Consider the following 124706-nt stretch of genomic DNA (forward strand, 5'->3'; position numbering starts at 1 on the left):
TTAATTGGATGTATAGAACAAAATGTGAAATAGCGACAATAATGAAATAATATTAACTAGGAATGATTTGAATGAGAAGTTGAGAAACTATTGCAAATTTGTCAATAACTGCGATTAGCTACTAAATAATACATCGATTAGTTTGTGAATTGAGCTGTTTAAGATTGAGATAATTATTAAGTATAGTACAAGAATGAGATTGCAATTAATATAATCTTAATTGTGAAGGCATTCGATTGATTGAAGTTACTTTATCATAATGGAAATTCATTTTTTATTTCAAAACTTATCTTAGAGCCAAATTACAAAATGCAAATTAATTGAATGTTTATGTACAATATATACAAATAATTAATACATTAAGTAGATGTATAATACAATATAAATGAGATTGCAATTATTTTTAATTTCAATTGTAAAGACATTCGATTTATTTATTGAAGTTATTTGATCATAATTGAAATTCATTTTTAATTTCATAACTTATCTTAGAGCCAAATTACAAAATGCAAATTAATTGAATGTTTATGTACAATATATACAAATAATTAATACATTAAGTAGATGTATAATACAATACATCTGTTGTTTCTTTGTTGTTTCTGTGTTGTTTCTTTCTCACGTTGTGTTCATTCATGCGATTTTACTGCGATATTTTCATATCAGAAAGCTTTATTATGTCCGTTTTAATGCCATTTTCCGATAAACGTTTCCATTAAAGCCATACCTCTGCTGTAAAACACTCATTACATTATCAAAAGTTTTCTTGACTTTCACCCCCCCCCCCACACACACACACACCCTCGCACTCACCCTCTCACACACACACACACACACACACAACCTTGAAAAATCTTGGTTACGGGGCCTGGTCTTATATGGTCCAAGACCCCGAAAACGTTTAGTCTTGAACTTGTTCCAATTATTATATTAAAGAAAATATAGAAATAATCAATCGAATTCAATTTATAAAAAAAAAGTGAACTGCTTACGTGGTGTGGAGATAGAGATAACGCCAATCACTGGTTTCGATGGAATTCAAGGAATATTGAAATTCTCTCAGTCAAACAATTTCACGAAGGACCTCTAATTCATGCCTTGCTCAATGCATACAGCTCAAACTTATAAATTGCAAGAATCGAGAAATAAGTCATTGACATTTGGCGATCCCGAATCACAATTCCAACATTGTCTAATCATGAAGGTCCATGGTCCAATCCATAAAGTTCTAGATGATATTCAAGAATAGAAGTTCGAATCTCAACATCAAATAACCCCATGAGCCCATTCAAGGAACAAAAGACGAATTGTTCTCACTTTTATATGTACAACTTCCGTTATTAGACGCTTTAAATCTGAAAATTCCATCTGACGTGTATAATGTAGTTCCCATTTGTATTGTGTATGTATATGCTTGTGTATTTTTCTATGAGTTTAATACATGCAGGGCCCCCAAGTAAAACATTATTTGACTACTGATCAGGGTACCCTGCTCTAAGAATACCAGATAAGTAATTAAGTAAATAAATAAATAGATAAATAAATATATAGCTAGGTTAATAAATAAATAAGTAAATAAATATATAGATAGATAGATAAATAAATAAATAAATAAACAAAAATGGCTTAACTCCACTGGCGTGTATGTATTGTGCCAAAAACAAAACAGAGGGGCCACTTCATGCCCTGTGGGGAAAACATTTAAATAGTTGCGAGCGAGAGAAAATTTGGGCCTTTTAAACAAAAATCTTATTTTTTGATAGATTTTGACATATTATTAAAAAATGATTTTAAAAAAAATCGGACTTTTTCCTTTTTTTCTACTTTTATTGATAACATTCATGTTTTAACATGCCTAAAGACACTTTTTCGAAAACACCAACAGAAAGGTAGTTGAATGGATAAAGAGAGAACGGATGTCCTTACCCACTCATTATTTCATCATATGAAATATTTTTTTTTTTAAATATATTTTCTCATCGAAATGTGAAACAAAGTCTGATTCATCCCTGAAAATGAAGAGTTTGGTTGCTGAAGGGGTTAGGTCCACTTTGGACCATTCCGAGAAAAATCATGTTTTTTATTTTCACTTCTTGCAATATTCTTATGAGAAACTAAATTGTCATGATGTACTACCCTATTATGTGAACATAAAATTGGGTATAAAAGAAATCCACCTGTCTTCAATTTATTTCTATATATTTAAAAAAATATATATTATTGTGGACCTAACCCCCTTTTGCAAGCAAACTAAATATTTGACAAATTCAATAGTTTTCTTACACAGTTCTTTAATGTGGGTATCCCACTTTAATGTTGGAATGAGATACATGCTTAAATATTAATAACAGAGTTAGATTGCTTAATGGTCTTATCAGATATTTTAATAATTTTATATTTGCACATTTCGATAACATAGTATTAGTTCCGAAAAGCATAGAATTTATTTTACCAACGTTAAGGCTTTGTTTGTTGTGGCACAGCCAGTCATATATGCTATGTAGATCAATATTTATGTAGTATTCTATTTCACTGATATTTTTTCCAGAAAAATAAATAACTGTGTCGTCTGCATAGTCCCCAGACTGTTCACAATTTTCCGAAGCCCCCCCCCCCCCCTTCTCTTCCATTCTCTCTCTCCCTCTCTCCCATTCTCGATCTCTCCTTTTCTTATTGAGGTCGCCCCCTACGTTAACATTTTCAATAGATCATATCAGATCTATTGATTATGGAAGCTTAAAAGTGCCACCCAGATGTTCAGATAATAATCTTGTTATGTCTACATCCCTTAGAACATGTAGAAAGAATGACCAGATGACGAGATCTCGGATCTCGTCATGTCTACATCCTGTGGGAGAAATGAGATGGCAATATCTTGGATCTCGTCATATCTACATCCTGTGGGAGAGATGATCCGATGACAAGATCTTGGATTTCGTCATGTCCCACATGATGTAGACATGACGAAATCCAAGATCTTGTCATCTCATCACCTTTTTCAAGGATTATCGACATGACGAGATGATTATCTGAAGTCTGGGTGGCACTTTTAAGCTTCCATAATTGATCGGAGTGATTGTATTGCGATGAAATTTCAAACTTAATTAGACAGTTATGGGATAACCAAAAATTTAAGCCTTATGCGAGAAATCCGGGATTGCCTTTCTTATGTTTATCATAATATAGGAGGCGCGATAGCTCAGTCGGTAGAGCGGGGGACTCGTATTCCGGTGACCCGGGTTCGATTCTCACTTGGTGCGCTAGTGCCCTTTGGTAAGGCATTAATCCTCAGTACCAGGTCCTTCGGAGAGGACCTTAAGCCGTCGGTCCTCTGGTTGCTTGCTTACAAGCATTCATGCTTTCTTAGCAATCAGGTAAAAAATCACCACCAATATAATATGCTGTTTTTTATATAATAGAAATTAAATATTTTTTTTCATTCTGTCTAACGACATTAGTAGACTTTTGAAAAATCTGAGATGCAGGGCAAGGTCTCACTTGTTACTAATTTCTGTATTAATTATGCTACAAACAATGAAGCACAATGAAATGTCACGCCCCAAAAATATTTGTCAGTGCTTCAAGAAAGTGAAATATATAAAGTGAAGGAAATACCATTTATCCCATACACATATCTGCACATATTTGACTTTTTTCCCCTTTCCTGTGTGTTTTTATCCACATATATAAAATCATGAATAAAAGTTCAATACTTTTAATATGACCTTTGTCATGTTAGCCTATGCCTTAAAAAATCATAAAGTGATTAATACTTTTATCCAGAAATGATTAACCATAACCAGTGGAGTACCATGGGTCATTGCAAGGGGGCACCAGCAAAAGAATTTGGGCACGCGAAGCGCTTAATAACCAGGTATACTGACCTTATAGTGACATTTTAAGGACTGTGACATTAAGCGGATATGTATCTCACTAATCAAATAACGCGAGCGCGAAGCGCGAGCCGAAAATTTTGAAATTCAGTCCAGAAAACATTCTAAGGCTTGTTTGAAGGAATTCATTAAGATCATACGTATTTCACTAACCAAATGATGCGAAGTGGGCCCCCGGGCGTAGTGGTTTGAAGCTATGTTAGGATGCTGAGGATAAGATCAGGTTTCACTGCCCATATTAATCATTAATTAAAGAGCAGAGAACGTTTGGCTGGAAAAAGGACAGTTGTTGATCAAAAAATGTGGGTGGTGAGAGGATGCATTGCCCATACAGGGAATACACAGGGCCGTAGCTAGAGGGGGGGGGTATGGGGGGTGTGACACCCCCCAAAATTCATGGCAGTCGGCAAAATCATGTACCAGTTGGCAAAATGGAGGATAGGGGAGAAAAAGAAAGAGGGAAATAAAGGAAGAGAAAAAAGAAAGGAGAGAGGGGGAGAGAAAGAAAGAAAGAAAGAAAGAAAGAAAGAAAGAAAGAAAGAAAGAAAGAAAGAAAGAAAGAAAGAAAGAAAGAAAGAAAGAAAGAAAGAAAGAAAGAAAGAAAGAAAGAAAGAAAGAAAGAAAGAAAGAAAGAAAGAAAGAAAGAAAGAAAGAAAGAAAGAAAGAAAGAAAGAAAGAAAGAAAGAAAGAAAGAAAAAAAAAAAAAAAAAAAGGAAAGAAAAATAGGGGTACTAACTCCGAAGAAGGTTACGACTTATAGAGTAAAGACAACCAGTTGGCAAATCCAAGTCCATGTAGCCAGGCTTAGAGCCCTACTAGTCAGCAAAATACAAAGGACAAAACAGATGGAGATATAATAACACACAAAGTAAGCCCCCGGTCCTCCCCCAATATAAACAAGCTTGTGAGTTTGCAAATTATACCACAATTATTGACGATTTAACAAACACATTAGTTTTGTAAAATTAGAGGCAAGACTAGGTAAAGAAATATGGAGTGGGATGAATTTCCAAGGTTTAAGTTGAATAATTAAAGCCAAAGTATAGTTGGCAAATTATAAAGTGGGCCTATTAAAGTGGCAGAACACTATACGCTCTACCAGTCAGCAAAGTGATGTACAAGAGTTGTACGTGTTCTTTTCCAGTAGCACAAAGCGACATGATGTCCTGAGTAAGTGCATGGAAGATGTTGCCAATGCCCTAAAGCTCCGGAACCTGTCACAAACACGGTGGGCAGCAAGGGCAGAATCAATCAGAGCAGTATGGTTGTCATATGAAGCCATTCTAAAAGCTTTGGAAAAAATCACAACTTCTGCAACCCCTACCGACAGGCAGTTGGGTGCGCAAGCTTCAGGTATACTAAAGAAGATGAAGACTTTAGATTTCATCATATCGCTGATGTTTATGAAGAACGTGATGGTGAAAACAAGCAATCTCGCTGAATCACTCCAGAAGGAAGATTTAAATATCATAGATGCTCTGGAGCTAACAGAATCAGCTGTCACGTCACTTGAGCGCTTGAATGGTGACACCAATGCCATGGATGCTCAAATTCAGGCTGCATGCACCTATGCCAGGAAATTGGACATTGATCCAGAGCAGGACTACCAGAGGCACCATCGCATTAGACGCCCACCAGCAAGGCTTGATGACGCTCCTCACACTGCAGCAGCATTATCACTCCATGCATTCTACAGGAAAGAGTTCAAGAGCGTATTGGATACACTGAGACTGCAATTCAAGGAGAAAATGCAGCCAACACTTGACAAAGTGAAGCCAATGTCACGTTTGCTCTTGCCTCCAACGCCAGCAACTCCAACTATGGCAGATGTTGTTGACTTTTGTAAACTCTTTCCAAAAGAAGTAGATCACGAGGCATTAAAAGTGGAACTAGAATGCTTCCATGACATGGCAGTGGCACTGAGATCTGCAAAGTGTTGCTGACGCAGCCACTTTGGCATTTGACAAGAAGTCTATTCTTCCTCTCACTTGGAATGCTTACAAGCTTCTCATGACAGCACCAAAAAGTGTTGCAAAGGATGAACGCACCTTCAGTCATATGAAGTTTATTAAGAACTTTTTTAGATCAACCATGGGAGATTGGCGACTGGACAACCTGCTACTCCTGAACTGTGAAAAGGACCTTACAGATACTGCCGACTTAAAGGGGAATCCAACCCAAATAAAAACTTGTTTTTAGAGGAAAAAGAAAAATCAGACAAGTTGATAGGTGAAGGTTTGAACAATATCGGACAAACAATAAGAAAGTTATGATTTTTTAAAAGTTGTAAATATTGGTAATCCCTATATTCATAGAGACTTCAAATTGGCCGCATATATGATGTCATAGTGATGTATGGCAAGGACTACTCTTCCATGTATTCCAATACATAAAATGGTTAAAATGTAATTATTTTAAAAAGTTTTACTTCAAACTGTAATTTCCTTTCATGAGGACATAAAACAATATGCTACCTGGGTCATATTTAGATTACTACCCCAGGGGAAAGGGTACTTCCCCTGGGGAAAACCAAAAAATCCCTGAAAATTAAGTACATGGCCTATGAGAAAGTTGTCCTTGCCCCTTGTCATAATTTTCTTACTCAGTTGCCAATTTGAAATCTACATAGTATAGGGATCTCGATTTTAAAACAGCCATAACTTTCTTATTGCTTATCCGGTTTCTTTCAAACTTTCACCATTCTTTTTTACTTATTTTTCTTCTTTCCAACACAAAATTTTATGACCAAGACTGGATTCCCCTTTAAATCGATTGCTAACAACTTGGTCATCAAAACCAAGACGTTAAATATGATATAGAATAACATACAAGATAAAGGTAACTTCAATAATTTCTGTAACATTTTTAATGACTGAAAGAGATACATGTTAGTAGTAGCACTCTTGAAATTTTAGTTGAGACATCTTGCACAGAAGGCCCGGGGGGGGGGGGGGCACTTACATTGACGAGTGGATACCATGCGCGACCCAAAAAACACGTAAAAAGGATGTCTTTTTCAAGATAGGGCACGTTACGTACGTAACGTGATGAGGGTGTCAAAAACACAAAACTAATGAAAAAAGGGTATCTATTTTGCTAGGAAAGCTACGTGTTTAGGGTCAAATTTGCGGGGATGATAAAACAAAATTAAAATGTTTTACAAAGGGTGTCCTTTTTGCCCCAACACTACGTGTTTAGAGTCCGATTTGCGCGAGGCGTAGAAGGTGGGGCCGTACTGAACCAAATGGAATGCATGGTGTGTAAAGGTAAAACCGACGACTGACGGACCCGTGACATAACAATACAATATAGCTGTACTTGTTTAGGGGTTCATTTCAGGGATTACTTGCCAAGAGTATCGTTTTGTTTCCAATACTTGTTAAGGGTAGGGTTTCACACGCCAATACTTGTTAAGGGGTGCATTTTCAGAATATGGAAAATACGTGTTTAGGGCGCTTTTCGAGACCCCATGGTCGCGCATGGTATCCACTCGTCAATGGAAGTGGCCCCCCCGGGACAGAAGGTCAATTAAAAATTAACAAATCTTTGATTTTGATATTATTAATGCATAGGTTATATCATTACACTGCAAGTTAGCAACTACGGCACACTAGCCTTTCTATTTTGATCCAAAATGTTTATTTTTACAGTGCAAATATCTTTGTATAATTTACCTTAAAGTATTCACCAAATGCCACTAATTCAATTCTAAAAATTCAAAATCGTTTAGCATGTGATTATTGTAGGGGGGCACATCCCCCATCAGACTCCCCCTGTGCTCACGTTGGCGCTGTCACGCCAAATTTAGTTGGCAAATTTAGCTGGTACACCCCCCAACAAAATGCTTCTGGCTACGGCCCTGGGAATACATCCTCTCACCTTGTGTTTTTTTAGATTGGAAGTGAAAGTTGGGGTAGTTAGTGGACTCACTTTAGTTGGAGATGTTTATGTGTGGATGTGTCCGAAGTCCTACCCTACCTGCTAAGTGCTAAGTAAGTGGTGGGCGCATGGGCGAGGATCGGCCGAGGCAGGTGCGCGCGCCTGCCCAATCGCCTAGCCCTAGCTTAAACAAATTCCAATCTTATCTACTAGAAACTTTCACTACAGGATAATTTTTGACCGCTTTTTCTGGTAGTGATATCAGATTTTAACTATATTAAGTACTTTCTGAGATATACGACCGTCCACGAAATATGGTCACGCGCGAAGTAAGGTCACACGACCATACTTTTCACTTACCCATCACCCTGAATAATACGGCGAAGTTGGCGAACAATGTCAATGATGACCCACATATGCGATATGCAGTGTGCGCATACCGTATGTGATGCACTCACTGATCTCTCCACTAACTGCGTTTTCTTTTCCGAATAAAAACGTGTACGCGATTATCAAAACGAACAAGATAATTCTCAAATCGGAAAGTACCCGAGAGCAACAAAACCTCTGTATCCGGGGGACGTTGTTTACGACTATGAGAAAACCTACTAAAAACAACAACGCCTGAGTATTCATTTGAAATAAAGAATAATAAATTAGTTGCTATTGATACCCATTCTTTTGTACGCACAGATATCGCCCGACGATGAAACTTAAACCGGCTTTACGAGTTTTCTTGGACAATCATGTTGTGCATCTTTGAAAGGAAGTGGCTCCCCCCGAACGTATTATGGTCAAAAAACGTCATCAATCACGTGACATATAATAAAAAAACGTATTTTCTTTGTACTCAGTTTCAACTTTTTAAATTCCAAGTCAGGGATATGTAAGTTAAACCATTAAGTGTTGTATCCATGTATTTCCCCAAAAAAATGAAAAATGCCAACATAAAAAACGAACGTTATTTAGTGACGATAAAGATTCTGGTAACGAAAGTATATGAAATGTTCCGAAAAAGCTTAAGATGTGAAGAGCGCCGCACACGGCTTTCCAGGAACAGAGCGTCCAGGCCGGTGGGAGGCCTCCCCCCCCCCCCCCCCCCCCACCGATTCGCGCAATATTTTCCCCGCGCAATTTTTTTTTGACCACGCTGCTCGCCGACTTTCTACTTTCAAGTCTTGCGCAACTTTTAAGACCAATTTTGCGTCACCCGGGTATGTGGTTCCAAAACGTGTTTTCGTGTACAAAGTCAATGTAAATTGTGTTTTCAACCAAAAATCATAAATGTATGATTATTTTTAGCTTTTCTGTTCTAAATGTATTTATTTTATGCTGTTTGTGATCTCCCTAACAATTTAGGGTCTAAAACCCAAAAACAAATACAGAAATTGCAAAAAAAAACAGTATTATCTGTGCTATCGAAATGTCAACCAGGATAAGCAACTTGAACAGACAAGGCTAACTCATAATGTTACATCACAGTTTTACCATTTATTAGTATGTCATATTTTAAAATATCATAATTGCACTTGTTAACTTTATGGAAACATCTCTCATAACAATATTCTATTATATGAATAATTATATAATACGTTACAAGCACTCTTTTTGTTGTGGCGACGCTTACATGACTTGTATTATGAATGTGTATATCTCCTTCACAAATTGATGGTTTCTCTTTTGTATTTTCCTACTATCTGACCCCTCTCTCAATCTCTCTTTAATTTACACAGTCACCTTTCTTTTCCATTGAACATGCCTCTTTCCGCATACTGTACTCCATTCCATTTAGTCAAGTATATCTTATATAACATTATGCTTTCTTTTATTTTATGTGATAAGTCTTATGCATTGTAACTTATTAATTGTACCCGTTCAATCAATATGTTATATACATGTATTATCACCCTGCCTATTGCCAGTGAAGCCTCCCCGGCTATATGAACTCCCAAAATAGTCCGGCCTAGATAGGGTCAATAGCCAAAAACATACTTCAAAGGGGTAAGTGTCCGAGTATTTTCACAAAGCCCATCGCTTGTGTTTCCTTTATTTCCATATATAGTTAAGTAGCCATGGAAAATATGAACATCAATATTATGTACATTAATACATGTTAAGAACATGACTTAGCTTATAGAATTAATATAGTGTTTGTCCATTTAACTCAATTTCAACTGATTTCAGTTTAACCCACTATCCAGATTATAAACAACTAATGTATAATGGAATTAATGAATGTTATTTACTAAAAGGAGAAATGCAAATGTATTACTTTACTACAATAATAACCGAAGTTGAAACACACAAAATACTATCACGTTAATCGTCCTATATGCAGGACACTTTCACTTAGTTCTTAGATGTATTTACTCAAAAGGATGTGATTTAAAACCGTTATGAGAAGCATATCTATTTACATTAAGGTCAAACATGATCACGATTTTACAAGATAAACATTACACACTTTATTTCAACATTAAATAATGAAAGGAATACTAAGCATTCATGTGGATCATTACCATATCAATACTACTTATCGAACAGAAGAGTTCCTCTTCTTATATAGAATATTTTCAAGCTTTAATTAAATCCAAATTAAAGGACTATATGAGCATAGGTTGTATCTTTCAGTGCAATAGGACAGAAAAATATTTAAATACCACATGAGATTACGAACTTACATTGAAAAATTGAACAACTGGATGGGTAAACATGCCGACCAAATTATAAATACAAGATACCATAGTGAAGCCGAAGTTTGTTTGTTGCATTTTTAGAAGTAACAAAATGCGTTTGTAAAAACGAAAACAAGAACTAATCAGATACGCTTTTGTTCTTTTCTGCCAGAAAAAAAAAATCATCTCGCGCACGAAAGAACATATATGCGTGATCCATCATTTTCAGTAGAATATATATAATTTATCAGGGGTGCAGAAAGCGATCTCTCCAGACAGATATTGCTGAAGACAATACCAATCTCTCTCAGGCTTCTGGATATTACAATTATCAACGAGGTTCTCAATACGCTTCAGCCCGTTGGTGTACTCACCAATGCTTACCAAACCCTTATCGTGATTCACTTTGGCGATCAGGATTGTATTCCGCTGAGATACAGCAGGGTACAGTCCTTCAAGAGATGACTTTAATGTATGTTTCACAACACATTGTTTATCAGTTATTAATCCCACTCTGCAGAAGAAATATGATGAAATGATTAGTGAATCATTGTAACTTCTGATTTGATGAGGTTCATATCCATGGCATGGTATCTTTGCTTCTAAAGTCCCCTCTGATGAAAACACATGGATCTTCTTGGCTTTTCTGTAGCTTACATAGATCCGATCATCACTGTCAACGGTAAGGTCAGCGATTTCACCTTCATCAACACCAATAGTATTGAATGCTAAATTCATCTTTGTGTACTCTGGTGTGTACAATGTGATGGTGTTTAAATCATCGAGTACAACACATCTACCATCAGAAAGGAATTCTAATCCACTAATGTTAATTACATCTTTGAGAACTGTCTTCTGGAGTTGACCATCGGCAGAGATGATATCCGTGCCGCCCGCCGAACTTCCCACTGCCATTCTCCCGTCTGGTGTACAAACCATTGTATTCATACTATTGTTTCTGGGCAAAACAATGTGAACTCCAGGAACATTAACAATCTTACCAAGTTCTAGCTTGTCATTTTCAACGTTCCTCTCAAAGCTGACACTTTTGACCTCTTTGCTTGATTTTCTCGGCTTCTCGTAGTCAGGATCTTCCTCATTGAGGACCTCTCTTAAGTCTTCACATAAAGTTTCGTGTACAGCCAAAGAATCGATATCAAATGGCACCTTTTTTCTATTCATGGCCATGCCAGCTATGGTGGTCAAGTCAATGATGTTCTCTAATACAGATTTTTTCATTTTGTCCAGATCTTTATCTACACATTTAGCCCTACCATTGACTTCATCAATTACATTGTTTTTATTTTCTGTCAACTGCAAGACTAAGGCGTCATATGCTTCAGTGATTTTGTCTACACACTGCTTCTTAGCTTTCCTCACACGTACCTTCTCACCATCAATGAAATTAACATACTTCTGTAAGCAAGAACTCTTGTGGTCAACTTTAGACTCCAGGTCGTTCATACGCTCTTCATGGCTGCGCTCGTAAGCATCTGGCCTGATGATCTGATGATGTCTTTCCCCCGCATGATCAGCAACAACGCACCTGAAGCATACAAATTCTCTACAGCTTGAACAGAAGCACTCCTCATCTTCCTTTGAATGTTCTCTGCATTTTTTGAATTTACGCACTGATACCTTCCCTGATGAGATCTCATTCATGGCTATGACTTCATGTCTTTTAAAGTCTTTGCACTGAGTGTGTTTGTTGTGACAAGAGGTACAGAGGTACTTGCCACAGTCTTGGCAGTAGACCTCAGCATGGGGATTATCATCGGATTTACAATTCGTGCAAAGCTGGTGTTGTTTCTTCATGTCCTCAATAAGATTCCTTAAAGCTAGATTTGTTGGTAGCTTGCTGACATTTTGGTTTGGGACGTTGGTTTCAGCTCTGCAGACAGGGCACCGTATCCTCTGTTTATTTTTATGGTATTTCAAGAGCTTGTCTATGCAGGCTTTGCAGTAGGTGTGAGAACAAGACAGGATCTTTGGATCAGTGTAGGTAGAGAAACATATAGAACACTCCAGACTCTGAGCAATGGTATCTTCTAGGGCGTTAGCCATGGCAGAAACTCTACAAAATATAAAAGAAAGGGCATAAATAAAACCAATAAAATATATCGTGTGATATTTCGGTAATTTGTGGTGATAGCGTGGATTTTCTAAGAAAAACAATGCTAGGGGTCCTTGTATCATGCCCCTGTCATGGTACTCTCACCATGGTGTGTATGTGCAGGTGGGGCGGGTGTGTGTGCAGTGGGTGTGTTGGACAGGGTGGGGTGTGGGTTTTGGGGTGTAATAGGGATGGGTAAGGGTTATATAGGGATGTGTGTGTGTACGTGTGTGAAAGAGAAGGAGAGGGGTGTCCATGGGGTAAGGGTGTGTATTGTGCGTATATGTTTTATGCCTCCATTATGAGAAGTAATGGCCTAGTTATAAAACCAAAATATTGGAACGAGAGGCTGTACTTTATGATGAGCTGGTTTTTTTTTTAGAATACCGAGTAAGCGAAGCGAGTGAGCAAGACAATCAAAAATTTCTTAAATGAATTATTGATTTCATCATGAAATTGTTAGGTGATTTCGTTTTAATTTTCTTATCCTGTGTGAGAAAAAGGGGTACTGTGCACCAGTGCAGAAAAACACTTAGGTTCAACTCATGAATCTCTCAAAATGATCTAATTTAATTGGAAGTGCATCCTGAAACTGCAAAAACAATCCACTATTATGTTAAAAATACTGAAAAAGTGATATTTTTCGTTAGGAAAGCTACGTCTTGTCTGTCAAATTTCCAATACTTGTTAAGGGATTGCATTTTCATACTCTGGAAAAAGACTTGCTTCCCTTGGTTAGGGTGCTTTTCGAAGCCCCATGGTCGCGCCTGGTATCCACTCGTCAATGGTTTCAAACCGCCTCGATCACAAGAATCCCCGTTAAATTACGAGAACTTTTATAGGCTGAAAAATACCCGTTAATTATTCCTGCATTCACACCGCCCTGAAACATACCCTCCAGGATAAGTTCCTGAAGTTACGAGCATGCGCAGTATGGTCTGATAAGCAGGCAAGGCGCGAGATTCAAAATTCACTAGCCCAGCAGCCACCCACGGCGCTGCACCCAACGACACGCTGGGCTAAAAGCTCCCGTAATTTGCTTTCACATCGCCAAAATACCTACGACCTTGGAAAAAATCCCCGCGAAAGTTCTCGTAATTTCGCCAAGTACCTACTATTTAGCGGGTATTTTCTTTCGGGGAAATTACGCGTAGTTTGCTTTCACATTACCAAAATACCTGGTATTTTCTGATCGGGGTAAATTTCCCGATCAGAGAATACCTGGAACTGACGAACTTCGAGGCGGTCTGAAACCACTAAGTGGTTCCCGCGGGAATTTGAATCTAATCCCCCATTTCGGGGAAAGAAAAAATAATGCCCATCACAATAGGTGGTTTCAAACCGCCTCGATCACAAGAATCCCCGTTAAATTACGAGAACTTTTTTAGGCTGAAAAATACCCATTAATTATTCCTGCATTCACACCGCCCTGAAACATACCCTTCGGGATAAGTTCCTGAAGTTACGAGCATGCGTAGTATTGTCTGATAAGCAGCAAGGCGCGAAATTCAAAATCACTAGCCCAGCAGCAACCCATGCACGGCGCCGCACCCAACGACACGCTGGGCTAAAAGTTCCCGTAATTTGCTTTCAGACCGCCAAAATACCCACGACCTTGGAAAAATCCCCGCGAAAGTTCTCGTAATTTCGCCAAGTACCTACTATTTATCGGGTATTTTCTTTCGGGGATATTACGCGTAGTTTGCTTTCACACCGCCAAAATACCTGGTATTTTCTGATCGGGGTAAATTTCCCGATCAGAGAATACCTGGAACTGGCGAACTTCGAGGCGGTCTGAAACCACCTATTGTGTGCTAGATTACTTATCGTTTGTGTAGGAGAGAGCAAAAGAAAAAAACCCCGCAAATTCGGATGATTTTCAGACGGATAGGCCTATATTGCACATATCAACGCATGCGAAATGGTTTCGGCTGGAGAGGTGGTCTGACCCATTATTGCCATACAGTGATCCACCAATCATTGCCAATAATCAACATTAGATGCAATATCGATTCGATGGACTGTAATGATCTATATCTAAGCCTTAATTCAGTAAGTTTTTCCTCACCCAATATGACTGTACTCGATTTGTTTGAAAATCACTCATAATCTACCATGTATGCCTAGCGTTTCGCATATCTCCAGCCAGCTGTCAGAGTAGAAGCCCTCCGCAGGCTCAGGCGGGCATACGCTGATAACCAATCGTACATGCATGAAAGTGGGATTTAATCTCACATCTTGGAAAGGCATGCATGGTGTTGCATGAAATAATTTTGCACACGAAAAGCAGCTCTATAGGGCCTTAACACAAATTGTAGAACAGTTTTCTACGTTTGATTCTATTGACTATAATGTACAATCAATCTTAAAAATCTAGTGTATGATTAATCGTTAACCATTGAGTTACGGGACCCTAATGTCTCCGTCCTCGAGATTGCGAAAGTTCGCAATTGACGTCTGAGGCGGTATCGGACTAGCACCGTCGATCAATCACATCACTATTTTTTTCTTTTCTCATGTTTAACAGTTGTTTGCTCAGAATATTTACTTCATGAACGATTACGACTGTTAATAAGCGCCATATCTAAATTAGCTTGATAAAAATCGCCATTTATTGTGTTATATTTATCAAATTAAACTTTATGATGATGGGGATCACAAGGGGGCGGATGCGTATTTCTATTTTTAACAGATTACGAGATGTAAGGGACTAATGTTATACCAGCTTGGTTTCCTATTAGTTCCTCTTTTATCACGTTCTTCCTTAATAATTGTGTATTACTTTTTTATTTTAATTCATACATATTATATGTATACTCCAACTCTTCCTCTAATCATTGAGTAGTTCCATACTCTAATGTTGATCTTATGCACTAGCCAAATGCGATGACGTGCTTTTTCAAAAAACTTACTCAGATTAGGACATATATTCCCTATGTTATTATGTTAATTGCTATAACTTGATAGAAAAATAGGAGAAAAATCAAAATTTATGATGATTAATATCACTACAAATGGATGACTTGTCACTATTACTTGACTTAGTCCGAAACTAATCGCGAAGTTCCCAATTTTCGCTTTACCTATTCTCAGTGATCTGATATTTCATATGTAGAGAGCAAAATTGTTTTTTTCTCTTTTCTGTTTGTTCGGACTTTAAACATCTTTTTTTCTTTTATCTCTTGTTTCATACAGGGATCCATTACATCGTTCGCAAAAATAAATTATCAATATTTTGAATTATCTAAATGCAAGAGAGCATAGCTACCGAGCGCTGGAATATATTACGTTTTCGAGAGAGAATCTTATTTATTATTTATTTGTAGCTTTATTTATACAGGATAGCATTGTCAGTTTTATAACTGCTTTCCACAACGGCCCTGTCTGTTAGCACTTACCACTTTTCAAATATAATCAAGTGATCGGATATTGAATTTGAACTTAGAATTATGACGAATATGTTACCCCAAAAAAAAAAATTATAATAATAATGATGAAATAAAATAAATAAATAAATAATAACAATAATAACAATAATAACAATAATAATAATAATAATAATAATGATAATAAATGAATAAAAATCAATAAAATAAAAAATCAAACATTCAAAAGGGGGTAGGGGCACCATCTCCTTATAGTATGAGTATGAGAAATATGCTATTTACATCATAAATAGGCCTATACATATGAGAGGGTACAGGAACCGAGCAAGATTTTTTGAATATGAAGAGAGAAATCGGCAATTTATAGAACATGCCAGCTCGGATAGAATGGTCTGAGAGCAGTTTTTTTTTATTATTTGATATAATTTATTTTACTCTTCTCCACGAATGTACATTGAACCAAAAATTCGCAATGCCGTGTAAAACTATGTAAGAAAATCGTATTGCGAACTTAAATATAAAAAAGAAAATCGTATTGCGTATTCGAATGACAAAATACAAAAAGAAGCAAATGGTTCTTTTATTCACTATTCACGTAAGTCAAATAAAAAGAAAAAGCATACATTCATACTTTAAAAAAAATCAGATATTTGAAAACGTGATAGAAAATAATCCATTAATCCGGGTTAACCCAATATCACCGACAGCAATAAATCCACTAAAGTCATCCCCGGGTGAAAGTAAAGAAATAAACATGCAACAGAACAAGTTTTTATCAGAGTTATTGATCATTTTCAACATTTAAAGACATCCTAATTTTACTCAATTCAGACCAATTCATTCATTGGACTCATTTAATTCATTTTTTGGTGCACAAGCCAAAAGCGGAAGAAAATATTTTGTTTTTGAGTGTCAGGGTGTATGTGTTTCATCTGATAGAGGAGGCTTTAGAGCATCAAAATAATTTCTGCATTACTAGAAACATAATTTTGGCATCTGTTCCACAATTGTAACATTTTTATATGCACTGTAGTGATCGAAAATTAATGTAAATGTTTGATAACTTAGGATTATCAATCTTTATGTATTTTGATAATGGTTTAACAACTTCGAATAGAAAAAAACACTTTCGCTCACTATATTCGTTTGTATTAAAATGCAGGGTGCTTTGAAAGCAAAGAAGTTCGATAAGTCATCAAGTGAGTTGCAAAAATAAAGAAGATATCCTATACTCGGTATATCTAATAAATTGACGTAGGCCTACAGATGAGGAACATGGGGCCGCCACCCCCCCCCCCCCACCACCCTCCCAAAAAAAAAGAAATAAAAACGCTTCACGACCAAAGGAAATGGAAAAAATGAAAGGAAAATGGGTGAATTATGATATATTCTTTCTTCAATTTTTGTAAAATTCGATTTTTTTTTTCAAAGGTCAAAATAGACTAGCATTTTTCGGTCTAAATTTCAAAAAAAATTCAGCTGTCGCTTCGCGCTCTCTTTCATTTTTTTAATTGAGATACATATCTCATGTAATATTTCTTTGGGGTTTTTTAATGGAAATACTACCACGACTCATGGCCATTGACTTGCGTTATACGTTTGGATCAATATACACGTTTCCATTATTTGAATAAGACAGTGTTTGATACTGCAAATTCAGAAAATCCCTGTTCGTCGTTGTGCGTCTATTGTCCTTTTCGGTTCTATATGTTGTTTCTTTCTCACGTTGTGTTCATTCATGCGATTTTACTCCGATATTTTCATGTCAAAAAGCTTTATTATGTCCGTTTCAATGCAATTTTCCGATAAACGTTTCAATTAAAGCCATACCTCTGCTGTAGAACACTCATTGCGACCATGATAACATTATCAAAACTTTTCTTGACTTACACCCCCCCCACACACACACACACACCCTCTCACACACACACACACACACACAACCTTGAAAAATCTTGGTTACGGGGCCTGGTCTACATTATGGTCCAAGACCCCACAATTTTAAGTCTTGAACTTGTTTCAGTGATTATATTAAAGAAAATATATAAATAATCGATCGAATTCAATTTTGAAAAAAAAAGAAATTTGTGAACTGCTTACGTGATGTGGAGATAGAGATAACGTCAATCACTGGCTTCGATGGAATTCAAGGAATATTGAAATTCTCTCAGTCAAATAATTTCACGGAGGACCTCTAGTTCATGTCTTGTTCAATGCATACAGCTCGAACTTATAAATTGCAAGAATCGAGAAAAAAGTCATTGACATTTGGCAATCCCGAATCACTATTCCAACATTGTCTAATCATGAAGGTCCATGGTCGAATCCATAAAGTTCTAGATGATATTCAAGAATAGAAGTTCAAATCTCAACATCAAATAACCCCATGAGCCCATTAAACTAGCAAAAGATTATTTGTTCTCACTTTTATGTACAACTTCCGTTATCATTAGACGCTTTAAATCTGAAACTTCCATCTGTTTAATGTAGTTCCCATTTGTATTGTGTATAGGTGGTGTATATTGTGTATATTGTGGTTAGGTCCACTTTGGAACATTCCGAGAAAAATCATGTTTTTTTTATTCTTACTTATTGCAATATTCTTTTGAGAAACTAAATTGTCATGATGTACTACCCTATCATGTGAACATGAAATTGGGTATAAAAGAAATCCACCTGTCTTCAATTTATTTCTATATATTTAAAAAAAAACTATCATTGTGGACCTAACCCCTTTTGCAAGCAAACTAAATATTTGACAAATTCATTAGTTTTCCTATATACAGTTATTTAATGTGGGTATCCCACTTTAATGTTGGATTGAGATACATGCTTAAATATTTAACAGTTAGATTGCTTAATGGTCTTATAAGATATTTTAATAATTTTATATTTGCACATTTCTACATCCTGTGGGAGAAATGATGAGATGGTGTTACAGTTTAAACTGTAAACTCTTGCTATAGTGTAACTCGCTCCCTAGCTTATTGAAAATGTGTCCAGTGTGTGCGCGCACTGCCTCTGTGTTGTTTGGTACCATTTGTTTGTACACCAACGCACCGGATGCACGCATAGGGGGATCCACTGCATGCACACGTACACGATCGCCTATGATTTGCTCTAAATGAAAAATATGATGCAGTTTTTTACCAGGTTATTATATGTCTTAAATCTCTTTTATTTTGTGATGAGAAAAATGTAGGTTTTTTTTTCTAGAACGGACTACAACTCCCCACCCCAAAAGAAAAACGTAAGTAGTTGGAAAAAAAAAACATACAGAGTGTTTGTGCGTGAATATTTTATTGAAGCGATATTCTCGCATAAACTCCCCCATTCACTGTGCGCTCGTACATTATATTTGCAATATAACACTTTTACGCGAACTTACCCGGCGAGTTACACTATAAGCACGATTCGCTTATAAGATCGTAACAGATGGCAATATCTTGGATCTCATCATATCTACATCCTGTGGAGAGATGATCCGATGACAAGATCTTGGATTTCGTCATGTCTACATCCTGTGGAGGAGATGATCAGATGACAAGATCCTCGATCCATGATCGTCATCTGATCATCTCTTCTAAACGATGTAGACATGACGAGTTACGAGATCATGACATCCGATCATCTCATCCACTGGATGTAGACATGACGAGATCCAAATGTCATCTCATCATCTCTCCCACAGGATGTAGATATGATGAGATCCAAGATCTTGTCATCTGATAATCTCTCCCACATGATGTAGACATGACGAGATCCAAGATATTGTCATCTGATAATCTCTCCCACATGATGTAGACATGATGAGATCCAAGATCTTGTCATCTGATAATCTCTCCCACATGATGTAGACATGATGAGATCCAAGATCTTGTCATCTGATAATCTCTCCCACATGATGTAGACATGACGAGATCCAAGATATTGTCATCTCATCATCTTTTTCAAGGATTATAGACATGACGAGATGATTATCTGAAGTCTGGGTGGCACTTTTAAGCTTCCATAATTGATCGGAGTGATTGTAATGCGATGAAATTTCAAACTTAATTAGACAGTTATGGGATAACCAAAAATTTAAGCCTTATGCGAGAAATCCGGGATTCCCTTTTTTATGTTTATCATATGCTGTTTTTTATATAATAGAAATTAAATATTTTTTATCATTCTGTCTAACGACATTAGTAGACTTTTGAAAAATCTGAGATGCAGGGCAAGGTCTCACTTGTCACTAATTTCTGTATTAATTATGCTATAAACAATGAAGCACAATGAAATATCACGCCCCAAAAATATTTGTTAGTGCTTCAAGAAAGTGAAATATATAAAGTGAAGGAAATACCATTTATCCCATACACTGACATGGGTTACATTAATATCCTAAAGAAATTTGTAATGATTTTTTTCAGATACCTGCACATATTTGACTTTTTTCCCCTTTCCTGTGTGTTTTTATCCACATATATAAAATCATGAATAAAAGTTCAATACTTTTAATATGACCTTTGTCATGTTAGCCTATGCCTTAAAAAATCATAAAGTGATTAATACTTTTATCCAGAAATTATTAACCATAACCAGTGGAGTACCATGGGTCATTGCAAGGGGGCACCAGCAAAAGAATTTGGGCACGCGAAGCGCTTAATAACCAGGTATACTGACCTTATAGTGACATTTTAAGGACTGTGACATTAAGCGGATATGTATCTCACTAATCAAATAACGCGAGCGCGAAGCGCGAGCCAAAAATTTTGAAATTCAGTCCAGAAAACATTCTAAGGCTTGTTTGAAGGAATTCATTAAGATCATACGCATTTCACTAACCAAATGATGCGAAGTGGGCCCCCGGGCGTAGTGGTTTGAAGCTATGTTAGGATGCTGAGGATAAGATCAGGTTTCACTGCCCATATTAATCATTAATTAAAGAGCAGAGAACGTTTGGCTGGAAAAGGACAGTTGTTGATCAAAAATTTGGGTGGTGAGAGGATGCATTGCCCATACAGGGAATACACAGGGCCGTAGCTAGAGGGGGGGGGGGGTATGGGGGGTATGATTCATGGCAGTCGGCAAAATCATGTACCAGTTGGCAAAATGGAGGATAGGTGAGAAAAAGAAAGAGGGAAATAAAGGAAGAGAAAAAAGAAAGGAGAGAGGGGGAGAGAAAGAAAGAAAGAAAGAAAGAAAGAAAGAAAGAAAGAAAGAAAGAAAGAAAGAAAGAAAGAAAGAAAGAAAGAAAGAAAGAAAGAAAGAAAGAAAGAAAGAAAGACTTTTTTGACTTTTCAAATGAAAACTTTATTTACAAATTATAATCACAAAAGTCAGGTATATAATAAAAGAATAGTTTGACATAAACATTCAAATGAGATCAGGTTGATTACAAGCACAGAGTTATAAAATCAAATGTTTAAATGAGCCATGCAATGCTGCCCTCGTTAATTGTAAAAAATAATCTATTCATACACCATTTACGTGAAAAAGCATCAATATTAGAACATAATTTGTAATAAGTAAATTCATAGAGTATTCTGTTTTTGAGACGATGTAACCAAATTATAAGTGGATCGGTGAAATTTGAGGTACGGTACATAAAATAAATTGTACTTTTTAAACTAATAATAAGGAAATTAGCAAGGCGGATAATCTTTCTGTCACGCCCTCTGGCATGCGGAATGAGTGCCCAGTACAGGTCAAAATTAAGTTTGAGAGAGGGGAGGAGATTGTTCAACAGTCTATGAAGAAGATTGAGAGGGGGTTGAATTCCTTTACATTCGATGAACAGATGTTGAATGGTTCCTGCTTCTCCGCACCATCCGCAAAAAGAAGAAATGTCTGTATTAAGATGATGGAGTACAGTGAGCGACGGTAAAATATTGTGAAGGAGTTTGTATTGAATATCAGCCTCTTTTTTAGGTGTTGGTAGTTGATAGATAGATAGCCAGTTCACTTTTGTAGATGGATCGAGAAATCCAGTATCATGCCAATGTGAGCTTGATGAGATTGTCGTGTTATCTAGTTCTTTCCTGTAGATTGTGTAGATGGCTTTAGAAGAAGCAGTAAGTCCATTTTCGGAAGAAGCCAGAGTGAAGTTGATCGGAGTTACTGGAACAGACAATAAATCAGAGTATTCGTGTTGACAGCCTGAGTCATTAAAATATGTAGGGAAAACTTTAGAGAGTGCAGTTCGAATGAGTAATGTTTCACGTTCGATGAGACGCGATGATGGTTGTCGAAGTCCTCTTGGAAAGTTCTTTTGGAGACAGCTACTCTCAATCCAAAGACCGGTTGAGTGGTTTATCAAATGGCGAACTAGTTTCACTCCGCATGCCATCAGGCGCGTCGGAAAAAAATTATCAACATCAATTGCATCAATAATATGAAAACTACTTAAGGGCATGTTAATTGCATGGCTGAAAGAGAGGGATTGTGTCACAATTCGAGCTCCAGATGTCAACCAAGCTCGCAGAACTTCACTATAGTAAACTGGAAGACTTGTGTAAAACTTAGGATCAATTCTTGTAAAGAACAAATGGTAATCAAATCCTAATTTACAATACTGTCTCAGAAAATGAGCCATAAAGTCATTTACTGGATGAGAATTTAACGAAAGAAACCGTTGAATAATCGAAAATCTGTAAGTTAGAACACGAGCTTGGAGACAAGCTAGCCCCAGCCCTCCTTCGTCAGGTTTTTCATACAACACTTCTTTCTTTAACCAGTGCCGCTTATTTGACCAGATAAAATTCACAATTAAATTCTGAAGTTCGTTTAATACATTTTCAGGAGGAGAAAGAACTGCAAGAACATGAAATATTTTTGATGCAGCGAGCTGGTTTGCAATCAATACCTTGCCTTTAAATGAGAGTGAGTTCGATAAACGAGACCACGAAATGAAAGTCTTATTAAGTCTTTCTTTACATTTAATCCAGTTTTGTTTAGAATAATTAAAGGTGTTCCCTAAATGAACTCCTAAAAAAGGGAGACCTTCACTATTCCAAGAAAAGTTGAGGGGTTTATCATTCCGCCCTTTCCAACGGCCGACCCAAAGGCCTTGTGATTTTTTTGTATTTAAACATGCAGCAGAGGCCAGACTAAACATATTGTAAGTTTGTTCAACTAATTCAAAGCCAGCATCGGCTGTAACAAATATCGATACATCGTCTGCATATGCAGATACTACACAACGTTTGTTAATAGCAGGGATATTTAATGCATGATTTGACACGTTCTCTCTTAGTGAGTTCAGGAGAGGCTCAATGGCGAGAGTATATAGCAACCCTGATAGAGGGCATCCCTGTCGTATTCCTTTCTCAAAGGGGAAGGGAGCTGTCAGGGATCCACACACTTTAATAAGGCTTTCAGCCCCTTCATACAGAATTTGTATATAAGATATAAAATGACTTCCAAAGCCCATGCGTTTCATAACATTGAATAAATAAACATGATCTACATTATCAAATGCCTTTTTCTGGTCCAAGTTCAATACAGCCAAAGAAATATTATCAGTGTTTGCATAGAACAAAATATCTCTAATGAGATTAATGTTGTCATAAATAGAACGACCGGGGATACAATAACTTTGGTCTCTTCCAATAACATGGTCAATGCATGATTTTAGCCTACTGGCAAGCAGCCTAGCAAAAATTTTATAGTCTGTGTTGAGGAGGGAGACGGGACGCCAATTTGAAATATCAGCGAGGTCTCCTTTTTTGGGGAGTAAAGTAATGACCGCCCTCCTAAAAGAGTATGGTAAAAATCCAGATTCAAGAGAGGAGGTAAGAACTTCGAGAAAATCATCTTTGAGCATGGGCCAAAAGACATGATAAAATTCAGAGGTAAGTCCATCGATACCAGGAGACTTATTTTTGCCTAGCTGCTTGACAGCATTATCAAGTTCTTCTACAGATATTGGATTCTCAAGGTCCTTTGATAAGGACGGATCAAGCGTCTTGATATTTACAAGTAAACTATTGATGGCGCTCTTGTCAGTTGGCTTTCGAGTGTAAAGAGATTCATAAAATTCCCGAACATGATTTTTTATCTCAGAAGGGTTCTCCGAAATACGTCCCGAAGCGAGCCGAATGCGGGATATACTTTTTGATAAGGAATTCTTTTTTTCTAAGTTGAAGAAAAAATTGGAGCATGAGTCTGTTTCATTTGTGTATTTAAAGCGAGACCTCACAAGAGCTCCGCGTGCTTCATTTTTCAGTAACGAGTTTAATGCATTTCTATGCTCGTCGAGAGTATATTTATCTTGTTGGCTAGATTCTTTTGCGCTCTGAAGTTTATCAATCTCTTTGTTAATTTCTATTAGAGCTTGCCTTTTCCTTTGTACTATTTTTTTGCTATACATTTGAGTAATTGATTTTATATGAACCTTGCCGAAATCCCACCAAGATGCAAGATTCGGGAAGTCATTTTTTTCTTTTTGCCAATCTGACCAAAAAAGACGAATAATATCAATGTAACTTTCGTCTTCCAAAAGAGTGTTATTAAAAATCCAATATGCACTTTTTCCTTTAGCTCGTATTGGAAATTTCAAGGTTAGAGAAACTGCAGAGTGGTCAGATAAGGAACAAGGTATAATTTCACACTTATGAATAGAAGAAACTAGACACGATGGTACATAAAATCGATCTAATCTAGACTTTGAAAAGCCCTGTGCACTGGCTGGATTGTGCCGTTGCCAGGTGAATTTCTTTTCATTTGGATTTAGAAAACGCCATGCATCACAAAGAGAAGATTTATTCAGAACATTTTGCAAAGCCGTAACAAGTTTAGGTCTGCGTTCTGTGAGCGTGCACAAACGATCAATCGCAGGATTTTCAGTGCAATTAAAATCACCCACAATCACAATATTATCTTCGCAACAGGTGGATATATGACAATTAAGGGCATTAATAGCTTTAATTGCCATTTCATCAGATTGAGGAATGAGTGTGTTGTATACATGATAAATACAGTTATTATGGGAGAGCTTGTTATACAATATATAGCCATCAAAAACAATACAATTAGATAAAATATCGACTTGAGAATTATTAACCAAAGTTGTCACTCCTGACCCTCGAGTAATACCGGGTGAGCAAAAAGGTTTATGCGACCAGTTGCTCCAGCAAGGATTGCTATCTTTAAGGTGGTAAGTTTCCTGTAAAAATACAACGAGCGGGTTGCATGCAATTTGCTCAACATAAACTCGGAAGGAGGCATTTTGAGTTTGGGAGGAGCATCCTCCGGTGTTGAGGGTCAGCATTGACAGTGCCATTATGGCTATAGCAACTTGAGCGTACGTAATGAATGGAGAGAAGGTAAAAAGGAATTAGCTCTCCAGAGTGCTGATCAATTTGTATATCCTCTGCTGCATGTTACGTTTTACTAGGGGGCTGTTTTTCAGGGGCTTTAATTGTTTAACTAGCCCTGGAATATTTGATGTATATTTCCGTGCAATCTGGGCAGGCTTTTTCCGCCCTTTTACGTTTGACAGAAATTTCACAATTTGGCCTTGGGAGAGGGGGCCTTGAGTCAATGGGAGTGCATCTTCCTTCGGGACATCTTCATCCGTTTGGGCATCTTCCCAAGTCATGGAGTCAGTGTCGGTAGATGAATCTCCAACTGTGGAGGATGGGGTAGGAGGGATATTGGGGGTTTGGGAGTCAAGGACTTGCGTTAAGGTTGGAGAGTCTACGGTTTCGGTTTGGGAGGAGGGAGCTTTCCTGGCCACTTTCCGAAGAGGAGAGGGGGCCTTCAGTGTAGTAAGAGTAGTATTGTTTTCGTTTGATTCGGGTGTTAGTTGCTTACGTTTTGAAACAACTTCAGAGAAAGTTCGGACAGGTGATGGGGGAGTTTTCCACACAGGCGAAGGGCACGCAGAAATAGATTTGGGGGGAGGGGACTTGGAGGACACGACTATGGGCGTGGTAGTTGAATTGCTGGACGGCTGAGCAGGTGATGTCAGAGGTATGTGCAGTGGGGAGGATTGAGGCTTCCTGATGCGCGAGGGGGTGGCTGAGGTAGAAAGGGGCCCACAATCACGAGGTGGTAAACTAGGGAAATCAGAGGAGGTGGGTACAGGTGGGGGCATTGTAGTTGCCGCCAAGGGGGGAGGTGATGGTGGCATGGGGTCCGAAACCGTAGTGAGGGGCGGGGAGGATCCGCGCTGGCGCACTCTCGTGTCATTTGAAACTGGGGCAGCGTTTGTCTTTGACTGATTAGTATTTGTGCTTGTTTGAGGTTTCTTACAATTGCGGGAAATATGACCAAATTCACCACAGTTAAAACATCTGACTGACTCAGTTGAAATAAAAACACGATAGTTCATACCTGAAAACACGAAATTAATGTTATCTGGAAGTGTTGTGTTAGGTTTCACTAACACTTGAACGTGCCTTCTAAAACTCATAATATGGTTTAGACGTTTGTCTTTAAATCCTAGAGGTATTGGTTTGCAGTCGGACACAACTTTGCAAAAAGGTGCTAGATTTTCAGTCAAGACAGAATTCGGTAGTTCTGGGTATACATTAGATAAAATGACTCGAGTAGTGGGCCGTACAAGGGGGGTTAGTTCAAGAAAGGCCCCCTCATACTCAAGGCCTTTTTGTACAGCATTGATAACAGCTTCTTTTGATTTTAGATACACAGCTATGCGACCATTAGAGATGCGAGAGGCAGATATTACGTCATTAGCGGGTATAGTTGTAGTAAAGACATTGATATAAGATTGTATCGTTACATTTTCAATAGCTTGAAAGCTTACACCATTGTGACGGGTGACATTTTTAAAATGTCCTACATTGTTTAACAAAGGGCCAGCTGCACTTGTGGTACGCTGGCCCTGTACACTACGTTGGTTTGCTTGACTGGCCATGTACGAACCAGTCTAGAAACCTTACAAAAAATAACAGAAAATGTGTTTAAAAAACACTAAAATTGGTAAACCTGACGAAGGAGGATCGAGACTATATCAATCTATAACCCAACACAATTGTAATGGTACAAAAATCAAGGACCAAATGGTCATATAAATCAGTGAAAAACCAGAAAAACCGGAGCTCGAAAAAAACACAACTACCTCACGAAAGAAAGAAAGAAAGAAAGAAAGAAAAAAAGAAAAAAAAAAGGAAAGAAAAATAGGGGTACTAACTCCGAAGAAGGTTACGACTTATAGAGTAAAGACAACCAGTTGGCAAATCCAAGTCCATGTAGCCAGGCTTAGAGCCCTACTAGTCAGCAAAATACAAAGGAAAAAACAGATGGAGATATAATAACACACAAAGTAAGCCCCCGGTCCTCCCCCAATATAAACAAGCTTGTGAGTTTGCAAATTATACCAAAATTATTATCGATTTAACAAACACATTAGTTTTGTAAAATTAGAGGCAAGACTAGGTAAAGAAATATGGGATGGGATGAATTTCCAAGGTTTAAGTTGAATAATTAAAGCCAAAGTATAGTTGGCAAATTATAAAGTGGGCCTATTAAAGTGGCAGAACACTATACGCTCTACCAGTCAGCAAAGTGATGTACAAGAGTTGTACGTGTTCTTCTCCAGTAGCACAAAGCGACATGATGTCCTGAGTAAGTGCATGGAAGATGTTGCCAATGCCCTAAAGCTCCGGAACCTGTCACAAACACGGTGGGCAGCAAGGGCAGAATCAATCAGAGCAGTATGGTTGTCATATGAAGCCATTCTAAAAGCTTTGGAAGAAATCACAACTTCTGCAACCCCTACCGACAGGCAGTTGGGTGCGCAAGCTTCAGGTATACTAAAGAAGATGAAGACTTTAGATTTCATCATATCGCTGATGTTTATGAAGAACGTGATGATGAAAACAAGCAATCTCGCTGAATCACTCCAGAAGGAAGATTTAAATATCATAGATGCTCTGGAGCTAACAGAATCAGCTGTCACGTCACTTGAGCGCTTGAATGGTGACACCAATGCCATGGATGCTCAAATTCAGGCTGCATGCACCTATGCCAGAAAATTGGACATTGATCCAGAGCAGGACTACCAGAGGCACCATCGCATTAGACGCCCACCAGCAAGGCTTGATGACGCTCCTCACACTGCAGCAGCATTATCACTCCATGCATTCTACATGAAAGAGTTCAAGAGCGTATTGGATACACTGATACTGCAATTCAAGGAGAAAATGCAGCCAACACTTGACAAAGTGAAGCCAATGTCACGTTTGCTCTTGCCTCCAACGCCAGCAACTCCAACTATGGCAGATGTTGTTGACTTTTGTAAACTCTTTCCAAAAGAAGTAGATCACGAGGCATTAAAAGTGGAACTAGAATGCTTCCATGACATGGCAGTGGCACTGAGATCTGCAAAGTGTTGCTGACGCAGCCACTTTGGCATTTGACAAGAAGTCTATTCTTCCTCTCACTTGGAATGCTTACAAGCTTCTCATGACAGCACCAATAAGTGTTGCAAAGGATGAACGCACCTTCAGTCATATGAAGTTTATTAAGAACTTTTTTAGATCAACCATGGGAGATTGGCGACTGGACAACCTGCTACTCATGAACTGTGAAAAGGACCTTACAGATACTGCCGACTTAAATCGCTTGCTAACAACTTGGTCATCAAAACCAAGACGTTAAATATGATATAGAATAACATACAAGATAAAGGTAACTTCAATAATTTATGTAACATTTTCAATGACTGAAAGAGATACATGTTGTAGTAGCACTCTTGAAATTTTAGTTGAGACATCTTGCACAGAAGGCCCGGGGGGGGGGGCCACTTACATTGACGAGTGGATACCATGCGCGACCCAAAAAACACGTAAAAAGGATGTCTTTTTCAAGATAGGGCACGTTACGTACGTAACGTGATAAGGGTGTCAAAAACACACAACTAATGAAAAAAGGGTATCTATTTTGCTAGGAAAGCTACGTGTTTAGGGTCAAATTTGCGGGGATGATAAAACAAAATTAAAATGTTTTATAAAGGGTGTCCTTTTTGCCCCAACACTACGTGTTTAGAGTCCGATTTGCGCGAGGCGTAGAAGGTGGGGCCGTACTGAACCAAATGGAATGCATGGTGTGTAAAGGTAAAACCGACGACTGACGGACCCGTGACATAACAATAAAATATAGCTGTACTTGTTTAGGGGTTCATTTCAGGGATTACTTGCCAAGAGTATCGTTTTGTTTCCAATACTTGTTAAGGGTAGGGTTTCACACGCCAATACTTGTTAAGGGGTGCTTTTTCCGAATATGGAAAATACGTGTTTAGGGCGCTTTTCGAGACCCCATGGTCGCGCATAGTATCCACTCGTCAATGGAAGTGGCCCCCCGGGACAGAAGGTCAATTAAAAATTAACAAATCTTTGATTTTGATATTATTAATGCATAGGTTATATCATTACACTGCAAGTTAGCAACTACGACACACTAGCCTTTCTATTTTTATCCAAAATGTTTATTTTTACAGTGCAAATATTTTTGTATAATTTACCTTAAAGTATTCACCAAATGCCACTAATTCAATTCTAAAAATTCAAAATCGTTTAGCATGTGATTATTGTAGGGGGGCACATCCCCCATCAGACTCCCCCTGTGCTCACGTTGGCGCTGTCACGCCAAATTTAGTTGGCAAATTTAGCTGGTACACCCCCCCCCCCCCCCCAACAAAATGCTTCTGGCTACGGCCCTGGGAATACATCCTCTCACCTTGTGTTTTTTTAGATTGGAAGTGAAAGTTGGGGTAGTTAGTGTACTCACTTTAGTTGGAGATGTTTATGTGTGGATGTGTCCGAAGTCCTACCCTACCTGCTAAGTGTTAAGTAAGTGGTGGGCGCATGGGCGAGGATCGGCCGAGGCAGGTGCGCGCGTCTGCCCAATCGCCTAGCCCTAGCTTAAACAAATTCCAATCTTATCTACTAGAAACTTTCACTACAGGATAATTTTTGACCGCTTTTTCTGGTAGTGATATCAGATTTTAACTATATTAAGTACTTTCTGAGATATACGACCGTCCACGAAATATGGTCACGCGCGAAGTAAGGTCACACGACCATACGTTTCACTTACCCATCACCCTGAATAACACGGCGAAGTTGGCGAACAATGTCAATGATGACCCACATATGCGATATGCAGTGTGCGCATACCGGATGTGATGCACTCACTGATCTCTCCACTAACTGCGTTTTCTTTTCCGAATAAAAACGTGTACGCGATTATCAAAACGAACAAGATAATTCTCAAATCGGAAAGTACCCGAGAGCAACAAAACCTCTGTATCCGGGGGACGTTGTTTACGACTATGAGAAAACCTACTAAAAACAACAACGCCTGAGTATTCATTTGAAATAAAGAATAATAAATTAGTTGCTATTGATACCCATTCTTTTGTACGCACAGATATCGCCCGACGATGAAACTTAAACCGGCTTTACGAGTTTTCTTGGACAATCATGTTGTGCATCTTTGAAAGGAAGTGGCTCCCCCCGAACGTATTATGGTACAGGGGTCAAAAAACGTCATCAATCACGTGACATATAATAAAAAAACGTATTTTCTTTGTACTCAGTTTCAACTTTTTAAATTCCAAGTCAGGGATATGTAAGTTAAACCATTAAGTGTTGTATCCATGTATTTCCCCCAAAAAATGAAAAATGCCAACATAAAAAACGAGCGTTATTTAGTGACGATAAAGATTCTGGTAACGAAAGTATATGAAATGTTCCGAAAAAGCTTAAGATGTGAAGAGCGCCGCACACGGCTTTCCAGGAACAGAGCGTCCAGGCCGGTGGGAGGCCTCCCCCCCCCCCCCCCACCGATTCGCGCAATATTTTCCCCGCGCAATTTTTTTTTTGACCACGCTGCTCGCCGACTTTCTACTTTCAAGTCTTGCGCAACTTTTAAGACCAATTTTGCGTCACCCGGGTATGTGGTTCCAAAATGTGTTTTCGTGTACAAAGTCAATGTAAATTGTGTTTTCAACCCACAATTATAAATGTATGATTATTTTTAGCTTTTCTGTTCTAAATGTATTTATTTTATGCTGTTTGTGATCTCCCTAACAATTTAGGGTCCAAAACACAAAAAACAAATACAGAAATTGCAAAAAAAAAACAATATTATCTGTGCTATTATTAAGTATAGCTTCGAAATGTCAACCAGGATAAGCAACTTGAACAGACAAGGCTAACTCATAATGTTACATCACAGTTTTACCATTTATTAGTATGTCATATTTTAAAATATCATAATTGCACTTGTTAACTTTATGGAAACATCTCTCATAACAAGATTCTATTATATGAATAATTATATAATACGTTACAAGCACTCTTTTTGTTGTGGCGAAGCTTACATGACTTGTATTATGAATGTGTATATCTCCTTCACAAATTGATGGTTTCTCTTTTGTATTTTCCTACTATCTGACCCCTCTCTCCATCTCTCTTTAATTTACACAGTCACCTTTCTTTTCCATTGAACATGCTTGCCTCTTTCCGCATACTGTACTCCATTCCATTTAGTCAAGTATATCTTAACATTCTGCTTTCTTTTATTTTATGTGATAAGTCTTATGCATTGTAACTTATTAATTGTACCCGTTCAATCAATATGTTATATACATGTATTATCACCCTGCCTATTGCCAGTGAAGCCTCCCCGGCTATATGAACTCCCAAAATAGTCCGGCCTAGATAGGGTTAATAGCCAAAAACATACTTCAAAGGGGTAAGTGTCCGAGTATTTTCACAAAGCCCATCGCTTGTGTTTCCTTTATTTCCATATATAGTTAAGTAGCCATGGAAAATATGAACATCAATATTATGTACATTAATACATTTTAAGAACATGACTTAGCTTATAGAATTAATATAGTGTTTGTCCATTTAACTCAATTTCAACTGATTTCAGTTTAACCCACTATCCAGATTATAAACAACTAATGTATAATGGAATTAATGAATGTTATTTATTAAAAGGAGAAATGAAAATGTATTACTTTACTACAATAATAACCGAAGTTGAAACACACAAAATACTATCACGTTAATCGTCCTATATGCAGGACACTTTCACTTAGTTCTTAGATGTATTTACTCAAAAGGATTTGATTTAAAACCGTTATGAGAAGCATATCTATTTACATTAAGGTCAAACATGATCACGATTTTACAAGATAAACATTACACACTTTATTTCAACATTAAATAATGAAAGGAATACTAAGCATTCATGTGGATCATTACCATATCAATACTACTTATCGAACAGAAGAGTTCCTCTTCTTATATAGAATATTTTCAAGCTTTAATTTAATCCAAATTAAAGGACTATATGAGCATAGGTTGTATCTTTCAGTGCAATAGGACAGAAAAATATTTAAATACCACATGAGATTACGAACTTACATTGAAAAATTGAACAACTGGATGGGTAAACATGCCGACCAAATTATAAATACAAGATACCATAGTGAAGCCGAAGTTTGTTTGTTGCATTTTTAGAAGTAACAAAATGCGTTTGTAAAAACGAAAACAAGAACTAATCAGATACGCTTTTGTTCTTTTCTGCCAGAAAAAAAAAATCATCTCGCGCACGAAAGAACATAATATATGCGTGATCCATCATTTTCAGTAGAATATATATAATTTATCAGGGGTGCAGAAAGCGATCTCTCCAGACAGATATTGCTGGAGACAATACCAATCTCTCTCAGGCTTCTCGATATTACAATTATCAACGAGGTTCTCAATACGCTTCAGCCCGTTGGTGTACTCACCAATGCTTACCAAACCCTTATCGTGATTCACTTTGGCGATCAGGATTGTATTCCGCTGAGATACAGCAGGGTACAGTCCTTCAAGAGATGACTTTAATGTATGTTTCACAACACATTGTTTATCAGTTATTAATCCCACTCTGCAGAAGAAATATGATGAAATGATTAGTGAATCATTGTAACTTCTGATTTGATGAGGTTCATATCCATGGCATGGTATATTTGCTTCTAAAATCCCCTCTGATGAAAACACATGGATCTTCTTGGCTTTTCTGTAGCTTACATAGATCCGATCATCACTGTCAACGGTAAGGTCAGCGATTTCACCTTCATCAACACCAATAGTATTGAATGCTAAATTCATCTTTTTGTACTCTGGTGTGTACAATGTGATGGTGTTTAAATCATCGAGTACAACACATCTACCATCAGAAAGGAATTCTAATCCACTAATGTTAATTACATCTTTGAGAACTGTCTTCTGGAGTTGACCATCGGCAGAGATGATATCCGTGCCGCCCGCCGAACTTCCCACTGCCATTCTCCCGTCTGGTGTACAAACCATTGTATTCATACTATTGTTTCTGGGCAAAACAATGTGAACTCCAGGAACATTAACAATCTTACCCAGTTCTAGCTTGTCATTTTCAACGTTCCTCTCAAAGCTGACACTTTTGACCTCTTTGCTTGATTTTCTCGGCTTCTCGTAGTCAGGATCTTCCTCATTGAGGACCTCTCTTAAGTCTTCACATAAAGTTTCGTGTACAGCCAAAGAATCGATATCAAATGGCACCTTTTTTCTATTCATGGCCATGCCAGCTATGGTGGTCAAGTCAATGATGTTCTCTAATACAGATTTTTTCATTTTGTCCAGATCTTTATCTACACATTTAGCCCTACCATTGACTTCATCAATTAGATTGTTTTTATTCTCTGTCAACTGCAAGACTAAGGCGTCATATGCTTCAGTGATTTTGTCTACACACTGCTTCTTAGCTTTCCTCACACGTACCTTCTCACCATCAATGAAATTAACATACTTCTGTAAGCAAGAACTCTTGTGGTCAACTTTAGACTCCAGGTCGTTCATACGCTCTACATGGCTGTGCTCGTAAGCATCTGGCCTGATGATCTGATGACGTCTTTCCCCCGCATGATCTGCAACAACGCACCTGAAGCATACAAATTTTCTACAGCTTGAACAGAAGCACTCCTCATCTTCCTTTGGGTGTTTCTTGCATTTTTTGAATTTACGCACTGATACCTTCCCTGATGAGATCTCATTCATGGCTATGACTTCATGTCTTTTAAAGTCTTTGCACTGAGTATGTTTGTTGTGACAAGAGGTACAGAGGTACTTGCCACAGTCTTGGCAGTAGACCTCAGCATGGGGATTATCATCGGATTTACAATTCGTGCAAAGCTGGTGTTGTTTCTTCATGTCCTCAATAAGATTCCTTAAAGCTAGATTTGTTGGTAGCTTGCTGGCATTTTGGTTTGGGACGTTGGTTTCAGCTCTGCAGACAGGGCACCGTATCCTCTGTTTATTTTCATGGTATTTCAAGAGCTTGTCTATGCAGGCTTTGCAGTAGGTGTGAGAACAAGACAGGATCTTTGGATCAGTGTAGGTAGAGAAACATATAGAACACTCCAGACTCTGAGCAATGGTATCTTCTAGGGCGTTAGCCATGGCAGAAACTCTACAAAATATAAAAGAAAGGGCATAAATAAAACCAATAAACTATATCGTGTGATATTTCGGTCATTTGTGGTGATAGTGTGGATTTTCTAAGAAAAGCAATGCTAGGGGTCCTTGTATCATGCCCCTGTCATGGTACTCTCACCATGGTGTGTATGTGCAGGTGGGGCGGGTGTGTGTGCAGTGGGTGTGTTGGACAGGGTGGGGTGTGGGTTTTGGGGTGTAATAGGGATGGGTAAGGGTTTATAGGGATGTGTGTGTGTACGTGTGTGAAAGAGAAGGAGAGGGGTGTCCATGGGGTAAGGGTGTGTATTGTGCGTATATGTTTTATGCCTCCATTATGAGAAGTAATGGCCTAGTTATAAAACCAAAATATTGGAACGAGAGGCTGTACTTTATGATGAGCTGGTTTTTTTTTTAGAATACCGAGTAAGCGAAGCGAGTGAGCAAGACAATCAAAAATTTCTTAAATGAATTATTGATTTCATCATGAAATTGTTAGGTGATTTCGTTTTAATTTTCTTCTCCTGTGTGAGAAAAAGGGGTACTGTGCACCAGTGCAGAAAAACACTTAGGTTCAACTCATGAATATCTCAAAATGATCTAATTTAATTGGAAGTGCATCCTGAAACTGCGAAAACAATCCACTATTATGTTAAAAATACTGAAAAAAGTGATATTTTTCGTTAGGAAAGCTACGTCTTGTCTGTCAAATTTCAAATACTTGTTAAGGGAGCCCCACTGCGCCTGGTATCCACTCGTCAATGGTTTCAAACCGCCTCGATCACAAGAATCCCCGTTAAATTACGAGAACTTTTATAGGCTGAAAAATACCCGTTAATTATTCCTGCATTCACACCGCCCTGAAACATACCCTCCAGGATAAGTTCCTGAAGTTACGAGCATGCGCAGTATGGTCTGATAAGCAGGCAAGGCGCGAGATTCAAAATCACTAGCCCAGCAGCCACCCACGGCGCTGCACCCAACGACACGCTGGGCTAAAAGCTCCCGTAATTTGCTTTCACATCGCCAAAATACCTACGACCTTGGAAAAATCCCCGCGAAAGTTCTCGTAATTTCGCCAAGTACCTACTATTTAGCGGGTATTTTCTTTCGGGGAAATTACGCGTAGTTTGCTTTCACATTACCAAAATACCTGGTATTTTCTGATCGGGGTAAATTTCCCGATCAGAGAATACCTGGAACTGACGAACTTCGAGGCGGTCTGAAACCACTAAGTGGTTCCCGCGGGAATTTGAATCTAATCCCCCATTTCGGGGAAAGAAAAAATAATGCCCATCACAATAGGTGGTTTCAAACGCCTCGATCACAAGAATCCCCGTTAAATTACGAGAACTTTTTTAGGCTGAAAAATACCCATTAATTATTCCTGCATTCACACCGCCCTGAAACATACCCTTCGGGATAAGTTCCTGAAGTTACGAGCATGCGTAGTATGGTCTGATAAGCAGCAAGGCGCGAAATTCAAAATCACTAGCCCAGCAGCAACCCATGCACGGCGCCGCACCCAACGACACGCTGGGCTAAAAGTTCCCGTAATTTGCTTTCAGACCGCCAAAATACCCACGACCTTGGAAAAATCCCCGCGAAAGTTCTCGTAATTTCGCCAAGTACCTACTATTTATCGGGTATTTTCTTTCGGGGATATTACGCGTAGTTTGCTTTCACACCGCCAAAATACCTGGTATTTTCTGATCGGGGTAAATTTCCCGATCAGAGAATACCTGGAACTGGCGAACTTCGAGGCGGTCTGAAACCACCTATTGTGTGCTAGATTACTTATCGTTTGTGTAGGAGAGAGCAAAAGAAAAAAAACCCGCAAATTCGGATGATTTTCAGACGGATAGGCCTATATTGCACATATCAACGCATGCGAAATGGTTTCGGCTGGAGAGGTGGTCTGACCCATTATTGCCATACAGTGATCCACCAATCATTGCCAATAATCAACATTAGATGCAATATCGATTCGATGGACTGTAATGATCTATATCTAAGCCTTAATTCAGTAAGTTTTTCCTCACCCAATATGACTGTACTCGATTTGTTTGAAAATCACTCATAATCTACCATGTATGCCTAGCGTTTCGCATATCTCCAGCCAGCTGTCAGAGTAGAAGCCCTCCGCAGGCTCAGGCGGGCATACGCTGATAACCAATCGTACATGCATGAAAGTGGGATTTAATCTCACATCTTGGAAAGGCATGCATGGTGTTGCATGAAAGAATTTTGCACACGAAAAGCAGCTCTATAGGGCCTTAACACAAATTGTAGAACAGTTTTCTACGTTTGATTCTATTGACTATAATGTACAATCAATCTTAAAAATCTAGTGTATGATTAATCGTTAACCATTGAGTTACGGGACCCTAATGTCTCCGTCCTCGAGATTGCGAAAGTTCGCAATTGACGTCTGAGGCGGTATCGGACTAGCACCGTCGATCAATCACATCACTATTTTTTTCTTTTCTCATGTTTAACAGTTGTTTGCTCAGAATATTTACTTCATGAACGATTACGACTGTTAATAAGCGCCATATCTAAATTAGCTTGATAAAAATCGCCATTTATTGTGTTATATTTATCAAATTAAACTTTATGATGATGGGGATCACAAGGGGGCGGATGCGTATTTCTATTTTTAACAGATTACGAGATGTAAGGGACTAATGTTATACCAGCTTGGTTTCCTATTAGTTCCTCCTTTATCACGTTCTTCCTTAATAATTGTGTATTACTTTTTTATTTTAATTCATACATATTATATGTATACTCCAACTCTTCCTCTAATCATTGAGTAGTTCCATACTCTAATGTTGATCTTATGCACTAGCCAAATGCGATGACGTGCTTTTTCAAAAAACTTACTCAGATTAGGACATATATTCCCTATGTTATTATGTTAATTGCTATAACTTGATAGAAAAATAGGAGAAAAATCAAAATTTATGATGAATAATATCACTACAAATGGGTGACTTGTCACTATTACTTGACTTAGTCCGAAACTAATCGCGAAGTTCCCAATTTTCGCTTTACCTTTTCTCAGTGATCTAATATTTCATATGTAGAGAGCAAAAATTGTTTTTTTTCTCTTTTCTGTTTGTTCGGACTTTAAACATCTTTTTTTCTTTTATCTCTTGTTTCATACAGGGATCCATTACATCGTTCGCAAAAATAAATTATCAATATTTTGAATTATCTAAATGCAAGAGAGCATAGCTACCGAGCGCTGGAATATATTACGTTTTCGAGAGAGAATCTTATTTATTATTTATTTGTAGCTTTATTTATACAGGATAGCATTGTCAGTTTTATAACTGCTTTCCACAACGGCCCTGTCTGTTAGCACTTACCACTTTTCAAATATAATCAAGTGATCGGATATTGAATTTGAACTTAGAATTATGACGAATATGTTACCCCCCAAAAAAAAATTATAATAATAATGATGAAATAAAATAAATAAATAAATAATAACAATAATAGCAATAATAACAATAATAACAATAATAATAATAATAATAATAATGATAATAAATGAATAAAAATCAATAAAATAAAAAATCAAACATTCAAAAGGGGGTAGGGGCACCATCTCCTTATAGTATGAGTATGAGAAATATGCTATTTACATCATAAATAGGCCTATACATATGAGAGGGTACAGGAACCGAGCAAGATTTTTTGAATATGAAGAGAGAAATCGGCAATTTATAGAACATGCCAGCTCGGATAGAGTGGTCTGAGAGCAGTTTTTTTTTATTATTTGATATAATTTATTTTACTCTTCTCCACGAATGTACATTGAACCAAAAATTCGCAATGCCGTGTAAAACTATGTAAGAAAATCGTATTGCGAACTTAAATATAAAAAAGAAAATCGTATTGCGTATTCGAATGACAAAATACAAAAAGAAGCAAATGGTTCTTTTATTCACTATTCACGTAAGTCAAATTAAAAAAAAAAGCATACATTCATACTTTAAAAAAAATCAGATATTTGAAAACGTGATAGAAAATAATCCATTAATCCGGGTTAACCCAATATCACCGACAGCAATAAATCCACTAAAGTCATCCCCGGGTGAAAGTAAAGAAATAAACATGCAACAGAACAAGTTTTTATCAGAGTTATTGATCATTTTCAACATTTAAAGACATCCTAATTTTACTCAATTTAGACCAATTCATTCATTGGACTCATTTAATTCATTTTTTGGTGCACAAGCCAAAAGCGGAAGAAAATATTTTGTTTTTGAGTGTCAGGGTGTATGTGTTTCATCTGATAGAGGAGGCTTTAGAGCATCAAAATAATTTCTGCATTACTAGAAACATAATTTTGGCATCTGTTCCACAATTGTAACATTTTTATATGCACTGTAGTGATCGAAAATTAATGTAAATGTTTGATAACTTAGGATTATCAATCTTTATGTATTTTGATAATGGTTTAACAACTTCGAATAGAAAAAAAAAACTTTCGCTCACTATATTCGTTTGTATTAAAATGCAGGGTGCTTTGAAAGCAAAGAAGTTCGATAAGTCATCAAGTGAGTTGCAAAAATAAAGAAGATATCCTATACTCGGTATATCTAATAAATTGACGTAGGCCTACAGATGAGGAACATGGGGCCGCCAAAAAATCAGATATTTGAAAACGTGATAGAAAATAATCCATTAATCCGGGTTAACCCAATATCACCGACAGCAATAAATCCACTAAAGTCATCCCCGGGTGAAAGTAAAGAAATAAACATGCAACAGAACAAGTTTTTATCAGAGTTATTGATCATTTTCAACATTTAAAGACATCCTAATTTTACTCAATTTAGACCAATTCATTCATTGGACTCATTTAATTCATTTTTTGGTGCACAAGCCAAAAGCGGAAGAAAATATTTTGTTTTTGAGTGTCAGGGTGTATGTGTTTCATCTGATAGAGGAGGCTTTAGAGCATCAAAATAATTTCTGCATTACTAGAAACATAATTTTGGCATCTGTTCCACAATTGTAACATTTTTATATGCACTGTAGTGATCGAAAATTAATGTAAATGTTTGATAACTTAGGATTATCAATCTTTATGTATTTTGATAATGGTTTAACAACTTCGAATAGAAAAAAAAAACTTTCGCTCACTATATTCGTTTGTATTAAAATGCAGGGTGCTTTGAAAGCAAAGAAGTTCGATAAGTCATCAAGTGAGTTGCAAAAATAAAGAAGATATCCTATACTCGGTATATCTAATAAATTGACGTAGGCCTACAGATGAGGAACATGGGGCCGCCACCCCCCCCCCCCCCCCACCACCCTCCCAAAAAAAAGAAATAAAAACGCTTCACGACCAAAGGAAATGGAGAAAATGAAAGGAAAATGGGTGAATTATGATATATTCTTTCTTCAATTTTTGTAAAAATTTTTCAAAGGTCAAAATAGACTAGCATTTTTCGGTCTAAATTTAAAAAAAAATTCAGCTGTCGCTTCGCGCTCTCTTTCATTTTTTTAATTGAGATACATATATCATGTAATATTTCTTTGGGGTTTTTTAATGGAAATACTACCACGACTCATGGCCATTGACTTGCGTTATACGTTTGGATCAATATACACGTTTCCATTATTTGAATAAGACAGTGTTTGATACTGCAAATTCAGAAAATCCCTGTTCGTCGTTGTGCGTCTATTGTCCTTTTCGGTTCTATATGTTGTTTCTTTCTCACGTTGTGTTCATTCATGCGATTTTACTCCGATATTTTCATGTCAAAAAGCTTTATTATGTCCGTTTCAATGCAATTTTCCGATAAACGTTTCAATTAAAGCCATACCTCTGCTGTAGAACACTCATTGCGACCATGATAACATTATCAAATCTTTTCTTGACTTACACCCCCCCCCCCCACACACACACACACACCCTCTCACACACACCCTCACACACACACACACAACCTTGAAAAATCTTGGTTACGGGGCCTGGTCTACATTATGGTCCAAGACCCCACAATTTTAAGTCTTGAACTTGTTTCAGTGATTATATTAAAGAAAATATATAAATAATCGATCGAATTCAATTTTGAAAAAAAAAGAAATTTGTGAACTGCTTACGTGATGTGGAGATAGAGATAACGTCAATCACTGGCTTCGATGGAATTCAAGGAATATTGAAATTCTCTCAGTCAAATAATTTCACGGAGGACCTCTAGTTCATGTCTTGTTCAATGCATACAGCTCGAACTTATAAATTGCAAGAATCGAGAAAAAAGTCATTGACATTTGGCAATCCCGAATTACTATTCCAACATTGTCTAATCATGAAGGTCCATGGTCGAATCCATAAAGTTCTAGATGATATTCAAGAATAGAAGTTCAAATCTCAACATCAAATAACCCCATGAGCCCATTAAACTAGCAAAAGATTATTTGTTCTCACTTTTATGTACAACTTCCGTTATCATTAGACGCTTTAAATCTGAAACTTCCATCTGTTTAATGTAGTTCCCATTTGTATTGTGTATAGGTGGTGTATATTGTGTATATTGTGGTTCGGTCCACTTTGGAACATTCCGAGAAAAATCATGTTTTTTTATTCTTACTTATTGCAATATTCTTTTGAGAAACTAAATTGTCATGATGTACTACCCTATCATGTGAACATGAAATTGGGTATAAAAGAAATCCACCTGTCTTCAATTTATTTCTATATATTAAAAAAAAATATCATTGTGGACCTAACCCATTTTGCAAGCAAACTAAATATTTGACAAATTCATTAGTTTTCCTATATACAGTTATTTAATGTGGGTATCCCACTTTAATGTTGGATTGAGATACATGCTTAAATATTTAACAGTTAGATTGCTTAATGGTCTTATAAGATATTTTAATAATTTTATATTTGCACATTTCTACATCCTGTGGGAGAAATGATGAGATGGTGTTACAGTTTAAACTGTAAACTCTTGCTATAGTGTAACTCGCTCCCTAGCTTATTGAAAATGTGTCCAGTGTGTGCGCGCACTGCCTCTGTGTTGTTTGGTACCATTTGTTTGTACACCAACGCACCGGATGCACGCATAGGATCCACTGCATGCACACGTACACGATCGCCTATGATTTGCTCTAAATGAAAAATATGATGCAGTTTTTTACCAGGTTATTATATGTCTTAAATCTCTTTTATTTTGTGATGAGAAAAATGTAGGTTTTTTTTTCTAGAACGGACTACAACTCCCCACCCCAAAAGAAAAACGTAAGTAGTTGGAAAAAAAAACATACAGAGTGTTTGTGCGTGAATATTTTATTGAAGCGATATTCTCGCATAAACTCCCCCATTCACTGTGCGCTCGTACATTATATTTGCAATATAACACTTTTACGCGAACTTACCCGGCGAGTTACACTATAAGCACGATTCGCTTATAAGATCGTAACAGATGGCAATATCTTGGATCTCATCATATCTACATCCTGTGGAGAGATGATCCGATGACAAGATCTTGGATTTCGTCATGTCTACATCCTGTGGTGGAGATGATCAGATGACAAGATCTTGGATCCATGATCGTCATCTCATAATCTCTTCTAAACGATGTAGACATGACGAGTTACGAGATCATGACATCCGATCATCTCTTCCACTGGATGTAGACATGACGAGATCCAAATGTCATCTCATCATCTCTCCCACAGGATGTAGATATGATGAGATCCAAGATCTTGTCATCTGATCATCTCTCCCACATGATGTAGACATGACGAGATCCAAGATATTGTCATCTCATCATCTTTTTCAAGGATTATAGACATGACGAGATGATTATCTGAAGTCTGGGTGGCACTTTTAAGCTTCCATAATTGATCGGAGTGATTGTATTGCGATGAAATTTCAAACTTAATTAGACAGTTATGGGATAACCAAAAAGTTAAGCCTTATGCGAGAAATCCGGGATTGCCTTTCTTATGTTTATCATATGCTGTGTTTTATATAATAGAAATTAAATATTTTTCATTATTCTGTCTAACGACATTAGTAGACTTTTGAAAAATCTGAGATGCAGGGCAAGGTCTCACTTGTCACTAATTTCTGTATTAATTATGCTATAAACAATGAAGCACAATGAAATATCACACCCCAAAAATATTTGTTAGTGCTTCAAGAAAGTGAAATATATAAAGTGAAGGAAATACCATTTATCCCATACACAGGCATGGGTTACATTAATCTCTTAAAGAAATTTGTAATGATTTTTTTCAGATATCAGCACATATTTGATTTTTTCCCCTTTCCTGTGTGTTTTTATCCACATATATAAAATCATGAATAAAAGTTCAATACTTTTAATATGACCTTTGTCATGTTAGCCTATGCCTTAAAAAATCATAAAGTGATTAATACTTTTATCCAGAAATGATTAACCATAACCAGTGGAGTACCATGGGTCATTGCAAGGGGGCACCAGCAAAAGAATTTGGGCACGCGAAGCGCTTAATAACCATGTATACTGACCTAATAGTGACATTTTAAGGACTGTGACATTAAGCGGATATGTATCTCACTAATCAAATAACGCGAGCGCGAAGCGCGAGCCGAAAATTCTGAAATTCAGTCCAGAAACATTCTAAGGCTTGTTTGAAGGAATTCATTAAGATCATACGTATTTCACTAACCAAATGATGCGATCGCGAAGTGCAACCTCAATTTTTTTTATGTTCAGACCAAAAAGAGGCATTTGAAGGACTGTTTTTAAGAATTCATGAAGAGCAGATACATATCACCAATTCACTAGTGCGAACGTAAGTACGGACTGGAAATGTTTTATATTCAGACCTTAAAAGGAGGCAATCAATTTAAGAAGGCCTACCCATTAGAAGAAACATATGTCACTCCATAAAATAATAAAAACTCGAATTGCGAAGAAATATAATGGGTATATGGACCTGAAAACGGGATGTTTTAACTATCATTTAATCCCCTTGAACATATTTTTTTTATCTCATTAAACATACAATTCGAGCATCAGGAGTAATGAACATAGGCGCTAAGCAAATTATTTGTCATAAAGTAATGACAAAATATTTCTTTTGTAATATATATAATATACGATAACATGATATAATACGAAGTCATATATTCTCCCCCACTACGTTTCTCTTTCTTCCTCCCTCTTTTTCTCCTTCCCCCTTTTTTTGCCAGCCGATTAGGGGGGCGCACGTGCCCCCCCCCTCCCGTAGTTACGCTACTGACCATAACATGATCAGTATGCATATTATAATCATGCAATAGGCCTATTTGCTCCTTGCAAATTAGAATTTGCTATTTTAACGTTTGAGAGATTGTAATCACACATGACCTTATCACATTTGATCCCGGAACATGCGGAACAGTTTGCAAACCGCCTGCAACTTTTTTTTCATGGTGTTGCACGATCGATCGCTAGATGCCTTAAGTGTCACCGCACGACTGGTCCACGATCAATATATGGCTAATATAGGATGGGGGAAATGTAAAGAAAACAAGACAAAATACAATACAAAATTATTGTCGCTCCTCTTCATAATATTTCCTCACAGTGTGATGACGTTGCTGAATCTTCGGCTTCAACAACAACGTTTAAACATGTTAAAGGGGCTTTCACAATTGCTCACGCGATCGTTTGCGATCATTTGGTTACAATATATGTTGCACACAATTGCAACGGTTGTAGGCAGTCGCACCACCAGTGTGAAAGGGCTTAAAATAAAGCATGACAGCTCTTATTCAGCGGCGTAACAGGGGTCGGTGGCCAGGGGGGCAAGAGCAAAAATTTTCCCGGTCATATCATGGTATGAACAGGCGTAATGGTGTAATGAGGCGACGAATTTTAGAGGGCCTGATATTGCGTGTCGGGCAGAATTTATCTTTTAAAAAAAAGTTGTGAGCGAGCAAAAATTTTGACATTTTTAATACAAAAATCAAATTTGTGATAGATTTTGACATCATTTCCAGAGAATAATATATTTCATTCTTCTCTCTTTCCATTCCTTTTTTGTTGTGGTCTGTACCCCCACTGTAAACAGGATTCTTTGCGGCAGTAGCGTGAAGAGTACAAAAAACAAGGTGCACAGTATGGCGCATGTGCTAAAAAGCTGCTTAATATAAGTCCCGAGGGAGCGAAGCGACCGAGAAAAAAATCAACTTTTCATGAGAATCTAACTTTGAGATATTTTTTGACATTATATTCAGTAAATAAAATCATATCCTTCACTTTTCCTTTGCTTCTCTTTCCTCCTTTTTTTGCTCTTGGTTGTAAAACTTTTGGGGCCATGGCCCAACCCTTCCATACTCATATACGGGAGTGCAATGCGGTTGGGGTCTTGATATCAAAGCCATTTAAACATCGCAGATTGCCGCTATCTTTAATCAAATCGCGGGTATGTACAGAATATAGCTTTTACACAACACATTTAGTCAACCCAGTTACGTAATCAACCAAATATTTTGAGGGGGCAAAACAAAGCAATGTGGGAAAGTTTGTAACAAGTCGTCAGCGAGCAAAGCGAGCTGTAAAAAAAGTGCCTATTGAAATTAAATTCTAATTATGTGATATATTTTTCCATTATATTCAGCAAATAACACATTTCATTGTTTCCATTAATTTCATTATTATACGTTGTCTCCTATAATTATCTCCTCTTGGGTGTGGAACCAAGACCCCCGCGCCTATATGCCAGTGAGTGAAGGTAAAGTTTAATGTAGGAAGGGTCCCTACAGGGGGCGTAATAGAGCCATTTAATGTTATAGATGAAGAGCCCCTACTGCGTGGGGTATGGGGCAAAGCCCCGGTAGCTTATTTGCATAAAATTTAGCAAGCTTATAGCACAATGTTGTATACTGTCTATCTTTCTTCCTGCTCTTTACTTTCAATCCTCGGCAGCCCGGTCGTGTTATTAAGTTTTTTTCTTGTCCCATTTCTTTGTTTTCCAATTTATCTTTTGACTAATTCCATTCTACCTTCGTTTCCCGCTATTGTTTGCCACTTTGTCATCTTTTGATTTATTTCCCATTATGCTATTGTATTACATAGGCCTATTTCGGAATGATTTGTTCTTTCTCAAATGTTCTTATTTCGTTCCTTATCCCCGCTTAATTCCTTCCTTTTTCATTAAAAGAAAATTTATTTTCTTCGTTTTCTTTTCACTCTTCCCTTTCCTTTTCCTCCTTTCCTTTTCCCCTTTCCTTCCTCTTTCCCTTTCTTTCTCCCTCCCTTTTCTCTTTTTCCCGTTTTTTCAATTTTTCCGGTGAAATCCGCCAGGGGGGCAGCTTGCCCCCCTGCCCCCACCCCCGCCTGTTACGCCACTGCTCTTAAAAAGGATGTACAACATAAAACCTCACATCACTCGCACGAACACTCGCAACTGTTCCATTCAATCGTACAAGGATCGCATTGTCTCAGTCCGATTTAATTAACCAGCATATCCTGCGTAACATTTGAAGAAAAAATGTTACGATGTATTTATTTCTAAAGGAAACAAATTGTAAATTTAATTTCATTGAGCAGATGGCATCAAAGTTATTGGAAGTAACCAGAAGAGGAATTAAGTCAAATGATCTTTAAAACAACTTTTTTCTTTGTTAGTTAGCTTTATTGAGACATTGATCAACCTAATTACATATTTACAAGATTGGAATGATTCAAATAAGAGCAAATGCACAGAATACGAATGAATAAAAAGGAAAGGCAGATATCAGTTCAACATAATTGTAACAGTAAATGTGGCGGTAAAAAAAACACCTGACATAACCCTATACTTATATACAAAAAGAGTGAGATGCTACCCTCGGGCAAAGTCCCCCTAGTTCGTAAATTCCAACAAATAGAGAGAAAAGATAAGAGTTATAAAATGATAATCTTTACAAGATAAATAACATCTTTACAATTTATGATACCCTTCATGCTCATTGTCAGTCTATGTTTTCTCGTTTGGGGGTGTGTATTTTTCACTCTCTCTGTTTCTTTCTGCAGATCCAATATAGAGATGACATACCTTTCTCTTCTTGATATGCAAAAACATACTTCGAAGGAGTAAGTGGTCGATTAATTTCACACCGCCACCTTCAGTGCTTGTGTATCCTTTATTTCCGTAATTAAATAGCCATAGAAGATATGAACATCAATATATGTTTTGATACATTTTGTGAACATGACTAAACATGTAGAATTGATATAGTGTTTGTCCTTTCAACTCAACTTAAACTGACTTCAGTTTAACCCACCAAGAGCTTAGGTAAACATACCGACCAAATCTATATCGCAAGATACCATATTGGCGCCGATGTTTATTTGTTTGTATTTTTGGAAGTAACGAGACGCATTTAAAACGAAAATAACAAATCACCTTTTCTGCCAGAAAAAGTTAATCCCCGTTACATGATCCTCCTCATAAGAGGGGAAGGGAATGGATGGAATATTGTACATGCACGAAAGAACCTTGCATGATCCAGCATTTTTAGTAGAATATATATAATCTATCAGGGGTGCAGAAAGCGAGCTCTCCTGATCGATACTGCTGGAGACGATACCACTGTCTCGCAGGGTTCTCGATATTACAATTTTCAACGAGGTTCTCAATACGCTTCAGCTCGTTGGTGTACTCACCAATGCTCACCGTACCGTCATATGGATTCACTTTAGCGATCAGGATTTTATTCTGTTGAGATACTGCAGGGTAAAGTTCTTCTATAAACATTTTGTATGTATGTTTCACAACACCTTGCTTATCAATTAGTCGCACTCTTTGATTAAAGAACTGTGATGAAACGATTAGTGAATCATTGTAACTTCTGATTTGATATGGTTCGTATCCACGACACGGTATCTCCGCTTCTACAGTCCCTCCTGATGAGAATACCTGGATCTTCTTGGCTTTCCTGTAGCTTACATAGATCCGATCATCACTGTCAACAGTGAGGTCTCCACCGCCACCTTCATCAGCACCAAGAGTATTGAATATTACATTCATCTTTGTGTACTCTGGTGTGTACAATGTGATGGTGTTTGAATTATTGAGTACAACACATCTATCATCAGATAGGTATTCTAATCCACGAATCGTAACATCCTTGAGAACTGACTTTTGGTGGTCACCATCAGCAGAAATGATCTCTATACCACCTGTTATACACCCCACTGCCATCATACCATCTGGTGCCCTAGCAATAGCATTCATGCTATTTTCTTCAGGCAAAGCGAAACAAACTCCAAGTGAATCCCTGATGTTGCCAATAACTAACTTGTCCTCTTCAACGCCTTTTACAAACTTGGTACTTTTCCCTTTCTTACTTGATTTCCTTGACAGTTCATAGTCAGGATCTTCTCCATTCAAGGTCTCCTGTAAGGCTTCACACAGAGTTTCATGTACGGCCAAACTATCTATATCGAATGGTACCTCTGGCCTATTGGTTACCATATCAGCATCGGTTTTCAACTGACTGACATACTGCAGTGCCAAATTCTTCATTGCCTCAAGTTCTTTCTCTACTCCTTCAGTCCTATCCCTGGCTTCCTTAATGAGCTCCTTTTTCCTATCTGCCAACTGTTTGGCAAAGTCATCATATGCTTCGCTGATTTCAACTTCGCATTGTTCCTGAGCGTTCCTCACACGTCTCTTCTCTTCATCAATGAAATCGACGTACTTCTGAAAGCGAGAACTTTTGCAGTCTACTTCCGATCTCAAGACTTTGATACTCTCGATGTGGTTGCTTTCATAGTCAGCTGATCCAATTATTCGATGACTTTCCCCTTTGTGATATTCAACGACACATTTGTAGCAAACGAATATCCTACAGTTCAAGCAGAAGCACTCCTCGTCTTCTACTGGGTGTTTCTTGCATTTTTGGTACCTAACATTTTTAAACGCTAGAGTTGATGGTAGTTTACTGGCATCTTGTATGTCTGACATCAGGGTCTCACCTTGGCAAACAATGCACTGGATGCTGAGGTTATTGGTACGGTTTTCAATGAGTTTGTCTACGCAGGCTTTACAGTAGATGTGAGAACAAGACAGGACATTGGGGTCAGTGTAGGGAGTTCGACATGAAGGACATCTCGTACTCTGAATCATGTTATCCTTAAATCTCTCAGCCATGGTTGGAATTCTATATGGGATTACAGATAGAGAAATAATTAAAAGAAATAATTACGCATTGATTCAAGTGATATAGATTAGTGCACGACTGTAACGTAAACCATAATGGAACAAGAAAGATCGATGATTAGCATCGATTTTTCCTGTTTTGTAAGTCTATAAAAACATTTATAGTATTAAGACTTATGTATATAAATATATGATTGTTTATAAGTCCTAATTTTATATGTAGTTTGAGAAGCATCAATATTACGTGGCATAAATTAGTACGTGGCATAAATTAGTTTTTTGATTTACCGAATGACTAGCCAAGTTCCAGCCCACAAACGATATATACTATCGAATCAAAGTCAAGCCTGTCATCGAGGTGATTTAGAATTAAGGTAAAAATACCCCCAAACAGTCAATGATAATCAGAAAAGTTTGAAATAAGCATTTGATATGAAACTACTGTAAATTTCAGTGTATTCTCCCTCGATCTCGAATGTAATGTAAGTTGTTTGACTTTAAAAGTAAGATCAGGCTTCGAAATTATCTAGTATCTATAGTATGTACATGCAGTATTTAATACATGTTAGATATTTTTGTAAGGATAAATTTAGATCTCTTGATTCAATTATGTGTCACATTACATATATTGTGGACATATAGCTATTACTAATTCATCATCAATTGGAAGACCCCGGCGATCTCGCCTGCATTTCATGATTCAATGAGGCTGCAGTACTGACTTTAAAACAATTAAGTGAAAAAAGGGTGAAAAATACATTCATACGATAAGAAATAGTAAGTTGTATTTTTCCCCCTCAGGAGACCTTGACCTTCAATGAGAAACATGTTATTCATATCATACTTATATTTGTGATATCAAACAACAATCGGACTAATTCTTATCCAGTGAAAAAGATATCAATACTTATCTAATTTAATTAATTTGAAATTACCTTAGACCTTGGCTAAGTAACCCAAATTTCTGAAACATATATCCAAGTATAATATACATGCAAGACGGAGTTATAAATCCACCATCGAAAATTTGAAATCTTAACTTAGGTTATATAAAGGTTTTTTTTTTCCCTGCTTCTTAAAATTAATATCATCAGTTCATGAACCCTTTGCCTAGTCGTGACTTAAAATTTCCTTTAGCTATTTGTCGATACTTTGTAGCCATTAAATAGAAAAAAAATTATAACCTTGGTCTTGTTGGTTAAGTTTTTTACTTTGGTACCACAGCATGATCAAAGTTCAATGACCCAAATTACCTTTGACATTAATTATGTTACCTGGAACTTGGGCAAGGTGATCAGTGATACTTAAAATAGTAAGAAGTAATTAAGATTTAAATGTTGACGACGACGCCCCGGAAAAGCTGGGCATATGTCTTGCTTCAACTATGCATGCGAGAGAAAAAAACACACACGAAAAAAAAAATCATCTGCTAACTATGAGAATTATTACAAATCAGAAGTATGATTCCCGCTGAATACCGTTAAGTCACAGATGTAATGCTAGATGGATTATTATGCCACATTGAATCAATGAATATTACTATTACCTTGATTGTTGGTATCCTACCCGGTGAATTCAAATGCAAAGGCCTTAATGAATCCTTGCTCATCAGATCCGACGTTCTATAAATGGCGCGAAAACTCTTAAGAACGAGGAAACCATGAGCACTAAAACTTTGTCGAATCACAAGTCCAGTCAAGTTTGGGTGTACCAAGACTTCCCTTCGAAAAAAAGCTCATCCGTAAAATCCGATGTAAGTTAAAAAGTCAAATCGTTCAAATTACAATTCGTGAAGCATCGATCTAGCATGTAACCAGGAAGCACAACGTCAAATTTTAGCTGAACATGACCGTGTTTTGAATAATGCTTATTTAAATGTCTCGCTCGGATGGATTAACATAAAGATATGTCAATTACAATGTACGTGAAGGGTTTCATTGGTAAACCAAAAGGGCAGTGGGTTTTTTTAAATGGGTCTACGCCATTGAGATATAAAATTAGTATAATTTATCCCTGTGGTCTACGTTGACTTGATAAAACATTTACCGACGTTAATACTATGAATTGATGTTCAGGTTACGTAGAAGTTCTTTTTTAATTGCAAACATGCAGAGTAATTTTTAGAGTTTTCCTTAAAAATACTAATTATAGAAAGTTGGGCGAGGGGACGGATGGACCATGGAGCTATAATAGCTCCATGGAATGACCAACAAAAACATGAGAAAGATACCTGGAAAGAGAGGGCACCTTCAGTGACGTCATAGAATTTAAATGTTCAAATTTCGTACGTCCTTTACTTATCTTTATGATTTTGAGATATCAAAAGAGTAATCAAATTCATGCTTGATATTGTTACCATTTAGCCTGATTTCGGATTGGGATTTAAGTTCGTGATTCGTGTTTATGATGATAATTGTGGAAGGTTGCCAAACTTCACCCAAATGGAAATTAGGTGGAGCATATGTAAATAGATATTAGATTAATATTAAATATGAATTAAATATTAAACTGAACAAGAAAAAAGAAACCTCTTGAGTTCATGCAGTATACCGGTCAGAATTTGAGCTTTCGCTGTGCTATGGTGTCGCCCACAAAAGTTCTCATCCGGTGTCCGTCGTACATCTTCAAACATCCATCGTATATAATGTCCGTACGCGTCTGGCATCCGTCGGCGGTCCAAAAGGTCAATCGAATTGCTTCTTCTCCTCCAATGTTCACCATTTGGTTCACATGGAACCATTAGGTGGGAAGATTGAAACGTTTGCATAAAATTTTGAAAAAGCGTTGAATACATTAATCCTAAAGAGTGGCCTAAATCCACCCCCCCCCCTTCTTTTGACATATTTCATAATGTGCAAACAGTTAATATTCAAGCAACTCTTATTCCTCTTTCCTGCCGTTCCCTTCTTATTTAAACACGATTCGTTTCATTTTATACGATCCTTTCCACTTATTGATTCAATTGTTTGGACGAAATATAGGGAGAGAGATAGAAAGAGAGAGAGAGAGAGAGAATCACGAAGGTACATGTTTCCGATATCGTTATTTTATTTCGATTCCAATATCGTTATTTTGGTGTCGTCATTTCGTGTCAAAAGGCATTCACAGAACATAAAACCCCTCGAAAACATCATTGGATATTATCTTCATACCCCACTTCTTCTTCTTCTTCTTCTTCTCCTCCTCCTCCTTCTTCTTCTTCTTATTTTCCTCCTCCTCCTCCTCTCCTCCTTATTCCTCTTCTTCTTTTACTTCTTATATTCCTCTTTTTTATACCATTTATATATTTGTTTTTTATTGTGTAAATAGTAAGATTTTTTTCTTATCGTTATTCTCTCCATGTCGAGGAGCCCACTAGAAGTAAGCTTTCTAGCTTTTGTGTGTTATCCTGTGCAATCCTTTTTTTAATGCTACTGTACATAAGTTATGGTGGCTTGCCAAATAAAATAAATCAATCAATCAACATTAATTTGCGCTGAAATTGTCTGGCCCAAATCCATAATAGTCGAGTCAGGGGTAAGTTGGTACAGGCAAGATAGAATCTTTATTTTTTTAATCTCAAGAAAATTTTGTGGTATAAAGGACTAGTTGAGTGAGATCCCTTTTTTCTCTTTTTTTTTCTTTTTTGGATTAGCGTCAATACCGACACAGTGGCTGTATAACATGTTTTATAAGAAATGTTTGAATTGGTGAAAATTTCTCCAGAAATTTCCGGAGGTTGTTAGTTACCGTGGATTTCACCATGTCATCATTCATTTTGTCTGTTTGTAGGGACCTTGCCATGAAGGATTATTCTATTGTTATTGGGGGTGCTGAGCATTGTCACAGCACCAACAGTAATTATAGATAATCCTCCGTGGCCAGGTCCATGCCATTTTCATTACCATTATAATCATTCAAATTCAAATTTAAAGCCATCTCTCTTTAAAAAAAAAAAACAGGTACAACAAAAGTTAACAAAGTAACAGCAAGAAAATAAATAGATAGCAAAAATGTCAAATATGCATGTATAAGTGATCATCATCATAACCCTATTCTATATTTTTACATGCGTGGCAATTCTAAGGGTGTTTCTGAAAATGTTTTTCCCTTTCAATCCCTAATAGATGAAAGCACTCAGTCGATTTCAAAGTTCACGCATGTATTGTCAGTTTTGTGTATTCATCGTTTGAATGAAATGAAATATTTTCATGACTTGGCTGATATAATTATGCTTTCCATTATAGTCACAATAGAAGCACATTCGCGAAGCCTGTGCAAATATCACGACAGTATTTTGCATTTAGAAAAGTTATTTGGATTTTTCTCTCCGCTTTTCTCTTCTTTTTTTTTGGCCTCCCTCTTGTCTTTTTATCTTCTCCTTTATTATGTCCACCCCCTCGCACTCTCTCCCCCTTTTATTATTTTTATGGGGGTATCGTATTACGCTGTAATTTCAAAATTAGTACATGGACATGGGAGGTTGGGTGATGTGGGATCTGAAGCACCCCCAAGATTTTCCTTGGAGCGCTTCGTGTATTTTTTCCATTGGCAGCACCTCCAGGAATCCTGGATGGTGTGACAAATTTCTCGAGACGAAAATGACCTTGATTTTGGAATGAAACTTTTTTTTTTGCTTGTGAAGTTCCCAGGGACTTGTTTACCTACCCGTTTTTTTCTCGTCTGAACATTTTGGAATCTCCATCGACTATATGATGGAATATATATGATAATCTGAAATGATATGATAATCTATTTTTGCCCCCCCCCCGCCTTCCTGCACCTTGATTCAATAAAGTCTACATCACATTTTTAGCACATTCACAACAACAAAAATCATACAAATGACTTTCATTTAAGTATAGTTTATTACCATCATGTCCCCGTGATTGTAAAAAAAATTGGGATGACAAAACGGAGCTAGATTTGAACGACATAAATGGTAGCGTTGTACAATATATTTTCTATAAAAGTAAATTCCCGTAAATTACCGTCACATGTCATTTTCTGACAGTAATCATAGTAACATGGGCACCCAATCAAAGCCAAGTTCAACCGATGACGTAGTCAACTTGTAAAACAACAATCATTGTCATGTTAGTTGACATTAAATCATTTTCGCAATTACTATGCAGACGCTTTCTATATAATACAAGGAATTTTTCATCAAAAGCCCTTCAACGACAAGAAAAATCAGCCTTTATCGAGAATCGGTGAATTGTAACAGCAGTGTATTCCTGTATCGGCCGCACAGAAACGCTGTTGGCGTAACATTTCGCAAACACTGCGCTAACAAAGGGCCCTGTTACAACCGGTAATGTCGCCGCAATGGCTAATGTCAAAGTAATGCATTATTTACATCTGGGATCAACGCTTGACATCACAATCTGTATATCATTATTCATTGACAAATCAGCTACTAACATAATGGGTAGAATGACCGCTGCACATAAGGCACTGTAAGCACTGAAAGCGCCATTAGGCGCGAGTGTTCTTTGAGGATTTGAGTAAGTAAAAATCTATAATTTGTGCGTAGTGATCTAGATTTAGTTATTAGTGATTATGTTTATGATTATTAGTGATTTAGTGAATATTTGCACATCCTACAAGTTTAAAATCTTGTCTAGGAAAGGGTGGTAAATGAATGTAATTCATTATCATATAGGCCTTCAAAAAATTTCCTTATCATTACATTTCAAACATGAAATGACAGCAAGTAGTAAATATATATTTACTAATTTAATGTAAGAAATATCAAATAAGCTTTAAAAAGATCAAGAAAATTAGCCTATAAGATATTACGATGGAGATTCTGTACCAAAAAAATGCATTCCCACTTTTCATCAGTTTCTTTTGTTTGAAAATGCTCTTCACTGACTTCACTCATCATGTTCATGATATAGTATTTGCCAATGATGATTATCATGCGATAAATTTCATCAGCTATTGTTCTTCTTTCTAATGTAGGGTCTATTCTTAAAAGTCTCTTTAAACACTTAAAAAGTGATATATCTTGGAAGAAAAAAATTGATGAAAGGATATCTTGGCACTAATCAACGTCCCCCGCCATGAAGAAAATAATACGGTTGAACAGTAAAGTGAGACAAACAAAACACTGACAAATTGATAAAAATTGGAAATGAATACAAAAAATTATGGTATCTTAAAATTTTGCATTAGGCCCTATTTCGGTGAAATTTATATTCATGTCTTCAGGAATATGCAATGAGGGTCTGTTGTATCATACAAAATTAGGTTTATTTGAATTTTGTCCACCCAGAATATTGCTTCAAAGATCATCATTTTGTTACTCGGGCGACATACACACATTTGAGACAATTACGAGTTCATTTCAATAAAATCAGAAAAAGGGGAAAGAGCTAGAAGGATATGGCATCATTGTTCCATTTGTTGCATATTCATGGCCACATGCTGCTCAGTAATATCATTTGCAAAATACAGTGTTACAATTTTAATATTCAGGAATTTTGTTATTTTTTCAGATTTTGATGACATTTTTAGCAATTTGCTCATCTAATTTTACTCCATTTATTCAGTCTTGTGTGGGCCCGGAATACCCATTTAATTTGGTCGAGGTCTATTTTAAACTATACTTGGTATATTCAGAAAGGGAGACAAGCTTAAAAGGGAGAAATTATTCACTAACATCGTCACTATTGGTGCCCTTATTAGCACTGTTACTAGTGATTTCTATTAACATTAGCGCCACTGTTAGCTTCTGCTGGGCCTTTTATTGTTAGATTATTAGGAATTCGGCTAAGCTTCTGTGAGTTTATCGATACCGGTAGGCCTACTTTTAGTGCTCTGTTAGTGAAAACAATGCGTCTAGCGGTGGTCGCCCGTGATAGGTATGACTGGCCCTACTGTTAGCGTTCTGTTACGCTAACAGCCACCCCGGGGGGGGGGGGGCACTTACATTGACGAGTGGATACCATGCGCGACCAAAAAAACACGTAAAAAGGATGTCTTTTTCAAGATAGGGCACGTTACGTACGTAACGTGATAAGGGTGTCAAAAACACAAAAATAATTAAAAAAGGGTATCTATTTCGCTAGGAAAGGTACGTGTTTAGGGTCAAATTTATGGGGATGATAAAACAAAATTAAAATGTTTTATAAAGGATGTCCTTTTTGCCCCAACACTACGTGTTTAGAGTCCGATTTGCGCGAGGTGTGGAATGGGGTCGTACTAAACCAAATGATGTGTAAAGGTAAAACCGACGACCGAAGGACCCGTGACATGACAATAAAATATGGCTGTACTTGTTTAGGGGTTCATTTCAGGGAATACTTGCCAAGAGTATCGTTTTGTTTACAATACTTGTTAAGGGTACTCCGTAGGGTTTTGCACGCTAATACTTGTTAAGGGGTGCATTTTCAGTATATGGAAAATATGTGTTTAGGTCGCGCATGGTATCCATGGAAGTGCCCCCCCCCCCCCGGGACAGCCACCTTTCGCAAACCTCAGGGACGGTAACATTAGGGTCCCCTAACACAAAAATTAGCGATTAATGGTACATTCGATTTTCACGATTAATTGTACATTATAATCAATGGAATCAATCATAGAAAACTGTTCTACATTCATTGCTAAGCTTTGTGATACAGGCCCTATAGATCTGCTGTTCGTGTGCAAAATTCTTTCACGCGACACCCGCACCATAATTAAATCCCGTTTTCATGAATGTACGTCTGGTCATCATCGTATATGCCCCTTGAGCCGGCGGCGAGCCTCTACTATGACAACTGGCTGGAGATATTCGAAATGCAGGGCCCACAATAGATTATGACATGGATAAGAAAGTGGTTTTTCAAACAAATCGAGTACATATTGAGTGAGGAAAATCTTACTGAATTAAATTACAGTCCATCGAATCGATATTGCATTTAATGTGGATTATTGATGGATCACTGGCAATTGATTCCATATATGGGTCAGATCACCTCTCCAGCAGAAACCATTTCGCATGCGTTGATATGTACACAGCATATGCAATAGGCCTATATACGTCTGAACTTCAGCCGAATTTGCGGGTTTTTTTCTTTTGTTTACTCCTTCTACACGAACGATATGCCTCTAGCACACAATGTAATGGGCATTATGTTTTACTTTCCCCAGAAATGGGGGGGGGGGATTAGATTCAAATTCCAGGGGGACCACTTCCATTGATGAGTGGATACCAGGCACGACCATGGGGTTTCGAAAAGCACCCTAAACAAGGGAAGCAAGTCTTTTCCAGATTATGAAAATGCATCTCTTAACAAGTATTTGGCTTGTGAAACCCTACAAGTATTGGAAATATATCCCTTTTTCAGTATTTTAAACATCGTTTTTGACACCCTTATAACGTTACATAGGCCCATACGTAATGAAAAACAAAGGGTCCAAAAATCAAATACACAAGAAATTGCAAAAAAAAATATATATATTATCTGTGCTACTATCATTAAATATAGCTTCGAAATGTCAACCAGGATAAGCAACTTGAACAGATTAGGCTAACTCATAATGTTACATTACAGTTTTCACATTTATTAGTATTTCATATTTTAAAATATCATAATTGCACTTGTTAACTTTATGGAAACATCTCTCATAACAAGATTCTATATATATATATGAATAATTATACCCTTACATGACTTGTATTATGAATGTGTATATCTCCTTCACAAAGTGATGGTTTCTCTTTTGTATTTCCCTACTGTCTGACCCCTCTCTCCATCTCTCTTTCATTTACACAGTCACCTTTCTTTTTCATTGAATATGCTTGCCTCTTTCGCATACTGTACTCCATTCCATTTAGTCAAGTATATCTTAACATTCTGCTTTCTTTTATTTTATGTGATAAGTCTTATGCATTGTAACTTATTAATTGTACCCGTTCAATCAATATGTTATATCCATGTATTATCGTATTATCACCCTGCCTATTGCCAGTGAAGGGGAGTTTGTCCCATTATCACTGGTAAAGGAACTGGGTTTATTCTACCTTCTCTATTTGATTATGAAATAAAGGGGTTAGTGGCCGAGTATTTTCACAAAGCCCATCGCTTGTGTTTCCTTTATTTCCATATAGTTAAGTAGCCATGGAAAATATGAACATCAATATTATGTACATTAATATATTTTAAGAACATGACTAAGCATATAGAATTAATATCGTGTTTGTCCATTCAACTCAATTTCAACTGATTTCAGTTTAACCAACTATCCAGACTATAAACAACTAATGTATAATGGAATTGATAAATGTTATTTATTAAACGGGGAAATGCAAATGTATTACTTTACTACAATAATAACCGAAGTTGAAACACACAAAATACTATATATTTAGGTCAAACACGATCACGATTTTACAAGATAACAATATACACTTTTTTTCAACATTAAATAATGAAAGGAACATTAAGCATTCATGTGGATCATTACCATATCAATACTACTTATCGAACAGAAGAGTTCCTCTTCTTAAATAGAATATTTTTAAGCTTTAATTAAATCCAAATTTAAGGACTACATTAGCATAGGTTGTATCTTTCAGTGCAATAGGACAGAAAAATATTAAAATACCACATGAGATTGCTAACTTACATTGAAACTATTGAACAACTGGTCATGGGTAAACATGCCGACCAATTATTTAATACAAGATACCATAATGAAGCCGAAATTTATTTGTTGCATTTTTGTGGAAGTAACAAGACGCGTTTGTAAAGACGAAAATAGGAACTAATCACATACGCTTTTTTTTTCTTTTCTGCCAGAAAAAAAAGTTCATCCCGTGCACGAAAGAACCTATGTATGATCCATCATTTTCAGTAGAATCTATGAAATCTGTCAGGGCTGCAGAAAGCGAGCTCTCCTGATCGATACTGCTGGAGACGATACCACTGTCTCTCAGGCTTCTCGATGTTACAATTTTCAACGAGGTACCGCATACGCTTCAGCTCGTTGGTGTACTCACCAATGCTTACCGTACCCTCAAATGGATTCACTTTAGCGATCAGGATTTTATTCTGTTGAGATACTGCAGGGTAAAGTTCTTCTACAAATGTTTTGTATGTATGTTTTACAACACCTTGCTTATCAATTAATCGCACTCTGTTATTAAAGAACTGTGATGAAACGATTAGTGAATCATTGTAACTTCTGATTTGATATGGTTCGTATCCACGACACGGTATCTCCGCTTCTACAGTCCCTTCTGATGAGAATACCCGGATCTTCTTGGCTTTCCTGTAGCTTACATAGATCCGATCATCACTGTCAACGGTAAGGTCAGCGATTCCACCTTCATCAACACCAAGAGTGTTGAATATAACATTCATATTTGTGTACTCTGGTGTGTACAATATGATGGTGTTTGAACCATCAAGTACAACACATCTATCATCAGATAGGAAATCTAATCCCCTAATGGTAACATCTTTGAGAACTGACCGCTGGTGGTCACCATCAGCAGAAACGATATGTATACCACCTGTTAAACATCCCACTGCCATCATACCATCTGGAGCCCTAGCCATGGCGTTCATGCTATTTTCTATAGGCAAAGCTGAATTATATCCAAGTGAATCACCAATGCTGCCTATTACTAGCTTGTCCTCTTCAACGCCTGTTACAAACTTGGTACTCTTTCCTTTCTTACTTGATTTCCTTGACTGTTCATAGTCAGGATCTTCTAGATTCAAGGTCTCCTGTAAGGCTTCACACAGAGTTTCATGTACAGCCAAACTATCTATATCGAAGGGTACCTCTGGCCTATTGGTTACCATATCAGCATCGGTTTTCAACTGACTGATAAACTGCAGTGCCGAATTCTTCATTGCCTCAAGTTCTTTCTCTACTCCTTCAGTCCTATCCCTGGCTTCCTGAATGAGCTCCTTTTTCCTATCTGCCAACTGTTTGGCCAAGTCATCATATGCTTCTACGATTTCACCTTCACATTGCTTGTTAGCATTCCTCACACGTCTCTTCTCTTCATCAATGTAATCGACGTACTTCTGAAAGCGAGAATTTTTGCAGTCTACTTCCGATCTCAAGACTTTGATACTCTCGATGTGGTTGCTTTCATAGTCAGCTGACCCAATGATTCGATGACTTTTCCCTATGTGATCTTCAACGACACACTTGTGGCAAACGAATATCCTACAGTTCAAGCAGAAGCACTCCTCGTCTTCTCCTGGGTGTTTCTTGCATTTCTGGTACCTAACATTTTTAAACGCTATAGCTGACGGTAGTTTACTGGCATGTTGTATGTCTGAGATCAGGGTTTCACCTTGGCAAATAATGCACCGGATGCTCAGGTTACTGTCACGGTCTTCCATGAGTTTGTCTACGCAGGCATTACAGTAGATGTGAGAACAAGACAGGACCTTTGGGTCAGTGTAGGGAGTTCGACATGAAGGACATCTCGTACTCTGAGTTATGTTATCCTTAAAACTCTCAGCCATGGTTGGAATTCTACGGGATTACAGAAAGAGAGAAATGAAAGAAATATGTACACTTTGTTCAAGCGATCTTTCCAGATCAGTGCGCGACTTTAACGCTCGGGGGGGAGGGCAGTCAAATATATATGACACATGCGTGACCAAAAAAACGCGTTTAAGGGGTGTTTTTCAGTTTTGGACTCGGGTCGCGCGTGCACTCGTTAAGGGCATCAAAAACACCGATTTTTTGTTGTTGAAAGACTGGTCAATGGTCAATCGCTGGGTCAAACGTATTTTTTTTTAGACTAGCCAAAGTGTTTAGGGTAAGTTTTTCGCCGAAGCTTTTCCACCGGGGTCATATTCTGGCGACAACTGGTTTAGGGGCCAAAATGTGTAAATATAAAGCCCGCGATAAACTTGTTTAGGGGGGTATTTAATTGCACACAGAGAAAAACTCGTTTAGGGGGTGTTTATTGGAAATAATTTGGTCGGCATGTGTACATCCAGGGGCGTAGACAACGGGGGGGGGGGGTGAGGGGGATGCATCCCCCCCACCTCACAAGGTGGGGGGGATGGCATGTACAATCATCCCCCCCCCCCCAGGTTTTGGGGAATGATATTTGGTTACTTAATAAGTCATAATGATGATAATAATAGTAATAATAATAATGATAACAATTATAATATTAATAATAATAATAATTATGATGATGATAATAATAATCCTCATCATTATTGTAATTGTGTTTATTGTTATTAGCCGCATTCACACGATGAAAGCCAATTCAGACGGTAAAAAAAAGAAAATCTTACAAGTATTTACTGGGCAGGAACGAAAAGAGGCGCAAGATATTTGGTTTCTAAGACACAAATTTGCAAGACTACAAAAGTAAAACTGACTAAGAGACCGATATGTTTGTTTGTTGAGCCATGAATGCTCCTTAAGTAAGTTTACCAACTTACCGCATGTCTCTATTATCTGATTAGCAACTGTTAATCAAGCTGTTTTTGGTATGGGAATGAAGCAACAACTTTTTTCTTTTCATCGAGACTACTTTTCAGGCACGAACCGAGTACTAGCAATACCTTCTCATATATGATATGTATTATATTTATTTATTTATTTATTAGTTTATATCAGATTATATTACAGGTATATGATATTTATACATATATATATACATTATATGCATTTATTTATTTATTTATTTATATATTTATATACACGTTATTTTCTCAAGTCGGTTTTTATTAAAATACATGTGTGGTCTGGCCCACTCGTGTTATAGGCATTATACATTGTGTGCAAAATGCATCAGCGCAATCTAAAACAGAATAGAAAATGAATGTGATACAACAGTATACATAATAATTCGTGACAGAGAGTACCATACTACTATCTTTATAACAAGTATTATTCAAACAAACATATATAATTATGTATAATCATGAATTGTTCAACTTCATGCTCCCACTATATGACTATTGTTACACTAATACTGATATCAGGACTGACTGGTATACATTAGTTTGTTGTTAAGCTTGCAGCAGCTACATCTTTTCTGTATTGTTAACTATTTATTTATTTTTGTTTTATTTAAGATGCACTTTGTTTTGTATTCATTTAAAGTATGTTGATTGATGCATGAAGACATAAGTTTGAAATGTTTAAAGAAGTTTGTTTCATGTAAAGCGCAGTGTGAATTTACCCTGTCTTGAAATGCGAGATAAAAGGAACCTATTAGTATTAGCATTATTATTTGTATTAGTATTATTTTTTATTTGTATTATTATTATTATTATTATTATCATTATTATTATTATTATTATTATTATTATTATTATTATTATTATTATTATTATTATTATTATTATTATTATTATTATTATTATTATAAGACTGAGATCAAATAGAAGTAAATAATGCCCTAATTTGAAACGATGCAATGCCGTTATGGTTCCGATTTCTTCACAAACTTACAAAGCAGTATTGTTACTCCATGGATCATAGTGATACTGTTTATGTTTTTTGTATCTGTATGTTAATGAGCCGCCAGCCAATATCCATCTATGGATACTATGCCTGTTTCTTTGAGGTAAAAAAAAGCATAGTATGTACGTATTCATTATGCTTTATAATGAACAGACATATTGTTATTTGTTTGTTGTTTATGTGTTCTATTCACAAATGGCCACAGAGGCTGTTTTCATTCATAACCACATACCCATATCAAGACAACAAAGACTATACCTGCGTGTACACAGTTGACATTGGTTTTTTTTCTGAAGAGGTGTAACAGCAAAATTCACAGAGATAAATAAATACGTAGTGTGGTTCAATATGCAATACTATGTGTCAGTCCATTCTGTATTCGTATGCCACGGTGTGTAGATCTTGTCGATGTATGTCTGTCCATTCAAGGCGTAGTATGTGTGTGGTGCGCGCATCCGTGTGTGTGTGTGTGGGGGTGAGTATGTGTGTGTGTGCGTGCGCGCTTGTGTGTGTTATTTTACCTCATTAAGTATGCATCAGATTGCACGATTTCAAGTTCAAAATTGCAAAAGCTCCCTACCGTGGGAGGGGGGACACCCCCTCCCACATCCTGCCCCCGCTCGGTCGCTTCGCTCCCTCACTAGCGTTGGCAGCCCAGTCATCCCCCCAGGTGTACGAACCTGTCTACGCCACTGTGTACATCAATACATTTGACTACCCCCTCCCCCGGTCTGTAACGTAAACCATACCAGAACAAAAAGGTTATCATCAATCTTTCGTGTTTTTTTTAGTCTGTACAGACCATTTATAGTATTAAGACTTATGTATATAATTGCTTTATGTCCTAATTCAGTGTATCTGTAGTTTGAGACGCATCAAGATAACGTGGCATAAATTAGTTTAATGATGTACCGAGTGACTTGCCACATTCCAACCCACAACCGATAGATACAATCGCATCAAAGTCAAGCCTGTCATCGAATCGATTTAGATTGAACTTAAAATACCCGCAAAACAAGAAATGATAATCAGACGAAAAAGTGACAAAGCTTGAATAAACATTTCTTATGAAATTATTGGATGTCTATTATTATTTTAGTGTATTCTACGTCGAATGTAATGTTTGACTTTAAAAGTAAGATCAGCCTTTGACATTATCTAGTATAGAGAATTTTTGTAAGGATGAAATAATTTAGATCTCTTAATTCAATTCTGTGTCACAGTGCATATATTGTGTCTATAGCTATTACTAATTCATCATCAAGTGGAATAGCCCCGGCAATCTCGCCTGTATTAAGTGATTCAATAAGGCAGCAGGGCTGACTTTGAAAACAATTAAGATGAATAAGTTTTCACAAAGGGTGAGAAAAAAAACATTCATATCATAAGAAATAGTAGGTTGTAATTTTTTAACCTCGGATGACCTTGACCATGACTGAGAAACATGTTGTATATTTCATATTTATACATATTTGTGATATCAAATAACAACTGGACATGATTTTTATCCAATGAACAAAATATCAATATTTGCCTAGTTTAATTAAAATAGAATGACCTTAGACGTTGACTTAGTAACCCAAATTTCTGAAACAAACATACATCTTGGACGCCATCTAGAACAGAAGTTCCTGGATGCAGATTTTGGGAAATGTTTAGTATGTTATTCCTGATAGTCAAGTAGAACCACAACATGACCTTCAAGTTGGGTATATATGCAAATTTTTTTGATGAAAGTTGTAGTATAGGGTGTCTACTTAAAGAATCCGACGGGTGCCACTTGGGCACCCTTGGGCATTTTTTTTAATTGACGTCATAGGCCACGCCCACTTTTTTACATACCTCTTAAACATGACTTTCACATTTTACGAAATAAACATTTCATTTTTGGTATCAAATTGAAGCTAATAAAAAGTCAAATGCAAATATATGGATCACTGGGCATTAAGATCACACTTATGTCAGTTAAAGGTCATTTAAGGTCATAAAAGGTCAAATTGCATTAGAAATGTAAGTAATACATATAAGGCGAAAAATATCATGTTTCAAATACAAATAAGGTAGGTATTATATGCATTTTTTGCTGAAAGTTAGGTTGAGGGTGCGCATATTAAGAATCCGATGGGTGCAACCTTGGCATCTTGAAGAATTTTATTTATGTGACGTCATAAACCATACAAATTTTCTTACGTTCCTCTTAATTGTTAATTTTCTATTGAGCGGAATAAACATATCGGCCCGTATTCTGATAGTGTGGTTTAACTTAACCCTAGTCTAAGTGTGGTAATAAACTGCCATATTTAAACCTAGGTTTAAATTTCGTATTCCGATAGCAAGGTTTAAGTTAACCCTGGTCTAAGTGTGGTAATAAATCCTCAAAAAGTTAAACTCGCGCAGGGGGTAGTTTAAGCCTGGTTTAAATCCAACAAATCATGGCCAACAATTTTTTAGAATTTATGCCTATATTGCATTTCGAGCTACTTCCTCAGTTTTTAACAGATTCTCATGAAATTTGGAACACACTTTGGTCTCAAGGTAAGGAGGTGTAAGAATTTTTTCCCCTTTTTCGGAAATTGTGTTGCCATGGTAACAGTATATTATGGTTCCAAATTTTGCCGTTTAAAATACTTAATCAGTTTTCTACCAATTCTCAAGAAAGTTGGCTAACACATTGATTTTGAGGTAAAGATGTGCAAGACTCATTTTTGCATGTGTCGGAAATTGTGTTGCCATGGTAACGGTATAGTATGACAAAAACTAAGCATAAATCTTGCTGTTCCAACTACTTCCTCAGTTTTTAACCAATTCTCGTGAAATTTGGCACATACATTAGTCTTAATGTGAAGATGTGCAAAACATATTCTATGCCTAAAGTATATAAAAAATCGCGTTGCCATGGTAACATATCAAATATCGAAAATTAGGTGAAAAACTTGTGGTTTTAATTACTTTATAATTTTCAAACCATTTCTCATGATATTTGGCACAGACATAAGTCTTGAGGTGACGATTTGCAAGACACATTTTTGCATGTGTTGGAAATTGTGTTGCCATGGAAACGGTATATTATGGCAAAAACTATGTAAAAATCTTGCAATTCCAACTACTTCCTAAGTTTTAACCAATTATCATGAAATGTGGTACAAACATTAGTCTTGATGTGAAGATGTGCAAAAAATATTTTATGTCTTTATAAAAAAAAATCATGTTGCCATGGTAACAAATCAAATATAAAAAATTAGATGAAAATCTTGTGATTTGAACTACTTTATCAGTTTCCAACTGGTCAATTCTCTTAAAAATTTGGCACATACATTAATGTTGAGGTGAAGATGTCTGACATATTTTTGCCTGTATCAGAATCGTGTTGCCATGGTAACAACATATTATATAACGAAAATAAGGTGAAAATTTTGTAGTTCGAACTCCTTCATTAGTTTTCATTTTTCAACCAATTCTTATAAAAGTTGGCTCACACATTGGTTTTGAGGTATAGATCTGCAAGACATATATTTGGGTGTATCAGAAATCGTGTTGCCATGGTAACAACATATTACATAATGAAATTAGGTGAAAATCTTGCGGTTTGAACTCCTTCATTAGTTTTCATTTTTCAACCAATTCTTATAAAAGTCAGCTCACACATTGGTTTTGAGGTATAGATCTGCAAGACATATATTTGTGTGTGTTGGAAACTTTGTTGCCATGGTAACATCATATTAAATCAATAAATGTGTAAACACATCTCGTGGATTGAACTTCTTCATTTTATGACATAGGCCTATGCTCATGAAATTTAGAACACATAGGTTTTGAGGTAAAATAATCTGCAAGACACATTTTCTCATTCATCAAAATATGTGTTTGTATGGTAACTACACACACCAAAATAAGATTAAGACAATAGTCAATGCTAACTGTTGTTTGGCTACATAGAGAACTACATGTAGCTGTAGGCTTAGTTCTAGTTTTAAGGGGGGTGCTAGACCTCTAGATCTCGAACTACAGTCCCTAGCTTTAGATCTAGGCCTAGATCTAGATTCTTTAGATCTAGTAATAATCCGTTAGATCTCTAGCCTACTTCTTGTGTCATGCCTAAGGTTAGATGGGTAGATCTACTGTAGACTAGCCTACTTACTAGCTTACTATTTTTCGATTTAGAATCTAAATTGAGAGTCTACAAATCTCTAGATCTAGACCTATTACATGTAGACCTAGATTGATACAGATCTAGTTCTAGATCTAGATAGGGTCTAAGTTATTTAGTCTAGAACTAGGCCAGCGTTAGAGATTCTAGATCATACAGTAAGTCAGTAGACTAGATAGCACAGACTAACGTAAGGCCTAGATCTAAATTCTTACATAAATCTAGGCCTGGCCTAGTCTAGTCAAGACTAATCTGTTGTTGGTCTAGGTTTAGGCCTGTTTTTTAGTCCTGGACCTGGAAACCTAAACAAGTCCCCAAAAATATTTAAATAAAATAAAAACTCTTCAAAGAAACAGATATGGACCTAAAACAGGAGTAGAGAGATGTCATTTAGCCAGGCCTAGTTACTTGGCAAGCAATGGCAATGCATAGCGATAGTCAGATCTAACACTGTAGACAGGAATAACCGTCGTTTCTGGGGATTTATTGAAAAAATTCTGACATTTTATTGTCATATCACATTGCCTTGGTGAGAGAGGCCAACGGCAACGTAGACTGTCATACTCATCATAGACTCAGCGGAACAATACAGAGACTGAAGCTTTTTGTCTAAGACAAATCAGATCTATTCTACTAGATTCTAACTAAGACTAAGGTTAGAATATAGATCTATATCTATCCCTGTCCCAAGGCTAAGCCAGCCTAATTCCTGAATGATGTTCTAGGCCTAGACCAATACTATAAATATGTATAATGTAGCTTCAGTCTCGGTTGCTCCACTAGACTACGGTTTGCTTCAGGAAAGTAAAAAAAGTCAAAACAATGTTCAATTCTCCTCCAAACAATTGGGCCTAAGCTAGATCTAACTATACTAGCCTAGGCCTAATGTTAGACCCAAGACTACTCTCAAAAGTTACAAAAAATTCCCCTTACATAAAGTTAGAATAAAGATGTCGACCTCTTAACTTATTGTTTTAGATCTATAGGACTAGAGTCTAGACTCTAGTCTAGAGTGGGTGAGGTGAATCTATTCAATTTAGATTTTGACAAACATGAAAAGCAATCAATGGGACTGATACACACAAAACTATGCAGCAGGTCACTCGGTTTGGGATCGAAATGTTTTAGTAATTAAAAAATATAAAGATAATCTGAATGAAAATTTCTTACCATATATGGGTGATGAATGCTTTTCTTTCACTACAATAGTTGTAATTAGTTTCCATAAAATCCAAATTTTTAAGAAAAAACAACTTAAGTGACATTTTTTCAACTTTGTTGCAGTCATCCCTGCAGCACTAATTTACCAAAAAGGTGCTAGTCTTGGTTAAAAGAGGATTATTATTTCCAAAAAGAATTTAAACCCGGGTTTAACCCAGGTTTAGTTAAACCTGGCTATCAGAATACCAAAATAATTAAACTACACTTAGACCAGAGGTGAGGTTTAGAGGAGATTTAGTTAAACCAGGGTTAACTTTAGACTAGGGTTAAGTTAAACCTGCTATCAGAATACGGGCCATCATGTTTGATATCAAATCATAGCAAATGCAAAACCAAATCCACAAATATGAATCACAACGCATTTATATTGCGTTCAGACCAATTAAAGGTCATTAAGGTCATGAAAGGTAAAGTTAGGTCACAAATGTAAGCAATGCAACATATAATGCGGACTATCTCATGTTTGAAATACAAACAAATTGAGCATTAAATGTATTTTTGGCTGATAGTTATGTTGAGCAGATGAGGATGCGTATATTTAGAATCTGACAGGGGCTACTTTGGTAACCTTGGGGCAACGTCATTTTCTGACGTCCTAGACCACATCATCCTTTTCATATAGGTCAACCTCTTAATTATGATTTAAAGTATCTCTTTTCTAGCATGTCTAGTGTACGGAATAAACATATCACGTTTGCTATCAAATTAAAACTTATAGAAAATGGAGTGTACATTTATACAAAAATAAATCACATGCCAAGGTCACCTTTAGGTCATTTTAGCTCATGAAAGGTCTAATGAAGGCGGGAGTTTATCAGTACTAAAAAAATTGTAAATTCCTCAACAATCTCGACTGCATGTCTCTGCCTTAGCTGTATACTTCGTCATGTTCGTTTCACACTTGTAGTATGAATTATGAAATACATGATTCGACGGCTGGGCAGCAACTGCATTAAGCCTCATAGAACAGGGTGACACTGACTTGCAAGCATCTGCAAGGGGAGCAACCACTGTGTCATGAACAAGTACGGGTAGGCCTAATATCCTGTTCCAAGTACTATCAGTTATCTTCTGAAGATGTCATGAGAGTAGAGCATATATAGTTTTTCTCTGACAACACTGACATTTGTGTTCTACCAGACTGTTCTCCTTTTACGGTTTACAAGTCTTCTGCATACTGATGAAAAAGTGATCGATATTAAAGTTATGGTATTGAAACTGGGAGGAAAAAAAATCTGGCAAGGGAAAGACTTCCACTCTGAACTTGCTTTATCCTCTTCCAGACTGATTTGCCCCTCTTCAATCTCGATTGCATGTTAAGTTATACTAGTGTTTAGAATGGCACAATACGATATACCAAAGTGACAAACGCTAGCCCTAGAATATCCATGGTGGCCCCGATATTCATCCACATGGTACAAGTTCTGACAATTCCATGATGGGAGTATCCACTGTGCTATGAACAGGTACAGGAATGCCCTCCAAACTTATACTTCCCATCCATACATGAAAGGTTAGTTGCAGGGGAGTCTTTCGGATAAGATTTTCTCCGGATAAAGATCCCGGAGAAGAGCACATTTGACACACACTTTTGCTAACTTTTCAGTTGGGGTAGGCTCTTAATCTTTACATTTATTATTATTAGTTAAGAAAGAGATAACGTTTGAATACTACAGCTTTAATTGAGTCTGATTCCTGTCCACTTCTTCTACATTTAGAGTAAGCAGTAAGTTCAGAGTGAAAGTATTTCCCTTGCCAAATCAACACAACCTAATGAGCCAGCTTTTTTCTCCTAGTTTCAATACCATACATATCGATTACCTTTTCATCAGTATGCAGAAGACTTGTAAACCCAAAAAGGAGAACAGTCTGGTAGAACAGAAATATCAGTGTCGTCAGAGAGAAAGTATATATGCTTCTACTCCCATGACATCTTCAGAAGATAACTGATAGTACGTGGAACAGGACATTAGGCCTACCCGTATAGGTCCATGTTTATGACACAGTGTGTTTTATTTTGTATAAATGTACATTCCATTTTCCATAAACTTTAATTTGGTACCAAACATGATGTGGTTATTCCATACACTAGATCATAGATAAGTCATTATTAAGAGATTGTCCTATGTGAAAAGGAAGATGTGGTTTATGACGTCAGAAAAGAGTGTCCCAAGGGTACCAAAGTAGCCCTTATCAGAGTCTTAAAATCCTCAACATAACCTAAAGCCCAAAATACATATGATACCCAACTTGTTTGTATTCCATTCATGAGATAGTCCGCATTATATGTTGCAATGCTTAAATGTGTGACCTAATTTGACCTTTCATGACCTTTAATTGCCCTGAATGCGTTCTAAATGCCTTGTGATTCAGATATGTGGATTTGATTTTGCATTTGTACTAATTTGATATCACACAAGATATGTTTATTCCGCTCAATAGAAAAGTAGTAATTCAGAGGAATGTAAGAAAGTTTGTGTGGTTTATGACGTCAGAAAAGTAAAAATTCCTCAAGATGCCAAGGTCGCACCCATCGGATTCTTGTGCACCCTCAACTTAACTATCAGCACAAAATGCAAATAACTCCTAACTTATTTGTATTTAAAAAATGATATTTTTTCGCCTTATATGTATTACTTACATTTGTAATGCAATTTGACCTTTTATGACCTTAAATGACTTTTAGCTGACATACGTGTAATCTAAATGCCCAGTGATCCATATATTTGCATTTGATTTTCCATTAGCTTTAATTTGATACCAAACATGACATGTTTTTTCGTAAAATATGAAAGTCATATTTGAGAGGTATGTAAAAATGTGGGCGTGGCCTATGACGTACATTTTTAAAAATGCCCAAGGGTGCCCAAGTGGCACCCGTCGGATTCTACACTACAATTTTCAGCAAAAAAAAATGCATATATACCCAACTTGACGGTTATGCAATAATTTTGATCATATCTACCCGACTATGAGGTCAAATAGTACCCAAAAACCGTTGAAAAACCATATTTTGCACTTTGTTTCGGGTAAGGGTATTTTGGGGTCTATTCTTTTCTACGTAAATACTATAAATTGATGTACAGGTTATTTAGCGGTCGTTTAGTTTGGAAATAGAGTAGCTTTTAAATTTTTCCTTACAAATTTAATTTACAGAACGTCAGGCGTGGAGACGGATGGACCAGCAAAAACATGAAAAATATACATGGAAAGAGAGGGCACCTTCCAAGTGACGTCATAAAATTTAAATGTTCAAATTTCACACCCACTTCGTCCTTTACTTGTCTTCATGATTTTGAGATATCAGAGGATAACGTGTCAGAGTAATTAACTTCATGCTGAATATTGTTATCATATTTTAGCCTGATTTATTCGGAATGAGATTTAAATTAATGATTCTTGTTCATGATGATAATTATGGAAGGTTTTTAAACTTCACCCAAATGGAAATTAAGAGGTTCAGTTGTCAATAGATATTTGATTAATATCAAATATCAATTAAATATTAAACTGCACCAAAAACATCTCGAATTCAGCTTATGCTGGGCTATGTATGGTGTCACTCAAATAAGTTTTCATCCGGTGTCCGTCGTACATCTTCAAACATCCATCGTCATGATCGTATGATGTCCGTACGCGTCTGGCTTCCGTCGGCTGTCCAAAATGTCAGTCAAAATGCTTCTCCTTCGCCAATGTCCGCCAATGTTTTATTCCGTCTGTTTCACATGAAACCATTAGGTGGGAAGATTGAAACATTTGCAAAGAATTTTGAAAGCATTGAATAGATTAGCCCTAATAAGACTGAGGGACTTAAAGCTCCACCCACCCTCCCGTTTCTCTCGACATTTCGCGTTAATTCCTAAACATGAAAGGTTCACGCCGTGTCGTGTTTTTTCCTTTGTTTCAAGTCTCGCGCAACTTTAAAAACAAAATTTACGAAGTCCTGGTACTCGGTTCCAAAATTACGCAATATTACATGCATGTCGGACTCAAAATTGATCCAAAACGTAATTTCATGTTCAAATCCAATGCAAATACTGTTTCTAGTGAAGATTCATAACTGAATGGGGTTTTTTTTTACTTTATTGCTGATTAGAATCTATAAATAACATGTATTTTCATGATCGGGAAAGTTTCACCGTCAATTTCCATCGAAATTTACTACCGGTTAGTCTAACATCACTCGGTCTAATCATCAGATGGGCTAACAACATTCGGGCTAAACCCACTTAATCCAATTCTCTTTTGGTCTAATGACCACTTGGTCTAATAACCAATTAGTCTAATGACCACTTGGTCTAATAGCCAATTTTTCTAATGATCACTTGGTCTAAAAGCCAGTTGGTCTAATACCTAGTTCGGCTAATCCTCACTTGGTCCATTACTCAGTTGGTCTAGTGTGCAGTTCTAATGTGCAGTTGGTCTAATTTCCATTTCGGCTAATTTCTACTTGGTCTAATTTCAACTTCGACTAATTTCCACTTGGTCTAATTTTCAGATAGTCTAACATTCATTTCGTCTACATGCCACTTGGTCTAATTTGTAAAGTTTGTTGACTTGTTTTCAAATTTCTGGTGAAATTTGTTAAGTTTGAAGCCGCGCGGCGGCTTCAAAATCTTGCACGCGCGCCCCTCGATATTGGAGTACAGTGAGTTAGAGTGACGTACGGTATATTTCCATCCTCAAATTTTGAAAATGTGGGGATTAAACAAATTTGGGGGATATTTTGTCTATTTAAGGGGACTTTTGAAGGTTTTGGTTAAAATACAATAAAATTTGTTATTTTCTGTAAAATAACGCTGATAAACGATCATAGAGGTGAAAAAAGTAAGATTTTTGTTTATCCACATCTATGTAGGCATATACGATCTACTGTAGACAGTTAATGGCTTGCTTAACCCAATCAGGGTTCCCATGCAGTTTTTCAAGAAAACAAAAATCCCTGATTTTTCTCTGATGAAGTTTAAAAATTCCCTGATTAATATTTAAACCCATTCCCAGTTTCACATGTTTTCTAAGTTGCTGCAGTGAATTACTTGTATTATTATTTTTTTTTATATACATGTAGGCCTATTATTATTTTTGATTATGTACCAGTAGGCCTGCTTGTACTGTAGTAAAAGAGGCTAGACTAAAAACACCATAAAATGTCATTCAATGAATGTTGTTTTAATATACAACAAAATATAACAGTGTCTGGCTGACTATCGTGCTTTCGACTGTTGGGCCGATCAAGATTCCCTGATTTTGCCCTCATTTTCCCCTGATTTGAGTTAATTCCCTGATTTTTCCCTGACTGGAAAAAAACCTTATTTCCCTTGATTTCCCTGATGGGCTGAGAACACTGCCAATCCATTTTAAGGAGAAGGTGAAGAAGTAGAACAAAAACAGAATGAGAAGATATATAAGATTAATGACTACTGTGGTGATAACTGATAAAGGTCTGCAAGCGTAGACTATACTATGTTATTATACGTCAAAATGAGTCATGGCTGCTACCAAGATGGTCGCCGTAATGTTGTCGCACCTAACCCAATAAACGTGTACAGGTCTCACAGGCCTAATTCATTCCCCATAGACTCGTGTGTTAAATTGGCACTTTAAAAAATTCATTAAAAAATAAGGATGAAATTCGGGGGTCGAATGTTTACTACCAGTGGATAGGATATATATCTGGCAATCCATATCTGACCAGAAAAGGGTCCCTCGACCGGCTCATTTTAAAAATAAATTGGCGTGTTTGAAGACACCGTCGGGGGGAGCAGATTCATCACCTCAAACAGCAAAATAGCCCTAATCCTTCCGCCAGTCAAAATATAGTCCAAAATTGGTGATATTCCTTCCCAATTTGGGAAAAGGAAGTTCAGTAATTACCAGAAATAGAATCAGTGTTAGATGGACAATCATATGCATACACTTTGTCAATCAGCCATATCAAAATAAAAAAAATAGCAATGGGTTGGCTCGAATGAATATCTCTTGCTTTCCCAATGTTAATAGGCCCGTGTAGCCTGTAGTGGGTCTAACTGGTCTGTTATCCAAACTAACTATTGAGATAACTAAACAAAATATTCATAACAAAATTACATGATCTACTGGCTTTGTAACTTTTGGAATCCCCCAAACTGTATAATTATTGCTTATTTTCCATCAAATTCAAGTATTGTCCGTAATGGTGCATAACAATAATTTAAAAGAGGCATAAACATGTTTACCAGATACGTATCCAGTATCCACACAATTATAGTTTCGTTCCTTTCTTCATAATGTTATTCTGATGAAACCCTGCCATTCGACCATCATAAGCTACAAGTTCCCCAACTTATTGTTCTGTAAATGTGCATGAAATGATGTAATGATGAGTATGATATAGTTTTCATCATCATCTATATTATTTATATATAGGCCTAATTATAAGAATTAGATTATAATAATTCATTTGATGAGCAACTATCTCGTCATCGATAGTCCTTCACGGTGAGGTTTTGCGCCCAGCAGCCCTACCCCAGCTCTACCCCTCCGGATCATGGCGACATGTATTAACTGATGCATGATATTTATCCATTACGTACCATATATGTTAATTCTAGAGCAAATAAATAACAATAAATTATGTTATTATATATAGGCCTAATTATAAGAGTCATATTTGATTAGAATAATTCATTTGATGAGCAACTATCTCGTCATCGATAGTCCTTCACGGTGAGGTTTGGCGCCCAGCAGCCTTACCCCAGCTCTACCCCTCCGGAATGAGGCGACATGTATTAACTGATGCATGGTATTTATCAATTACTTACCATATTTGTTAATTCTAGATCAAATAAATAACAATTAATTATGTTATATTAGAATAAATGGACATTAGACTAAGTGGTCATTGGACCAAATGGATATTATACCAAATGTTCATTACACCATTTGGCTATTAGACCAAGTGGTCATTAGACGAATTGGATATTAGACCAAGTGGGAACTAGACGAATTGGATATTAGAGCAAGTCAGAATAAGCCCAACTTGTTATTAGTCCAAATGGAAATTAGACGAATTGGATATTAGACCAAGTGGGAATTAGACGAATTAGATATTAGCCGAACTGGTTATAGACGAAATGAGTTTAGACTATGTGAAGTTGGACGAACTGATAAGTAGACCAAGTGGTACTACACCATCCAATAACTCACCCTTTAGCCCCCCCCCCCCCCCCCCTGCATTTCCAGCCTCTAAAATAGAATCAATTTTCGCCGAAAATCACTGGAAGTGCTTATTTTCAAGTCATTTCTGGACTGATTTCTATTTGTTTGTTCCATGTGACAGAATTAGATGAGATACGTCAGTTTCTACAGAAAATTATAATGTAGCTGGAAAACAATTTAATTCAATTTATTAGAAAATTATCCCCAATAATTTGCTTATTATATCTGCAGACGATGTTGTTTTCTGTCCTGTTTCATAGTCGATAGAACTACATCATACATGAAATAGTTAAGCTCCTTCAGAATATTTTGAAATTTTATTTATAAAGTTATGATTTGATGCTAATAACGCGAAATTTATTTGAAAATCACAGACAAATGCATTTTCTATTCCCTTTCTTGGCGGGTTTCTTGATTATCTTGTTTAATTTGGTAGAATTCTATACAGAAACACATAACCTATTCTTTTTTTTAAATGCACTCATACATAAAATTTGTCCATTTACGCGTGATACAGGTCTGCGGAGCAGCCAGGCAGTGGGGCACCAGGGTTTTTTTTTAGTTGGGGGAGGGGTAAATGAAATGCAAATATTCTAATTGAGGGAATTTGTCCCCATACCCAGCCCCCCACCCCATCTCTCTCTCTCTCTTAACTGAAACTCATCTTTAGCTTATACTCGACCGGGATAGCTAGCTTTGTGGTTAGTTATCAGTAGTAGTAGTAGTAGAAGTAGTAGTAGTAGTAGTAGTAGTAGTAGTAGTAGTAGTAGTAGTAGTAGTAGTAGTAGTAGTAGTAGTAGTAGTAGTAGTAGTAGAAGTAGTAGTAGTAGTAGTAGTAGTATGTATTAGAATGTCCAGTTTTCAGGCTTGAATGTCACAAATTTTTTGGCTCGAGTTTTACGCTGGCATTAATTTTTTTTTTTAAAAGGTACTCATTTTTTTCTTGGTTACAAAAAGCGCATGAAATGTCCAAGTTGAAATATCACACATTTTCAGCTCGCGTTCGCATTATTTATTGCCCTTTTAACAGTAATTAGCGCCATAATTGACCAAGTTTCAAAACTTCAGATTTGATTTTTTTTTCTAAACCACTCACTCGCTACGCTCGCTCGAGGAAATAATAAAGCCTTGATATACATTTCATCAATCAGAAATGACTTCAAAAAGAATTTGCTCAACTTGATTACTACAAAACACACAACTAATTCACGCAGATGAAAATATCAGTTTGCACCAAAATGCCTATAAGTGCTTTTTTGTCTCTGCCCCCAAACGAAAATACATTCCGCCGGCCCTGGTAGTAGGCGAAGCGAGTGAGCAAGGCAATCGAATATTTCGTAAATAAATTATCAATTTCATTTTGTTTCGTTTTGCTTCTCCTGTGTTAGCAAAAGTGGTACCGTGCACCAGTGCAGAAAACACAGAGGTTCAACTCATGGATTTCTCAACGTGATCTAATTTAATTGGAAGTGCATGCTGAAACTGCGGGAAAATGCACTATTTGTTTTAGAATTTCTTTCGATCCCGTTACGAGCACGAAAAGTATTGTACATAATTTATAAGTCACATATTAATTTTTCTTTCGTTTTATGTTTAACACGAATTTGCTTAGAATATCTGATGGAGCATGACTGCTGTCAAGTGTCATGTTATCTAATCACCATCTCATTATAGGTTTTTTTTTATCATCATCTTTATTGTATTGTTTTAATAACGGATGAGTGTGTCACGTGGCAATTAAAGGTAATGATATAGTGTAACGTGATCAAAGCTATAAAAAGGGTGTTTTTTATTCTTGAAACTTTCTGGAGAGTAGAGTGATATAGGAAAACTTTTTAAAAAACGCAGATAGTAATAAATTCATCAGTTCTGCAATATTGTTGGTTTATTCAACTAAAGTGAAATCCATTCGGAATAGAAAGCTATCATGACAAAAAGAAAAAAATGAATAGAAAGGCAATTGAATTTTGATACTACGTATAAAGCGGTGATTTGCAAAGCACGTGCCCCCCCCCCCCCCTGTACGCCAGTGATAAGTGTGCGAAATAAAGCAAACAATTTTAAAATCACTGTGTATGTTGTCATTGTAATGTTTGATATACGTGTGTTGATGGATTAAGACAATCAGTACAATTTAACACTGATGAGACTTTCTTATCTGTATGTGAAATTTTATGGAGAAGGATCGCATGTAAATTCGAAAATGCATCCAGCTGTGTCTCAAAATCACAACTAATAATTAAAATAATACCTCGTCGGAAAATGAAGAAAAAAAATTACATTATAGGCCTATGTTTTCGTCTGCATCATTTTAATGATTACTCATTTTTGTAAATTATGTGGATTTGAAGCTTTCCCTGGAATTTGCAGTTTAAGAATCACACTGCAAAATAAGTTAATCAAGACTCATTTTGCCTACCATTCTTTATTTCATTTTGTTCTTGATTTTGAATGACCCCTCCTCGTTCGCGATTTATCTACCGTCCCAATCCGATAAAAAAAATGAAAAGATAATTAGAAAGATAAATGAATAATTAAATGAATAAATCGATAAATAAACGTGTTTTTTTTAAAGAAAACTCGTCAGTGTTTGACAAGATAATCCTTAAAATGAGAAGAATCGGTTGTTAGCAACACAAAGCACACTATGCTACCCCTTGACTGCTATTATGTTTATTCTTTTTTACTTATGACGTATTTCATATAGAAATGCTGAAGCTACAAAAAAAATACTCATTATTTTTTCACAATTTATTTCGTTCCCAATCCTATAATGATGCATGAGGCGGTATCGGACTAGCACCGTTGATAAGTCACATATTAATACTTATCTTTTTCTCATGTTTAACAGTTGTTTGCTCAGAATATTTACTTCATGGAAGATTACGACTGTTAATAAGCGCCATATCTAAATTACTTTATTATAAATCGCCATTTATTGTGTTATATCTATCAAATTAAACTTTATGATGATGGGGATAACAAGGGGGCGGATGCGTATTTCTATTTTTAACAGATTACAAGATGTGAGGGACCAACGTTATACCAACTTAGTTTTTCTATGAGTTCCTCCTTTATCAGGTTCTTTGGAAATAAGTGTGCACTACTTTTTTTCATATTAATTTATACATATTATATGCATATTCCAACTCTCCCTCTAATTATTGAGTAACTCCATACTCTAATGTTGATCTTATGCACAAGCCAAATGCGATGACGTGCTTTTTCAACAAACTTACTCAGATTAGGACATAATTATATTCATTATGTTATTATGTTAATTGCTATAACTTGATGGAAAAATAGGAGAAAACAAAATTTACGATGAGTATACAAATGGGTGACTTGTCGCTATTACTTTACTAAGTCCGAAACTAATTGCGAAATTCCCAATTTTGGCTTTACATAACATAAATGTTACCCCCCCCCCCAAAAAAAAAAAATCAATCAAACATCTAAAATGGGGTAGGGGCACAATCAGTGGCGTACCGTGGGTCACGGCATTGGGGGGGCACCAGCAAAAATTTTGAGTCGCTCAGTGAGTGCGCAAAGCGCGCTCAATTACCAGGTATAGGCCTATTGACCTTATATAGAGACATTTTAAGGACTGTGCCATTAAACGGATATGTAATGTATCTCACTGATCAAATGATGCGAGCGCGAAGTGCGAGCTGAAAAATTTTGAAATTCATACCTAAAAAGGGTCAAAATAAGCTATTAAATAAAAATTAAAAAATACGTATCTGTCTCGCTAAACAAACAATGCGAGCGCGAAGCGCGAGCTGAAATTTTTGTATTTATTGACCCCAAACAGAAACAGTTTAAGGACTATTTTTAGAAATCAAATCAGAGAATACATATCTCACCATACTCATCTAATTTGAGTGCCAAGCGCTTGCTGATTTTTGTTAGAAAACATGAAACACCTTTTGTAGTCATTGTAATCATGATTAAAATACGCATCTCACTAATCAAATATTGCGAGCGCGAAGCGCGAGCTAAAAATTTAGGAAATTCAGACCTGAAGAGAAGCATTTTAAGGCCTGTTTGTAGGAATTTACGGAGACCATACGTATTTCACGTACAAAATGATGCGAGCGCGAAGCGCGAGCTGAAAATTTTGTATATATTGACCCCAAACAGGGACATTCTAAGGACTATTTCTTTTTTTTTATCCATTAAGAGTATGCATAACTCACCAAAGTCATCTAATGCGAGTGCCAAGCGATTGCTGATTTTGTTAGAATCACATTCGAACACATGAAGAGCTTTTTGTAGTCATAGTAATCATGATTATCATACGCATCTCAGTAGCGCAAAGTGCGAGCTGAAAATATAGGAAATTCAGATCTGAAGAGGGGCATTCTAAGGCTTGTTTGTAGGAATCTACTATGATCATACGTATTTCACTTAACAAATGATACGAGCGCGAAGCGCGAGCTGAAATTTTTTGATATTTACATTAGAAAAAGAGACATTTTAAGGACCGATTTCAGGAATTCATGAAGAGCAGACATATCTCATCAATCCACTAATTCGAACGTAAGCACGAACACGATTTTTTTTTATATGCAGACCTTAAAATGGGGCTATCACTTTAAGTAGTCATGAAAAGAAGCATATGTCACTACATAAAACAATAATAACTCGAAGTGCGATTATATATATTTGGTGCATATTGACTTGAAAACAGGACGTTTTGGTACAACATGATTGTACATGTATATCTCGTTAAACACACAATGCTAGTACCACGAATAATGAACAAATAGGCCCTGAGCACATTATGTTTCATAAAGTTATGAAAAAAAAAATTCTTATGTAATATAACACAACATATAATATAATATAACATTATAATGTACAATAAATTCTTCTTTCCCACTACGTTTCTTTCTTCTCCCTCTTTTTCTCCCTTTTCTCCCGTTTTTTTTTTTTTTTTTTTTTTTTTTTTTGGCCAGCCGATTGGGGGGGCACGTGCCCCCCCCATGCCCCCCCGTAGTAGAATGAGTATATGAGTAATGCGTAACAAATGATTTGAGTGATTTACATCATAGATTAGACCTATGTGCATTTATGAGAGAGAACAGGAACCGAGCGAGATTAAGAGTGAAAACGGCAATTTATAGGACTGCCTGCTCGGATAGAGTGGTCTGACAGCAGTTTTCTATTGTTTGATATGATTTATTTCAGTCTTCTTCACGAATGTGAATTAAACTAAACTTGAAGTCCACAAAGCCGTGTAGCAATGTAAGAAAATCGTGTTGCGCCAAATCAAATGACAAAATACCAAAATAAGCATAATGTACTTTTATTCACTATTCACGTAAGTAAAATGACACAAGAATACATTCCTAGTAAAAAAAAAATCGGATATTTCAGAACGTCACCGACAGCGAATAAAACCACTAAAGTCATCCCCGGGTGAAAGTAAAGAAACAAAAATTTCCACAAAACAAACAAGTTTTATATGATACTTGATCGTTTTCAACGTTCTAAGAAATTATCAGAATTTTACTCAATTCAGACTTATGCATTCATTGGGCCCATTTCATTCATTGTTTTTTTTGTGCGAAAACTTATTATTTCACACTGACGACTAAAAGTCAGTGTTCTCTCAAGCACGAAGGAAAATAGTTTGTCTTTGTGTGTGCGTGTGTGGGTGTGTATGTGTATCGTATGATAGAGGAGGCTTTATAACATCAATATAATTTCTGCATATCTAGAAACATAATTTCTCACAGCTGTTCCACAATATGTTTATATGCACTGTAGTGATAGAAAATTAATGCATATTTTTAATATCTTAGGATTATCAATATTTACGTATTTTGATAATGGTTAAACAACTTCTACGAAGAGAAAAAGAATTCACTCACTGTACTCGTTTGGATTAAAATGCAGGGTGTTTTGAAAGCAAAGAAGTTCCATACGTTGTCAAGTGCGGTGCAAAAATATTAATAGGTTATACTATACTCGGTATATTTAATGAACTGACGTAAAGATGGGGGCATGGGGCCATTCCCCCCCCCCCAAAAAAAAAAAAAAAAAAAAAAAACGTTCCACGACCATGAAAAATGGAGAAAATGAGAAAATGAAAGGAAAAGGGATGAAATATGATATATTCTTTCTGAATTTTAAGTAAATTCTATCAAAAAAATTGATTTTTGTAAACTTAGATTTTTAAATACTTTTTGTAAAGGCCAAACATTTGCTCGCTTCGCTATATCGCATATTTGAAGAAAAAAAAAATTGCCCCCATACGCCAGATCTGGCTCCCTCGAATATTTGTTTGTTCATTAGGCAAGTGCCTTCACTCGCTGGTTGAAATAAAAATGTTTTATGACTTCAAACTTTTCCGGCAGAAATAATTTTTGGAAATCTGATGTATTGAACGTCATGCGTATTTATGATATTAGTAATAGAACAAGATTCATACAATTATTTCTGACTCACTGTGCTCGCCTGTATGAGATTACTTATGTTGGAAAGCAGAAATATTTAAATAGGTGAGATGCACAAAATAAAATTTGCCCCTTTAGGCCTGCGGGAGAAACGGTAATGACAAATAAAACAATAGGACTGTGTTCCTCGCTCGTTTTTCCTCGCTCTCGTTTTTCCTCAAATACATAAGCAAATCCAAAAACAAAAATAATCGATGTAACAATGAACTTAATACTGTGGAACAATGTATCTACAGATAGTTGTTCCATTTGAAGTAATATAATACGAAATGGTAAAAACACGATAGTATGGTTTCGAAAAGCAAACAAATTAACGGTGCTATTCAGGGGGTGTATATTTATATTTATAAGTTTTATGGGATTTTTATTTATATGAAATCAACAATTTTACCACGAAAATTGTGTAAATGTTCGCTGTGTCCGCTTGTAGTATCCAATAAGGATATCTATAACACGTAATTAGGTTTGTATTCGCTTAGTGGTGCACAAGAGCGCTATTTCTCACAATAGTTTCATCACCCATTTGGCATGTTTGGTCTATTATAAGTTTGGTCAATTTTTTTTCGTGTTTACACGGCACTTTGTATACCCACTTTAATTAGTCTAATTCCCATTGACTACAATGCCCAATTGTTCTAATTTCAACTTTGTATTTATTCTTTAATTTGTTAGGTGCGTACCCCCCCCCCCCCCCACCTTCTCAAAGATCCACTTTTTCAATAAAACGTGTTTTGTTAGAAAAAATCCTCAAAATAATAAAACGATTATTTCTTGTTCATGGTTACAAAATAGAAATAGACAGAAAAATAGAAATGTTTTATTGAACAAAAATCATTTTCCACGGAAAGGCCGAATTACAGAATTTCAAACATAAAAGCAAATATATAAATATAATATGTCGAAATTACGACAACATAGGCCCTAATGAAAAACAGAAATGAAAGACATAATTTCAAAATACATAAAAAATAATAATTACATGCATAAGGGAAATAATATATAAGTTATTTTGAAATCAATCACCATTGTAATATAATGATTATATAACCATTTATCATTAAATTCATTATCGTAACTAATCTAAGATATGTATGATTATCATCAATATTATCATTACTATTGATATTATATTACTAACATTTTTATCATTCACATTATTATTATCCAAAATTTACCACATAGAGAAGCATTCATGCTTTATAATACTCATCGAAAAATAAAGGAGATGTTCTATCGTAATTTACCAGTAAATGCAGTGATTAAAATGTAGGTAATTTTAAGTCGTATAGCAAGTGTCAAAAGTGCTTATAATGTCCATTCCCCTTTTTAGGTATAGGAAAACGAAAACTTTCAGCTCGCGCTTCGAGCTCACATAATTAGACACCCATCCTTTTCATGGATTCAAACATTGCTTTTAATATAAATTTCCGGGTCGGAATATACAATAAATATCGTCTCCCGCTTCGCGATGCTTTTCCATGGTTACAAAAGTGCTTACTGGAATGTCAATTTTCCAAATCGGAATATCAAAAGAAGTTTCAGCTCTTTTTAAGGAATGTCAATTTTCCAAATCGGAATATCAAAAGAAGTTTCAGCTCTTTTTAAGACTACTATAAGTACATAGACTAGCGTTTTTCGGTCTAAATTTCATTTTTTTTCAGCTGGCGCTTCGCACTCGCAATCATTGATTATTGAGATATCTCATGTCATATTTTTTTTAATGGAAACACTACCACGACTCATGGCCATTGACTTTATACGTTTGGATAAACAAATATACACGTATTCAGTACTTGAGTTTGCAAATCAAAAATCCGAGTTCGTCGTTGAGCATGTTGAGCGTCCATTGTCCTTTTCGATTCTATTATAAATCGTTTCGTAATTTGTTTCGTAATAATAATACCAACGCTTGAGGAGAGAAGACTGGCACTGTATAACAAAAATTGCCAAATCACCCTCAATTCATCCTCTGTGTAAGACATGGCTACCTCGGAAAAAAAACATACGAACATATCTCTGCGTCGTAAAAAGAAATATCAACAATTTCAAATAAGAACAAGATTTGAGAATAGTCCATTGCCTTTTTTGGTTGACATAACAAAATTGAGTCTGTCGACTAGGATAGGCGCAATGGACAATGGTCACTTCCACCCTGTAACGGCGCATATTGGTAAATTGCACATTTTGGAAAATTACCAAAATGTGCAGTTACCAAAATATGCCGTGACACACCCCAGTGTCCCCACCATGTAGTCACTCTTGTCATTAAAATATAGTGCCAGTCTCCTCTCCTTCAAGCCAGCAATTACATTCATTCATTGTCTTTATGCTTTAATCTAAAATTGCATTAGCTCTTTAAATGTCTATAGCCTGTTTAATGCATTTTGCTATGGTTTTTCTTACTATGTAATTTATTGTGCCAGCACAAACTTGTAAACATGAGCTTTCCAGCTCTGGTTGTTTTTTTTTCATGTGTGATTGTTATTAACATGTTTGATCATCAATAAACACCATTTTTAATTGAATTGAATTGAAATTCCATCTGCTGTAAAACACTCATTGCGACTATTTCCAAAATTGTATCAGAAGTCAATTTTCTTGACTTACACCCCCCCCCCCCTTGCAAAATTCTGGCTACGGGCCTGGTCTATATGGTCCTAGACCCTGAAAACTTTTGGTCTTGAACCTAGCCTGTTTCATTGATTATATACAAGAAAATATATAAACAATCGATCCAATTCAGGTTTTAAAAAAAGAAGAAAATTTCCAACTACTTACGTGATGTGTAGAAATCACAAAGGTTCACCTGATAGCGAGAGTTGTTATTACGTCAATCACTGGCTTCGATGTGACTTTCTGCCATACTCATAGTGAAGGAATATTGCAATTCTCTCAGTCAAACCATGGACTTGCAACGAATAGTCGAACAATTCCACGAAGGACCTTTAGATCATGTTTTGTTCAATACATACAGCTCAAACTTATAAACTGCAAGGATCGAGAAATAAAGTCATTGACTTTTTGCAATCTCGAATCACAATTCCAATATTGTCCAATCATGTTGTAGGTCCATGGTCCAATCCATGCAGTTCTAGATAATTTTCGAGAATCAAAGTTCGGATGTCAACATTAATAATCCCATGAGCCCATTCAAGGCCAAAATAACGAATTGTTCTCCCTTTTCTATATACAATTTAGTATTAGACGCTGTAAATCTGAAAATTCATTTGTTTATGATTATGTATTTCTCATTTGTATTGTATATATAAATGCTTGTATGTTGTTTTAATGTACCACATGCAGGGCCCCAAAGTAAAACAGTATCTGACTACTGATGGGGATACCCTGCTCGAAGAATACTAAATGAGTAAATGAATAGATAAATGAATAAATAAATGAAAGAATAAGTAGATAAATAAATAAAAATAAATAAATAGTAAATAAATAAATAAAAAAAATAAATTAATTAATAAATTAATTTAAAAAAATGTTAAAATGTATTTAAAAAAAAAACAGAGGGGGACTTCATGGCCTATGGGGAAAATATTCAAATAATTGCGAGCGAGAGAAAATTTTGGCATTTTAGAATGAAAATCTTATTTTTAGATAGATTTTGACATATTATTAAAAGATTTTTTTTTTTTAATCGGCCTTTTCTTTGTCTTTTTTTCTTCTTGATCATTGGACTTTTGGAGGGTTAAGCGTCCCATCCCCATCAATACATCCATGACATCAGGGCATTATATTGATATGCGGTCATTTTATTGATAACATTCCTTTTTAACATGCCTGAAGAGAGAACGGATGACCTTACCCACTCATTATTTTTCCTTTAAATATATGTATTCCGGGGGACATCCCCAGCCACGCCTAGGAAGTAAAAAGGGAAAAAAGTACAATACACCATTGCTAGTACCATTTCATTATCTCTGGAATTCTAGTTTGGTCTGTATTCATACTTCCAAACTGGATACAATATTATCCCAGGAGGTCATGGACAGTTTAACAAAAGGTCTTTCTCTGGCGTGTGGCTTGGTATAACAAGGCATGAATGGCAATGGTCACTTTGTATTGTTCTATAAAATCCATAGTGGTCATCGACGGGCAGTTCGTGTGAACAGTTTCCCGACTCTTCACAATTTTCCGAAAGCCCCCCCCCCCCCCCTCCTTCCCCCTTCTCTCCCATTCTCGATCTCTCCTTTTTTTTTTTTATTGAGGTCGGCCCCTATACGTTAACATTTTCAACAGAACCTATCGGGGGTAATTGTATTGCGATGAAATTTCAAATATGATTAGACAGTTATGGGATAACCAAAAATTTCAGACTTATGCGAGAAACCCGGAATAACTTTTCTTATGCTTATCATATGTTTTTTTAATAATGAAAATGAAATATGTTATATCTGTTTAATGGCATAAGTAGACTAACATTGACTTATGAAAATCTGAGCTGCAAGGTCTGACCTGTCACTCATGTCTGTAATAATTGTTATAAAAATGAAGCACAAAGAAAAATCAAGCCCCCCAAAATAATTTTAGTGCATCAAGGAAGTGGAAATATATAAAATAAAGGAAACACCATTTATCCCATACACTTACATGGGTATACTTATCTCCTGAGAGAAAATAGAGAAAAATCAAACTAGCATGATGCTGAAAATTTCATCAAAATCGGATGTAAAATAGAAAAAGTTAATGAAACAGTCGATGTCCATCACTCACTTTTTCTTTTCTTTTTATTGTTTGAATTATACAGTATTTCATTTGTTTACAAATTTGACAATAAGGACCAACTTGACTGACCCATATAGTATTGAAGTGATGCTAATTCCACATGTTCACGGATTTCACTTGACACTAGAGAAAATTAGAATGTATCGTATTTCATATAAAATAATACAAAAGAAATAGTGAGTGGATGACGACATCAGTCTGCTCAACTTTAAAATGTCATAACTTTTTTATTTTACATCCGATTTTTATGAAGTTTTCAGTGCTATGTTTTTCTCTTTATTCATTAGAACGTTTAGTTGGGTTGGACTTGTCCTTTAAGTGCCATCGAACACCTAACGACTGGTCCACGACCTATAGGATGGGGAAAGGTGAAGAAAACAATACAAAATACTGGATATTTTCGCTCCTCTTCATAAACACCCTCACAGTGTGATAACGTTGTTGCATCTTCGTCTACAACTACAGAACTTAGGCCCGAATTCACAAAGGTCGACTAAAGTTATACCGGGGTTAAATTTAGTCGGGGGTTAACTAATACCGGGGTATAAAGTTAGTCCACCGCGCTATTCACAAACGGTGGACTAACTAATCCATGGACTAACTTTAGCACCCGGTGCTAAATTTAACCCACGGCTGAGTTATACCCCGGTGATAACTTTAGTCCATGGATTAAATCATGGACTGAAGCTAGCATACTATTATAACACTGCACTGAGCATGCTCAGTGTAATAAAGCAGTACTGAGCATGCTCAGTGCCGTATTTGAGAGTTTCGTCTGCTAGGGCCATATGAAATGTCGCCATTGCATCACATGAGTTAGGAAGCAGAACTCAACCCCAGAATCATGTATCAGCAGCATGAACTTGAATTTCTTAGCAATGAGGTGTTGACAACGAACATTGTCATTACTTATTTGTTAATATTTACCAACTTAGGTTCGGACTAACGTTAGCGCTGCCTGCGTGCGAGCTAGCTCGACTGCGCCTGCAGCATCGTACCGTATCGAGAAGTTCAAACTCCGTCAATGTACGGTTCCGTGCGGTAGGTGCACTGCAACGTGAAGAAGTTTTAACCTTTTTTAGACAGCTGCAGCAGCCGGCTTTTTCGAGGGGGGTTTACACATTTTTTTTCAATTTCTTATTTCTCAATTGGTTAGTGGAGGCAACGGAGTCCAGCGGAACAATGACAGAGACCAAAGTTTTTTTTTTTTTTTGCCTTGTTGGTCTAATATGAAGTCCAGATCGATCGCCATCGTATTACAGTGCAGTTAGACGTGGATCTAGGCCTATAATAGCGTGCCGTAACTGCGTTTTAGGCCTGAGGAAGTTACTTAGATCTACGGAAAAAGCCAATTACATCTAGATCAAGTGCACATTTGTTTGAATTAAATCATAACCAATCTGATTGTATAATCCTACCTACCTTATCGAAGTCCGGTGGAACTTTGCCCGGAGCTAGCTTTGATAGAAAATGGAAATATGGAATTGAATCTTTGTTTGGGTTATGTACTGGTAAATGGTGGGGCCACAGCGTCGCGTGGGGTGAAGCGACATGACCTTGATCTGATCTCGCGTCCACAAGCGTGCCTCTTTTCCTTTCCCTCAGAATTGACTTTCCCATTCGAAGTAATATTTTCAATTCATTTATTTATTCTTGTCTTCTTATATGGTGTATCTCGATAAATTGATTTAAAAAAAAAAATTAAGCGAGCAAATTTTTTTTTAAATTGACATTAAAATCCTAGTTTGTGTTAGATTTTCACATAATATCAAAAAATATTCTATTTCACCCTCATTTCTTTTATCTTTTTCTTGGTCGTGAATTTTTTTTTTTTTTTGGGGGGGGGGGGGCAAGAGCCCCAAGCCCCCCCCCCCCCCTCTCTATTCTGTACGTCAGTTCTACCAACATCTCTAAAAGGAGCTGAGATACTCATTAGTAGCTCCTCCACACTCACTGGTCACTCTTGCATATGCAATCGCATTATTCCCAACCTTAACCTATATACTCCAGTTTGCTTTGGAGGGGGGGGGTCAAGCTATTCACCATGCTTGCAGTATTTTTTTCCTTAAAGGAAGCACAATTTCCTTATCAGAAAAATAAAGACTTATCAATCCTGGATAAGTGTAAAGGGTATTCCACCCAATCATAATAATATATTTAAAATTGGGGAAATATCAGTGGGCTAAATATGGCATATCAGGTAAAATAAAAACTTGCGAGCAAGGAATAATATTCAAAATTTTAATATCAAATATCCAATTTTGTGATAGATTTGACATGATATTCAGAAAATAATGTGTTTCACCTTTCTTTCTTTTCTTGGTAATATTTTTTTTTTTTTTTTGGGGGGGGGGACTTTTTTCCATGGTCAGTGGTCCATGGTCCGCCCTCTATACTTTCAAACTGAAGTGACTAAATTTCCTAAAATAAAATAACTTTTAAACAAAGATTTATGCTATAAATATAACACCACAGGCAATTCTCTCAGTGACACATGTAGCTACCTTTACTCCTTTCATTTCTCATTTGCTTCAATCACATGTACATTATTGTGCATCTTAACGTGCCAAATACTTTTCTCTCAATTAAGTTCTATTATAAATAATTTTGCATTATGCCTTACAACAAGTTTCTTGAAGTATATCCTCCTGCACAAGCAAGCAATCACTTGACTTTCTTCATACACAACCTTAACCAACATACCATTACCACCACCCCTGTCTTACACATAACCTTAATCTCTCCTTAGCACAATTTTTATCTGAAAGTAAATAAAATAAGACTTTCTTATATAAATTTATTTTTTGCCTCCTGCAAGAACGATGAACCATGCAGCATATGGACAGAATTGATAAAAGAATTTCATTTTTGTTTTCTCCTGACACAATTACTTGAAAACGATATAAAAGGACAAGTCCACCCCCACAAAGTTGATTTGAATAAAAAGAGAAAAACACAACGAGCGTAACACTGAAAATTTCATCAAAATCTGATGTAAAGATATTAAGTTATGACATTTTTAAAGTTTTGCTTGACTACAAACTTATATGTACATCCCAGTCGGCATGCAAACTATTTCTTTTAATTCTACGAGATGAAATATTCAAATTTTCCCTTCATTGTCAAGTGAAACCAAGATTAGTCCCCCCCCCCGAACATGTGGACATCATTGACTGTCTCATTTGCATGTCATTGATCTGTGCATATAACTGTGTTGTGAAAAATAAGCCAAACTTGAAAATTTCATAACGTTCCTATTTTACAAACGACGCGGATTTTGATGAAATTCTCAGCATTATGCTCGGTTGATTTTTTTTCTATTAATTCAAATCGAATTTTTTTCTGGGGAGGACTTGACCTTTAAAATCAAAACTTATATGTACATGTGTAGTAGACAGAGCAGTTTATTTAGTGCATTACTTTTTAAGGTAGATTGAAATTCTTTACATAATGATACAAATGATATGTTTACGTTTTCAGAAACTCTGAATGAAAATAGATAAACAACAGATTAAATAAATTTGCAGATTATTTACGCAATTCATGTCAACATACATTGTTTTTTAATCCAACAAATTCTGAGGAAATATTGAAAATCGTAAACAATCTTAAAGGAGAATGAAACTCTTGGAGCAAGTTAGCTTTTGTGAAAGCAGAAAAATCAAAGAATAAGATCAACAAAAGTTTGAGTAAAATAGGACTAGCAATAGAAGAGTTATGAACATTTGAATGTCGAGATCACTATTGCTATGGAGATCCTCCCATTGGCAACGCAACAAGATCTATGATATCACAGATGAACAACTCTCCCCTTTTGGACACTGAAAATATACCCCAAAACATCTCTTTTTGCTCATTCTAATCATATGACAAACGATTCATCAATGATATAATGTTGTGAAACCTCTGTACTTGTCCTCTCATAAAGAGAACACCTCACCTTGTGATAGATTCTATAATAAGTGAGAATATAAGTGAAATAAGTACTAAAGCAATGAGGGAGTTGTACGTGTGTGACATCACAGATCTTGGTCGCATTGCCAATGGGAGGATCTACATGGCATTAGTGATCTCAATATTCAAATGCTCATAACTTTCTTATTATTCATTCAATCTTCCTCAAACTTTCAACAATATGTTTCTTTGAATTTTTTCTTTGATATGGATTCAGCTGGTTTCAAGGGTTTCATTCTCCTTCCCACTGGGCATTTTACCCGATATTACCCGGGTTGTAACAGGTAATAACGTAGTTATTATACCACGGTAACACCAGTGGGTAGTAACGGGGAAATAGTAGACCAATCTTTCCCCGTTATTACCCGGACCCGATATTACTCCATTTACCCAATATTACCCAGTATGATGTAACCGATATTTCCATTATTTTAATGATATCACCACCTCATATTACTCTGTTTACCCAATATTACCCAATTAATGTCGGCTCATTAAAAAAACAATTAGTGTCATTAGGGTCATTGAAGCACATTTTTACAACTCCATACTCTAAGCCATATCATCTTATCCTATCCTAAAATCCTACATCCTAATCCTAATCCTATCCTACACCTATCCACCAAACCCTGTCATTTACTTCTATATATTGAGCGAGTTTACAACACTTGACAAATTATGGTTAACAATTATTCAACCCTAAAACATTTTTCTAAAATTAATGTCATGATTATGACTAATATGATATATAAACTACACATTTTTCTGAAAATTTTCTGGGTGGAATAATTGCATAAACATAAACACATTAATTATTACAGCTATATTAGCTAAAATTTTGGCCATTTATTGTAGTATATTCATGAGTAACTAATATTCCCAGCATTTTCCTGATATTACCATCTGATATTACTCCATTTACCCAATATTAATGGGTTCCGCATGGGTTGGAGGTCTCGTTTCCATCTGAGTCCTATCTGGGCACCATGTGGGTTCAAGTATATGTTTTCATCTGGGTTCCATGTGGGCCCATATGGGACCCAGATATCCCAGATAAGAACCGTATGTGATCCAGATACTTTGCTGTATGGGAATGGAAGCGTTTCAACATTACCCATTACCCCTTATCAACCTGTTTGTAACTGGGTAAAATGTTGGTTTCATCAGGGTGATAACAGTAATTTTTTGGACTTTGAAAATTTCGCTGGGATTGCTGTAAGATTGCTCTTATTACTAAAGTTTGCAATGTTATAACCAATCAAAGTCATTCAACATTACCCTTATTACCCCTCATCACCCTGTTGTAACTAGGTAAATGTAGGTTTCATCAGGGTGATAACAGTAACAGGTATCAACAGGAATTATAATTTCGGTAATAACATGGTAATAACGGTAATATTTGGTGTTACTCAAATTTCCGGGTGATATTACCGGTAATAACCGGTAAAATTGGTAATCGGTAACAAATTGCCCAGTGGGTTTAATGAAGATTTTAAACTCTACAGCTAAAGCATGGATATCACAAGTAATTTGTCAAATATCTTTCTGAAAGAAATTAAAAGATGATTCTATAAAATAGTAATATCAAACAAATGATAATAGCTTGCAATGTATTTATAGTGCTTACTACAGAAATGTATCTTAGGGCCTATGAAAATAGGTGAAAAAAGGGATATTCAGCAAAAATGATATCTTATAATTTAAATTTGATAAATTAAGAAGATGCAAATGCTAAGGAAAAATGAATATTTAATTAACAAAGAGGTTTTGAAATTGAAATCATGAGACTTAAAACATTGATTGTTGATTAAAACAAAATTGGTATAAAATAGACTTGAATCATAAGAAAGACCAAGTCCATCTCATGCCAAACTTAATTAAGCATGAAAAAAATGTTGCTTATACCTCTCATGTCCCTGCTTATACATTAGCCCATCATAATTATGTGTCATTTATATCCTGGAATTCACGTCCCAAACCTTTTATCAAACAAGAAAAATGTTGTGAACTTGGGTTTTTAAAAAGCAAGATGGTCATTTGATCACTAATGATAAATCGGAATGCATGAATACATCCTATCAACCAAGCACTAGCGTACCTACGACGAGCCACAACCCATGCAAAGGACGTATACCTGCCCCCCTGACGAGCTTGAACACCTTTTTTTTTTGCTTGCCAATTTTTTTTCTGGTACGAAATCCTTTATTTGTGATTGAAGACCTTTTTTTTTTTTACTTGTAAAATTTTTCGGCCGAACGGTTTTGCCCTCCCTGTGGAAAATCCTAGGTACGCCACTACAACCAAGCTACCATTTTTTATCACAAGTGTCCACTTTCATGCACAGATAATCCAATGGAATGCTTATACCCGTAGCACACCGTCCTTTTCTATTGACAACAGAATGCAGGCAGGAATTCATCAAAGAGGGGAGCAACGGATACCTGCAATAAGGATCAAAACAAAATGAATATTAGAAAATTTGCTCTTCGGTATTCTTTCTGCAAATATATCTTCATTGATCAAGCAATTAATACCTTCTTTACCTGAATAAGCAAAATGCATTTTGTTTTCTATTTTTCATTTCGCCTGCAATAGGAAAGTTAGCAGATTATCTATATTTTTTTCTTCAGTGAAATCTTTAAAATTGTCTTATTTCACATATCAAGAGTATAAAATTACAAGAAAATTTGACCAACAACAAGATTGAAACTTGATAAAAGACAGTATGTAGTAGGGGCCAATATATTTTTTCTTCATTATCACATACCTCTAGTAGGTGTTGAATACAGAGAATATCACATTAAAAACTGAGTGAGTATACCAACCTATACATTTACAGAAGACCTGTTCTTCCTGCTAAGTACAGGGCTTGTTCCCCATCAGGACTCCTGATGCAGACATGGCCTGGATTGGCCCCAATCGATAGCACCTATGACTCTTGGAAACCTGTAGCAATCATCAAATTGTCGCTGGGTGGTTTGAATTTCTCGTCATCGGAAACTTCATTGACTGTTACTCCTTGCTATTGCCTCAGAAAAATCTTTGATGATTCTGCACACGGATGACTGTGATATAGTTGCTTCGTCTGCTTGCATCTTCTAAAAGGTACCTTTAATTATCGAATGATAAGTGATGTTATGTAATTGGTTTATTGATATGAAAGCCAATTGATACTTTACCATTTACGTTTGCAAACATTGTGCTTCTGTTATGACCTGATGTTTATGATGCACTGGAACTGCTTAAAGAGATTTTTCTTCGATTCATTAAAAAAAAACTCTACTGCAATAACAATCCATGCAAAATGGAGAATATCTCTGTTAAGCTGAAATGACATACCAATATTTCTTTTTGGGTGGTTATAAATCATCCTTCATGATAATTTCCCACTTGAATATGACATATTTGTATTAAAAAATTTTGCTACATTGTAAAAAATGAGAGAAAAATAAAATCCCCACCTATTTCCAATCCAAAGGGTTACATGTTTCATTCCGACAAAAACCTTTCTGTGAAATACCCCCAACACTCCCCCTCCCCTGTAAGGGGTTACTAGTACTCCTGGCTGAAAGCAGAAACAAAAATCATACAATTTGGATGATTAATAATGAATATTAGGTTTTGCATTAATTATTTCTGTGAAACATGTGCATGTTTTCATGAATATGCAAGAAATAGCCTGATGATGTCACATCCACACATTTTCCACACATGAATGTACAAGGGTTCCATGATATTTGCTCTGGCGACAATTACTCAATGGAAAATCTGCATGCTAAGCAAAACATAAAACTTAATTTTCATGACTAGATACTTCCAATCCTTGATCCTTACATTATTCTGAACTCGCAATAACTATCTTAAATATATAATCAGCAGTCAACCCCATTTTTACATTCCTGGAGGAAAAAAAATAATGATTATGATTTCAGATCACTAGAGAACAAGTGGGGATATGAATATTGCATATGAGATACACAGAACTGTTTCCCCCAAGTTATGTAAAACTTTAAAACTGAATCAATTCATAATTCTCCATCCAATATTGATGGTTTTTGCTAGTCGAATTGTTCTTTATCAAAATCTCATCATTTTTGGCCTGGAAAATCACTTTCATAGAACATAATTTGACCCCCCCCCCCCCCCAATTACCCTCTGCTTTATAGTTCGCACATGAAAACTCACCAATGACATAAAACCAAGTCCTGTCAAAACCTGTAACATGACAGGCAATGTGTGGTTCTCTCTGTTGGTACCCCACTCTGAGAGGTTCATCCTCGTAGTATTCAAATGGTTTCTTCCTGTCTCTTAATCCATGCTGTGGTCTTTCTATGTGTTGCTGAATCTGCATGGAAGTTAAAAGATTGTGTTTAAGAGTCACCATGAATGGGCAATTTACTCTTTGAATTTCATTTAATTCAAAAGTGTTTAAAATGAGGAACAGAATGTGAAAGATTATACAGAAATCCTTAAAAAAAGATAGGATAAAAATTCTAATTGACATGAGTAGCTTTTCTATTTACCTACTTGTAAAAGTGAAGAAAAAAAACCTGCCAATTGTTGCTGATCATCATCATTGATCAAACCACGCACGTCATAGAGATGCTTCTATGAAAACTGATTTACTGAATCACTTTCAATTGGCTTTAATAATGAAGGCAAGGCACTAATTTTATGGAACTTTGTTTACACAAATAGAGGTTATTGCTTGAGAGTGACTTTCGAATAACATATTTTCATGAATCTTCATCAAAGTCTCATTAAAACCTTTTTTTTCTACCCCCCCCCCCGGCATTCAACAGACTGACAATGCTTTCTTTCTCTCTTTTAAATAAATATTCAACAAAATGTCAGGATTAATTGGAGATCAACAAGCCTAGTGACCAGTAGACAAATATATATGTTAATAACACACAAGCAAGGTCCCCCCCCCCTCTTCTTTTTTGTCAATTACTATGACAAGAATGAAAAAGTAACATACATGTCACATGATACATTTACAATTACATGATGAATTCAAATCCCAGAAATAATATTTTATTAAAAAAGGCAATTTTAATGACATTTAATTTTTTTAAATATGAATTGATAAGGCATACCTCACTCTCTTGCAAGACGGCACAGCAGTTCAAAATTGTGAGCCATGTTTGCTTTGTTTTGATTGAGCACAATCTGCCGAGTATGTATGGTCTGTTGCTGATATGGAAGAAAAAAAATAATGAAAAAAAATATTTATTCATCAATCATACTGCAATGTCAAGGTATATCAAAGAAAAAAATAATAAAGCAGCTACAAATGTAGATTGATAAAATCCGCTGTTTCAGAGGAGTCGTTCAACATTTTCTGATTTTTTTTTGGTGTGACGGGATGCTGCGGAGCCACATGAAATCTCAGGGGAGCATATCCCTGACAGAAATAAACCTATTTATCGGTCTACTACAAATGTAGAGGACTGAAGATCAAATGCACTTGTCTGTGGTCTCATGTGAATATAACATTGGGACTCCTTGTGAAAAAAAAAATTGAAACAAAGAGGGTGGGGTAGAGTTTATAATAACCCCCAAAAGAGAGAATTTTCAAAGTTAGACCTCAGTTAGATCTACTCAAATAATCAATTAGGCCTAGGATTTCCATTATTTTTTAATGTTTTGACGACACCGTAAATCTATAAGTGATCGCAAATGCAATGCCGAAGGTCAGTAAAACTTAGTTTTAGTAAAAGTAAAATCAGCTCATTTATAGCTGTTGGAGTAAACAGCGGTGAGTGGAACCCAATCTTTATTAAATATTTTTTCAAAAAATAATTTAATCAGGGCTTAGCCTTAAGTTAGAGTTGACCCTTATTAAAATATTTTTTTTACTCCAACGATGTTGTAGGACTAACTCTAACATGGCTACCAGGTAAGCTTCATACTTAGCTTGACCATCTATCCAAGGCCAAGCCAAGACAAAGCCAGCCCAGAGTAGAATGTCTGAGTTAGACCGGCTCTGTATTGTAGTGTTAAAAAAAAACTTATTTGTATTGCTGCTCTCCTGGACTTGCTGTTGTATCGTGGGTTCTTGAACTAACATATATGTACAGTAACTGAAAGTAAAGGCAGAGAAACTCAATAGGTCCAGTTGCAGAGAAGTTTAATGGCAGACTCCCAGAATCTCTGGATATCAAATCAAGCAGGCACAGCCTAGGATTGGAATCTTTAACATTCAGAAATGACCATGCTAGGCATGTGCACAAACACAATAGAGGTGGTGAAGAATGTATTACACAAGGGTAGCTACTGAATAACCATTAATGGTTGCCATGCAATGTCTGAACACAACATTCTCCTCCTTGTTGAAATTTGAAACTACTACTAGGTCATTACACTTTGGTTTGTTTACAAACATTGATCAAAGTATAAACAAATGAGTTTCAATCAATTATCAGTTTAGTGAAGAGATCATTGTCAAAGGAAAAGTTTAAATGTGAATTTTGTGACATATCTTGACATCCATATTTACTATAAATTGAGCATAACATTATCAAATCTTTCAACAATAAACTTCACTTTTCTTTTTATAGTTTTACTTTGATTTGCAACAAGATTGTAAAACTAATTCAAGATTTGATTTCTCACATCAACTAACATAATACACCAAAAAGATGTTATCAAATCTTTCCTAGATTTATTATTTAATACCTCACATAATCCTGAAGGTATGTTGGTTCTTTCCTTACTCTACTACTTCTCCTTCTCTCTTCTAGACCTCTTTCCCTAATCTGTCTATCTTCAAGGTCTCTTTCTGCGACCTGTCTCTCTTCTCTTTCAGCAACAGAAGTGTGATTTTCTGTTGTACATGGGGACAAATGAAAAGCGTTCCAAATTGTATGATCATCCAATTCAAATGTTGCTTTTCCTTTCTGTTTTATGATTTTTCTCTTCTCCCCAAACTTTTGGAGTACCTTTCTTTACATGTCTTTGCTTCCTAACTCTAACAAAACTTCCTACTTGGAACTCTGACACTCTAGCTTTTCTTTTAGCGTCGGTGTACTCTTCAGACTTTCTTTGTTTTTGTTTTACCCTTCTTTTGACTTCATTCTTCTTTCTTTCAGTCTTAACTGGCATTCTACCCTTTACATCTAACTTGGTTCTCATCTTCCTACCATGTAATAACTCTGATGGAGACAGACCTGTTACTTGATGAGGCGTAGACCTATATGCCAACAAAAGATCTAACGTGGTCTCTTTGAAAGACCTTTTTCCTTCGATCATAGCATTTTGAATGCTAGACTTCAAAACCCTATTGAACCGTTCTACCTCGCCGTTTGCACGAGGGTAGTACAACGACGATTTTACATGAGTGATACCATATTCTTCTAAGAACTCTTCAAACTCATGTGACACAAACTGCGGCCCATTGTCTGATACTAAATGGGTCGGAATTCCCTCTCTAGTGAACAATGTTTTGAGAACCTGTATTACAGATCTGCTTGTTACATTGCTACAAAACGCTACTTCAGGCCATTTGCTATGGTAGTCAACTACTACAATTGCATATCTTTGGTCATGGGGTGCATTCTCAAAAGGACCAGTAATGTCAATTGAAATCTTTTCCCATGGTGAATTAGGAAATTCTACCGATTGCATTGGTGCACTGTGTGTGCGATGTGATTTGTCATTTTCTTGACAAGTGACACATTTTTTGATTGTTTCTTCAACAATTTTGTCAATATGTGGGAACCAGTATGTTTCTCGCAACCTTTGTTTTGTTCTAACAATGCCCTGATGTGCTGAATGAGCAAAATCTACAAACTTGGCCTGAAGTGACGTTGGAATTACAATTCTATTCCCTCTCATCACAATGTCATCTACTACAGACAATTCATCTCTCAAGATGAGATATGGTTTGATCTCAGGAGGAAAGGATTTATGGTTACCAGACCATCCTTCCTCAATGTACTTTCTGACCTGTACCAATACTTCATCATTATTAGTTGCATCTTGTAACTCTTTGACAGTGACAGGTGAATCTACTCTTACTTGATATAGAACATACTCTTCTTCATCTACTACATCTGACCATTCTTCATCACCTAACGGTAAGCGTGACAAAGCGTCTGCAACATAGTTTTCTCGACCTGCTTTGTACTCTACAGTGTAATCAAATTGTAACAACTGAGCAGACCAGCGTGCTATACGCATGGTTTGTCTACCTGTACCTCTAGTACTCAACATGGTAACCAGTGCTTTATGATCTGTTCTAAGTACAAAGTGTCTACCCCAAAGGTAAGTATACCACTTGTTACAAGCCCAAACACAAGCTAAAGCCTCTTTTTCACCTGTTGAGTATTTCCTCTCAGCAGGTGACAGTGACCTGGAAGCGAATGCTATCGGAATCTCCTGTCCCTCTTTGACTTGGGAAAGTACAGCCCCTAACCCATAATCAGATGCATCAGTGGTAACTACAGTATGTAAATTCGGATTAAATAACCCAAGAACAATTCTCTTTGCAATTGTACTTTTGACTTTGTCATAGGCCTCTTGTTGCTCGGCCCCCCACTCAAAAGGTACATCTTTACACAAAAGACGTCTCATTGGTTCTACAACAGTGGCATAGTTTGGTACAAACTTAGTGTAGTAGTTTGTCATTCCTAACACTGACCTAAGCTTACTAACATCTGTAGGCGCTGGTGCCTCTAAAATAGCTTGGACATGACTATCATCAGGTGCTAGACCCTTACTACTCACACAATGCCCTAAGTAACTGAGTTCTGACAAGTAAAACTGACATTTACTAGGGTTCAAACGCAATCCTGCGTCTTGCAACTTCTTCAGTACATTGTTCAAATGTTTGTCATGTTCTGATCTGTCCTTACCATACACGATGATGTCATCTAGGTAGCATTGAACTCCTGATAGTCCTGCGAGGATACTACTCATGAGCTTCTGAAATGTGGATGGCGCTGACGCTAATCCGAAACAAACTCTCTTGAAGCGATATAATCCATCGTGTGTGATGAACGCTGTAAGATCGCGACTTTCCTCATCCAATTCGAGTTGATGATACGCTGACGCTAGATCCATCTTGGAAAACACTGTGGATCCTTCCAGCTCAGAAAATAGCTCACCGATATCAGGCAACGGATAACTATCAACAACAATGGCTTTATTTACTTCACGTAAATCAACACAAAGCCTGATGCTTCCCGACTTTTTCGCGGCGACTACAATGGGAGAGATCCATTCACTTGAATCTATTTTCTCTATCACGCCTTCCTTCTCCAACCGCTTCAATTCTTGTGAAACCTGATCCTTCACAGATAAAGGTAACCTGCGTAACCTTTGTTGAACGGCTGGATGATTAGCTTTGACTTTGACGCGATGTTTGAAGTTGTGTGAACACCCAAGTCCTGGTGCAAACAAAGTAGGGAATCCCTGTGGAATGTCGCTTGATGTAGACGATGTCGACTCTGGCGTTGGAGAATCACTTCTGACCGTCTCGACGCAGAGCTTGCTGCCTTCAATCTTAAGCTTCAACTCGTCGAAGATGTCCAAACCAAGTAATGCTGAACCTCTGTGTACGACGAAAATCTTGGCGATCATTGACTTAGCTCCAACCTTCACCTGTGTCTCCAAGATTCCAACTACTGGAATGTTTCCTTCAGAGTAATCTGAAATGCTGACGTGTGCTGGCTTGAGAGCATCGACTAGAAAGTGTTTCTTGTAGATACTGAGCGGAATTATTGACACACTAGAGCCTGTATCAATAGTCATGTGAACCTTGGCTTTCCCAGCGAGCTCAACTTCACACCTTATTGGCTTTGTAGGGTGAGTATTCACAGTTAATACCTTGGGCATTTCAAGTTCATCAGCTCCACCTTTAACTTTGCGGACTCTCCTGCTTTTCCGGCAAACCTTAGCCCAATGTCCAGTCTTGCCGCAGCTGTAGCATTTACTCTCTCTTGCCTTACATCTCTCGTCGAATGCTGCATGAGATGGACTTCCACAATTTCTGCAACTGTTTTTCTGTGTTTTCTGCTCTGTTTTCTTCCTTTCTCTTCCCTCCACTCTCCCTTCCTTGTTTCCTTTCTGTGTAGTTCATACACCTTCTCACTGTCACTTTCATGTCCCTTGGCAATTGCTTTGGAGTCTCGCTGTGCATCTTCGATGCATCTACTGAAATCAAGAACTTTCTGTAGATTCAAGTCCGATTCCAACAGTAGCCTCTCACGAATACGGGGATTGTGACAGCCTTCTACTACCTGGTCTCTTAACATCTCGTCCTTCAAGTTTGCAAACGCACAATGTTTTACAAGTTCTTGCAAGGCTGCTACATACTCAGCAACTGTCTCGTCTAACCTCTGTTTACGTCGTCTGAATCTATATCTCTCAGCGACAACGTTGATTCGCGGAACAAAATACGCTTCTATGGCTGCCAATGCCTCCTGGTATACATTAGTAGCTGCTTGAGCCCCACGAGCTGGGCGTGGCTCTGATGGTGAGGAGATGTCCAGTGAGTAAAAGATTCGCTGTCCTTCAGCTCCCAGACAATGTAACAGAAGCGCTTTCTTCCTATCCGGCAGAAACTCGCTGCCTCCTGAGGCTAGGAGATAATTCTCGAATTGCTGGAACCATAATTTCCATGGAGTCGTCGGTTTTCCAGGGTTTTGCAGAAAAAATGAAGGTGGAGGTATTGACGTCATATTAGTGAGTAAAATCAGGAACAATATCAGAAACTATAGAGTCCTTTGAAATTAATGAAAAGACATCCTCGTCGCCAGAATTGATGTTGTATCGTGGGTTCTTGAACTAACATATATGTACAGTAACTGAAAGTAAAGGCAGAGAAACTCAATAGGTCCAGTTGCAGAGAAGTTTAATGGCAGACTCCCAGAATCTCTGGATATCAAATCAAGCAGGCACAGCCTAGGATTGGAATCTTTAACATTCAGAAATGACCATGCTAGGCATGTGCACAAACACAATAGAGGTGGTGAAGAATGTATTACACAAGGGTAGCTACTGAATTACCATTAATGGTTGCCATGCAATGTCTGAACACAACACTTGCCTTGGCCTTGCTTCAGTCTCAGACAAAATTAGATGCACAGTAGTGATTTTCATGGAATTTTTGTTGTCTACGAGTACGATACCCCTGGCCCTGCCAACACAGCTACTAGCTGTGTTGGCAGGGCCAGGAGGAGTGGCAGGGGTATCGTAGACAACAAAAATTCCATGAAAATCACACGAAATCGAAAATCACTACCTGACATAACTAGCAAATAGTATCGACCTTTCAATCACGCCTACCTGGCCTGTGTAGTGTACGCTAATTGCGTCTCGCACTGCAATTGCTCATAGATATGAACGCACACAAAAGTACATGGCTGGGACTGAGCAGCTTAGAGACGCGACGATAACAATGATTCAGATACCATTTCAAGTTTTCGAGTATACCTTTTGGAAAGTTAAAGCTATCAATAATAGTTACAGATGGAACTGAAGGCTCCGTCATGATTTAAGCTCCAAAAATTATGTAATTTACTTACAATCTCGGTCGAAGTCGTGAAATATGAAGCTTTAGATAAGCCGATCACACCGAATCTTGTCTCTGTCCAAAAAACTTTTTTCTTGCAGCAAACTTTTCCGCAATCGAAATGCTGCTCTCTGATTGGTTAAAACAGTGGACTAACTTTAACCCACCGATTTAGTCCACCCCTAAGAGCTGACTAAGTCGTGACGTCAAATGACGCGTTTTATACCCCGGTATAACTTTAGTCGACCTTTGTGAATCGCAAAAGTTAGCCCCTAGGTGCTAACTTTAGTCCATGGATTAAAATGATGTCAAATGACGCGTTTTATACCCCGGGTATAACTTTAGTCCACCTTTGTGAATTCGGGCCTAAGGCATATGACAGCACTTTTTCATGTCATACAAAGGATGTACAACATAAAACCTCACATCACTCGCACGAATACTCGCAACTGTTTCATTGATCGTACACGCGATCGCATTGCCTCACATCGACTCTCACGACTACACGCAATTGGATGTGCAATTATTTCGATTGGTGTGAAACCATTCGTAATCCCTCGAGCAACAGTCGCATGTGAACGCAAGACCACTCACACGAGCATGGGCGAGCAAATGCGACGATTGATGCCTGTTGCAGATCAAAAAATGAGAAAGAGGCTTCATTAGAGCATTTTAGCAATCCCTTCGTAGACGCTTTCTATAACGCTGATATTCTTTTGTCAAAAGCTCTTCGTAACAAAGCCGCCTTTGTCGAAAATCTGTGACTCAAAACAGCAGTGTCGTCCTGGGGAGTGTTTCAAGAAAGGACTTGTCGGATAAAACTTTCGACAAGTCGACAAGTCCAGTTTTATCCGTCCGTTCCCATGGATACAGGGCTTCTAAGCCAATCAAAATGAAGGAAAGTTGTCAGATCTGACAAGTTGTCGGACATAAATGTTGATGAAACACTCCCCAGGAACAAACGACTTATTTGCAATTTTCCATCCGGTTTGAATCTTAAGACGATGTGCTGTCCCGGTCCACTATCTTTCGACAATGACCTCTAATCTGTCCATTGTTTTTTTACGCGGGGAATTTTCAATAGAAAGCGTCTGCGAAGTAGATGCTAAAATAATGTCCGGTAAAGTTGTTTATAGACCCTGTGAGTCAGTCCGAAACGGTTACATCATTCTAACACAATGGGTGATTTCAAGTTCGATGTTGACCTACTGGTGTTGGTGTTAGGTCAGTTTTTACACGAGTATAACACCACACATAAAGCGAAGATGGTCCTGAAAAGTCACTCATTTCTTTATGAGATGTCAATAATGTGATCTGGATCAGTTTTAGAAACTCAGAATAGATTTTGGAGCTAGGGGAAGCAATCCAAGTTCCAACACCAAGGCCAACACGTACCGGACTTGAAATCACCCAATGTATGTGCTGGGCCTTTACAGTGCACTGATTTCATAAAAATATAGTTAAATATATCTCAGGAAAGATCGAGATTTATCATTTTCGTCAACCCACTGAAAGTTTACATCCTTATAAAAATCTATAATTAAAATTACGAAATGAAAGTGTTGAAAATAAACACATATTCGCATCTTCACCATGTTTTCGAGCAATTGCAAGGAAAAGCATTTATGAAAAAAAATACCGGGGGCCACGTCCATTGACGAGTGGATACCATGCGCTCGAAAAGCATTCTTAACACGTATTTTCCATATTCTGAAAATGCACCCCCTTAACAAGTATTGGTGTGGGAAAACCTACCCTTAACAAGTATTGGAAACAAAACCATCCCTGAATTGACCCCCTAAACAAGTACAACGATGTCACTGTCGTCGGTTTTACCTTTACCTAATTGGGTTTAGTACAGCCACTGCTCCTCCCACATCTCGCGCAAAATCATACTCTAAACACGTAGTGTTGACTCTTGCTCTTGGGGCAAAAAGTACATCCTTTATGAACATTTTAGTCTTAATTGTTTATACACCCTCGCAAATTTGAGCCTAAACACGTAGCTTTCCTAGCGAAATAGGTACCCTTTTTTCATTATTTTAGTGTTTTTGACACCCTTATTACGATACGTACGTAACGTGCCCTGTCTTGAAAAAGACATCCTTTTTACGTGTTTTTTGGTCGCGCATGGTATCCACTCGCCAATGTAAGTGCCCCCCCCCCCCCGGGAAAAAAATACAACATTACATTTACATAGGTAGCCGGTACACAAGCTCAAAGGGGTACTCCGTGCTGAAAATAATTTTATCTGAATAAGGGGTAAAAAAACACTGAAAACTTCCTGATCATCGTATAACAAAATAATGAAGCTATTGAATTTTAAAGTTTGGCAATATTTTGTGAAAAAAAATATGCAATGAATTATGGATGAATATGCAATAGATGATGACACTCCTCTTACCTGTTTATAATTTATGAAATCATAATTATTTCATATTCTCATACATGTGCGTAAAACATGTCTCCCTATGATTTCATAATAAAGGAAGGCATCATCATAATGCGCATTGCATATTCATGAGGACATTCATATAATACGTGCGAAACAGGTTTGAAATTTCATTTTTGTTATTCCATTGTTGTTTGTCTGATAATATTTTCTGTTCAAATTTCATAATCTTCAGCATGGGGTGCCCCCTAAACCGCTTTTTGTTTATTTTATGTCAATCAACAATAAATGTGTTGTTTTCTTTCCTCCTGCCATTTTTGTAAGTGAAGAGGAGAATCTATAATTTGGCCATTCATCGGGTCTGTGCACACAGACTACTTTGTCTCGGTGACCTTAACTGTTACGTAATGAGAACTGCACGCCGTTTATACACACCAACATGACTGTATGCCCTAATACACAATGTGTGTGACCTACTCCGCATGAGACCCTTCGATGTATATTGGGTGTGCGGACAGAGACGAGATTGGCCGAAGCTTGACCATTACACTGCACTGGTCAGTGTTTTTTACACGAAGTGACCACTGCCATTATACAGTGTGTAGAAACTGGACATAGTATTTGATACGTAAACGGAAATACGACTCGAGCTCTCCAATTCGCGCTACGCGATTGTAACATTTTGCCTCATTTTTTTCACTCGGAATAAAGTTTACTGCTTCAAAGTAAAGGATAGACTACTCCCTGAATCAAGATGACATCATAGTTTGGTTAACTCTGGTTTTGACTTCAGAGGTGAACTACTTTGAGGGATACTATGTGATCTACTTTTGGCCTAAGGATCGAGGTAAATGCATCATCAAGCTTGGCTTAGCTAGTTTACTTTAGCTTCTGTATAAGGGGTGCTTTTCAAAGCCCACATAGCCTTCGATTTTTTGTATTGTTAGATTTGATAATCAATGTTGATGTGTTGCGTATCTTCTGTTTGCATTGGCTGTATTGAGTCATTTACATACAGGGTTATATATATTTTCATAAATATGAATTTTAAAAGACATCATCACTATATTCCATTGATTTTAGTCTAAATAAGTGTCCGGGATTATTGCGGACATTTTTGGTGGTAGATTTTTATGTTCGCAAGGCAACGACGCGCCATTGGTTTGGGGGACTCGAAAAATCTGTGTTTCGTTCTTGGAATAAGAGCTTTTTAAGAAGCATCATGGAGGAATGAGAAGCGTTGTGGTAGTATCAGCAACATACATGTATCTGAGAAAGAAAGTGTAATTTAGAAAAATGATACCAACCATGCCAACATGTGATGCAGTACCGTCATGCATCAGTACCACGATGGCAAGATTAACATGGATATACTTCTTTACCAGTATTTCCTGCATCCTGCCTGTTATCAAGTTTCTATAAAGTGAATCAGAGGGCAGAGGCAAGGAGTAGATTGTAGAGTGAACGTGTGGTAGTAGCAAAAATAAAATAAAATTTGTCAGTTGGAGAAGCCTACCGGAGTCCCGACCGAAGTGCCTACCCAGTTAAAGGTCAAGTCCACCCCAGTAAAATATTGATTTGAATAAATAGAGAAAAATCAAACTAGCATAATACTGAAAATTTCATCAAAATCGGATGTAAAATAAGAAAGTTATGGCATTTTAAAGTTTCGCTTATTTTTCACAAAACAGTGATATGTACAACTCTGTGACATGCAAATGAGTCAGTCGATGATGTCCATCACTCACTATTTCTTTTGTTTTTTATTGTTTGAATTATACAATATTTCATTTTTTAGAGATTTGACCATAGGGACCGACTTGACTGAATCATATAGTATTAAACAATGCTATTTCCACATGTTCAGGGAGGAATTGATCACCGTTTCACTTGACATTGAGGAGAAAATTAGAATATTTCATATTTTATATAATAAAATACAAAAGAAATAGTGAGTGGGTGACGTCATCAGTCTCCTCATTTGCATACAAACCTGGATTGCATATAACTGTTTTGTGAAATTAAGCGAAACTTTAAAATGTCATAACTTTCTTATTTTACATCCGATTTTGATGAAATTTTTAGTGTTATGCTTGTTGGATTTTTCTCTTTTTATTTAAACCAATGTTTTGTTGGGGTGGACTTGTCCTTTAAAAATTCCCCAACGTGTATACGACCCAAGTCGTCCCTACATGTAGCTCCCTATACCGTCGCCCGCCCACTCTCCTGTGAGAAATGACGAACCTTTATTCATTTTCAGCACGATATTAATATTCATTGAAAATATTTGTGTATGGGTAAGTTTTGCTCTAAAAAATACACTAGTAAGAATCTTAAAAAGTATTTCACCATGTTCACCATCACATGTAGGGGCTACATGTGGTTAAAGGGTTTGTCCGGGCTGAAAATATTTATATCTAAATAAATAGAGTATTCATCAAAATCGGATTAAAATAACGAAGTTATTGAATTTTAAAGTTTATCAATGTTTTGTGAAAACAGTTATATGCACATCGTCATGGATGAATATTCATTAGGTAGGCTGATGATCCCCACTTCCCCTTTTTTTAATGTTATTACATGAAATCATGAATGTTTCATTTTTTCATACATTGTGTAAATGATGTGTCTCCATTGTGGTGAAATACATGTTAGTTGTGGCAATAAATAACTAATGCACTTAATCAGTTTTCAACCCAATTGTTTGAGTTCTTGGTAGGAAGATTTGGAATAAACCTATTCACGTATAAAATACAAAAGAACAAGTGGGGATATGACATCATCAGCCCACCTAATGAATATTCATATTAAAGACATGCCTAGAACTGTTTCACCGGAATAATGAAAATCTTAAAAATTCAATAACTTCGTTATTTGTTATCCGATTTTGATCAAAATTTTGCTCTGTGAATTTTACTCTATTAATTGAGATAGAAATATATCCAGCCTGGACCATCCCTTTAAAGACTGGTATAAGAGTATTTTGAAAGTTCACCAAAAATATCATTCATCAAAGAGAAACATCAGATGAGTGTAATAAAAGAAGAAAATCAAGCTTAACAAGCTTAATACTAAAAACTTCATCAAAATTGGATGTAAATTAAGAAAGTTATGACATTTTAAAGTTTAGCTTAAGTTTGCAAAGCAGTTATATGCACATCATGGTCGGTATGCAAATGAGGGCACTGATGACGTCACCCACTCACTATCTCTTTTGTATTTCATTATAATATTCTAATTTTCTCCTTATTGCCATGCGAATTGTATTTTTTTCCTCCCTGAACATGTGGAATGACCATTATTTCAACAGTTTATGATTAAAATCAAGTTGGTCCTTGTGGTCAAATCTGTCAAAGTTGAAATATTGTATAATTCAAACAATGAAAAACAAAAGAAATAGTGAGTGAGGGACATCATCAACTCTCTCATTTTCATATCACTGAGTTGTGCATATTAATGCTTTGTGAAAAATTAGCGAACTTTAAGAATGTCCTAACTTTCTTAGTTTACATCCGATTTTGATGAAATTTTCAAAGTTATGCTTGCTTATTTTTTCTCTATCATTTCCAATCAACAATTTTCTAGGGTGGACTTGACCTTCAAAAGGCATACGAACCAGCAGCCTTTATATTAGCCCCACCTAAAGTCCTCAATTATTCATATCTGGCCAAGTTCATTTCCAATAATGCAACATTCTGTACAATGCAGTCTTGTAATATAGGCCCACTTGAATGATAACTCGCCAATTCACTACTAAACTTTTCTCTGCAAAAAGGAAAGTACAGGCTTACATGTATTCTCTGTGTTATTAATGATTAGCTCAAGATGTATATTTCAAGACTAGCTAGATATAACACGCAGTCAGTATAGATTTGATATTTGGATATAGGCTCTTGATAATATTGTTCGATGAAGGCAAAATTATGACATAAGGGGATTATTTAAGAATAATAATTCTATGAACCTATTGTGCCTGTTGCGTAATTATTGTGTGCTATCGGCCTCACAAGTCCAGTCTTTTCAAGTTGATTTGAATAGAAATTAGAAAGAGAAAAGTGGAAAATTTTCACTTGATTTCGGAAATCAATGGTATGCACACCCTCGTCGGTATGCAAATGAGGGAGCCAATGACGTCATCCATTCGCTATTTTTTGCATTATTTGATATGAAATATGAATATATTTCAATTTTCTCCTCATTTCATTGTGAAATAAATCTTGAATTCCCCTGGAAAAGTGGAGTCCACATTGTTGTAACCTATTCGATGAATATATACAATGTAGTCTCCGTATTATCAAATCTTAAAATAAGAAAAATTGTATACATGTAATTCAAATAATGATTAATGAGTAAGCTAATGGGGCGTGCTTGTAGTGTATAGGCTAGGCCTTTAATTTTTTTCAAAGAACCACCATCTTGACGTTTACGTAATTGTGATGCATCTCTTATAGCTACATGTACAGCTATGACGAAGATGGAAGCTGAGATTTAGTATTAATTATCATCAAAACTACTTGTAGTGAGCCTACACCTGACTTTAAGCTAATCAAGCATGTTTGTGTTTTCTTGTTAGGCGTGCCGTGCCTGCAATTTTTAATTAGCTAGATTGTGTAGCCCGTCTAATTATAGTTTCAGGCAATTATGGTGAAAAGTTTGGAATTCTATGCAGTTGTAGATAATAAATTATTACCAAGTTCATATTCATACAATGAAAATGATATTGCTCTAATGAGCGTGCTATGATTTTATTTTTTTAGCCCTATTACAGATGGACTGTATATTTCTACTCGCATGCAGAACTTACGCATTACATGGGTCGTCATGAGAATGAGCTAGCCAAAGTTTTGTTACAGACCGACTGTGAAATAATTATTATTCATGCGTAATGTGGCCTCGCTAGTTTAAACTATTGGAAAGTGGCACGTCAGGGTGTGGAGTATTATGTAGCCAATACATTGTTATGTTTTATTTAAAAGGGAACACAATAGACATACAACAAACTTTAACAGAATATTTCCAATAATGGAGTTGTAACGAGCGATCAAAATAAACCAAAAATGTCGATCGGACACAACCTTAGTCAAAATCAATGACTGGGTGTCCAGACCATAGACTGTCATGAAATGTAAAAATTACGATATCTTTATGCATGTAAACAGGGTTGATGTAAAGTATGTAGATCTTCGTGCACCTCCGCCCCCCCCCCCCCCCCACGATCGAAATTACCTGGCGCAGTCCTTGGGCGCATTTCATCAACATCGTCCGACAAGTTGCCTGATCTGACAACTTTCCTTGATTTCGTTTGACTATGAGAAGCATTGGTAACTATCGGATAAATCAGGCTTTGTCAGATAAAACGTCCGACTGGTCTTTTTTTTCATGGCTCGTCTAGTCCAGTGGTTAGAGCTTTGGACTCGTAATCGCAAGGTTGTGAGTTCGAATCCCCACTCTGCCATTGCCTCCACTTTAAAAAACGGCCAAAGAGTGACATCTGTCGTCTATAACGTCAGTCACTATGACTGATTAGACGTAATATGTTTCCACGGTAATTGGTTATACCAGCTTGGCGTTTACCAGCAAAAAGTTGTTCTACTGAGTTCCTACGGGAGTTACATGTACCATACACAGAAACAGAATCTGTGTAGATTTTCCCCTTCTGTACATTGTAGATTTCCCAGGTACTTGCAGTTGTATGTTTGAGCGACTAGTCCCTCTAGCCGGGGGGGTGAAATATTCGCGATTTTGGGGAGGATTGATAATATTTACTTGTTAGTGTGTCTGTTTTTACTTCAGAAGTAAAACCGTAAATAAGAATGGCGTGGAATGCGAAAATGGTTTATATGTTGATTGTTATGATTGAGAAATCTGGATTATCATAGAATTCGTCTTCACAAATCACATCCCGTAGTGATTATAATCTGACGTTCCACTTCGAGCTCATTTATTCTATTTCGATGAGAAAGAAAATCAACACGATGATATGGATACCTTACTCCTACTATTGTTACGAGCTATTACGTAATATACATCCGTGCGTACAAGGGTCAAGATGAATAAGGACGTTCGCGGTCTCTCCTTGTAATGAAATTAAAATTCAAGATTTCTCGTTATAATGTTTCTTAAACCTTCCCTTTACTGCCTCCTCACATCATGGAGTAGTAACCACATCGTATAGACCCTCCTATTTTCTTTCTTTATGGTGATGATGGACGGTGATGATTATGAAACTATTAATAATGATGACAACAATAATAATAATGATGATAATAACAATAATGATATTGATATTATAAATATTAATAATGATAAGAAATATAATAATAATTATTTTTAATATTATTGTTGTTGTTATTAACACTTATTATCATCATTGATATTATTGTTTTATTAGTAGTATTTTGTATTGTTATTATTATTATTATTATTATTATTGTTATTCCTCTAAACAGGATCAAGTCCGTATTTTTTTCTTGAATAACTTTGCTCTAACAAAAAGCACCAAGTAATTTCAAGTGCAACTAGGAACTTTACACTACTAATGTCCGAGAGTCTTTCTTATCAATCTGGTTGTACCCAAGATAGCTGCCTTCTGAATGTCGTACATCCGAAGGTGAGGAGAGATCTTGGTTATGCAGGCTTCCATTCCCTTCTTCACCATTCCTGAGTGACCAATGATGACTGGTGTGACCTCTGCTTTCACGTTCCACATCCTCTCGATCTCAATCCTTAGGTCTTGATACTTGAGCCGTTTGTCTCTTTCCTTTACAGCAATGTTGATATCATGGGGAACAGAGACCTCAATGATATTTACTACGTTGTTGTCTCTGACGATGATGTCCGGCTTGTTGCAGTTGATGGTTCTATCCGTTAGTATGCCACAGTTCCAATATATGGTGCTGTTATTGATCGTGGTGATCGTTTGTGGCTGATGTTCCCAAGCGTGATCACAAGTCATTTTACCGCGATCCTTCAGTAGTTGCCAATGGATAACTTTGGCAATATTGTCATGTCTTGTGATGTACTCAGTTCCAGCAAGAGTCGAACATGCTGATACCAAATGCATGATTGTTTCGGTCTCTTTTCCACACATCCTGCAAGTGTCGTCTGTGTCTCTTCTGAGGATAGATTTTTCGTAGGCACGGGTCCTCACCACCTGGTCCTGAATAGCATAGACGAACCCTTCAGTTTCACCTCTTAGTCCCGCCGACTTAAGCCATTGATGTGTGTCTTTCTGGTCTACGAACTCCCGATGCGTCTGTTTTTCATGGTGGCCATGAAGTCGCTTGGATTTAAGTTGCTCTTGAAGTTTCTTGTGAAAGGAGCATTTAAGTCTTGCCTTCTCTTTTTCACCATAGGGTAGTGTCAGTCGATGTTGTGCCAATAAGACAGATGCTTGCTTGTTAATGGAGTATATTGCTTGACATTTATCATAATCGAGGGATATACTCGTCAGTATATCAGGTGGATTGGATAGGTAGTTGGCGAGGTTCGTTGCTTCCATATTCCAGACCATCTCAATTTGTTGTAGACCTCTTCCTCCAAGATCACGGGGAAGGTACAACCTTTCGATTGCGGCCTTTGGGTGATGTAATCTGTGCATCGTTAATTGCTTTCTGGTCATAACATCTAGGCCACATATATCAGCTAGTCTCCAGTTAACAATACCAAAACTGTATCTAAGCACAGGAATGGCTAGAGTGTTGATCGCTTCAATCTTATTTTTGGCATTCAGTTCGGATTTGAGGATCAGCCTGAGTCTTCTTTTGTATTCTGATGTTGCCTTCTCCTTCATTGTGTTATGGCTAATGACATCGTTCTCAGCTATGCCTAGATATTTATATGTCGAATCATTAGTCAGTTCCTTGATTGATGTTTCCTCATCTTGCACAAACATGTCGCCTGTATTTACCCTCCTTCCTCGTACAAGTGTAACTTTGGCACACTTGTCTATACCAAACGACATCTTGATGTCATCGCTGAAATGTTTAACTACTGCTATCATCTTGTGAAGTTCATCGTCATTTTTTGCAAAGAGTTTGATATCATCCATATATATCAGATGGTTTATTGTCGTAGATACATCTTGCCCTTTGTATCTGTAGCCATAACTCGTAGCGTGTAAGAGAGAGCATACTGGATTGAGAGCTAAGCAGAATAAAAGAGGAGATAAGGAATCTCCTTGAAATATTCCTCTCTTGATTCGGACCCCCTCCACTGTCATCGAACGGGTGCCTATTGTAAGCGAAAGAGTAGTGCTCCATTGTTTCATACCTGCTGATATGCACTTGACTATTTGTGGATTGATGTGATACATCTCTAGAACTTTGATGATCCAACTATGTGGTACGCTGTCAAATGCCTTCCTGTAGTCTATCCAAGCCATGGATAGATTGGTCTGTCTTTGGCGAGCATTACCGATTATTGCTTTGTTTGTCATTAGGTGATCTTTACAACCCTTCTTTCCTTTCCGACAACCTTTCTGAGTGACCTCCATTATGTCATGATCATCGATGTGTCGTTCGATGTGCATGGCAAGCGTTGATGTCAGCAGCTTATACATAGTATTAAGGCAAGTGATTGGACGATAGTTCTTAGGTTGTTTTGGGTCTTTGCCTTTGTACAGTAGATATGTCCTTCCAATTGGCAGCCATTTCTCAATAGCCCTGTTCCCTTTGATAATGTCATTGATGATTTTCAGTAGATTAGTATGGGTGCTACCAAACCTCTTTATCCAGAAGTTTTGTACACCATCTGGTCCAGGGCTTTTCCAGTTCTGAGTGTTCCTTATGATATTGTGTAGTTCAGGTAAGGTCAGGTCTACTAGCTGCTGCGCTGGCACATTGGACCATTTGTCTGCTTCCGACTGAATCCCAGAATGGCCATAGATCTCGTAGGCATCATCATCATCGGTATTTTTGTCATCAGCATCATTATGGTCCTCGATGACATCATCATCGGCTTTTTTGTCATCACTATCACCATGGCCATCGTTAGCATCAACAACATCGGCATTATCATCAGGGCCATTATTGGTATCACCAGTGCCGGCATTATTATTATTATTATTATTATCATTATTATTATTATTATTATTATTATTATTATTATTATTATTATTATTATTATTATTATTATTATAAGAAAAAGAATAACAATTGATATTAAGATCACTATTACATGTATTTTGATTTAGTAATATATTTATTTATTCATCGTATTTAATTTGACCTTCATTAATGCAGCAGGGATGAGACCAAACTGGTACAAAGTGAGATGAGTCTCCAGCAACCCTGGTACTTATGTTTATTACGATTAGTCATGGTCCACACCTGTCAACCAGTACAACCACGGCAATCATTGCTCGATGGCATATTTTTTGCAGCATCAGGGTCGCAAGCAGAAATGTCCAGTTTGGCCCCTGGTGAGAGGAAAGCTACTTCTACTTTCCTCAAAGCTCAAAATAGAGGGAGATTCACAAATATCTTATTGATGTATATAATACTGATGCATTATGTTGCAGTCACATTTCCCCTTCGGCCGCCGTACGGCGAGTCGAAAACAGCCGTTTTGTCTTATTTTATTCAAACCAATGTAGCTGGTACAAAAAGTGTTGAAACGGCTTTTTTCGACTCGCCGTACGGTGACCGTAGGGGAAACGTGACTGCACCATTATGTATAGTTCCCAATTCCCAAAATTCATTTCAGACTCAATTGTGTATAATGATGTACATGCATGTAGGCTCTGTATGATTGTTTTTCTTTTCTTTTCTTCTTGCTTCCTCGTTTCACCTCTTTAGAACGCTAAGAGACTTAACTGTAATTTGCGCTATAAAATATGAGTATTGCTACCCCTCCTCCCTGTCCATTTCAGTAAATGACTTTAGTGATACTCCCTCTATGTTGAGCCTTGAGGGAAGTATAGATTTCCTCTCACAAGGGCACACGAGAGTAATTCATCTGCGCGCAAAGCATGCCGGACAGGCGTAAGTAAAGATCACATGACTTTATTGATTAAAATAATTCATTAAAAATAGATCAAATGTTTGTATATCAAAAGAAAAACGATATAGATAATGCTATGTTCATACTCTTTCATAATTAAGGCGTTTGGGGAGGCTAGACTGCATTTTTGTATTTCATTTTAATTAATATTACCCACAATGCAGTTCGGGTTTTTCTGGCAATGAACCTGGGGTTTGGCCGAAATTATGGTTAGTCTTATTTCAGGCCATTTAACTTTTGATTGAGCTGGGCAAGTACCTGATTAACATATCAAGTCTTAATGTACTGTTAATTGTGACTAATGTCAGTGAATTAAAGCAAAATCTTTAGAGGGATTGATTTTTAATGATTTTTTGATGAGCTATGATATAACACGTGAGTGAATGGGGGTCTGTAATACTCATGTGTGCCCACAAAGGACCAAACTGGACGAGGCTGTGCTCCAAGAGCGAATGTAACCAAAGCTTCAGGACTATTGACCAACGTTGCTATTGACTAATGATACCTCATTCGTGATGGTATCGACGATTTTGTCCGACTTTGTCAGAAAACCGAAATGTCTGTCAAGAGAGCGTTTCATCATGGACCTATTCGAGATGCACAATCATCGAAATCACTCTAACATGACTGTGGCTGTCATTGTGCTCTTAATAATGACATTGCCTTCATATTTGTCTATTTTTACCCTACAGTGTTCCGCCGTCAGTTAGGCCATGAGATGAAAGAAGCAGTTCGTGATCAGACATTGCACTAACTGCATTCCCAGAATAACTTGAATCCTGGAAACTCGGTGTGCAGTTCTCGTTTACCTTTGGTTATCTTAGCTCGATGTGTTTTATTTGGGAAAAGTGTATGCATATTTTAAGATAGAGACAATATTGTGATTGATTGGTTATTGTTTATAATCCCTTTATTTCCAAGTTTCCACCTAGTATTCAAGAGATACATCAGGCCCAAGAACATGGCATGTAGATATCGTGTAACTTTCAATGTTATTGAGGTCATTATGCGTGTGCGGAAGTTTGCGTATCGAATAATAACATACATGTATTTTATATCACAAAACCGTCTGCTTCTCAATTTTGCTGCTTCAAATCTGAAGCATGTTGATTGAAAGACATATTCTGCTACAGGCCATGAGCCAACAAAAACCAAGAAGAGGGGATCTGCCCCTTTACAAATGATCAGATACATGTACGCCTTGATGGTAGTTGCTATTGTCAGAACACTTGTATGTTCTCATTACTAGGCGGCGGATCTCATTCGATTAACGGAAGGATCGTTTTGAAATTTTGAATGTCCATCTCTAATAGGTCCATGGTTTCATCATGGAACTATTACAATCAGCACTTGCCGTCTCTGACAAGTTGTCAGATCTGATAACTTTCCTTGATTTTGATTGGCTGAGAAGCACAGGTGACTAACTGTTAGTATGATTGGCTGTCGGTAACTGTTAGAGAACACATAATTTGTCGGATAAAAACAACAACCAATCAGTCGTTTCTTGAAACGATCCCAGAACTGATACAGCGTTCCTATCCATTCCAGGTTGCTCCAGTAAATAGGAGCGTTTCACTTGCAGTTGTTGTAACTCATAAGTGATGCTGGTGTCATCGCTGTCCATGTGTATCTACCCAGACCATATTATACTCGAGTTGAGGTCATTGCTTATTTGTTTGTCTGGCAGGTCGAGTACCTGGATATGAAAGTGCAGAGCGCGAGTTGACCTCACCTTCTCCCCCCCCCCCCCCCCCTCTCTGTTACTCTCGTATCGGTGTTCGCAATCATTTGTTTTCATAATTCAATTTGACCCGTCCGTCCATTCACCCGGACACTCTCTCATTGATCGACGTTGGTCAGTGCAGTTGAACTTGTACTGTAGTATGTGTCTCGGGATGCATGGGATGGGCTCTAAAAAACAGGGATTTGAGGAGCCCTCCACTTACATTGCCTTCATATCCCCGCCGCTTATTTTCTGACTCGTTTTTCCTGTATTTACTTGTTATCAGTCTATAATCCATTGGTTTTGTTAATACATGTGTTCATTGAGTCATTCTTTTTCCCCCTTATTCTGGTTATTTCTGCCTCTTTCAGATCAGGGCCTGTGATTCTTTCCTTTAATTTACTTGAGGTGATTATGAGTCTGTGACGACACCTTTTTCAAAGTAAATCAAGTGAATCATTCGTAGAAACGGTCTAGAAAGTAGAAACCTCATTGTCCCATGTCCTGGAAATGAAGTTTACACGGGTATATCTCATCTTCAGTATGTAGAAGTAGCCTGCATGAAGCACATGAAAAACGGCTCCGATAAGTTGCTATTGATTTCTTCGTGGATCCTATTTGGATATATACTAAATCACTTGTAAAACCAGAGTCAACAGCTAGAGCTGGTCCTCAATTCAAATATTACCAGTTGAAGATCAGAACAAAGCAAAAAACCATGATCGATGACGAAATGAAAAATCTGTCACTGCAATTAACAGAGTCAGGGGAAATGTAATTTAACAATTGCAAATCAACACGAAAAGCATTCTATTGAAAATTCCACTGTAAATTCAAAATAACCAACGTGTTGCTGAAATTTGTGTCAGTTTTTGACGTTTTTTTTTTATATATCTGTCCATTATTATTATTTTTTGTTAAATATATTTGTTATTATGACCAATCCATTTTGAGAGTGTCATTCTGTCATGTTAATCGATATTCGATTAATCCTAAAATGAAGTAAATGAAATAAAAGGGTAATGAAACCAGTGCCCCGTCTTACAAAGAGTAACGATTGATCCGATCAACCTAAACTATATGGAAACCCAACAATTTAATTTTTTCTCCACGTAATTTGCACAATGTCCTTTGTATAAATTGTAAGCGAAGAAAGGTACACTGGATTTTCAAATAAAAAAAAAACGATGAAAATATGTATTGAACAAATTTGCATTTTAGATGTCGACGTTGCTTGCCATCCAGAGTTGAAGTTGATTGGATCAATCTTACATGTAACTCTTTGTAAGACAGGACACAGGTTTTATCATTGATGTCCATAATGGAGGAATCCAACCAAATGTTGACCTGTCTGCCTGCCGTGCATTAAATCTCGCTGACCTCATGCTCACAGGTAAACGGCACACCCCGTAAAGGCCCTATAATTACAAAGAACATCGCCATAAAGATAACTTCCCTTTTGGCTTGTGCACCGACTCCAAGATGACTGGCACTCAAAATTTTAGCCTTGAACTCCTTGAAACATAAACGCTCGCCTAGACGCAGTCTTTGATGAATATTCAGTCGTCCTGTAATTATGCTTTCGGGAGGAAGAGAAAATCGGCTATGATCGCCTTGTCCATTTAAAGGGAAATGTAACCTGGGTAATTATGATTGTGTGAGGGGGGACTAATTAGAAGAATATAATTATGAAAGTTTTATTCAGACAAGTTTTCCTCGATGGCGATAATAAAGGTAAAACGAAGACATTGTATTGATACAAATCCTCATAAAAGAAAAATACAATTAGGCTATGTAATGTATATAATAATTGAAGGACGATATTTCAAAACTGTGTGTATCTGTATGGAGCAAATCGAGGGGTAGTTCTTTTCCTACATACATGTAACAACGACACCATCACCTTTAAGGCCAATTCGTACTCTTTGGCTCGTATTCTCAACTCCGCTTTAAAGGGATCGTTTAACTTTGTGAGCAGCTGATTAAAAAAATTCTCAAACTGAGTTGAAACGTGCGTATGAGTGCCTGTATTTGTCCTCAAAAACCCTGAAACAGACCACAATATAGGATGAAAAACTCTAATTTAGATACAAGTAGCAATTTATTAGCCTGATTTTGAGAACCGTCTAGTAGACGGGTTCAGTTTATGACCAGTTTTCTCCAATTCAAAAAGTCCGTTGGCTATTTTGACTGCCTTCTGTTGAGTGTATCTCCTATACACACACTATTAGCTGCACTGTACATTCAGTGTATACCTTGTACACACTGTATGTAGGTCATGCTGTGTTCATCTAGAATTAATGTGTTGTGGTACACAGATTCCCTGTATACACATAGTCATTGAAACCAACTCCAAATTATTTCAAACTTTGTTTTACATCTCCAAGGTTTTAAAATTGATCCTGTAAATATAATACTTTGAAACTTTTGGGATGGTATTTTTACACTATAAGCCTAATGTTTAGCCCATTTTCAGGAACCAAAAGGAGATTTTTTTAAATCAGAACAAAGTGAAATGATCACTTTAATTATATCTCTGGTAAAAGTTACGGTTTTACAATGGAAAGCCAACTGTGATAGTGGTGATACAAATCCACATAACAGAACAGGCTCAATTCATTAGCTCATTTGATATCAAAATCATTCATAATTGTCTTAGGAATATAGCTGAAATAGTTTAGTTCAATAAAGCATAAACAAAGAGCACAACTGACATAAGAATCATGACTTTTAATTGTAATGTTTTATAAAATATCGGCATTTTCGGCTTCCCATAATTTTAGCAGAGAGTTGCATGTAGACCACGGTCTAAGTAGGACTGGACTTCAGAAATTACAGGCCTTTATTTTTAGTGATTTAGGTTGTCATTGAAATTCATTAAATATTCATAATGGAGGCGTCATGGTCTAGTAGTTAAGACTCTCGTCTTTCAATCTGAGGGACGTGGGTACGATTTCCAGCTATGGTGTGTTTACCTTCAGCAAGAAATTTACCCATATTGCACTGCGCTCGACCCAGGTGAGGTGAATGGGTACCTGGTAGGAAGAAATTCCTTGAATGCTTCAGCGCCCACATGTATATGGCAGCACAGCTAAAGCCGGGGTAATAATAGCAGCGCTTTGTATCACTGGCAAAAAGCGCTTGATCAATCCAGCTATTATTATAACTATAATTATAGTATCATTATTATTATTATTGTAATCATTATTATTATTATTGTTATTAATATCATTATTATTATTCGATGGAAACAACTTTCATTTGGATTGGATTTCCCTTTAAATGTATTTGTACATGTATGTCACTCACACACGCGCGCACCCACACATCCACCCTGACACGTATTGTATTCTCGCCGCCATGTATATAATTTTATACTAATTTAAAATACAGTTCGAGAAATTTAGATAATTTGGGGACATTTTTTTAAAACTCAAAGCTGTAACGAATGACTAGTAACCCATTCAGGAAATTTAAAATTAATGACTTGTTACTCCCACCGCTTCTCCGGAGCGTGTCCTACGCATCTTCGCCCCCCCCCCCCCCCCCACCACCAACACCGCATACTTTTTTCTTCTTTTTTAATACTGTTTTTATTTTTATTTCATGAACAAATAGTTACATAACATTTCAATTTAACATTTCAAATCACATATATTAACATTTCATATTTTCACTTTTTTCACTAACTTAATATAATCATGAATCATATATATCTTAAAAGAAAACAATGAAATCAGTTATTATAAAAAAAAATCTTAAACACCACATACACACACCAGTGAGCATGGCCTGTATTTATTCGCCAGGTGTGCCGATATTATCATGGATAATATAAGCAAAGGGTCAGTGCCTCGATTGTGGTCAGATATTTGACCGATAGAAATTTAGTTCTGAGACTGAGTATGAAACGTGGTCATCTATTGTGTATATAGTCTGCAAAAATAGACCCTCATTGATAAACTCGTGAATTCGTGGGCCTAGCAAGGGCCAATTTGCATGTTGAAAATCCCTTGTGTAAACTGTCCAGTTGAAGGAGGAAGGCAAGAGAAAAAGAAAAATACTTTTCAAAATATAGAGAAAAGCAAAAAATCATAGAAAAGAGTATACTAATTAGTAATTAAGAATTACAAGACGGAAGATAAAGCAAACAATCGCCGTTGGTATTTACGAGAGGATGAGAAACAAGAACCATTTATAAAGATCTGTTAGGCGTATTTGTGATATCACAATGAATTTCCATTTATTATGTAATATCATGGACACGGTAGTTAAGAGTGTACCAGCTCATGCAACAGTGATATCGGTGAAACCAGACCCCTGAACAATACAGATATAGTTCAGTGAACCAGACTCAAGGTGCCCAGGAACACAAAGATAAGCAATCATCGTAGAACTTCTTTACGATTGATTGCATTGACTACAGTGTACAATCAATCGTGAAATTCAAGCGTACGATTAATCGCTAACCTTTGTGTTACGGGACCCAGACAGACCGACCAATGTTACGCTATTACCAATGACATACCATCGGTCGGTTTGAAGTCGGTTTCGTTTGTACCTGTTGTATATGGCATATAAGTTGCTGGTATATAATATTATTTAGGATGGACTTTCCGGATGTTTGTGTCATAACAATAATAATAATGATAATAATAAACAGTTCTTGTATAGCGCATATCACAATTATGAATAATGGTCTCTATGCGCTTCCAAAGGACTTGGATATTATTATACCCAACTGTAGCTTGGCTGCCGTAATTACTAAGAATACAGCGCACATGCATTTCAAGGAATAAATTCCTGCCAGGTACCCATTCACCTCACCTGGGTTGAGTGCAGCACAATGTGGATAAATTTCTTGCCGAAGGAAATTACGCCATGGCTGGGATTCGAACCCACGACCCTCTGTTTCAAAGTCCGGAGACTAATCCACTGGGCCATAACAATTCTTTTCATTATCTGAACTTTTGCATGCCGCAATGGAGGTCTTTTTTTTTCTAGTTTATACACTGTTGGTCATAAAGGTGGAATAAAATATTTTTGAATAAAAATCGACAGTTTTGTTGGTATTTGAAAGGATACGCGTAGACAAAATGGTAATTGAGTGATTACATAATGTTTCCCCATTACACAGGTGACATTATAACATGAGAAATTTGGATTACGTCATAAATTATTTTGTTGTAGACTATAAAAGCCTAAGCATATGATATTCTGTCCCTTTCCCTGATTTAGCACTGTGTATAAGAAGGTTGCAGTTTTTCGAGTTCCTTGTACTGTTTGAAATAAAAATCGGTAGAGACGTTCCCTGGACTATGCCTGGTCCAACGGCAACATCAACACGCGAGAGAGTGGTAGCACTGCGACAGGAGGGCTACAAGCAGACTGATATCGCAGAAGTCCTAGGGATATCACAGAGTGCAGTCTCTAAGATCCTGAAACGTCAACGTGAGGCGGGGAATGTGCAGCCACGGAAATCTCCAGGACGTCCCAGATTGACCACAAGAAGAGATGATCGCCAACTGTTGAATTTCAGCCGCAGAAACCGGAAATTGCCCACGAGCCGTCTTCGTCGCTTGTGGAGGAGACATCATGGGATCAACGTTTCCCGGTCAACCGTTAATCGCAGATTGCTCCAACATGGTTACCGAGCACGACGGTTGACCAAATGTCCACGCCTGTCTGTTCGCCACAGAGTAGCTCGTCTTCTTTGGGCTAGGGAGCACAGAAGGCTTCATCCAGGACATTGGCAACATGTGGTCTTCACGGACGAGAGCCGGTTCATCCTTGACCAAAAGGATGGGAGACAACGAGTTCGTCGATTAGCCGGGGAAAACCTTCGCGATGAATGTATCCACGAGACGACTCAAGGCGGAGGCGGCTCAGTGATGATATGGGCCGGCATCCATTATGGAGGGAAAACGCCACTGGTGGTTCCGGACGGAAACGTCAACGCCGCCGCCTACAGGGATATCTTGGAGTTCCACTGTCTTCCATATGCAAGACGAGTGTATGGGCACAATTTCTGACTGCAGGATGACAACGCTAGACCGCACAGGGCCGCTGCAGTAAGGGAATTCCTGGAGGCAGAGGGCGTCGTACAGTTGCCATGGCCAGCTTGTTCGCCGGATATAAATCCCATAGAGCATGCATGGAATGCCCTAGGCCGAGCCATCAACGACAGAGAGGTCATTCCTCAAAATCTGCAGGAGTTGGCAGATGCTCTGAGGGAAGAATGGGACGCTATGCCTGTTGACGTCATCAACAAGCTAGTGGACAGCATGCCACGACGTCTGCATGCGCTGGTTCGTGCCAGGGGTGGACATACCCGATACTAGTGACTGAGTAAGAACAATGACTCAAGTTTGATGCAAATTTGTCCATGAAATCACAAAAAAGAAGTCATCTGGAAAACTGAGAGAGATTGAAAATAAATATCCCATGATCCTTTAATTTACTGTATATTGTCGTCATTGTTCTATGCTCATGACATCCATAGCTTAGGACATAAACTTGTAAAATATCACTGTCAAACGTGTGTAAAAGGCAGCATAATAAAGTAAAGTGGTTATCATGCACCATAAATGCCATATTCAAATCATGTTGTAATAATTACGCTGTGAAAATTTGGTGAAAAAAAATATTCCACCTTTATGACCAACAGTGTAGATGATGAAATATCATCCACGTATGCACTCTAAAAAATGAAGTGCTAATTTAGCCCTTATACAGAGCTTATATAATGACATCACTTCGGAGCACGTCTAGTTCAAATTATTATTCTACTTCAAATTCGAAGTAAAATCTCAGCACTCCAAAGTTTAGTCACTATGCCAGCTCTGTTAGTACTAATTATTTTTAGAGTGTGGAAGCAACTTTTAAACAAAGTTGCAAAACCTTTCAATAGTTATTTTACAATTGATTTTTGACGAAAATTTCAATACTTTTCTTTTTTAATTTCACTCTATAGTTCTATAGAATCATAATTATAGAATATAGTTTCCAGCTGACACCATGATATACAGTGATAAACGAAAACAATACAATAAGTCATCAAGATAAAGGACTTTGTACATTAACAAACGTTCTTTACATTACTCAGTGATCGTAGAGTAATAATTTGAATTTAAACCCGCATGCATATATTTTTGAATGGCCTAACTTGAAATCAAATCTATGGACATTTTTATGTCATGATAGTGTTTATAATAAAAATATTCAAAAGTGATATAAATCACAATTTATTTTAGCTATAAATAACGCCAAGTTATGAAAAAGAATTAAAACAAACTAATCACACAAGGAATATATATTTATATACACTGTATATATGTATATATATATATAAATTTCAAAAGCTTCTAGCTATCTTAAAGTGAGAACGATTTTGCCGACTCTGTATTTGGTCTCTCATTGGCTGTATTCTCAGTAGACAAAGGATTAAGGTTGAATTCTAATAAATCATCTTTTCCCCAGCAATAATGCATTTTGGCGGTAGGTGGTAGCCTTCTACCCTCTTTCGAATCTACTTTTTTAATGGGTCCATTCGATATATCGTTTTGTGCTATTATCATCTAATTAAAATAACGCTTTAAGGCCCGTTTGCATTTTCGGTAAAGGGTCAGTAAGGTGAATTATACTTAACTATCGAACATTCCAATATTACAAAAGTGTAGTAGTCATGGAATATGTTTTTCCAGCCTTGAAATTCAAAATCTGGCATTTTTAGCCATTGGAATTTGAATTTGGTTTCTATAGCGCCTTCTCTCGGTATTGGTTTTTTTTTTTAATAGTCATAGTCCTCTGGGCACTTACCTTACATATTTAGTAATTGTAATTATATTAAATTATTTAAAGATACTTTCAAATAATATATTATGAAATTTTCAGCCCATTTCGTGCTTGAGAATGGATAATATATAAAGAAGACTAATGTCGATCGCGCAGCCGATCGAAATACATCTTCATGCAAAATTGATAATTTCAGTTTACATCATTCACATCATAACTATTTTAGGGCACCATGGCCCTGCACTGTTCGAAAATTTATCCTTAAAATAAAAGAAGTTCCTGCAGCAGAGTCTCGAGAACACCTGTAATCTTACAGGAAATTGGTATTTGGTGTATGGAATCTTACAAATTTCCTGAAATAAAACACCCTTTTCCCCTTTTTAAACAGACCTGGACCTGTTCTGTTAAATTGCAGAAAATTCCTGTTTTATGAATTTACAGAATGATTCTGTTATTGCTTTCTGCAAAATCTTCTTTTTTCTGTAAAATCACGGTTTTTTTTAACAGTGTGGGAAGCGGAGGTGCTGGGGATGCTGCGTGTATTATTTTCCATAGGCAGCACCCCCATGAATTCTGGCACACTGTAAAAAATATTGGGTAACATTTTAACCAGCACGAGGGTAATTATCACTGATCTCTCCCCTAATTATGTGTCCAACCAATTTTGGGCAGTATTTTACCCAATGCGGGAAGCATATTGTCCAGTAAGGTTAGAAAATAAGCAGCAATTACTTTAGAATGGGTAAAATTTTCATCACACTGTCACTGGATAAATAAAAATACCCAAAAGAAATGCCCAATGTTGGTTGGACACATTATTACCCTCATGGAGCATTTTTACCCAATATTTTTTTAGAGTGCAGGTGTTAAGAAATAGAGAAATGTAAGGCAGAATGGCAGAATAACCTTCATTTTGTTGTGAAACTTTTTTTTTTTTTGCTTGTAAAATTGTTTTCGGGACTGAAATAACCAGATTTTTTTTTTTGCTTGTCAAATTTATCTCAGCACCCCCAGTAAAAAGCAATCGTTCCCAGGGCCCTTTAGGACACATGCATTCGTGATCTAGTAATGAATACATTGAATTAGAATAGTGACATGCAATTTGGGGGTTTACAAAAATTGAAAATACGCTTAAAAGTTTGGGTTACGTATGAAGAGTGGGTCGGTGGCGTACATGTATATCAAGTAGGAGGATGCAAGGAGCCCCACTTGAAAAAAAAACGGACAGCGAAGGGGTGGGGTTCTATTAGGGTACATAATATGCTATTTAGACAAACAAATTTTCATATGAAAATATAATTCATAGTTCATAATTCTATGTCTCCCTAACCATTCACACAATATAATTGATCACATTTTTTCATATTTGCCTTTCTTTCATAACTGATTCCATTAAGGTTATTAATCGCAGTAGTGTGATAGCTAATTAACTTTTGGGTTATTACTGGAAGGGTCGGATGTAAAAGACCAAATGAAAGAAGAAAAACGATAAGAAAATATTGAAAGATTGTCTCATAACAATCTCTGCTCGGCGTACCGTGTATTTTTAAGTTATTTGTTCATAATGC

At 36.8% G+C, this 124706-nt stretch overlaps 3 protein-coding genes and 1 long non-coding RNA gene across 6 annotated transcripts; all 4 read right to left on the minus strand.

The window, feature by feature from the left end:
• Positions 1-10672: 10672 nt before the first annotated feature.
• On the minus strand, positions 10673-12511 carry LOC129283608 (E3 ubiquitin-protein ligase TRIM31-like). Its single transcript, XM_054919342.2, has one exon. The coding sequence runs from the start codon at positions 12509-12511 to the stop codon at positions 10673-10675; it is 1839 nt and encodes a 612-aa protein (XP_054775317.2).
• Positions 12512-31351: 18840 nt separating this feature from the next.
• Positions 31352-84017, minus strand: LOC135153067 (tripartite motif-containing protein 2-like). Of its 3 annotated transcripts, none has more exons than XM_064095775.1 (2): positions 83800-83987; positions 31352-34408 (listed from the first exon to the last, which is right to left on the minus strand). In XM_064095775.1, exon 2 carries the CDS (start codon positions 34396-34398, stop codon positions 32560-32562), a length of 1839 nt encoding a protein of 612 aa, XP_063951845.1. In that variant the 5' UTR covers positions 34399-34408; positions 83800-83987; the 3' UTR covers positions 31352-32559. The 3 variants fall into 3 exon arrangements, with proteins under 3 accessions (XP_063951845.1, XP_063951844.1, XP_063951846.1); XM_064095774.1 differs by lacking the exon at positions 83800-83987 and adding an exon at positions 40537-40764; XM_064095776.1 differs by lacking the exon at positions 31352-34408 and adding an exon at positions 57323-60033 and having other exon boundaries at positions 83800-84017.
• LOC129283640 (uncharacterized) lies at positions 45373-50391 on the minus strand. Its single transcript, XM_064095773.1, has 2 exons — positions 50111-50391; positions 45373-48565 (listed from the first exon to the last, which is right to left on the minus strand). Exon 2 carries the CDS (start codon positions 48553-48555, stop codon positions 46918-46920), a length of 1638 nt encoding a protein of 545 aa, XP_063951843.1. The 5' UTR covers positions 48556-48565; positions 50111-50391; the 3' UTR covers positions 45373-46917.
• Positions 84018-89144: 5127 nt separating the features above from the next.
• LOC135157265 (uncharacterized) lies at positions 89145-101329 on the minus strand. The gene is made up of 5 exons (XR_010296278.1): positions 101241-101329; positions 94809-94905; positions 93895-94054; positions 92535-92818; positions 89145-92150 (listed from the first exon to the last, which is right to left on the minus strand). It is a non-coding gene; the product is annotated as an uncharacterized LOC135157265 (long non-coding RNA).
• Between the last annotated feature and the right edge of the window lie 23377 nt (positions 101330-124706).

This window comes from Lytechinus pictus, chromosome 2 (genome assembly GCF_037042905.1).
Source record: "Lytechinus pictus isolate F3 Inbred chromosome 2, Lp3.0, whole genome shotgun sequence".
Classification (NCBI taxonomy): domain Eukaryota; kingdom Metazoa; phylum Echinodermata; class Echinoidea; order Temnopleuroida; family Toxopneustidae; genus Lytechinus; species Lytechinus pictus.

Excerpts from the sequence above, each read along its gene's own strand:
- LOC135153067 (XM_064095775.1), bottom strand. The coding sequence starts at position 34,398 with ATGGCTAACGCCCTAGAAGATACCATTGCTCAGAGTCTGGAGTGTTCT.
- LOC129283608 (XM_054919342.2), bottom strand. The coding sequence starts at position 12,511 with ATGGCTAACGCCCTAGAAGATACCATTGCTCAGAGTCTGGAGTGTTCT.
- LOC129283640 (XM_064095773.1), bottom strand. The coding sequence starts at position 48,555 with ATGGCTGAGAGATTTAAGGATAACATGATTCAGAGTACGAGATGTCCT.